Source organism: Lynx canadensis, chromosome A3, assembly GCF_007474595.2.
Source record: "Lynx canadensis isolate LIC74 chromosome A3, mLynCan4.pri.v2, whole genome shotgun sequence".
Classification (NCBI taxonomy): Eukaryota; Metazoa; Chordata; class Mammalia; order Carnivora; family Felidae; genus Lynx; species Lynx canadensis.
The window spans coordinates 102,583,094-102,685,127 of NC_044305.1; the positions used below are offsets into that span (position 1 = coordinate 102,583,094).

Consider the following 102,034-nt stretch of genomic DNA (forward strand, 5'->3'; position numbering starts at 1 on the left):
TGATTTATCCATTCCTTGGGTTGTTTCCACTTATTCGCTCTTGTGAATTATGCTGCAATGAATATGAGTATGCAAATATCTGTTTGAGTCCCGGTTTTCAATTCTTTGGTGTATATACCTAGGAGTAGAATATGATAATTCTATGTTTAGGCCAGCTGCTTTATAATGATAGGGACATCACTTATCTATGCTGCATAGCAAATTTTTCCAAAACTTTGTGGGTTTAAAACATAAATGAGACAGGGACCTTGGGAACAAAACCCTATGCACCCGGAACTCTCCCACATGGCTGTTAACACTTCTCTTGCAGAGCAACCCGTGAGCTGTTACTGCTTTTTCTTGCAAAGCCCCAGCCAAGGAACAAGACTAGACCAGGTTCAGATTAGTCTGATATAAGATGGGCAGCAAATTTATTTTCACTGACTTTTTCCCTCATTATAATGCTAAAAAGTGCACCCAGAAGTGGAGACAACACCCAGAACATATGTATGAAGCATGTTTTGTCAACTGGGCCTGTGCCCCAAATTTCCTGGAATTCCTCACCCCTACATGCTTAAACATCCCTCCTTTCCCACCTCAGTCCCTTTAAAAGTTCCCTTGAGGGGCACCTGGATGGCTCAGTTGGTTAAGTGTCCAACTTCGGCTCAGGTCGTGATCTCACGGTTTGTGAGTTCGAGCCCCACATCAGGCTGTGTGCTGACAGTTCGGAGCCTGGAGCCTGCTTTGGATTCTGCGTCTCATTCTCTCTCTGCCCCTTCCCCACTTGTGCTGTCTCTCAAAAATAAATACATGTAGGGAAAAAAAAGTTCCCTTGACTATTGTTCAGAGAGCCAGTTTGACACCTTTGTCACTACCTGTCTCTCTCCAGCTGTAGCTGTTGCCCCCATAATAAAGCCTTGCCTGTGCTTTTAAATTTTGGGTCCAGCCTCATTTCTACTATGGCTGGGTCCAAAGACCTGAGTCCAGTAACATAATTATTTATCTTCTTATATTTTCTGTGGGTCAGGAATCCAGGAGCTACTTAGCTGGGGTGGTTCTGTTCCAGATTCTCCTGAAGCTGGAATCACGTTGGCAGATCAGCTCCAAGATGGCCACTCATATGGCTGGCTTTTCACAGGCTGCATGAGTACTTTATGAAATGGTGACGGACTTTCCTTCAGGTAGGTAATTCAAGAGCCTAAGGCAGAAAGAGTGATGCTTTTCACCACCTGGCCTCGGAAGTCAGGCACCATCTAACAGTGTTACTTATTAGGAGTCACTAAATCTAGTCCACATTTAAGAGAGGGGAATAGGCTCCACCTTTTGAAGGGAGAAGTGTTACAAAGAATTTGTGAAACTACAGGGGAAAATAAGATGTCTGGCTTCAAAGAACTTTCCTTCGTTTGTATGGGAAGCGGACTCTGATTCACGCTAGGAATCAGTCTCTCACTAATAGGAGTGAGTCATGTTTGAGGTCATTAGCTACCCTACAGATTGAGCCTTCCTTTCATTATTCCCACAATCGCCACTCTTCCCCCGGCGTTGCAGTAAGCAAAACTGAACAATTCCGTTTCCCATATATATGCTCTATTTTCCAGCCTTGACACAATTCTCTCCAACTTGGGATACCCACTTACCCCTAATGAAAGTGAAAGAAAGAATCCCAAGGACTCAATTTAAAAATTCTAGTAAACATTTTGGATAACAGATCAAAAAGGGAACGGAAAATGAACACACACCTAAACTGGCGCGTGCGCAGAACCGCGAATGAGCAGGAGACAGCGGGCTTGCGCGGGGACGGGGCGGCGCATGCGCGGGGCGACTTGTGGCCAATGCGCCGCACTGAGTCCCTTTTCCTCACGCGGTGGCTGTTACTTTATAGCTGCCGGGTCCTTGTGAGGGTGATGGATTTTGAGAATCTTTTTTCCAAGCCCCCCAACCCGGCCCTGGGTAAAAATCCGACCACGGACTCTGATGAAAGGTGATTCCGCATCTTTTTCTACTTTGGTCGCAGGGACTCAGCTGTGTTCCGCCTTTTGGTTCCATTCGGAGGCCGCTGGGGCTGCGCGTGGGCCACGCCGCGGGGTCTGCGCGTGGGCCACGCCGCGGGGTCGCGCGGGGAGTGCGTTAGCGAGCGCGTGGGGTTGGCCTGGCAGACGCGAGGGTTGGACGTGGAGAGGTCGTTCCGAAGCCGCGGGGACGGACGCCGGAGGTGGGGATCCGTTCGTAAGCCGCCACGGCTCTGGCCGGGACCCTGCTTGAGGTTGAGGGGACCGGCGGGGTCCAGGCGGCGACCGAGAGGGGTCGAGGGAGGCCCCAGGATGCTCCCCTTTCCTTGCGCTCCTGACCCTGTGAACCAGGTTAGAAACCCAGTGGGTTCCCAAAGTACTCCTACTTCCATCGGACCATCAGCTTCTAGGGGACAGATTGTCATTTCTCACTGACACATGCTAACCGCTTTTTTTTTTCTTGTAGAAAAAACCGAAACCCTAAGTTCATTAAGCAGTGAAGGGTGAATAGTTTACCTTTAGTGCATTGATTTGCCTCAAAAGACCCTGAAGACCATAATAAATCAGCAAACACCTTTGAGATGTAACATTTCCTTTAGGTTGAGAAAGTCGGGGGCACTGCTGGCCAGACGGTGCTAGTTTATTGATCTCGTTCTTAGAGACGTGTATAGTGTAGTTTCTTTACACGCAGATACTAATTTACTTTTTTTTTTTTTTTTTTTACTGAGTTTGAAATGCAAAAACCAACTTCTAAGCTTTTAATGTATTTTTCCAATTTCCCTAAGCTGAAACTGTGACACACAGTCCTTTGTTCTTTTATTTCTCTCGTTGTCAATATATCTCTTATTCTGGTTGATTTTACCTTCTGATATCAAATCTGTTCCCGTCTCTCTCAAATACCTTAATTAAAACTATTACCTTAATTCAGGCTACCATCAAGAGTTTTATTTAGTGCTTTACATGAAATACGTCATTTGATCTTAACCTTGAAGAAAAGAACTATCCTTGTTTTTGCAGATGAGAAAATTGCAGAGAAAGGATAAATAACTTGTCAAGATTGCACAGTGTAAGTGGCAAAACTAGGATTAAGTTACCCAGTCTTACTTCAGGAGCCATGATTTGATTTCATTGCTACGTTTCTAAGGCAAAGTGACTAAAATAAGATCTATAAATATTGAAAAGAGACAAAGACACTAATTAATTGCAGATGGGTGATCATCTACAAAGGAAAACAAGAGGAACCAGTTAATAGACTATTGAAATACGTAAGAGAATTCGGCAAGGTGAATCATCACAAAAACAATAGGTGCATGTAAGAAAACAATAGGGTCTGTCGATTTGAAGATGTGTTGGACAAAAGATTCTATTCACAAAAGCTTTACTGAACTACATACTACACTTGATCTTAGCCAAGAGGCCGAGAAGCGATTTTACTGAACTACATAAAAGACACTTCTGGATTTCTGCCAAAGTATTAGGTGGAGAATGGTATTGAAGTATGGAGAGCATCTGTGAACTGTTCCTTGTTCATACATATCCTTTGCCTGTTTTTGTTGGTCTTTCTCTTTAAAATTTTAGGATCTCTGGTCTGCAGATATTTTACTTCCAATTTGTTGTCTTTTGACTTTGCTTATGGCTTTATTTTCATTGCATAAAGGTTTTTTTGTTTGTTTTAAGTAAGGTCAAATGAATTAATCTTTAATGGTTTCTGGGTTTTTTGCTAGTAATTTTATGATGGGATTACTCGTGTATTGAGCACCTGCCACATATGAGACATCCTAGGCCCTGGGGCTATAGGAATAAATAAACAAAAGAGATAAAAATCTCCATATTCATGAGATTTATATGCTTGGTTCACAGTACATAAATAGATAGTGTTTTAGGTGATGATAAATGCCTGGGAGAAAACGAAAATGATAGGAAGTGAGGATGGGATGGTCGGGAGAATGTAGATGTTTTAAAGACGATAGTTAAAGCCTCAGTGATATCATCGATGAGTAATATTTGAGTAGGGACTTGGAGGTGAGGAAGATTGATTTCTAGCAGAGAGAATATAAAAGCACGTATAAAAGTCCTGAAGTGGAGTGAACATGGTGTGATTGGGTCATTGGAGCAGAGGGGCCAGGAGTAGCAGGAGTTGAAGAGAAGTAATACTCTAGAGGTACGCATGATAGGGTCAGGGAGGCAGTTCATGTAGGGACTTGTAGATGCCATAAGAATGACTTTGCCTTTTACCCTGAATGAGATGAAAGGCTATTGGAAGGTTTTCAACAGGGTGACATTTTAGCAGGGTCATTGTGGTTGTGTTGAGAGTAGAATGTAACAAGTCAAGAGAAGCTTGGATCATAGTATTTAGTAGCAAGAAGTGGCCAAATATGGGTATATTTTAAAGATAAACTGGATTTTCTCACAGATTGGATGGGGATAGGAGAGAGGAGTCTATGTTGACTTCAAGGTTTTTGGTTGGTATCATTAGAAGGGTAGAGTTGGTGTTGAAAATAGCAAGAGGAGTAGATCAAGAATTCAGTTTTGGCTCTATTAAAAATATGTCAGGTAGCAATCCAGGGGAATATGTTGAATAGGTACTTGGCTCTGCCTGCCTGGGCTCCAATCTCAACTCTTCCAGTTAACTAGGTCTGTGGGAAGTTTTATAAGCTTTCTGTAATTCAGTTTTCTCGTCTGTGAAATGGTCTGTGTGTCTTAAGTTTGTTGTGATGTGGGTAATATGCATGGAATAGCTTCTGGCAGAGGGAAAGCATAATGCAAGTGTTAGCTGCTTCTGTTGTTAATGCTATTGTAGTCATTACTGTCATTATTGCTTTGCCTCAGGGGAGGTTGCCTCCTACTCCATGAAATATTTCATTACTGTAACTGGAGCAATGAAGGCTCACAGTATCTGGCTTATTGGCTCTTGTAATAATGGCTTCTGTAGAAGGCTCAAACTTGGTGTCTTATCTGAAGAAATTTTGAGGCTCTAACTGGGGATAGATCAGTGGTAAACTGTTGAATTGGATTAAGTTGTGAAGCCTGAGCTCCTCCTAAGTTTGAAAGAAGCTCAGAGCCACTCTTCACATTCTTGCGCATTCCATTTGTAACACGTTTTTTTGAGAATGTGCACATTGCCTAGTCCTTACCTTTACCAGGCATGTAACTCCTATCTTAAGCTTTTATTCAGTAGTCACTACTTGTCCAGACACAATTGCTTTCAGTCTCTGGTATTTATAGTATAAGCCATTATTTAGCTTTACCCATAAATTTCATTGGCATCTTTGTTCACCAGCTTCTTATATTTCCCATCTTCATCTTTCATTTTTAGCTTTGCCAGAATATTCTCAAGTAATTGTCTCAGATGACGTCTCTGCATGTTCAGCTTCTCAGTCCTTGCAAGTCTGGAAACAACTTCTTTTTTATCTTTCCACTTGCTTATAAGTTAGGCTCTCTCCTGACCTTGAAGGACACCCTGCATTTTACCTGAAATACTATTCTCCCTTACGTTCCTCCTTGTTTGCTAACTTTTTAAAAAGTTTACGTGTTTATTTATTTTAAGTAATCTCTACACCCAATGTGGGGCTCAAACTCATGACCCCAAGATCAAGAGTTGCATGCTCTTCCAGCTGAGTCAGCCCGGCACCCCTATTAGCTAATTCTTATATACCTTTGAGGCTTAGAAAACCCTTGGCTCCCAAATGTAGGTTAAGTGTTCTTCATATATGTACCAATGCTTATCAGACTATATTGAAATTGCTTTATTTTTTTTCTCCAAGAATATAGAAAGTTCTCACAAGGCAGGGACAAAGTCTTTTTCATTGTTGTGTTCCAGGATTTAAGGCCTACAGCCTGGTATATGGTGGATACTCAGTATTTGTTGAATGAATGGAATGATGGATGAATGAATGGGTGGTTTCTATAGCTGCTAATACTAGAACATGAAGGTTATGCATTAAATTTCAGGTTTGTACTTTACTTACAAACACATGTTGACATTTACTGCTTCTGTAATTTTGTTCTTGGAGTATTTGGAGTAGAATTTGAATTTGGAATTCCTTTGAGGGCAAGTAGAAGATAAGCCAAAGCAGTGAATTTTAATGGTGTGGTATGAACCATTTCCAGGTTGAAAAACCCTTCTTGTATTATTTGATATTTTTGCTACAGAATCGATGATGAAATAGATGATACAGAAGTTGAAGAAACACAAGAAGAGAAAATAAAATGGGAAGTAAAACTGGAGTGTGAGCAAATACCCAAAAAAGTAAGATTAAGTTGGCATATCAAAACACCAGACAGGAGTGGGTGTGAGAAATTTATCAGGGGTCCTATTTGTCTCAGTATAGTCAGCATTTGAGATCTAGTTGCTTATATCAAGGAAACCTTGGTTACATGGTCAAAAAACATATTAAAAAACTTTAGTCATTTAACGTGAACTGTTTTAGTGTATTGCTTTTATTTTGGTTGTCTCTATTTCTGAAATGGGTTGTAGTCTATTTCAAAACCTTTTCAAATTAGGTCACAATTTTTAAGGGTTTTGATTTGCTGACTCAACTAACCTTAGTGATTTACAGCTAACTCAACTAACCTTAGTGATTTACAGCTTAAAGCTTGGATGAATTTGCTAGGACTGCCCTAAACAAAGTACCACAAAGTGGGTGACTTAAATAACAGAAGGTTATTGTCTTGTGTCTCTGGAGGCTGGAAATCTGAGATCAAGGTGCTGGCAAGGTTGGTTCCTTCTGAGGGCTGTGAGGGGGAGTCTGTTTCATGCCCCTCACATAGTTTCTGGTGGTTTGTTGCCAGTCTTTGGTGTTCCTCGGCATGGCTTCCAGAAGCATCACCTTGATCTTTACCTTCATATTTGAATTGTGTTCTCCCTGTGTGCATATTTCTGTATCTAAAATCCTTTTATTTATTTTTCTATTTTTGATGTTTATTTATTTTTGAGAGAGAGAGAGAGAGACAGAGCACGAGCGGGGGAGGAGCAGAGAGAGAGGGAGACACAGAATCCGAAACAGGCTCCAGGCTCTGTCAGCACAGAGCCCGACGCGGGGCTCGAACTCACAAACCACGAGATCATGACCTGAGCCGAAGCCAGACGCTCAACTGCTCAACCGACTGAGCCACCCAGGCACCCCAAAATTAATCCTTTTATAAGGACATCAGTCATATTGGATTAGAACCTACCCTAGGAACCTCATCTTAACCAATTACACATGTAATGGCCCTATTTCCAAATAAGCCCACATTCTAAGGTTAGGACTTCAAGAGAATGTTGAGGGGGCGGACACAGTCAACCCATAACAGCTAGTATCTATGCCTCTCTTGCCTCTTTCTCTCTTTTTGAAATTTTTTTTTTCTAAATTTTTTTTAATGTTTTTTTGTGAGAGAGAGACTGAGAGAGAGCAGGGGAGGGGCAAAGACAGTGGGAGACACAGAATCTGAGGCAGGCTCCAGGCTCTGAGCTGTCCACACAGAGTCCCATGAGGGGCTCAAACTCAACCATGAAATCATGACCTGAGCTGAAGTCAGACATTTAACCGACTGAGCCACCCAGGCGCCCGTGAAATTTTTTTTAATTGTGAATTTTAACACATTACAAAGAGATGGGTTTGAGTGGGGAGTGAGACTCACAAGACACAAATAGGCTTTAATATGATACTTTGCAGGCTCTGCATTGCCAGTGCGGAGCTGGATGTGGGCCTGGAGCCCATGAACCAAAGATCATGACGTGAACCAAAATCAAAAGTTGGGCGCTTAGCGGACTGAGCCACCCAGGCATCATTTAATGTGCTACTTTTATACTTGGCTTTATAAAAGGATACAGGACAGATAATGCAGCAGGTACATCATCTTCAGCTTCTCAGCTACCCAAGTATATAACTTCTTTTGCCCTTTGGGGCATGTGTGGCTGCTGTGGACAAGAACCAAGGTCTTGACACTAAAACTGTAGCCTGGATTTCCCCCCAATTTTTAATACTCTTTTAGTCATACAGACCCCAGTTCTTCATACCCACTTAAGGTTCCCTAATCCATGTATAATCCTATACAGGAATTAGGCAGATAGAACATTCTACAGTTAATCTTAAGTAGATTCCAAGAAACAGTACTGTGAGAAGATGGACACCTGCATTATTCCTAAGTAGGCTTGCTACAGCCTGACTCTTTACTCACAAGTGCATGAAACATAAATGTACAGTATCACAGCTGATTAAAAATAGAACACCCAAGCCAACAATTTGCAAGTCTAGAAAGAACATAACGTGCAAAGCCTCTGATGCCTCCTTTCTCAGTCATAACCCCTTGTTTCCTCCTAGAGGTAACTAGAGACCTAACTTGCATGCTAACAATCACTTCCTTGCTCTTCTTTACAGGTTTAGTTTTACTGCTGATGCTGTCATCCTTAACACAGTTTTTTCTTGCCTGTTTTTACATTTTATAGAAATAAGATAGTGATTGTATTTTTTTCTTTTAAAGATGATTTTTAAGTTTATTTATTTAAAGAGAGAGAAAGAGAGTGTGTGTGTGTGTGCATGTGGGAGGAGGGGGAGGGACAGAGGGAGAGAGAGAATCCCAAGCAGGTTCCATGCTGTCAGTGTGGATCTCGGCATGGGGTTCAAACTCAGGAACTGTGAGATCATGGCCTGAGCCAAAATCAAGAGTCAGATGCCTAATGACTGAGCCACTCAGGCACCCCTGTATGTGTTCTTTTCTGTCTTCTTTGTCTCAACATTATATTTACAAGATTCATAGATGTTGTGGTGTATACTTGTTTATTTTCTTAGCTGCATGGTATTCCTTTATTGAATATACTAGATTTCATTGTTGGTAGAGGTTATAGGTTATAGGAGATTATAGGCAGTGCTGCTACATTCTTTAACTTGTGTCGTGTTGCACGTGTGTTCTGTATTTACCTAGGAGTAGAACTTCTGGGTCTTAGAGTATAAGCATCTATACCTTTACCTTAATGCCAAACTGTATTCCAAAGTGGTTTTACCAGTTTTTATTCCCAGAGGTATATAGGAAAGACTGTATTTCTGCTACTCCACATGTGATATTATTATCCATCTTATTTTTTATCACCTGGTGAAGTTTCTCATTGTAATTTAGTTTATATATATTTTTTTATTAAAAAAATTTTTTTTAACATTTATTTATTATTGAGAGACAGAGAGACAGAGCATGAGCAGGGGAGGGGCAGAGAGAGGAGGAGACAGAATCTGAAGCAGGCTCCAGGCTCTGAGCTGTCAGACACGGGGCTCGGATTCACAAACCGCGAGATCATGACCTGAGCCGAAGTCGGACGCTCAACCAACTGAGCCACCCAGGCGCCCCATTTATATTTTCTTAATTGCTATTGGGATTGAGCACCTTTTTGTGTTTGTCCATTTGGATTTCCTTTTTTTTTTTTTTTTTTTTTTGGTGCTTGTTCAGGTCTTTTTGTCTTAGTATTACGGGTTTGTCTGTGATTTTTTTTTTCCCTTGATTTGTAGTTCTTTATTTTGGATTATAAGGGTTTCCCCCCCCCCCCCCGCCCTTCATTGAGTATTATCTGTTGCAGATATCTGCTTATTTTGTGGCTTTACAGGATGGCATTTTTTGATTAAAAGTTTATATTTTAATGTATTCAAATTTATTCTTCTTTATAGTTAGTGTTTTATGTGTTTTATCTAAATATCCTGAGATAATAAAAATATTTTTCTGTAGTGTTTTCTAAAAGATTTATTGTTTTGCTTTTCACAAAGGCTTATAGTCACCATAACTAATTTTTGTATCTGTATACTGTGAGGTAGAGGTAATACATTTTTTTTACCTTTTTTTTTTTTCCTGTTATCATACCCAGTTGTTCCAGCACCATTCACTGAAGGAAAAGAATGGTCTTTTCCTCCACTGGTCTGCAATGTCACCATTTTCAAAAATCAAACGTTTGTGTTTGAGTGGGTTTGTTTCTTGACTCTATTCTCTTCTGCTGGTTTATCTGTTTAGCCCTCCCCTAAGAGCTCACCATGTTAGTTACTGCAGCTTTATAGTGAGTTTAGATGTCAGATAAGCAAGTCCTCTCACCTTATTTTTCTTCTTTAAGTGTCTTGGCTTTTTCTTAGCCCTATATAAATTTTAAAATTAGTTTTTCCGTGGAAAATTCTGGTGGAATTTTCATTGGGAATACATTTAATCTGTAGATCATTTTGGAAAGAATTGACATCTTTAGAATATTGAATTGTCTAATCTTTAGGTCCTCTATAATTTCTCTTAACAGTATATGATACTTTTCTTTGTAGGTATCTTACATACATACCTTCTGTTAGGTTTATTGCTAGATGTTTGATGAGGCTATTATAAATTACGTCTTTTTTAAGCATCCATTTTCTAACTCTTGGTTTCTCATAATTTATTCAAGAGTTCTTTCTTGTTCTTTGTTTTGATGTTACAGCTTTGTAGCATTTTTTAAATAGATAATGTCTTGAATGTCTCTTTTGCAACTATTTATGGTCTCTTTTGCAACTATTCGACTCTGCTGTTGCTCAGCTCTGCTATTGTAGTGTGAAAGCATCTAGTATAATATGTAAATGAATGAGTGTGGCTGTGTTCCATTAAACTTTATTTATGGGTGTTGAAATTTGAAGTTTATATAATTTTCATTGTCATGAGATATTATTATTTTGATTTTTTTCTTCAAACATTTAAAAATTCTAAAGACCATTTTTAGCTTGCTGTTACAGAAATAAGTGGCAAGATGGATTTGGCCCTGGGAACATAGTTTAATGACACCTGCTCTAGATTTTTGTCATGTGTTTTGTGCCTTCATTGTCCCTTGATTTAAGATAGGCCTGGAGAGTTGATGGACGGCCTAAAATGGTGTGTTGCCGGGTCTGTGTCTCTGTAGGCCTTTTGTCCAGATGGGAAGCTTGACTGGACATTCTCTGTACATGAGTGGGCTGTGTGGATAAGTGGGTTTCCTGCAGCCTGCTTTGTGCTATGCATCCCTTTCAGCGGTCTGGTGAAGCCCATGGGTCCCTTCTCAGAATAATGTTTTTAAGTGAATAAAATAGACTATGTTGGATTACAAAGGAAATTTATTTTATTGAAATAATAGTGATCAAAATAAAACAAATGGGAAAAGAGTAATATGTTCTTTATTAATGTACTAAGTAATAAGGTCCAACAGGTCTAATTATTGTAACTTTGACATAGTGATGAACATAAAAGATATTTTGAGATTTGCAACAACTATAAGGTGATATATGAAAGTAACTATGATTCTATTAGTGACAGTTGCTGGTACTGCTGATACTACTGCTGTTTGTTGGCCTGTGTTTCACAACAGGAAGATGCTAAATGTCAACTTAAGGGTTGATGATGCAAATAATGTGTGATTTTTATTGCCATTCAAGTTCATTGAATTCTGTCTATAGACCCCAGTGGGCGGATCTCTTCTGGACAGTGGGGTAGAACTCCTGTTGTAGGTTGAGTGGATGGAGTATATTTCTGGTGGGGGTTGCTCTCAAATGCCAGAATGTGGATGACTTCATCCTGGGGTCTTAGTACCCAGGTAACAAGACTTGGCTTTTATCAGACATTTTATTCAATTTCTTTATTCTCTTTTTTGCCCAGGGTAAATTTTTGTTTGTATGTATTCTGGTGAGGAGTAGGGTAGAGAGAATTTGTTAACAATAGCTTTGTCTGTTTTTATGTAGAATTTTAATTCATCCTCATTTATAGCACCGTTTCTCACACACCAACATAAGCCCAGCCTCCCAATTATCATTTGCTTTTTGCTTTTCAAATGTTTGCCAATAATTTGTTAAACTTTTCTCAATTACTGATGAATGTACTTCGTTTTCCCCTCACCCCCACTAATATGGAACTGTTTTTACATTTCTATACTTTTATTTCTGTGGACTTTCAGGAGGCCACACTAGTTCAATAAATCATCTAAATTAAAAATCTTTTGCTTAAAAAAATTTTTATTTAGACTCCTTCACTGAAGGGAAAAAAGTTATATAGTGTATTTATATGCTTTCTAAATTACATAGAGAACAACAAATATCAAAGCAAGGAGTTTATAGCTAGCTGCATGAAGAAAAGTATTAAAGCAATCATTCGTATTTTGTGTATTTCATTGCTCTCTAAGAGTAATCATATCCATTAGGAGTGCTCATCTCTAATGTATAAAAAACAACATAATTGATGATCTTCCTGGTTTTATTCATGTTGCCAAGTCGTCTCATCTTTTCATTTAATACAAACGAATCAGACATATTATTACCTGTTAAAAGGGGTCTGCTTTGTACATATTTTGTGTGTGAGGGAGCACTTAATTATTCATTTGGATCATTGTGATATTTTGATTCAGTTACGCTGAATAGAATTTCCTGTGTGTTTGACTAAGCTTCGCGAAGCTGTTGCATAATTGAATGATTCTCCCTGTGCCCATTAAATGAAATTAAAGGCGAAAACCAAGGTAAACATAATTACACAGAAATTGGCCAACTTTTTATAAAGGACCAGCTAGTGCATCATTTTGACTTTGTGAGCCATATTGTCTCTGTCACAACTAAGCCACAGGTAGCAGAGAAGTGAACGAATGGGTGTGATTGTGTTCCAGCAAAACGTTATTTACAAAAACAAGAGGCCAGGCTGATATCTGCCAACCCCTGACTGGAAGAAGATACATTTACAAGTTCATTCTATGGCTTTAGTTTTAAAAGGTGCTCTTTCTTGAAAACTTGGAGACCAGGAACTTGGTGGCCTGATGATTGTTGGATTGGTTGGTAGTCTTGTCTGGTGTAATGAAGATGAGGTGTACATTAAGGCCACTGTCAGGTTAGGAAACTTTCTCCACTTGTTTGGATTCTTCAGGCAGGGAGCAAAGTCATTTTCTAAGCCTATGATAAATCCTCTGGTGGTACGACTCTTAGCTTTGAAGTTAATCATCAAAGGTAAACCATTAAATTGGGCCACTTAGTATATTTTATAATAGTCTTCTGGTCTGTTGCCTTGATCAGTTATAAGAAAGTAGGTAAGAGACCAGGCCCCAAAGCATGCTCTGGAGCAGGATCATTGGTCAATTTAATGGTAGACATGTCATCTCTTCTTGATATCAAAACAGGAGCCCTTTGACACTTGGACTTTTTAAAATAAACCTTAATTAAAATGTATCATATGTACTAACTATAATTATACAACTTGATCCACCTGGGTTATCGAGTATAAATACCTATATAACCAATACTAGGGAATTCTGGTACTTTAATTCAGAGTACTTTAAGTTGTCTCCTGTGATCATCTCAGGCTGACCCAGGGTCAGTTGCCTTACCTGGCTTGCTCTTCCAGTGTGGGTGCCAGTGTTTGCATCTGTCGCCTTGGGGCAGCTGCAACAACAGTGTTAGAAAACTGTTTCTGAAAGTAAAATTAACTTGATTATAGAGAACGGGGCAGTTCTTTCTTCCTTGTTGTCAGTGCTGCCACCTTCTCTGCCACCAATGCTGTGAGTTACAGGAAAAATAACGGACTTCGCTAGCTGTGATATATCTTAGTGTAGTATAGATTTTCACTTGGGCCATTACAGTTTACTTGTTCTTTTATGAAATGATGAGTTATTGAATTAAACCATTTAAAGTATGCAAAGGGATGCAAAGGGAGAAATAAAATGTGAATTGTAATACTATAATTCAATCGAATAAAATTATATCAAATAATTAAGATTTGGGGGTTTCGTCTTTAATTCAGTAGAGTACATCTAGTGTACAAATTCAGAATCTTGTGTTAAGTTTTCTTCAAGGACAATATGTTGTGTTTTTTGTTTTTTTTTTTTTAATTCTGGAAAATTTTAAGTATGTAAGAGTGGAAAGAAAAGTATATGAACCCCCGTATACCCATCACCCAACTTCAACAATGATCAGTTCATGGCTGGTCTTTATTTCTTCTTTATAACCAGATTGCGTTGAATTATGCTAGGTTTTTAAAATTGAAAATTTAATTTTTACTTAGTTTAGGCACTTGGGGAACTCTACAGCATCACCGAAGAAATTGCTACATAGAAAATCAAGAAGTAAGGACTATGATGTATATAGTGATAATGATACCTGCAGTCAGGAATCAGAAGATACTTTTGCTAAAGAGCTTCAGCAGTATATACAAGCTAAAGAAATGGCAAATGCTGCTCAGTCCTTACCATTTCCTGAAGAATTGAAGAAAGAGGGAGTGAAGGACACCCAGAAAGGTAAGGGTGAGACTGTTTTGTCATTTTGTGTTTATCTAGAGAAGCAATCACAGTTGTCCATATACAGATTGGGGTTTGGGGAGGGGGGAAGTTTTCTCTTGCGTTTTATTTCATAGGAAGATCATGCTTTCCATGGATCTTATTTATTTATTTATTTATTCATTTATTTATTTATTTATTTTTGTTTATTTACTTTGCGAGGGGGAGGGACAGAGAGAGGAGAGAGAATGCCAAGCATGCTCTGTGCTGTGAGCACAGAGCCTGACTTGGGGCTCAATCTCATGAACTGTGAGATCATGACCTGAACCAAAATCAAGAGTTAAATGCTTCACTGACTGAGCTACCCTGGTGCGCCTCCATGGATCTTTACACCAGATGTGAGCTTGCATGGCCGGAGACCCCCCTGAGACCTGGCTATTTGGTGTACAAATGCTTAGTTTATAGGAGGAAAGTACAGCAGGGTTATCAAAGGCCATGACTGCTTTGAAAGGGAGAATGCTAAATCCTTTGCCTCTGCATATATGAAGGACAAGATGTGCCTGTTTGTATTGCTGTGTTGTAGGGAGGGATTGATTTCATATCTGTTATAGTGGTATGCCAGATTAAACTCAGAAATAATATTCTTTTAGATTAATCAAATAAAGTTTAGTCATAGATATGAGGACAAATGACCATGGTAAACGAAATTAATCCTCTTATTTTACTGCTTTTTTTCTCTTGAAATGTTTTTCTGTTTAAAATCGGTCTATAGATAAATTTAATCTATATAAAATGTTTTCTTTTTCTTTTTTTTAATCTGTGTTTATTTTTATTTTAAATTAAACACTGCCCAGTGTGGGGCTCAAACTCACATCCCCAAGATCTAGAGTTGCATCCTTTACCAACTAAGCCAGCCAGGCACTCATATATAAAATGTTTTCAGTGAAAACTCTGACAGTAGTGTAAGAGGTCATTTTAAACATTTGAAGGTTTTGCTTTTATAGTGCTATGGCAGTTCCTAATTAGCTCCATTATACTCTAAACACTTCAAAAGGATCTGGCTGGTGGCAAGCAAGATTGATTTCATTAATTATCTTGCTTTTCTTTCTTCCTGACTATACCTTATCTATTAAAAAAAAATTTTTTTAAGTTTATTTATTTTGAGAGAGACAGAGGCAGCATGAGTAGGGGAGAGGCAGAGAGAGGGAAAGAGAGAGAGAATCCCAAGCAGGCTCCACACCATCAGCACACAGCCTGATGTGAGGCTTGAACTCATGAAACTGCCAGATCATGATCTGAGCCGAAACTGATAGTTGGACACTTAACCGACTGAGCCACCCAGGCCTCCCTACCTTATCTATTTTCATAAGGAATGAATTGGGGATCCAGAATATATTCTCCTTTTGGTCTCTTAATCCCAGAGCTTCCAGAAAGGTCAGCATCATACCACTTTTCACTCAGTGAGCAGTGGAGAACTCCTCCTGGATTATTATAGAATGTACTTTTTTTTTTTAGGTGTTTATTTTATTAATTTTTAAGAGCAAGAGAGAGTACGCAAGCGAGCAGGGGAGGAGGAGAGAGAGAGAGACAGAGAATCTGAAGCAGGCTCTGAGCTGCCAAAGCACAACCCAATGTGAGGCTTGAACTCATGAATCATGAGATCATAATCCAGGTTAAAGTCAGATGCTCAACTGATTGAGCCACCCAAGCGTCCCAGAATGTACTTAAGAGTAAACTGCCAGGGTGCCTGGGTAGTTCAGTCAGTTAAGTATCTGACTTTGGGTCAGGTCATGATCTCCTGGTTGATGAGTTTGAGCCCCACGTTGGGCTCTGTGCTGACAGCTCAGAGCCTGGAGTCTGCTTTGGATTCTGTGACTCCCTCTCTCTCTGCCCCTCCCCCACTCACACTCTGTCTCTCTCTCTCCCTCTCAAAAAGAAACAAATGTTAAAAAAAATTTAAAGTAAACTGCTATTGTACTTTTATGTCATCATAAATTAAAATTAAGCATTTTAAGATTTAATTTAATGTTTAAGATTTAAACAGAATTAACTTTTTTGTTTTTAGTTGTTAAACAAAAAAATAAAAACCTTAAAGCTGTACAGAAAAATGGTAAACAGAAGAAAATGAAGCGAAAATGGCCTGGCGCCGGACACAAAGGATCCAACGCTTCACTGAGGAACAGTGGCTCACAGGAACAGGTACAAGAGTATGGGCACGTAGGAGAACGCCTACATGCTGCAGGATATTCATCTTGCACCTACCTCAGTGGCTAGCCATAAAACGAGGGTTCTCTGACAGTGAAAAATCTCCTCTCACAATCAGTTGGCTCTCCACATTCTTCCTTGTCACTGTTGCAGCTCCTTCCCTCTCCCTCATGAGCTGCCAGCACCTGTGTTAAGCCTTAGCGTTGAACCTGTTTACCTGAATACGTGCACACAAGTCCCTTGATTTGGCCGTGTTGTACTGTCAGAGACTGGAAAAGCAGGAGAAGCAGGGAGAAGGTAAAGTAGCCCAGAGAACACTTCAAAGGTCACAGAGTCTTACAGAGTTGCTATGATTGCGGTTCCTGGTCTATCAGTATTTGACTCCCCTCTGGAAATTAAAAATGAATATTTCTGAGCATTGGCTTACAAAACACCCCCATCCGCTTGGTGTTTTGATTTTGCTTTGTAGAAGTTCCTCTTCCTTGGTCTGCAGATGTAATCAGGATAGAATAGTAAGTGACTCCTCTGGACTCTGCTTTTCTGAGGTGTTTTAAACAAACTTTTTTGTTAGGCTGGGTCCAGAAGACAAGAGTCAGGGGTGGTAAAATATTAGAAAAACCAAATATTATGGATTGAAACATATTTATATATGTTTCCATATTTTACAGATGAGGACTCTGAAGCCCTAGGGGTTCAGGTATCTGCTCAGTCACACAGGGCCAGGCCACAGCCTGTATCTCCTGACCCTGTTGGTATTCCCTTCATTTGGTTTACATGGACTCAAATGATTATTCAGCTAAAATTGACAGCCCTTCTACATGAGTAGCAAATTATAAACCTGTGTTAGAATTTAATAACATAGTCAAATAAAACCAAAGATTTAAACTGGCACATATTGGACACATAATTTTGATAGTGTTAAGTAGAAATTTAACATCATTACAAAGCAGATCACGTAAATGTAGTCAGGTCTCTTCTTTGCACATATTTAATTCCTAAACATGTTCAGAAGTTTGGGATGCAGACATTGTATGTAAATTGTACCACAGGTTAACATGCTAAAATGGTTTAGGTTTCTAAAGAGCTAAAATGTATTATGAGATTCCCCCTTTTTTTTTTTTAATTTTTTTTTTCAACGTTTTTTATTTATTTTTGGGACAGAGAGAGAGCATGAATGGGGGAGGGGCAGAGAGAGAGGGAGACACAGAATCGGAAACAGGCTCCAGGCTCTGAGCCATCAGCCCAGAGCCCGACGCGGGGCTCGAACTCACGGACCGCAAGATCGTGACCTGGCTGAAGTTGGACGCTTAACTGACTGCGCCACCCAGGCGCCCTCCCCTTTTGTTTTTATATAAAGGTCACCTTTTGTTTTTATATCTCTGTTGCCATCTTTGAGGTTATATTTGTTTACTAGATAGAGCTGGTTATTATTCTCCGCTCTCACCCAGTGAGCATCTCATTGAACTTAAAGAGTATACCGCTTTCGGTCTACCTTACAGTCTCCAGTTTTGTCTCCTTTGTTCTCAAGAGCCTTATTCCCGGATTTCATTTTTTATCACAAGTAGCTGCATTTTCACTTTAAAAAATTGCTCATTCAATTTTTAAAAATAAGGGCAAAGTATAGTAAAATAATTCAAATTGACCAAACACGTTCAGTGCTGGAATTCTGTTGTAATTGGCAGAACATTTATTTTTCAACTGATGTGCAAAAGTCCAAATCTTACACATGTAGGCCGGTTTAGAAGAGTCACTTTTTAATGTTTTAAAGGTGGTCAAAATAATTTTGTGCAGTGGAATAAAATATTTAAATTTATATTTCTCACATTTACTTCTTTGTTTTTGTTTTCAAAGGATGGTAAACCGAAAGAGAAGCAGCAGCATGTGAGAATGAGTCAGGGATTCATCAACCAACATACAGTGGAACGCAAGGGGAAACAAGTTTGTAAATATTTTCTTGAAAGGAAATGTATTAAGGTATAAAAAACTGCGTAAGCAAAAATATACTAAAATGTAAGGTATAGCAAAAATGTACAAAAGCCAACTCCTGTCTCCATTGGATACTCTAAAAGCATACCTGTACATTTTATAACTCTTTCCTTCTGGAAAAGGTTCAGTTAGAAAGCTTTACTGAAGTATTATTTTATGTTTAAAAAAGACACTTTGGGGCGCCTGGGTGGCGCAGTCGGTTAAGCGTCCGACTTCAGCCAGGTCACGATCTCGCGGTCCGTGAGTTCGAGCCCCGCGTCGGGCTCTGGGCTGATGGCTCAGAGCCTGGAGCCTGTTTCCGATTCTGTGTCTCCCTCTCTCTCTGCCCCTCCCCCGTTCATGCTCTGTCTCTCTCTGTCCCAAAAATAAATAAACGTTGGAAAAAAAAAAAATTAAAAAAAAAAAAAAAGACACTTTTTAGGGGCACCTGGGTGTCTCAGTCAGTTAAACTGCTGACTCTTGATCTCAGCTCAGCTCATGATCTCACAGTTCGTGGGATTGAGCCCTGGTGGCAGGCTCTGTGCTGGCACTGTGGAGCCTGATTGGGATTCTCTCTCTCCCTCTCTTTCTGCCCCTCCCCTGCTCATGTTCAGGCTCTTTCTATCAAATAAATAAGCATTTTTTTAAAAAAATACTTTGTGTTAAAAAGGTTTAGGATGTAACAAGATTTTAAGATTGTGGAGTGGTTATACGATAGCTCGTTAAGAATTAGACTGTAGAGCTTCTCAGATTTTTTTCTGGAACCATTTGCTTATTTTAAGAGTGGTAGGAACTGCATGACTTAACTGAGAAATAATGGCTTGTCCTTGTTCTTTCCTTTTGCCCAGGGAGACCAGTGTAAATTTGATCATGATGCAGAGATAGAGAAGAAAAAGGAAATGTGCAAGTTTTATGTACAAGGATATTGTACTAGAGGTGAAAATTGTCTGTATTTGCATAATATCCTTTATCACAAGATATAATTTTACTTTTTATAAATATTTACATGAACGTTTTAAGTATGTATAATTTTGAATAAAACCTGTGTTTTAGCTATGACAAAATTATGTTACCCAAGCCCAAATCCTATCAAAGTGGTTAAATTGTGTGATTTTTTTTTTTTCCCCAAGAAAGAAAAGATGGATTCTTTAGTAATTCTCAAATGAAGATCCTTCACTTGGATAGCATAGCAGCAAGTTCATGAGACCTATTCAACCCACAGAAAGACTCAGAATTTCTGCTGTGACATTAACTAATTATATCTATGTTCATAGAGATATAGCTATGTATGTGTATATACATATATACAACTACTTTGTTGTTATTAATGATTTTCTATTTAAGTAATCTGTACCCCCAGCGTGAGACTTGAATTTACAAACCTGAGATTAAGAGTAATATGATCTACCAACTAAGCCAGCTAGGCACCCTCATATGAGTTACTTTGTTAAAAAAAAAAAAAAAAAGTGTCATTTGGGAGTACTTGTTTTCTGTATAGTCTGTACTGAATTGTCCTTTAATTTGGAGAATAACCTTAACTCTTTAATGCAAATGGTACAGACAGGTTGTAAAAACATAGAACATAAAAATTTTATGGTAATAGCACCTTTGGGTACCACAAAAGTTGTTTTCCTTCAGTCATGCAGTATAGGGAATCTCAAACTCTAACTTGAGAGTTTTTTTTCTAGAAAACAATGTTGAAGTTGTTTAAGTTCATTCTAAGTAAACCTAATATATAAAGGATCCAGTTTTGTAAAACCTATCATCGTCATTGACTTTATTGCCTCTACCCCAAAAGAATGCCTTAAAAATAATCACATTTCTGGGGTGCCTGGGTGGCTCAGTTGGTTAAGCATCCAACTTCAGCTCAGATCATGATCTCATGGTTTGAGCCCCACATTGGGGCTCTCTGCTGAGCCCACTTCAGATCCTCTGTCCCCTTCTCTCACTGCCCCTCCCCTGCTCATGCTCTCTCTCTTTCTTTCTCAAAATAAATAAATAAACTTAAGAAAATTATAAAAAAATAATAATCACATTTCTTAAAGTATTTAAAACACACAAACTTTTCTTACGTCATTGAAAGAGACCTATAATTTATTATAAAAATGAATATGAAGGGAAAGTTTCATGTGATAGCCAATAAACTTGATTTATTATAATTATCCTAAAATTAGATGTTTCATATAGTTCAATTCATAATTTATCATATTTTAAATAGAGAATTTAGTGTTTCTACTAGAAGGAAAGGCCTTTATACAGGGAACATAAAGTTATTTACAAATTATTTTAGTTGGATTAAAATTGTTCTCTTCCTTAACACTTGGGTTACATGAATATCCTTGCAAGTTTTACCATACAGGAACAAAATGTTATCAGGGTGACTATTGCAAGTTTTCACATGCTCCACTGACTCCTGAAACACAAGAATTGTTGGCCAAAGTAAGTAGAATTTTAATTTTTGTTTTTCTTTTTTAAAGAATATGTTTGAACTAAGGGCAAGAATTTGGAAACATACTATTCTTTAAGGAGAATGCCTCATAGGTTACCATTTGGGATACGTTAGGACTGACAATCTTAGAATTTAATTCTGTTTAGAAAATTATTCATTGTATATATATTTTTTGTAGCTTAAAGGAAAATATATACTTATTGCTGGTAAGAACATTATACTTATGCAAGCAATAAGTATAAATTGGAATGTTCTTAAAACTTTCAAAGTAGTTAGTAACCTTAGTAGCCAAGCTAAGCAAAGGAAAACAAAGCAAATAGGAGAACTAGTACTCCTGTTATACTCTTAGAAGGAAAGCTAAGAATCATTGGGTGATGAATGTTTTAAAGTTATGTCAGAGCATCCTTAAATAGTTATTTCAAAGTTTTCTTCAAATGTTCTTCCAGTCAGTGAGGAAAGATAATTGAAAAAATAGTAATTTATATTCTTTCATCTCCCATATGTTAGAGTCTGTGCCTTTAAAATTAAATTGAAATTTAAGCGAAAATGAAAGATTCTTCTAGAACCAAGCCATATCATCTTGTGGCAGAAGTTCTCTTGAGTGTGTGCAAATATGAGAAAGTCAAAGGTGCTTATTTATGGATATTTTTATGTTGTAAAATATGAAGGCTTACCCTGGAATTAAAAGTCATACCAAGGGGCACCTGGGTGGCTCAGTCAGTTAAGTATCCAACTCTTGATTTTGGCTCAGGACATGATCTCACAGTTTCTGAGTTCGAGCCCCATGTCAGGATTGGTGCTGATGGCTCAGAGTCTGCTTGGGATTCTGTCTCTCCCTCTCTCTCTGCCCTGCTCACATGTGCACGTTCTCTCTCTCTCTCAAAATAAATAAACTTAAAAAAAAAAAAAAGTCATACCAAGTATTTTGTTATTAGTATGAAATATATATGGAAAAAAGAGATGTAAAAGTTATGTTTCAGTTGTTTTTACGGTATTATAATTACTAGGATAAATAGTATTGGAATCATTAGAAAATTACAAGACCATTATGATGTACCTGAATTTGATATTGATGCATAAAAATGTGTGGTTTTTTTTTGTATTAGGTTTTGGATACTGAGAAGAAGTCATCATGAAAATAAAGGTATGAAAAAGATAAAATTAGAATTTAGCACATTTCCTTTTATTTCTCTGAAACACCTCTAGAAATTGGCATGGAAACATAGGGCTTTTCCATTTTCTAAAATAGAAATCTTTTTCTTTCTCCTCCCCTGCTAAAAAATTATAAAATATCTGATACATATACATAGATATGTATCTCCCGTCTCCTTGGACCTGCTTCCCTCTGTCACTATCTTTTGTATTTTTATTCTCCTCTTGTTTCTATGTAGATTTGCCAATGTATGTGATTCACTAAATACTGTATTTAGTTTTGCTTGTGTTTGGATTTTATTTAAACAGTTTGGATTTTTTTTTAAATGCTTATTTATTTTGAGAGAGAGAGTGAACAAGCGAGCATTGGGGGAGGGGCAAAGAGAGGGGAGAGAGAATCCCAAGCAGGCTCATCACAGAGCCCAATGGGGCTCAGTCTCATGAACTGTGAGATCATGACCTGAGCTGAAATCAAGTCAGATGCTTAACCTGCTGAGCCACCCAGGATCCCCACCAGTTTGGATTTTTTTTTAAACAAGTATTCTGTGTATTTATTGGTGACTTGGTATTTTCACTCAACATTATGTTTCTAAGATTCATTCATGTAGATCCACAAAGCTCTTATTCATTAATTTATACTTTTATATAACATTTCATTCTGTAAATATGTTAACATTTACTTAAACATTCTACTAATGATGGACATTTAGGTTATTTTCAATATTTTAAATATAAAGTATTGCTAATAATGTGTAATAAATAATATATCTAATAACATACATGTCTTTTGACGTAAATGTGTGTAAGTTATCTTGGATATAAACCAAGGAGTAGAATTGTATCATCTTAAAATTTTAAAACAATACTAATCTTTTCGAAAGTAGTTAGAACGGTTTATATTCCCGTCAACTGTGTAAAATAAATCCTGTTACTCTATACTTGCCAATACTTTGCATTGTCAAGTCTTTAATTTTTTTTTTCTACCAGTTTATTGGGCATAAAAGTGATGTCACATAGCTTTATTTTCATAAAGCTCAGCGTCTTTTCTTATGCTTGCTAGCTTTTGAATTTCATCTTTGGTGAAATGCCTGTTAGTGTTTTTTGCTTACATTTCTATTGGGCTGGACAGTCCTTAAATTGATTTTACATATTCCTGATGTAATCCTTTGTGAGGTATGTGTGGCAGGTCTCCCCATTTTGTAAACTGTCTTTTCACTTTTTCTGAGGTGCCTCTGGGAGCAGAATTGCTTATTTTGGCAATCCATTTAAGTTTTGGGGTTTTGCTTTTTACATTTATTTTTTACTCCTTTGAAAAAAGTATCTGGTAATAGTTGCTAATTTAATGGTTTTAACAACCACAAACTTCTCAGCATGTAAAAATAAACATTTCTTTTTTCTGTGCATCTGCAAATTGGCTGGGAATAGGCTGATCTGGGCTAGCCTTGGCTAGGTTGGCTCTGCTTCTTAAAGCAGGTTGACCAGGATGGTTCTGGCCCACGTTTGTCTCAGTCTCCTCCTGGGATCAGTGGGCTAGCTGGGATGTGTTCTTCTCACAGCATTGGCAGAAGCTCAAGGCTGTTTGTATCACATTTACACACAACCCATTGGCCAAAGTAAGATATATAGCCAAGTCCAAAGTCAGAAAGTAGGGAAGTACACTCTTATAGTTTCCATGTGGGAAGAGCCGCTAAATTACATGAAAAAGAGAGTGGCTGTGGCTAGTGGGAGATGAGAAGAATTAAAACTAACTGATTTCTTTTTTAACACCTTATTTTCCCTCTCTTTCCTTATGTGGATAAGCATTCTCTCCATACCATTCAACTGAAAACACTGCCCTTTCCCCACTGATCTGTAATGCCTGGTCCCTCTGGTATAGATAAGTTTCCTTCAGACAAAGATCTATTTCTGGGGTATCTGTTCTGCTTCATTTGTTTTTTTCTCTAATAGTCTGTCTTAATTACTGTAGTTTTACTGCATTTTATATACTTTGATAGTTTTTCTAATGCTGTTCTCCATGAATGCCTTGGCTATTTGGGGCCCTTTTACTTACTTTGACATAGTTTTCACTTGTTTTTAGTGTAAAATTTAATACTTTTTGGTAAATTTAAAAGTTGTGTGACATCACCAAATCCAGTTTTAGAATGTTTTTGACATCCCCCAAAAGATCCCTTAGACCCATTTTAAGTCATTCCCCAGTCCCATATCCAGTTGTAGGTAACCACGGATCTACTTCCTATTTCTAGATTTGCCTTTTCTGGGCATTTCGTATAAACTTTAATATGTGGTCTTTTGCTTCTAATTCTTTTCACATTGTATGATGTTTTTGAGATTCATTCATGCCTTAGCATAGATCACTTTTTGTTTTAAAAAAACTTTATTTTTTTAAAGATTTATATATTTTTTATTTTTAAATTTTTTATTTTTTAACGTTTTATTTATTTTTGAGACAGAGAGAGACAGAGCATGAACAGGGGAGGGTCAGCGAGAGGGAGACACAGAATCGGAAACAGGCTCTAGACTGTGAGCTGTCAGCACCGAGCCCGACGAGGGGTTCGAACTCACGGACCGCGAGATCATGACCTGAGCTGAAGTCGGCCGCCCAACCGACTGAGCCACCCAGGCGCCCCATATATTTTTTATTTTTAGAGAGAGAGAGAGAGTGTGTATGCGAATGGGGGAGAGGGGCAGAGAGAGTGAGAGAGAGAGAATCCCAAGCAGGCTCCATGCAGGGCTTGTTCTCACGACTCTGGGATCATGACCTGAGACAAAATCAAGAAAGAGTTGGATGCTCAACCAACTGAGCCACTCAGGCACCCTGATCATGTGTGTGTGTGTGTGTGTGTGTGTGTGTGTACATATAAAATTGCCCCCATTATTCCATTGTATGTTTTGGAGATTCTGGGTCTTACAGTAAATATATTTTTAACTTTTTAACTGCCACATTGTTTTCCAAAGTGGCTGCATCATTTTGCATCCCAGATAGCAATGTGAGAATATTCTAGTCTCTTCACATGCTCACCCACATTTGTTACTGTCAGTTGTTTTGATTGTGGCTGTTCTAGTAGGGGTGAGGTGGTATCTCATTATGGTTGTAATTTGCATTTTTCTAATGATTACTGGTGTTAAGCATCTTTTCATGTGCCATTGGTCAATTCAGATCTTTACCCATTCTTTAATCGGATCATCTTCATACTGTTGAATTGTAAGAGTTCTTATATGTTGGATACAAGTCCTTTATCACATATATAATTTGGAAATATTTTGTCCCAATATGTGACTTTGTCTTTTTGGCCCAGTTTGTGCTTATATTTTTAAAATAGTGTCTATTAAAGCATGAACATTTTAATTTTGATGCCCTAAATGTATTTTTTTTTTTTTTATGGATCATGGTTTTGAGGTTCTATCTAAAAATTCTAACGCAAGATCACAAGATTCTCCTATATGTTTTCTTCTAAAAATTTTTATAGTTTTAGCTCTTTCATTTATGTCTATAATTCATTTTGAATTCTTGAGAAAAGTGTGGTCTAAGGATCTAAATTTTTCTTTTTGCATATAGATATCCCATTGTCCCAGCCCCATTTCAAAAAAAAAGACTGCCCTTTCCCCAGTGAGTTGCCTTGGCATCTTTGTCAGAAATCAATTGACTGTAAATGTAAAAAATTGTGTTCTGTTGTTGTATATGTGTATCTTTATATGTTATATGTTAGGCTCTATATGTTTATCTGTTGCTCTATATGCTTACCCTTATATGTTTACCCTTATATGTTATAGTGTCTTGTGATTCTATAGCTTTATACTATGTGTTAAAATAAGGAAATAGAAGCTGTCTGGTTTTGTTCACCTTTTCTTTTTTTTTTCAACGTTTATTTATTTTTGGGACAGAGAGAGACAGAGCATGAACGGGGGAGGGGCAGAGAGAGAGGGAGACACAGAATCGGAAACAGGCTCCAGGCTCTGAGCCATCAGCCCAGAGCCCGATGCGGGGCTCGAACTCACAGACCGCGAGATCGTGACCTGGCTGAAGTCGGACGCTTAACCGACTGCGCCACCCAGGCGCCCCTTGTTCACCTTTTCAAGGATCATTTTGGCTAATTTAGTGTCTTGTGCTTTTCCATATAAATTTCAAGATCAGCTTGTAAATTTCTGCAAAAAACCTGTGCTGGAATTTTGACAAACATTACATTGATCTGTGGAAAATTACAGTGTTAACTGAATCTTCTGGTCTGTGAATATGGAATGTACCTCAATTTATTTAGATCCTTAATTTCTCTCAGTTTTGTACTTTTCAGTGTACAAGTGTGTTGTTTACACTTTTGTTAAATTTATTTACATGTATTTTTCCTTTGATGGTGTTGATGAGAGGAATTAAACTTCATTTTGGGGTCATACATTCATGGTAAAGAGAAATAGAATTAATTTTTGTATTTTTTTAAGTTTATTTATTTATTTTTGAGAGAGAAAACATGAGTAGAGGAGGGGCAGAGAGAGGGAGGGTGGGAGGGAGGGAGGGAGAATCCCAATCAGGCTCCATACTGTCAGCACAGAGCCTGATGTAGGGCTCAAACCCACAAACTGTGAGATCATGACCTGAGCCAAAGTTGGACACCTAGCCAACTGAGCCACTCGGGAGCCCCTAATTTTTGTATTTTGATCCTGTTTGCTGAGACTTAGCTGAACTCATTTATTAGCTGTAGAGTGTGTGTGTGTGTGTGTGTGTGTGTGTGTGTGTGTGTGTGTTCCTTAGGAATTTCAACATATTATATGAGAATAAAGACAGTTTTACTTCTTGCTTTCTAATCTGGTTCCCTTTTATTTCTTTTTCTTGACTGATCTCACTGACTAAAACGTCCTGTGCAATGTTAAATAGAAGGGACAGCAGATATCATTGCCTTTTTCCTGATATTAGGCAATAAGCATTCAGTCCTTCACCATCATATATGATTTTAGTTGTAGGTTTTTCAGAGATACTCTTCATTGGTTTGAGGAAGTTCCCTTCTATTCCTGTTTTATAGAGAGCTTTTATCACGGATGGGTGTTGGATTTCATCAAGTGTGTTCCCCCCCCCCCCTTTTTTAAGTTTTTATTTATTTATTTATTTATTTTAAGAGAAAGAGAGCCCGTGTGTGTGAGTGAGGAAGGGGCAGAGAGAGAGGGAGAGACAGAATCCTAAGTCTTTGCGCTGTCAGCACAGAGCCTGAAATGGGCCTCTATTTCAACCACTGTGAGATCATGACCTGTGCCACAATCAAGAGTCGGATGCCTAACCAACTAAGCCACCTAGGCACCCCATCAAGTGTGTTTTCTATGTCTACTGAGATATTCTGTCTCCCTCTTTCAGCTCCTCCCCTGCTTCTGCTCTCTCTCTCTCTCTCAAAATAATTAAACTGAAAAAAAAAAAAGAATGTCCTCAATGAAACGGTAAAAATGTTTAATGTTGTTAAACACCAATTCTTGAGTATATGTTATGTCAGTAATCCATATAGTGAAATTGGAAGATGTATAAAGTATGGGTTAAACATCCATCCTACCTACAGTATAGACTAATAGGTTTTAATGTAGCAGTACAAAACGTTCCTTCTAATTGTTTCAGATTTTACATTGCAACTGGAAATTTGGTTACATTTGCTTTTAGTATTTATTTGCCCACCACTTTGTTTTTTAGCTTTTCTGAGTTAAGTTTTAGCCTTTCTTATATAGCATGTATAGTTTGGGTTTTGTTATTTGAGCCAAACCAAAAATCCTTTACTTCTTTTGATAAGTGAATTGAGCCCATTCACATTTCTTGAAATGACTGAACGTTTGGGTTAGCTTCTGTCATTTTTTATTATAGTTACTGTGTAAATTGTTATATTTATGTATTTTCCCTCTCTATCATGAATTTTCTTTTTTTATTCTTTTATAAATTTTGCTTTCTTTATCTCATTTTTATTCTTTGTTCTTTTTCCACTTTTATCCAGTAATCCTTATTGTTTCCATTCAAATCTGTCTTATAATATAGGCTATATTTTTGACATGATCTCTTTTTTGTATCATTTCTGAGGTCAGTCAGCTCTTGTTTCATTACTTCTGTTTTTTTGTTCAGTGTTTGTTTTAGTTTTTGAATTTCAATTCAGGTTGTTTTTTCATATTCTTAAACAGGGATATTTAATTCAGTTTGGATTTTTGTGTTACAGTTTGCTGCTGCTGCGTGATTTTTGGGGGGAAGGGAGTAGGGGTGTCTAAAGTTGGTAATTTTCAGCAGCTGATGTATTTTTGTTATTTTCTTCCATAGTTTTGTATGGATGAAGAGTACTTATGTCTACGCCTGTTCAAGACTGTTGATTTGGAGTGGTTTACAAGAGTCCTCATTTAAAGCGCCCTCTTGTGTCATTATGATGTTGTGCATCTTCTCTAATCAATGGTGGGAGGGGCAGAATCTAGTGTATAAGTGAGGGGATTGGTCTTCACCAAGCTGTTCCAACCAGTGGAACAGGAAAGGAACATATACGGCAGAGATGCTGCTGGCTGGTAGGCAAATGTTGTGGTAGTAAATTGCAGAAGTCTTTTCTGATTGAGTTTTGTCAGTAAAATAGGAAGGAAGATTAGGCTGAATGCGGACGCATGAAGAGATACAGGAGATTGAAGAGAGAAAACTGTTAGGTTTCTCTAGGAACACATTGGGATAGCAGGTAGATGATGACTATACAGTTAGATCTTTTCATGTCATTAAATACATTTGCAACATATTTTTAATGGTTGCTCACAATTTTGTTTTATGGCTTAAATTACAGTTTTGTGATTTTTTTTAAAACCACTTTCCTGTTGTTTCCAATTTCTTAGTGTTGTAAATAAAATGGAACAATGTCTCTTGCTATACCATTCCTAAACTTGGAGTTTTTAACTTTTTTGTTAAGATATAAGAATGGTTATCTTTCTCATTGGTGCATAAACTGTAGTGAGACTGTACATTTGTGTAAAATGTAAATTTTAGAAATGTGATGGCATCTCTAACATAATCGTCAAATAGAAAGTTCTCCAAGCACAGATAATGAAATTCTAAATATGCACTTTTATATAGTGGTACTGATTATTATTAGAACAATACTATGAGCCTGAAACTGTCATTATCATATTGTTATATTGCTGGGAAGAATAATAGCATCTCTAGCTTGCTGGATACATAGAGTACACCAAAGGTAATGGCAATTCTTAACAGAGTCCTGTTTGAAAACATGAGTCAGTTATTTTGCTTATAACCTAATCCTGCTAACATAAGAAATGGAGTTGCACATATTTCAAGCAAAGGTTTATCAGACAAGACCTAGGAAAACAAGAAACCAGGATAGTTCCTGGGCCCTTAGCATAGGAGTCTCTGAGCTAAGAGTGTCATCTCTTCATGGCCCATTGCTATCTGCCAGGTTGATTGGTTTATTCCCTGGCTGTGGCTAGGGAGGAGGGCAAGACAATGCACTAGCGGCTGCCAGAGGAAGTCACAGAGGAGAGAGGTTGAGTTGATACTTCAAAAGGATCCTTTGCAAAAGCCTTCAATAATTTAATGAAATTGTGCAAAGAAGTGGTCATATCACCTATAGAATTGATACTTTGTATCTTTAAACATCATATACAATTCAAAGGATTTCCACAGCTGTCATAGCTCACAATTGCAGAAGGTCAATTTTGTGGCAAATTTGTATGTTCGTTAACATTGGTGGACAGTAAGCTAACATTTATGCACACTTACCATCCATGTGCTGTATACTATTTCATTTAATACTGTTTAACGTTCTTATTTAAGCCATATAACTCTATGAGGTGGATATGGGATCAACTGCATAGAAAAGGGAATAAATAGGAACATTTACCTTCTACTTTCCTATTTCTAAGAACCTTGATAGTACTTAACATTTAATTTTCTATGACAGTTTAACAATTTATTTCCTTATAATGTTAATTCACATACAGTTTATTTCTGATGAGGCACAAATGTTTACATATAGAGTTCATTTTAAGAAAAAAATTTTATACTTCAAGTGGCAGTATCCATCCCACTTGTAAACTTAAAAGACCAAGCAGAGGTTTCAGGGACTGAGAAGTCAGAGAAATTTAAAAAGCTCTTATTTTATAGGCGCCTGGGGGGCTCAGTCAGTTGAGCATCCACCTCTTGATTTCAGCTCAGGTCATGATCTCACGGTTCATGGGTTCAAGCCCCGTGTCGGGATCTGTGCTGACAGCACCAAGCCTGCTTGGGAATCTCTCCCTCTCTCTCTTTCTCTGCCCCTCCCCCATATGTATGTGTATGTGCATGCACTCTCAAATGAACATTTTTTAAGCTCTTATTTAACAGCCATTGTTTTGAAGAGGCAGACGTATTTGTGTCCATGAAATCTCTTAACTTCTGTTAAATCAGGTTGAGGAGAGCCAGTTCTCTCTGATGTGCCCTTTGTACCTAAAGCAGTCATTAGGCTGTGAGTCTCTTCTATCTGAGTTATTATAGCACCTTCCAGCGAAATCTCCTGCCTCCATTTTCTACTTCTTCTCTCTAGTTACTCTCTTTTCCTCACTTAGAGCCCATTTCCCAGTGTCCTGCTTCAGCCATCCCTGCCCACGTGTAGTCTGAATCAAGATCCATTCGTCTTCCGGGTCTTAAATGCTTTGTCGTATGGCCATCTCAGCCATACCACGTTTAGTTCCTGCTGCCTTCTCCTCACTGCTCCTCTTGGTTTTCTTGTGTGAAGTAAACATCAGTGACCCTTGATGCAGCTCCAAGCAGATACATGAATACTAAAACCATAGTTTGGAGTGACTTGACTGGACCAGTCAGTAGAGCATGCAGCTCTTGATCTCAGGATTGTGAGTTCAAGCCCCACATTGGGCATGGAGCCTACTTAAAATAAAAATTAAAAAAAATTTTAAGCCATCATCAGTTAAAAATATGGACCAGAAGAAACGTACATAGGAGAGTTGTGATAGGAAAGTCTGTACATGGATTTTTCTATATCATTTGGCCATCATGATTCACGTGGCTATATTAAATTTATCTCTGATCTTTTTTGGAGCCAAAACAGAAAAGATAAAGTGGTTACTTGTTTGACCTCTTTTGATCAGAAAGGAGGTGATATGTAAAAACCTCACCTCTTCTAATAATTCATGTAAACAGTTCTTATCTGAGTCCTCATTGTGGAAATCACTAAGTAAAGTGAACAAAATTTTTATTTCTAAGATTCTGTGTAGCAGGTTTCATATAACTTTTTTTTTGTGGTCAGTTACTAAAAGCCACAGGACTGTAAAACTCAATTTTTTTCAGATGGTAAGACACTAGAAGTTGAGTGTGTAGTCTTTTGGTGTTTTGACTTAATACAATTTTAGGATTTAAGGAATTCGGACTCACAGATGTTAAATGACTTGTCCCTGTCTTAATAGGTTTCCTGACTTCTAGCACAAGTGTCTCAGTTCACTGACTGGTTTTGATAAATATAACCATTGGGGGGGGGGGGTTGCATTCAAAGATTTCTTCTGAGCTGTTGCTTGTTGAGGTCAGAATACCATGTGATTTGGTGATCTGGCCTAAGGAATATGGGGCTCATACTGCCAATTAGAAGCACAAATGCCACATTTGGAGTTTACTGAGATCAGAATATCTCAGGTTAAACACCTGCTGAATGCTAAGATTATATATATGAAATCCTTTTCAGTACCCATTACAACCCTATAATAGGGATTATTATAGTAATGGTAGCTGAGGAAACCATGTCTGTAAGAAGGTGTTACCTGTGTTTTCTCCCCTTCTTAACAGAATTTTAGTTTTGCTTAGGTGTCGTTCCTTCCTCCATGACATCATCTGTGGTTTGTAGATGGTGGGCTCTGACTTCAACTCTTCGAGTTGTATCAACAAGAATCTGAAGTTGTGGTTCTCAACCTTGGCTTCTCATTGAATTCTTTTTAAAAGGAAAACTTAAAAAACAAAAAAACAACTGATGCCTGGGGGCTACTACCAGAAATTCTGACTTTTTTTTTGGCAGGGGATAGGGTTACAGGGAGGCCTGGGGTGTGAACATGAGATTTTCAGTAGCTCCCAGGTGATTCTAAAGTATAGCCAAGGTTGAAAACCACTAATGGAAATGCCATTTTTGCCAGTAGTTGGTTTAGGCTTACAATATGATAACGTGTCCTCTGGTACACTTCTGGGAAAGTTATCATTTCTTGAGGTACACAAGAAGGAGGTTAGACATTGCCATGTCTAAATATGACACCCGGAACTGATGCTGCCATCTTATGACCTCAAGGGGAGCTAGCTAACCAGCTGAAGGTGACACAGAAGGAAGTTGGGAAGAAGCTGGGTTCTTGATAGCAGCTGAGCCATGGAATCTACCAGCCTTAGGAGATCCCAACCTTCAGATTTTGTGTTATGCCACATGAGTAATTCAACATACTTTCTTTTTCTTTTTTTTAAAGTTTGAGAGAGCACGCGAGCAGGAAAGGGGCAGACGGAATCCCAAGCAGGCGGCTCAGCACTGTCAGTGCAGAACCCAGTGTGGGGTTCGAACTCATGAATTGTGAGGTCACGACCTGAACCGTAATCAAGAGTCGGCTGCTTAACCGACTGGGCCACCCAGGCGCCCCTCAGCATATTTTCTTTACTCTTTTAAGCCATTTTGATTTGGGTTCTCTGTTACCTACAGTCAAAGGCAAGCTAATAAATGTGAGCCAAGAATCAAACCTCCATTCGTCTGTCCAAAGTTCGTGTTTCTCTCCAATCACCTTCTTCCTTGAAGACTGTGTTTCCTGTCTCTGTTCTTGCAGACAGGAAAGAGTAAGAAATGGGTGTGAGAAAGGAGGAAACAGGACAGTAGGGAGTGCTGTGTTCCCAGCATGGAGCAGAAACTGGGAAGGAAAAGATCTATTTAAAGCAAAGGAGAGAATGTATATGTTGAGTTGGGAAGGATAAGATGCCCAGCTCAGCTCAAAGTGATACTGATTCCTGTGAAATTTGCAACACTCTTCACATTACTTAAAAATAAAATAAGAAAAAATAGCCGTATCTTTAGTTGCTGTGTGTCATTCTGGGATATGCATTTTCATAGTTAACATCTCTGAAATTGGAATGTATTTTACAGCTGGTGGAATATCACATTTTACTCGGCAGGTTATTTTTTCTTACTGGTACATAAAAAATGGTGGATCTTATTAGTGACATTCACGTATGATTGAATGTAATTTTTTAATTGAACTTATATGTGCGTATAGTCAAAAGTTTATTGTGACATAAGTTGTTAGGAAATTTATTTTGGATTAATAAATTATGAAAACATAAAAAGTTTTTTGTGTGTGAAAAAGAGTGGTTCCAACTTCCCCTGCCCCCTTTGTGGTAGGCAGAATTCAAAGATAGCTCCCAAGATCCTTTGCCCTTGGTGCACACCACCCGTTTAATCACTTCCCTCTGTGGGCATTACTGTACGATGGATTTTACTCCCATGATTATCTTTTATTATATGTCAAAGATGAAGTAGTTTTATCTTTGGTATAATTGGGGTCTTAAGTCAGTTGGTTTGGAATTTAATCAAGAGGGAGATGATTCCCAAGTAGGCCTAAGGTATAATCAGATGAACCCATAAAAGAGACTGGGGCCTTCCTAAGGCCAAAGCTTGGAATGGAACTTCTCTTACTGGCTTTGAAGAAATGAGTTGCCATGTTATGAGAGGGCCATGTATCTAGAGCTGAGAACAACCTTTAAATGACATGGAAGAAATGAGAACTTCAGTCTTAAAACCACAAGTTATTGAATTCTGCCAACCACTTGGATGAACTTGGAATAGGTGGTCCAGGCTCATTTTGTATGTTCCCACCTGAGCCCTCACATCAGCCATTTCTCAAAGGGGCCCAGATTCCTTCTAACAGAATAGTATTCATAATCTGAGATGTAGGTGCTGGATGTGCTTACTGCTATTGTGCCTGGTCAGATGAAAACAGGCCCTGAGAATATAGTGTGAACTGTCCTGCAGATCAAAAAGTGACAGTCTGGGGGTGCCTGGGTGGCTCAGTTGGTTAAGCATCTGACTTCAGCCTAGGTCATGATCTTGCCATGCCTGAGTTCGAGCCCCGCATCAGGCTCTGTGCTGACATCTCAGAGCCTAGAGTCTGCTTCAGATTCTATATTTCCCTCTCTCTCTGCCCCTCTCTCTGTCTCTCTCTCTCAAAAATAAACTCAAAAAAAGTTACAAAAATGTGATAGTCTGGGGGGAATGGGGCTTTTGAGGAGCTCTGAATCTGTCCTCCCCTCTCGGAAGACCACTATGGTTAGGATACCGGTTTTCACAGTTACTATAGTTGTGGGCTGTTGATCTTCAAGGCTACTCTGGAGCTGGGGAGAGGAGAATGAGATTAGGGCAAGTCATTGCCACAAGTCATTTTAACAAGATTCGGCTATTTTTCTTGAGTAAATTCTCTGTCGTAAGCCTTTAATTTCCAGATACCTGAAAAAAATTGGTTTTGACTGTCTTTGCCATTTCTGTCATGCCTTTTATGGGGTGGTGGATTTTCAGAGATCCTTGGTCTGCCATTCCGGAAGTAGAAACGCTTGTTCACTTTTAAGTATTGTTTGACATCATAATACACTTTTTTCCCCCTCACATCTGCACTTCAGAAATACTTAGTTGTGACCGGTATGAAGACTGAATGTGTGCCAGCTTATAGTCCTTTTATTTCAGAATTCCCCCTTCCCTGCCTCCCTGTCCAGGGACTCGTCTTTCTGGCAGGATGCTCCTTGTTTCTGAGTATTCAGGCCCCTCACTCCAGTTCCAAAAATTTAACTGCCTGTTTTAGGAGTTCCACAGAAGTGGTCTTATTTGCCATTCGCATAAGTCTAAAATAAATACTAGTTCTATATCCCAGCTGTGTCCTATGCAAAAATACTTCAAATTTATTTGCCTGCATGTGTTGCTTGGCAGGTATATTTGTTACATAATAATATAAACTGGGCTTTAATCTTGGACTTCCTGAACAAATTTGTGATTCAGCCCCATATCTGCTGACACACCAGCTCTTTTCAAGCTTTTCTGTATGCCCACGGACTGCAGGCCAATTTAAACTTCCTCGTGTAGCTGAACTCAGTGAGGTGAACCCGGAATCAACAGAAATGCTCCTTATTTCAGCCAAATGCCCATAAAACAGTCATTTCGGTCCACGAAGAAGGAAAACCTGGTCCCAGTGAATTCCTGATTGTCTCGGAGTCTGAATGCCTGTCCTTGTGCCGCTGTGAAGGGTTCTGTGTTCTCCCCGAGCCGGGGGGAGATGATGTGCACGGCCCCGCGGGAAGCAGAAACCTGGCCAGCCTGCCCTGGCCCCTGCTGCCCCAGCCTGCCAGCAGTTCTGCGGGGCTGTGTTCTTTGGGATGCACCTCCAGCTAAATCCGTACCAGGAGAAAGCAAAAGGAAAAGAATGACCCTGACTTTCTCAATGGGATGTGCAGGCCCCTCCGTCTGGGAGCCGAGAGGCAAGACAGAGGTTGGAGCCTGGAGGTTGCCCTGTAACAAATGAGGAGACACCGCTGGTGCCCATGGGGCCTCTGTTTTGTCAAATCTCCACCGGGCTGTAACAAGGCCGTGGTGTGGGAGCTGCATGAAGGATCGTGTCAGGCCTCCTGGGCCTGCCCTGGAATCGGCAAGGCTCCTTTGTTCAACGCCCCAGGTCAGAATCCAGGATTGGAAAATGGGGGTTCACGACCTCAGTAGCACCTGCAGGTGTCAGTCGCCTTGTTGGCCTGCTTTCCTCTGAGGCCTCGCCCACATTTCTTCTGTCACCAGGGGACAGCTTTAGTGAACATCAGGCAAGGTGCCCTTCACCCTCCACCCTCTTCTAGGTCTAGCAGCCCTCGAACCCCTTGTCTTAAATTGCCTTCTCTATTCTGGAAACAACACAAGGGTATTCAATGTCTCTGTCTTGTTCAAGGTGGTATTCCTTGAAGAATCAGGCACATAGAAGACCCTCACTCAGTGTTCGGTAAATTATTAAAATATTCAAACCTTAAAGGGGCACTGCTTTTTGTTCCCCAACTGTATGAAAACAGACCTTTAGGTGAAAGAATAAAAAGGAATTTCTAAATGTCAAGCCTTGAAGTGGTAGAGGTCAAACCATGGAACAACATTGATGGGGTTGGTGTGTCCTTCTCAGGTAATTCAAGAAAGCCCCGGGCAGAGGCAGAAATGGAGGAAGGCAGCTGAGAGAGGACTGGGGGGGGAGGAAAGTGCACACACATGCCTCCCGGTATAGATGGTCCTGACTTTACAGTGGTTCAACTTCACGTTTTTGTGACTTTATCATGGTGCAGAAGTGGTACTCGGTAGAAACTGTACCTGGAATTTTGGATTTTGATCGTTTCCCAGGCTAACAATATGCAGTATGATCCTCTCTTGATCCTTTCGGGCAGCGCCGCCAGCCACAGCTCCCAGTCCCAGCCCCGCGATCACCAAGGTGAACAACAAATACACTCACGGCCATGCTGTACCCGTATAGCCCTTCCATTTTTTATGTTCAGTACCGTGTTCAAAGAGGTTTAACACTTGGTTATCAAATAGGCTTTGCGTTAGATGATTTTGCCCAACTGTAGGCTAAAGTGTGCTGAGCTCATATAAGGTAGGCTGGGCTAAGCCATGATGTTCAAGTTAGGTGCATTAGATGCATTTTGATTCACCATATTGTCAACTTACAATGGGCTTACAGGGACATGACCCCATCGTAATAGAAGATCTGTGTGTGACATTCACATGCACGTGTGAGGTGCCTTCAAGCCTTTACACAGTTCCTCCTGAGCAGCCCATCCTCCTTCCTCATTTCCAGCCTCTGGGCTCTTCTTAAAACAAAAAAAAAAATTTAATGTTTATTCATTTTTGAGAGAGACAGAGCATGAGCAGGGGAGGAGCAGAGAGAGGGAGACACGGAATGCAAAGCAGGCTCCTGGATTCGAGTTGTCAGCACAGAGCCTGATGCGGGACTTGAACTCATGAATCGTTAAGATCATGACCTGAACTGATGTCAGATGCTTAACTGACTGAGCCACCCAGGAGCCCCCCAGACTTGAGACTCTTAATGAATGCCACCCCCAACCACCTAGTACGCATTCAACGTTGGGCACCGCACACCAGTAGGTCCAGGGACCACAGGGGAGACCACTGGTTGCTCAAGTTGAGAGCTGATGCCTGTCAGTCAAAGACCACCTGGAACCCACTTAGAGTCAACGATGCCAAGTTTGTGATTTGCAGCAAGAGAGGGATTGCATTTCAGGGGACTGGGGGCCATGTCAACAGGAGGGAGTTAGGGAAAGATAATCCGTTCTGGAGACTGGGGTGAGTCATGGGATGGTCTTGGCAGGGGTGGGTCAGATTTTCTCAACTAGAGAGTTGCTTCCAGGGTGTTATCTGTGAGGGAGCGAGTGTTAGGAGTTTACACCGGGACACTCTGTGGCGTGCATGCTCTGGAGGGATGCAGTAAATGGGTTATGTGAGTCGTAGGGCACTGCATTTTGGGAAGTTGTGGTTTCTGTTTCAGTTCCTGGTTCTCCCCCACAGCCTGGCTGGTGGCAGAGCAGTTTTTCACTTTTTTTTTTTTTTAATTTTAAAAAATATTTTATTTTTGAAGGAGAGAGAGACTGAGCGTGCGCAGGGAGGGGCAGAGAGGGAGAGAGGGAGACACAGAATCCGAAGCAGGCTCCAGGCTCCGAGCTGTCAGCATAGAGCCCGACGCGGAGCTTGAACTCAATAACCGGTGAGATCATGACCTGAGCGGAAGTCGGATGCTTAACCGACTGAGCCACCCAGGCGCCCCGTCAGTTTTTTACTCTTTATCAAGGAGAGAGCGGGGCAAGAGAGAGAGATGGGGGAATGCTAGGCTGTGTCCCCCGCCAGTCGTGAGAGGGGGAGCTGTGTGTTGTAGTGCCGGTGGAGACTGCCAGGGACGTGTCTCCGATTCAGGGCCTCCTGCCTGGCCTCGGACGAATTTCTGTGGAATTCCCATCTGTGTGTGTTTTGCCTCACTTTTGATCTAGATTAGAAGTCATACTCTTCTGTTTGTATAAGAGGAAAAGGAAATGCAGGCCATGCGTCTGGTGCTTAGGGCACAACTGGCCTGTAATCAAGTCCCCCACTTGCTCTGCAGGGTCACCTGATGCTAACGAAAACAGAGACTGTCACAGGAGTGCTTGAACGCTGGCAGAGCCATCCGAGTTCTGTGGGAATCCTGGGGGGATAGGGGGTGGGAGGGTTGGGGGGGGAGGGCGGGGAGGGGCACACCCCAAGGGGAGAGTGGCTTTGATTTTGTTTCCAGTCCTCTAGGCTAATCCAGGGTTAGGATTAAGAGTCCAAATTCCTTCCTTATTCTTGGAGTCAATGACTCTCTTTATGAAATATGCTGATTGAGCCCTTTGTTTCGGCTGGTACTGCGGAAAGAAGTAGAATTATGTCATTACTAGTTAGAACCTTAGCCAATTTCTCTTGCGAAAGAAAGAAAGAAAGAAAGAAAAGAAAGGGAAAAAGTTTGAAAATCAATCTCCAGAATGTCTCCAGTGTGACTTTGTACTCCTTGCAAGAGACCCTCTTCTGGGACTCTAAGTTTAGCAATTACAGTGATAAAGTGATGATCTTTATCACTCTTAAGTGAGTCAAGATCATTGACAATGAAGAGAATGGCTGGGTCAGGATGTGGTGAAGAGAAGTATGCGCTTGCTGGAGAGTGGCTGTCCGTGTTCTCCAGGCTGGAGATGACCCCTCCCTCAGCAGGTGAGAGGACTGACCCTCGGCAGCTGACAGGGTCTTATGTGTGAGTGAGCGAGTGTTAGGAGTTTACACTCGGGTGTCACTAGTGTGAGACTAGTAGAGGGGAGGGGAGACTGTAGAGTATAAGGTGTAGTTGTTTCCTGGGGCTGCTGTGACGGAGCACCACAGACTGGGTGACTTACAACAGCAGAAATGTATCCTTTCACAGTTCTGGAAGCTGGATGCCCGAAAGGTGCATGCTGAAAAGATGCCTGCTCTCATGGAGCTGGGAGTCAAGCCAGTTAGAGCCAAACAACAAGAACTCCATCTCCACCCCATTTACACCACAACCACATGATCTCATATAGCAGGGAGTCCAGATGGGGGGGAAAGGTTCAGACCGATTTCACTGGGACCCCAACTCCATTTCCCTTGGCTCTGCTTGTAGCCAGGAGGCTTTTCCCTTATACTCTCTTCTCTCATTGTCAAAAACATGGCTCCCAGCAGCAACTGTGATGACCTATTTCCTCCCATTCAGTGCAAAAGAGAGACCTTTCCAACCATATCCTAAGAAAGCCCTTCCCTCCACCCTTCCTCAGACAATCCCTGGATATGGAGCCCTCGCCTGGGGAATGCTGTGCCTGGCTGGCTCTAGTCTGGGTCTCTGACACGGACTGAGTATGATTCACTGTGTTGCCTTGGAGCCTGGAGGGTGGGCGGTGGGTGGCCACCTTCCCCTAAGACACAGGCTGGAATAAGAATTGTATTTATTGGCTAGGGCTGCCGTAACAGAGTAGCGAAGACCACGTGATGCAACAACAAAACGTTATTTTCTCACAATTCTGGAGGCTAGAGGTCTGAGATCAAGGTGTCGGCAAGGTTGATTTCTTCTGAGGCCTCGCTCCTTGACTTGTAGATGTCTGTCTTCTCCCTCTGTTCTCATATGGTCTTCCCTCTATGTGTGTCTCTTTCCTAATCTCTTTGTATAAAGACACCAGTCATACTGGATTAGAGCCCACCCTCATGGCCTCATTTTAACTTAATTACCTCTTTAAAGACCCGATCTCCAAATACAGTCACATTCGGAGGTACTAGGCATTGGGACTTCAACATAAGAATTTGGGGGTGGGGGGAGAGGCTAACAGAGTTCAGGCCATAACAACGAGGGAAGGTGGTCTGAACAAAACAGGCTCCTTCGGAAGGTGGAAAAGGAAAATGGATAGTGGGTGGGCAGCCAACAGGGTCTGTGCTGTGGGAAGAGACAGAAAAAAAAAACGGGTAACAGTGATTTCAGATAGTAGCTTTTCAAGAAAATGCAACAGAGTAAGGTAATCAAGAGGGACTGCAGTGGGTGAGCAGCACCGGCGGGGGGGGGGGGGGGTGGGCGCTGAGACAGCCTCTCTGAGGGGACGTTTGAGGCATGCCACACGGAGGACTGAACAAAGAGCACTGCAGGAAGGAAGCAGCAAATCCAAGGCCCCCAGGCAAGAGTGAGCTTGGCAGAGTCAAGGGGCAGAAAGGAGGCCAGGTGCGTTTGGGAGTATCACAAGCAGTGGTCCAGGAGGTCGGCAGGGGCCAGACCACTCAAAGACTCTAGGGATTTGGAGTTACATTCTACGATCCAGCTGACTTAAGAACACTGTGACTGTGATTGAACATGGAGTGTGTTGAATTTCCGCATGGCCAAGTAACCGCAGAGATATGTCCTATGGACAGACTCCAAACCACCTAAAACCAGCACTGGAGTGAGAAAGACCCCCTTAGAGGGCAGTGTTCTCACCTCCAGCATTCAAGACCCAGCCCTCAAGCCAAGTCTGCCACCCCCTACTGGCCTAAGGCGGGAATGAAGGAAATAGTACGGTAACTTATCTTGACCCATAGGACTTGGTAGGGGTGAGGAACAAACTTTCTGTGATAGAACTTGGCAGCTTGGGTATGGAGGACAGATGCATCTGAGATGCAGAGATCTTTGTCTTCAGAAATATGTCTGATGACTCAGCCAGCTAGAAGGGGAAGGAAGGTGGACCATTGTGCAAGTGTCACAGTGTGACTGTTGTGAATCCTCGCGTAAGTAAGCCAGTGGACATACCATACAGCCTGTTTTCACCCTAAAAAATATGTCTAATGGATAAAGAAGATGTGGGACATACACACAATGGAATACTACTCAGCGATGAAAAAGAATGAAATCTTGCCATTTCCAACAGCGTGGATGGAACTAGAGGGTATTATGCTAAGTGAAGTCAGTCAGAGAAAGACTGATATCATATGATTTCACGCATATGTGGAATTTGGGAAACTCAACACATGAACATAGAGCAGGAAGGGAAGGAAAAATAAGATAAAAACAGAGAGAGGCAAATCATAAGAGACTCAAATACAGAGAAGAAACAGGGCTGCTGGAGGCATTGTTGGGTTGGGGGATGGGCTAAATGGATGACGGGCATTAAGGAGGACACTTTGGGGGATGATCTGGGTGTTGTATGTAAGAGATGAATCACTGGGTTCTACTTCTGAAGCCAAGACTACACTGTATGTTAACTAACTTGAATTTAAGTTAAAAAAAAAAAAGTCTAAAGAGCTTCCTGGAGATAACCAGATTGCTAAAAAGTAATCATTTGAAGGTGTTCAGATTCAGAAAATTCCACCAGCCCAAACCCAATTTTCACCAAGTCATATTGTCTCGTTTGTAAGTCAGCAGACATTTCCGTGGCTTTGCCGATGCTGGATTTTGTGGGGGATCCTCCTGGTGACAGCATATACGGCAGGACGTGGCCTGCATTTCCCACTAGAACTCCTCTGCTAAGAACCACTTTAAATGCTAACTTCACGAACTGGTCCTGACCCTTCCACTGGTCTCTCTCCCCCCACCTCTGACCTTGGTGAGCATGCAGTGCCATGCTCGTTGGACTTCAGTGCTGTTTCTACCATTGTCGAAGGTACCCCCTTGTGATATAAGTGAAGATCTTAGTATGAGTTGTGTCTTAGGCTGGGATCACCTGTTTGAAAATGACACCCAAAAGAGGTTGAGCAAAGGAGGACTGAAGGGACACAGGGCGGTCTGATAATACCCACAGACTGGAAGCCAGATCCCGTGAGGCACCAGAATCCTAAACAGGAGACTAGAAATGGCAGTTTTAAAAACATGGCCATGAAATCCTTTAAAACTTCTCAATTTGCCGCAGCTCGACTCAGGACTCACTGGCCCATGTGCGCTTCCCTTGACCCAATGGCTGCTTGTGACTACTTCAACCAACAGAGTATGGCAGAGGTGACCCTATGTGACTTGTGAGGCTGGGTCATAATGGCCATGCACACCTTGTTTTCTGGAACACTGAAACCAGGAACTCTGAGCCACCATGTCACAGTCTGAGTATTCTGAGGCCACTGTACTCTGAGGAAGCTGAGCCACACGAGCCCGAGGATGGCTGTTCTGGTCATCACCAGTCTTCGTTTCCCAGCGCGGGCCAGACACGTGAGTGAGTGACCCTTCAGGTAACTGGAGCCCTGGCCCTGGCGGCTTCCTGCCTGAGGGAGGTTGCAGACATTGTGGAGCAAATATAAACTGTCCCCCTGTGCTCTGAGTTCCTGACCCACAGAATCCATGAGCATACCACAATGGGATATTTTATACAACAGTAATAACCAGAACACAGAATTAGGCTCCTCCTGGAGTGCCCATGGTCTTTCGTTTCCTCTCTTTCCATGTCAGCGTCATTGTTCTCTCTGTAGATGCCTCTCCTTTGTGCTCATAAGCCAATGTGGTCATCCTACGTCTTGCTTTACATCACTCCTTCATTCAGACACTCAAGATTCTGGGTCATAATTCCAAACACTGAGAAATGGGATCCCCCTGTCGCCACACATGATTACAGTGTTTGCAACGTCTAGGCTCCATGGATCACCTGTCTCTGTGGATTTGTGCATACATTTGCTATATACTGACATCCTCTTCTGCTGCTTTTATTTTCAGAGCATGCATCCCTCTTTGAAATGATGTACTTTCCTTGTTTTCGTGTGCATTATCTTCTCACTTGCTGAAACGGAAGCTTCATGAAGCCAGGATCTCTGTCAATCTTGTCAACCATTGTATCCTAAGCAACTAAAACAGTGCCTGCAACAGAATAGACGTTCAGGAATATTATGCTGCTTATAAAAACCTGTAGATTTTCATAGGTACATGGTAAAAGTCATGAAAGTCCACCTTTCCATCCCTGCAGTGTGAGCTTGGTAAAAGCTGAGGCAGTGGCTGGTGGAAAGTGACCCAATCAAGTCTGGCTTCTTTATGGCCCTTCTTGGGGCACATACTTAGATTCCCAGTAAACCCATCAAGTTTATTATGAATTCTGCAGTGATATTTTGTTTTAGGGGCACCTGGGTGGCTCAGTCAGTTAAGTGTCCGACCCTTGGTTTTGGCCCAGTTCATGATCTCACAATTCGTGAGTTCGAGCCCCGTATCAGGCTTCTCAATGATAGTGTGGAGCCTGCCTAGGATTTTCTCTCTCCCTCTCTCTCTCTCTGCCCCTCCCCTGCATGCACGCTCTCTCTTACTCTCAGAATGAATAAACTTAAAAAAAAAAAATGAAAGTAAGATGACTTTTAAAAGTTATCCAAAAACTTAGCTAACTTTCCATCCCTCCTGAGTCAGTGATCCAGCTGGCTGGTCTTTCATCTCTTGCTGGTGGCTGTTGACTGCTAGAAGTCCAAGACAGGTAGGTGGGCTACTTGTGGCATAGCTCTACATTCGGGCCTCTATCTCCTTCCAAACGAGGATCTGGTGGGTGTGCAGATGTGAGAACTAGGGATACCACTGGGGCCTTCTTTGATTCAGGAATAGGAACTCTCATACACTGTTGCAGACAGAAAGCGGTATAATCTCTATGGAGGAAAAATTGGCATCAGAGATACAAAGGGAAAAATACAAAAGACAAATGCATATGGCTGCAATACTTTTAATAGCAAAGGATCGGAAACAACCCAAATCTCAATCAAGGGTGACTGGTTGAATAAACAATGGTATGTATGACTTCATAATGGAGCATTGGATAGGAGAACATTCTATCTGGTTCTATGGAATGATATTCAATATATTGTTAAGGGGCGGGGGGGAAGCAAGACCAAGGAAAGTGTGAAATAGTGTGCTATCATTTATCATTTGTATGTATAATTTTTTTTAATGCAAGGGTGAAATGAGAAAAAAAATTACTATCCAAGGGAGAAGGAAGAAATAGGTGGAGGGCAATGGGTTGGAATACAGACTTCTCTCACTGTAGCTCATTCTGTGGATTTGGCTTTGGAGCCATATAAATAATTTACATAATTATAAAAAATTAAAATGAAAATAGCAATCTCTAAAAATGTAAGCAAAACAAAGTGAATACTCATAACCCTGATTCAGGTTTAGGATATAACTACTATTCTAAGTTATTTTAAAATAGTAATTTGAACATGTCTAATGGCATAAACCCTAAGGACAAAAAGAATTGCAAAAGAAAATTTTTAACTTTTCCACTATTATTTTTTATAATTTGTCACTGTTATTCCGAAGATTTAAAACAATATGTAATTATTTTGGTGGTTTTGAGAAAGAGGTTTTCAGAATGAGTCAAAGAAGAACAGATGTGAGATCAGGAAGGCTACAGTAAAAACCCTGTAGTCCTGAGTTGGATTGGAAGTGTCATTATAAATTCGTGTAGTTAAAAAAACAAATGAACCCAAAACTCATAGTAACGTACTTCCTAGTTCTGTCCACTAACACCAAGCCACTATCAATGAGCACTCCTAACACCCAGATTTTGGTCGCTAATTATTATTTCCCACTAAGAGGAACCGGGGATCTCTGGGAACCACTGGATGACTTCAGGGCTAAGGCATAAAATACACAAGATGAGCTTGAAACATCTTGTCATATGAGATAACTACGAAATTATCAGAGACACTGGGGTTGTCTTGATATATGGCTGGATCACTAAACTGGCAACACACTTCCTCTGGCTCCATCTCATACCAAGGCAAATACAAAGAATTTTAAAATAAATGTCTGATGAAACGTCACCTAGATTAATGTGTATTTGGATACTGAAATCTCCTCACAGTTCAGCTGGCTTTTAAGTTTTAAGTTGAATGGTCTCCTCCACCCCATCCCATGCTCCAGCCAGTGTTTTCTTTCTTCAGTACCTGGAGGGCACTGCCCCTTGGCTGTTACATCAGAAGTACAAGGCCCTGCGGGGCGCCTGGGTGGCTTAGTTGGTGAAGCGTCCAACTCTTGGTTTCTGCTTAGGTCATGATCTCAAACTTGTGGGATTGAGCCCCACGTCGGGCTCCATGCCGACAGCGCCAAGCCTGCTTGGCATTCTCTCTGTCTCCCTCCCTCCCTCTCTCTCTCTCTCTCTGCCCCTCCCTCACACATACACTCTCTCAAATAATAAATAACTTTTTAAAAATTAAAAAACAAGAAGAAGAAACAGAAGGCCCTGGGATCAAAGTAAACGCAAACATTTTCTTAAACTCACCATGGCCAGATGTTGCCTTACCAATCTCTCATCTGGCCAAGCAAAATTTCTATTGGTGGAGCAATCCTAAGGTCACCTCCATGTTTTCTTTCTTCTTCATTCATCCCAGTGGGTCTAGCCTAGACAAGAAGAGAGCCAGGTATCCCTTCCTAGAAGGAACTGGGCTAACTCATGTTCAGGAACAGGCCAGGTGGGCATGTAGGAGCAACAGACTTTATTTCTTCTGTTATGATACCAGGTTATGTTCTGAGATACGAGTTCTCAAAAGAGAATTACTTCAGGCAGAACTTATGCTTTAATGTTGGTTCCTTGGTCTAGAAGAATCTGCACGGGGGTTCCAGGCCCTGCCACGGCTTTCTGATGAGAAGCCTGGCAGGCATGTCACAGAAGGAATGCAGACAAGAACAATATGCCGGGCTGTGGCAGGAGACCCAGTCCCTATGCCCACACGTGCAGGGGCATGATCCGGCCCTCAGCATGCTAGAGGCTTGACTACAACAATGCAGAGGGCTGACAGTCATCTCAAACACATATCATAAGCTTTTCCCTCCCCAGCTGGTTCAAACTCACAAAGCCATTCACCCAGCATTTTGAAAAACCGCCCATTTCCCTGTAAAAAAGACTTGAGAAGGTTAGTGCATAATCTACAGGAAGAGCTTAAAGCAGAAAGAAAACGGTGATGGCAGCAGTCTGGGTCCTGTGGCTGCCCTTCTGTGCCACTCCATGGAGGAGTGTGCGCAGTGCCCTAGAAACCTGGGGGCACAGGCAGGTGGGCAGGTGGGCAAGGACAGGGCAGGGGCAGGGCAGGGTGGGGAGAGAGGTCTGTGGCAGTCAGGGCCCACAGCTGAATCTCTGAGGAAGAGAGATGAGCCCAGATCTCTGCACCGCAGTGATCCCACAGCTGCCTTAGAAGTCATAAGGGGACACAAAGATGGTGACCTTGGACACATGGTTGGCCTGGAAGGAGCGGTCCAGGTATTCTGACATGTCGACGTCCACCTCTAGCGTCTGAGGCCCCTCCAGGGTCTGGACGAGGATCAGCTCCCCCGTCTGCCGGTCTGAGCGCTGCATCACAAAGTGGCCTCGGCTGTTCCCACCCACGATCCCAAACCGCAGGCTGTTGGGTCCGGGTCGGCCGGGGGCTGAGGCCGTAGCCATGCGGAAGAGCGTGATGGGCGTCTTCAGGTTGGAGGGCAGAGAAAGGTAATGGAAGGAGATGGTCTTGGGCAAGTGGCGGCACGGTCTGCTCTCCATGGGGCAGGGGTTTCGCTCACACTGGCTGGAACGGAGAGGCAAAGTGGAGGGAGTCAGCCTTGGCGAAACTCAGGAAGGGCTGCCCTGACCTGGCTCGCCGGCCCCACTGCCTTCTTGCGGAGGCCAGCAGAGTGACCTTCCCCAGCCACCAGCTCCTCACCACAGGTGCTCAGAGCCACAGGCAAATGAGCATGGGTGGTGTCAGGTGTGGCCAGGGCACAGGTGCTCCCCTGACCCACTTGTGTGTGGATGGGTATGTATACTTATATATGCTGTTACTATAGTTTTCACAGAAAACTAAAGCTGGGGAAGATTAACTAGTGATGGTCCTGGTATTCAAACCAGGTGCCCCTTCTACATGTGCCGACACCTCTCTCAGTAATGGTGGGACCCTGGCAGGTAGCTGCCAACACTGGAATGTGGTGCTCTATATGGGGTGAACTTTCCAAACACCCAGTGTTTACTCTTAAAGAGGGAACCCTGTCTCTCTTAATAATTTGGAATCAGGATCTTGTGGAAGTGCTTCTGAAATTTCTCTACCTTACCCAACATAAAAGACAGATGCAATTCAGTGACCCATAATAATCACAGTTATGCAGGTTGAATACGGTATCTGGCTGTGAATCAGGGCTGTCCCCGAAGGCTATGACATACAGTCCCTTCACTACGTGACTTCTGAGGAAGATCGTGATGCCTTCGGGCTCAGGAAATAACTGCCACTCTTCAATGCCACTGACTTTCTCAGTGCTTCTATTCTGTCTGCTACAGTGCAAAAAAAAATTCAGGCATCTGAGCTTGTGAAGTCAATTCACTCTAAAGACAATGTTAAGGCTCTTGTGGTCTCCGTTTCAGAAGAAAATACATGCACTCTGTGATAGTTGTAGTTACTCTCCTGAAAGGCCTGTCTCTCACCTTTTGAAAACAAAAACTACTACGTGCTGAGATTCCTGAAAATCAAACCTCCTAATCTCAGAGGAAGAGCAGATTAATATAATGCAGAGTGACTGGAACCTACCAGTTACCAGCCATGTGAACACGAGAAAATGATCTTCTCCCAAATCTGTGTAATATGTCTCTGCCTCCTGGTAATGTGACCACAGTGGTCTTCCCTCCAGCGGCCCCCACCCCCAAAAGTGCTGCAGCAGGGTGGCTAGAATTCATTCATCCTCCATGTCAGCAGGGAGCACTTGGAACTGTACCCCTATCAGGGCAAATTGGGTTCTTGCTGCACAGAGCAGCAAGGCATTAAATGCAACCACCGAAGGGAAACGGAAGCTCAGAGAAGCCAGACTCCCAGCTCCCGCCTTCCATCCTTCCTTGGATATAACTGTACCTTTTCCTAAGAACTGAGGCAGAATCTGGCCCACCCACCCTGGGAGGCCTGGCTGAGGGATGTATGCGCCCGGCCGTGGGTGCCCTGGCTATACTCACAACGGAGACGTCTTCACGTAGCTCACGTTGCCGCTGCCCTCGGGGCACTCCGGGCTGACGCACTGGAAGCCTCCACCGGTATTGATGCACATGGTTCCCTGGGGACACACGTGCTGGGGGCTCACACACTCATCGACGTCTGAAATAAGGGACATCCCAGGGAGGGTGAAAATCCCGATGTCCCTTCTGTCACAAGACCACATGAAAAACCTCAACAGGCACTGGAATGTGGTGAGCTTTCTAAATACCTAAAATTTATTTTTCAAATTAGGAAACCATGTCATCCTTAGCTATTTGAAATCCAGCCCCCGTGGAAGTGCTGGAGAACCCTGCTGGGGAGCTCACCTCCCCGGGATCCTGTCCTTCCTCAGGGTAGACCCGTCACAGACGTGCTAGAAGCACAGGAGCATTACCAGTCACAGGTCACAACACTTCTCTCAGATCTGCCTCCTCCTCAGCCTGAGCGCTCCAGAGTCTCCCCTCGATGGCTATTATCAGGCCCTTTAGGAGCCAGATCTTCCAGAAAGCCTTTCTACTCCGCTCACCTCACCCCAAATGCATATGTCCTCACTCTCCTTACAGGAAGTCTCTGCTGTTGCCTTCACCCCAGCTGGAAGCTGTTTCTTCCCAATCTGCACAATCCTACCTGGGCCTGCCTTCTTGAGTACTTGTGGGATGGATGGATGGATGGATGGTGGGAAGGAGGGATGGAAGGAGTGATGGATGAATGGGGGATGGATAGAGGGAGGGAGGGATGGATGAACAGATGGAGGGATAGATGGCTGGAGGGAGGGAGGGATGGATGGTTGGTTGGGGGATGGATGGATGGAGGTGTCTTCTCCTTCCCCAGTCCCAGGTTACTCACTCCTCTGATCCCTGCAGAGCCCCTAGTGGGGATCCCACCAGGATGTCATTGGAGAGCCACCTCTTCTCTCACATTGCACTTCAGGCCATGGAGACGCCCTCTGTCTTCTCTCCTGCTCCTTCTCCCCCAGTGGCTAAGAGCTGCTGTTCGAGACCAGCCAGGCTCTCTCTTGAGCGCTGCAACCACCTGCCTCTGCAGCAGCATCACTCACCCTCACAGCTCTTCCCGTCGGCCATGGTCCGGTACCCGCTGGGGCAGGCACAGCGGTAGGAACCCGGGGTGTTCACACAGGTGTGCATGCAGAGCCGGGGGCGTCCCTCCTGCCCGTAGAGCTCGCATTCATTCACATCTGGGGACAGAAGTGCCCAGTATGAGCAGGAGCCATGTGGTGAACACCCACCAACCATGACCCAGGATGGCCGCACCTCAATTCCTGGAGGGGATGGCCACTGTGGCTAAGTGGCTGGGTCTGGTGGGGTAGGGAAAGCCCGTCCCCAGCAGAGCATCCAGAAGAAGAGCAGGTGTGCTCCCCTTCCTCCCCAGCCAAGGGCCCACAGGGCCGAAGGGAGGGGTGAGAGGGACCTACGTGGTAGACCCTAGATGGGTTCCTCTAAGGCGGAAGACTAACAGAAAGGACCCCGCAGAGGCTGGCAGATGGGGCCGGCAGCCCAGACTATTGGCTTGGATCACAGCCCCACCTCAACTGGCCTCATCTTTGGGCATGGAGTAAGAGAGGCTCTCATTTCTGCTGCTGTAAAATGAGGTAGTTGGCACCAACCGGCCAATTCTCAGGTTTGGGCCTGCTTAGTTTGAGTGGTTCTTAGAAGGCACTTTGGTATTAGGAGAGGTTAGCTGCAGTGGCTGGGTCTGTAAAGCTAAGTGGAGAGGGGACCAGGGAATTGGGTCCCAGACCCCTGCACAGCTCAGGGGGCCTGTCTCGCCAGCACAAGGACTCAAGCTCCTCTCTGCCCGTGTCACTGCAGCTGGATGGAGGGGACAAGGGGCCTCAAGGCCCTTCTAGAGGAGTGTCCGTGGTTTGGATGGCACCGTGCTCGAGTTCTGGCATGGGAGCAAGTGTGGGCACCCATGGCTGCTTTCTCCAGTCTTGATTCTCACGATGGCCCCTAACGTCTAGTCTCAGCAGCCATCAGGTCGACACTTACCTAAAACGCAAAGCGGGTCGGGCTTTCTGAGACTTTGCCCGTCCCCTGCGCTGGGTCGGGCAGCAGGAGGGCAGGGCGGCGGGTGGGAGCCCCGTCCTCGCTCCCCCACCCTCCCAGTCCCGCCCGCTTCTGGGACAGAGCCCCCGCCTACCCTGGCAGACGCTGTCGCCCGCGGCGGCGCCGCTCAGGTGGAATCCGGCCTCGCAGCTGCAGTGCTGCGCCCGCTCCACCTGCGCACAGCGCGGCGCGCGGCTGAAGGCGGGGTCGCCGGCCACGCTGCCGTCCGGGGCGGCTGCGGGGACAAGACACCCTCAGCGCCCGGCCCTGGCGCACCCGCCGCGCGCCCGACCTCGGGCAGGGGCCGGGAGGAGGGCCGGGCCGGGGGCGCGCCCCCTCGTCAGGGCTTACGCTGGAGTCGGGAAGGAAAGACAAGCCGTTAACCAGAAACCCGCAGCCGGCCGCAGCCGCCCGCAAATCCCAGGGCAGGAGGCGCAGGCCACGCGGCTGCGCCCAGAAGAACCGCCGCGGGGTCAAATTTCCGTTTTCCCGCAGAAGGCTTAACACACCAGCATATGCTAACAGTGATGCCTGGAGGTTGAAACTAGGGAATTTATTATTTTTATTTTGAGAGAGAAGGAGAACGCGAGCAGGGGAGGCGAGGAGGGAGAGAGAGAGAGAGGAAGAGAAGAGAAGAGAGAGAAGAGAAAAGAGAAGAAAGAGAAGAGAAGAGAAGAGAAGAGAAAAGAGAAGAAAGAGAAGAGAAGGGAAGGGAAGGGAAGGGAAGAGAAGGAAAAGACCCCAAGCAGGCTCATTCAAAGGCGGGGCTCCATCCCCACAAATGGCGAGATCATTACGCCAAAAACAAGAGTCAGAGCCTCACTGACTAAGCCACCTAGATGCCCCTAAAACTATGAAATGTAAAACACTACTTTTGGGGGGTTCTTTTTTGTTGTTGTAATTTTTATACCTTTCTAAGGAATCTAAGCTTTTCATTTTTAAACCAAGGACATCAATTTTCCAATCAGAAAAAAAAAATCTTTTTAATTAGCTTTTGAAAGTTTTCAAAAGATTTGCAGCTTTTTACGGTTAGGGGAGGTGGGAGAGGAACAGGTGGTGAAAGAAATGGTGCTGAACCTCTTCAGCGGGGACACAACACGGGGTGACTCCATTTATGCAAAGTCTTCAGAGTAATCAGATTCATAGAGAGCATGTAGAGTGGTTGTGGGGGAGGCTGGGAGGGGAGGGAAAAGGGAAGTACTGTTTCAGGGGCAGAGTTTCAGTTCTGGAAGACGTGGTGAGGGCTGTCTAACCAATGTAAATGCACTTAATGCCTCTGGCCTGTACCCTTATAGTGGTGAAAATGGTACATTTTATGTTGTATATATTTTACTATAATAGGGAAAAAAGAGAGGAGTGGATTTTTTCAATGTTTATTTTTGAGAGAGAGAGAGCACAAGAGGGGAAGGGGCAGAGAGAGAGTGAGACACAAAATCCAAAGCAGGCTCCAGGCTCTGAGCTGTCAGCACAGAACCCGACACAGGGTTCAAACCCATGGACTGGGAGATCATGACCTGAGCTGAAGTCGGAAGCTTAACCGACTGAGCCACCCAGGCACCCTGAGGTGAACGGATTTTAAAAAGTATTCAGAGAGGGGCGCCTGGGTGGCTCAGTCGGTTAAGCATTCGACTTCAGCTCAGGTCACGATCTCACGGTTTGTGAGTGTGAGCCCTGTGTTGGGCTCTGTGCTGACAGCTCAGAGCCTGGAACCTGCTCCACATTTTGTGTGTGTCTCTCTCTTTGCCCCTCTCCTGCTTGTGCGCTCTCTCTCAAAAATAAACAAACATTTAAAAAAATATTTAAAAGATATTCGGAGAGGGGCTCCCCCTCAGAGCTGGAAAGACACGGGCAGAGATGATGGGAAGGAAGGCTCCAGGCGAGCAAGAACCTGGGCCTCTGCTGGGCTGTTTGTGGAGACCATGAGGACATCCACTGGCTTCAGACGCACCTGCCCACTCCCTCCTCCCCTTCCCTGGGGAGGTTCTTGTCGTGGGGAAATCTTTACATATAAAGTCGCACCTGAAGAGCAACTGCCTACAGGTCCTGACGGCACCAACCCTGACATGTGGGGTTTAGGACACTCAGGGTCTAGGGCCAGCACATTTGGCTTGAAAGAAGGCCCATTTCTTGTTCTCTCCTGTTTGTAAGTAGGAGGAGAGGCGATGGGACTGTTTCCACGGAGAGCAGCTCCCCGGATGGGAGCTGGAAGAGCCTCCAGGCTCTTGGGAAGGGCAGCTTCATTCCGAGAAAGCACCGGCGAGGCTGAGTCAGCTGAACAGAACCAAGACAATTAAGCGGCAGCTCTCTGGGGGCAAAATATTTAAAACTGGCCTTGGACGGAGTCTGATGCAAGAATATCAAGTTCCGACAAAGCTCCTACTCTCTGGACACTAGCGCTAACCACCAGTTCCTCCTCCTCCCCACACCGAGATTCCGCACCGAAACCCAGACAACCGGACGGGACACTCCAGGGCTTTCTGGCAAAGAAAGAGGACAGCTTTAGGATTTGACTTTTTAATCTAAGAAACGTTGGCTACAGCACAGTGGGGGGACCCTCATAGATATCTTACTGGATTATCTTGCCATCTGTGAAAACAGCCACTATGTGGCCTGTAGACCTGCTAGCTAGGGACGTGTTGGGACTCAAGATGTGGATAATGAGCTTCCCACCAGTCAGATGTCTGGTGCACAGCTCTGAGGGTACTTTGGCCTGTATCAGTAACTGCTGATTTTGCTGGGAGCATCAGAAAGGAAGAGCCATTCTGTTGATCTGCAGAGGAAATGCTGACCGAGTGAAGGTGGAGCAGGGAAGCTTCTCAGGCCAAATTCCCAGTCTGGGGAGCTCTTACATTAGGGGTCAGTACCTCCACCTGCATTTTCTTTTTTTTTTTTAATTTTTTAACGTTTTATTTATTTTTGAGACAGAGAGAGACAGAGCATGAACGGGGGAGGGGCAGAGAGAGAGGGAGACACAGAATCGGAAACAGGCTCCAGGCTCTGAGCCATCAGCCCAGAGCCCGATGCGGGGCTCGAACTCACGGACCGCGAGATCGTGACCTGAGCTGAAGTCGGACGCTTAACCGACTGAGCCACCCAGGCGCCCCTCCACCTGCATTTTCTTACATGAGAAGGATCAAAACTCCGGTTACACAGGAGACCTGCATTCCATCTCAGATAACCACAGCAGTAACTGGAGGGATCAGGGGACAGAAAGCCCACTCTCGGGTGGGGAACTGAGCTCCTGACACATCTGCGTGTGGTGACCTGTGACCAGGGTGCTCCTCTCTCTACAGTGGAACGTCCTCACCCAGCCCCACGGCGGCTACGTACCTGTCTGGGCCTGGTGCTGACAGTGGCTCCCCGTCTTCCCGGGAGGACAGATGCATTTGTACTGGCTGACTCCTTCTACACACGTGCCGCCATTCTGACAAGGCTGGCTGGAGCATTCGCTCATGTCTAGGAACAAATAATTTTCAAATAGAAGTAGTTGAGTTCTGATTCTAAAATGAACCCAAACCAAAGATGGGTTACTTTTCTTTACATGGCAGGAGGACTCCAGCTTCCACTCTCCCGCCATTCGGAAAGCCACATACCCTGCCACACACCAGGAGCTTGCCTGGGGCTCTGCCTGCAGGAGCTGGCCCGTCAGCCAGCCACTCTCCACCAGAGGCACCATTTTCTAATTTACAGGGTGGACCACTGCATGAACCCACATTGCCTTTGAGTCAAGCTGTACTGTCCCCAACTCTGCCCTTAGCAGCCAACACTCAGGAAGAACACCTTTTCAGGGGAGTTGTAAGAGTGATAGATGGTCCATCAGTGTCCGGAGAAGGGGAAAACCAGCTCTCTCCAAATTCCCACCCGGAAGCTCTCCTGTACTCATTTCCTGTGCAACCAAGGAAGACTTTTTGACTCTCGACACTTCCTAAGTGGTGGAAAAGGGAAACGTTCCTTGCTCATACACACAGCAGTCCTGTGGGAAAGCAATATATAGAAAGAGATATAGATTTAAAAGTTTAATGGATTTCTCTCTGTGTGGTAGGATTACAGGCAATTTTTCTTCATTTACACTTTTTTTCTACTCTTTCATTTTCCCACAACGACCTTTCCCACAATAAATTTTCTAATTAGAAAAAAATAATTTTTTAAAAACCCTCAGGCCACATCTGCGTGTTATGAATCCTTAAGTCCAGTCTTTTTTTTTTTTTAATGCTTATTTTTATTTTTGAGAGAGAGAGCTCGAGTGGGGTAGGCACAGAGAGGGAGAGAGACACAGAATCCGAAGCAGGCTCCAGGCTCTGAGCTGTCAGCACAGAGCCTGATGCGGGGCTCGAACTCATGAACCATGAGATCATGTCCTGGGCCAAAGTTGGACGCTTAACCGACTGAGCCACCCAGGCACCCCTAAGCCCAGTCTTTTTTGTTAACTTTTTTTAAACATTATTTATTACTGAGAGACAAAGCGTGAGCATGGGAGGGACAGAGAGAGGGGGAGACACAGAATCTGAAGCAGGCTCCAGGCTCTGAGTTGTCAGCACAGAGCCTGATGCGGGGCTCGAACCCACAAACTGTGAGATCATGACCTGAGCTGAAGTTGGACACTTAACCAACAGAGCCACCCAGGCGCCCTACCCCTAAGCCCAGTCTTAAAGCACAGAGAGCGCAAGCCCTTTCTACCAAAGAGAGAGGTTTGTCAGTTCACTGAGTTGACCACAGCATCTCAGGAAAGGAAGCTGGAAACCTCTCCTTGTTGGCATATGAGCATCCTTTCCTGCTGTATCTATCAAGAGGAAGAAAGGGTGCTTTGCTCCTGATGAGAACAGCAGCCTTGCTGTGGGTGGGTTGGCTTGGGATGCTGGCTTCCCTTCTGCCTCTTCAGAGCTGGGATGTTATACAGACTATTGTATGGTTTCTGTTAGTTGTGAAAGGACCCAGATCATCCAAATGCTGCTTATTCCTGGGGAAGGAGCTTTTTCAGCTTCTCAGTAACCTCACCCTGCTTGTGTTCTCCCCATACGTTCTGTTCTCAGATGACTGGTCTCTAGGAATGTGTCTAGAGTGACACTGTACACAATATGCCACAGAGCTTGGAATTCCCGCTTCTGCCCATTGCCTGCCCCCAACACTGCTGTCTAGCAGAGTCTGAAAGCAAGCAGACCACTAGTCCGTGATGTTGTGGGCCGAGAGCCAAAGAGTGTGAACATGAGTAGCCTTCGATTTGGCCCCAGTGGGACGAGCGCCATTGTCTCTCCCCTCTGATCCTCCAGTGGAAGGGACCGGGCCTGGCTGCACCTGGTGGGGCAGGGGGTTTGGGGGGGTTGGTCATCAGCTCAACAGAGAAATGTACAGGTGGCCCAGGACTCTGTTCTCTGTCTCCCCGTCTGGATCTTGTTGCCCAGGATTTTCGTTTCTAGACAGGCTCCATACAGACGTAATTTCTTATCTTGGTACACTGTGAGAAGCATTCCATGGCCCAGTGCCCAGTCCTGGTGCCCCATCTGTGTCCTGATCGAAGTATAGCTGTCATCACATTCACATCTGTCCCAGGCTGTGCAGGGTGGCTTCAGGGCCGTACAGAGGGCATGGGCAGAGGCTGAGGAGAGACTGTCTAGCCAAAAGCATGGCGGATGATCCTGTTGAACTCTGCTGTTTAGTGAGCACTTACTATTTCCCGGGAGCCGAGCTGCATGTTTTACGCACATGATCTGCTCTCTTCCCGTTTATTTACAATCCTTTCCTGTGTTCTGTCATCTCGTTTCAGATTTTCCATTTCTCCAATCACCTCATTTCTGAGGCTTGCTAGTTTTTATTTGTGCTGTCCTTTCACAGTTTTTGTCTTTTTCAAATTTCTTTCAGCTTGTTTAGAAATACCAGGTAATAGTCTTCATCTATTTTATGGCCAGGTCTTTCTGGCATTTCCTCATTTTCTGTAGAGACTTTTTATTCTATCTTTTTTTTCCCTTATAACAGTTTGTATGGGATTTGACAAGAGTCCTTTTCTGTTACTCATGTTCAGAGGAAACACGTTCTCCTATACGGCTGGTCCAGCCTCCTGACTGTCCACCTGGTGCTTCCGTGGCTGTTTTCAGTGTGGCTCATGCTTTCTCTGCGCTGCCCGCTTTCTGCTCCTCTCCCGCTCTCTGGGCCATCCCTTTCGTGTGCACTGACATTCTTTGTTGAGCCATTTGGATCCTCCTCCCATTAGAGTCTCATCAATATCAGGCTATGTCCTGGGAGGTTTCAGGAGTTCCTAGGGGCCAGTGTGCTCCAGCCACTGAGACTTCCTGTTGAAAAGCCAGCCCAGGAAAGCCAGGACTGGGGTGGATCCTAAGAAGATGATTAGATTTCAAAGACAAAGAAAAAATCCTTTGGGCATCCAGGCGAGAAGACCAAGATACTTATGGCAGCAACAGCAGAATCAGCTACGACGGAAGACACAGAGGCATATTTAACACACTCAAGGAAAGAAGACGCAAGACAGGCAGGTGATGTCCAAACTGGCGCCCAGTGGGAAAGCTGCACTCTTTCTGAAAGAGCAAGAACTCGGGGGATTACCCTCAGCGCATCCTGAGGAATAGGCTGCAGAGCCGTCTGCACGAGGGCAGCAGTAAGGCTCCCCAAGGCACAGCATCATGAAGGATGGCGGATGGCTCGGGCTTCCCCGCAACGGCGTCTACAGCTGTCCGGCCGGCACAAAACAAAAGTCTTCCTTAGATCTCATCAGGCCTCTGGAGTTCACTGCCAGTTTTTAAGAAATCAAGAGGCAAGGGACGCCTGGGTGGCTCAGTCGGTTGAGCATCCGATTCAGCTCAGATCATGATCTGACAGTTCATGTGTTCGAGCCCCACGTCAGGCTCCATGCTGATCATGCAGGGCCTGCTTTGGATTCTCTGTCTCCCTCTCTCTCTGCCTCTCGCTGCCCCCCTCTCAAAAATAAATAAACATTAAAAAAATTAAAAAAAAAAAAAAAGAAGAAATCCAGAGACCAAAAATGTACAAACTGTAGTTATGAGATAGATAATACTGAGGCTGTGATGTACAGCATGGTGACTGTAGGTAACACTGCTGTGTTGGTAACAGGGAAGTTGTTAAGACAGTAGATTCTCACCACAAAGGCAAAACCATTTCTTTTCTTTTTGCATGTGTATATGGGAGGATGGGTGCTAAGGAAACTTGGTGTGATGACCATTTCACAATGTATGTAAGTCAGGTGGTTATGCTGCACATCTTAAGCTTAACACAGTGCTGGATGTTAATAAAACTGAAAGGAAGGAAGGAAGGAAGGAAGGAAGGAAGGAAGGAAGAAAGAAAGAAAGAGAGAGACTGGAAAATCATGTTAAATGACCCCACAGGGATGCAGTTAACAAAATCAAGGCTGTGGGAAACAAACCATTTTCTTCAACAAATAAACTGGAAGAGACTGAGGCAGGGTGGCAGGAGGAAGGAGGAGGAAGGGGAGGAGACTGTAGACTAAAAAGGAGTAAGAGGGGCGTCTGGGAGGCTCAGTAGGTTAAGTGTCTGACTCTTGACTTCGGTCCAGGTCATGATATCACAGTTCTGGGATTGAGCCCCGCATGAAACTCTGTGCTGACAGATCAACCAACTGTAATGTGTGGCTCTTATGTGGACCCTGGTTCAACCAAAGTGTTAAAAAATCATGAGGCAACTGGAGAAATTTTTACCCTAACTAGGTATTTAAAGATATTAAGGAATTTGCTGTATTTGAGTGTGTGAGGATCGTTATACCATTCTTTCTACTGTGCATTTAAAATTTTCCACAGCGATGGCACAAGAACAGACACTCAGATCAATGGAACAGAATAGAGAACCCAGAAATGGACCCACAAACATATGGCCAACTAATCTTTGACAAAACAGGAAAGAATATCCAATGGAATAAAGACAGTCTCTTCAGCAAGTGGTGCTGGGAAAACTGGACAGCGATATGCAGAAGAATGAAGCTGGACCACTTTCTTACACCATACACAAAAATAAACTCAAAATGGATGAAAGACCTCAATGTAAGACAGGAAGCCATCAAAATCCTCGGAGAGAAAGCAGGCAAAAACCTCTTTGATCTTGACTGCAGCAACTTCTTACTCAATACGTCTCTGGAGGCAAGGGAAACAAAAGCAAAAATGAACTACTGGGACCTCATCAAAATAAAAACTTCCACACAGAGAAGGAAACAATCAGCAAAACTAAAAGGCAACCGATGGAATGGGAGAAGATATTTGCAAATGACATATCAGATAAAGGGTTAATATCCAGGTTCTGTAAAGAACTTATCAAACTCAACACCCAAAAAACAAAGAATCCAGTGAAGAAATGGGCAAAAGACATGAATAAACACTTCTCCAAAGAAGACATCCAGATGGCCAACTGACACATGAAAAAATGCTCAACATCACTCATCATCAGGGAAATGCAAATCAAAACCACAATGAGATACCACCTCACACCTGTCAGAATGGCTAACATTAACAACTCAGGCAACAACAGATGTTGGCGAGGATACGGACAAAGAGGATCTCTTTTGCATTGTTGGTGGGAATGCAAGCTGGTGCAGCCACTCTGGAAAACAGTATGGAGGTTCCTCAAGAAATTAAAAATAGAACTACCCTACAACCCAGCAATTGTATAAATTGGATAAAGCAATTGGATAAATACTAGGTATTTATCCACGGGATACAGGTGTGCTGTTTCAAAGGGACATATGCACCCCAATGTTTATAGCAGCACTATCAACAATAGCCAAAGTATGGAAAGAGCCCAAATGTCCATCGATGGATGAATGGATAAAGATGTGGTATATATACACAATGGAGTATTACTCGGCAATCAAAAAGAATGAAATCTTGCCATTTGCAACTACATGGATGGAACTGGAGGGTATTATGCTAAGTGAAATTAGTCAGAGAAAGACAAATATCATATGACTTCAGTCATATGAGGACTTTATGATACAAAACAGATGAACATAAGGGAAGGGAAACAAAAATAATATAAAAACAAGGAGGGGGACAAAACAGAAGAAACTCCTAAATATGGAGAACAAACAGAGGGTTACTGGAGGGGTTGTGGGAGAGGGGATGGGCTTAATGGGGAAGGGGCACTAAGGAATCTACTCCTGAAATCATTGTTGCACTATATGCTAATTAATTTGGATGTAAATTAAAAAAATAAAATTAATTTTAAAAAAGATAAGTTCTATTTAAATATATATATGTATGTAAAAGAACATAAACAGTCCTTTTGATTCAGTAAATTTAGCTTTTTGGAAAAAAATTTTTCCACCGCAAAACATGTATTAAGATTGTTTGTCTTGGCATTATTTATGATTACAAAAACCAGGCACAAAAAAGGGATAGTTCAGTAGAACTAGAATAGTTCCCTTAGGGGGAAGTGCTTTGTAATCACTGAAGGTCATGTTTGGGAAGGAAGAGTTAATGAAGACTCACTTCTGTTAATATCTAACCACAAATGTTGTTGGATATGTAAAGCTTGCATATATACACCTAGATAAAAGTCTGGAAGGAAGTTCTTAGTTTTTTGTTTTTTTTTTTTAACATAATCCCTCATTCATTCGTTCGATCAGTCCGTAAATCAGCCAGCCAGTCACTCAGTAGCTAAGTGGCTACTGCATCAGAGGAAGCTCTTTCTCCTCAAATCCTTTTCTGAAGGTCTCTGAGGAAAGGACTCATACAGTGACCCGTGCTCTGCCCTGACTGCAACATAGCCTCCCAAGCACCCGATCTGGTGCCTCAGCCCTGCTTTTTCAGTCTCCTGAGGTTTGTCTCCGTGGGCTCCTCCTGTCTCCTGTGCCTTCGTCTCCCTCTGATGTCTCACTGCCCTTCAGGCCCTGAGCCACTTCCTTTCTGTCTCTACCCTCTCCTCACTGGTGCCCTTACCACCGTCTGTAGATCTAAGTATGTCACCAGCTCCCTTCCTCCCACCCTCCACCTGACCTCTGTTGGGAAAGGCAGTCTCGGGCAGTCTTTGGAGCCCCACTTGGCCGAATAAGAACAGGCCTTGGGACTGGACTGCTTCCTTAACATGAGGCAAAGAGCCCACGGCCTGTGCAGGGCTTACCACCGCCTGGGGGAGACTTCTTTCCCTGTTTCGGGTTCCAAGAGTATTCTTTTGTTCTGCTTACGTGTGTATGTCAATGGCCCTCAGCTTTCAATCTTTCAGACTCCGTGGGAAGGGGTTGGGGGTCCTTCCCCTGCAGCACGAGAGGGGTACATACCCGAGAACTGCCCCGTGTCAGCTGCTGAGAGAGACCCGCCAGCCACGCTGGACCGGCGCCCACTACCGAGGCTGATCTCGCTCTGTCTCTTCCCTGTGAGAGCCAAGTGTGGCTCCATCTGGTGCCTGACCGTGCTGTGTGTTCCTGGGTAACTCTAATACTAAGATGCAGTGGGCAGAGGCCAAAGAGTCCCCGCTGGGAATGGTGACATGGTGTTCTGCTCGATGGTATCCATGGGTTGAATTAACGGTTCTCCACCAGGATGTCGTACAGACATTTTAGCTTAATGTGTCCAAAATGGAGCTCTGATCAACGACCGCCCCCCACCCCAAGCAGGGTGGTTAAGAACAAACCTACACTTGTCGCTCAGTGTTCAGTATCTCTGGTTTACAGGTTTTTTTTTTTAATGTTTATTTAATTTTGAGAGAGAGAGAGAGAGAGAGAGAGAGAGAGAGAGAGAGAGAAAGCACAAGCAGGGGAGAGGCAGAGAGAGAGAGAGACACAGAATCCAAAGGAGGCTCCAGGCTCCGAGCTGTCAGCACAGAGCCCAACACGGGGCTCGAAATCACGAACTGTGAGATCATGACCTGAGCCGAAGTCGGCCGCTTAACCAACTGAGCCACCCGGGTACCCGATCTTCAGTCTCTCTGTAAATGACACCATGCACCCCGACATTCAAGCGGAGTTGGGGAGCCTGGACTTCTCTTTCGTGTAGACAACCCACATGGGTTTAATCATGGAAAGTTCCATCAGTTCTGTCTCTAGGTTTACTTTCAATCTCCTCTGCCGTATCTCACCCCTGGACTTCAGTAGCCCCCTAAGTGGTTCTCCGGCTCTATTCCTGTCACCTCCTGTCACTTTCTACACAGCAGCAACACACAAATCCAATTACCACACCTCTCTCTGTAAACCTGTTTATTGTGCCCAAACTAAAACCCAGCCTCTGCATGGCCTCCAAGGCTGCAAGAGCGGGCCTGTGCATCTCTCTACCTCACCTTGCTCACTCTCAGCTCACACCTGTTCCGGGAGCAAGGTCGTGTACTTTCTTTATTCATTTCCTCAAACATACCAAATTCTTCCCTTCCTTAGCGCCTCTTTGTACCTGCTATTCCCTCTTCCTGGAACAGACTCTTCCCCCGCCACCCACCCACTCACCTGCTCATCACATGACTAGACCCCCCTCCCACACACCCTTTCACATCTCTGCATCCCTGTGACTGCCTCAGAGAGGTCCGCCCCTATTCCTGCCCCCATCATATTTATTCTCAGCCCCTTCTTAGATCCCTTCAGGGCACTGACCGCACACCCCCATTTCTTTACCTTTGCATTTTCGTCTCTGTTTTGCTACCTTCCACCTTAACAGGTAAGCCCCACGAGGTTGGGTAGTGTCTCTTAGACTCAGTGGGAATCCTTAGCACTTGGTGCAATCTTTTGTGCGTAGCTGATGTTCGATGAAAATTCGTTGAATGGATGAATAAAGGTTAAAAAGCGGTGTTTTTTGAAGCCTCGGTAGCTCAGTTGGTTAAGTGTCCGACTCTTGATTTTGGCTCAGGACATGACCTCATCATGGTCACGAGATTGAGACAGAGCCCTGCATTGGGATTCTCTCTCTCCCTCTCTCTCTGCTCCTCCCCCATTCCACCTTTTCTCTCTCTCAAAATAAACATTTTTTTTTAAAAGGTGGAGGGGAGGGGATGACTACCAAAAACAATTCTTTTTTCCCAGCATAGGAATAAGAGAAAAAGTTATTTATTTCCCTCAAATTTTTTCTTTGGTTACCGATGTTGTCAAAGTAACAAAGCCCATGGCTATGATTCTCCCAATTCAGAAAGCTTCAAATCTTAAAAACATACCCTTCCAAGAAAGAAAGGAAAAAAGGGAAATAATCCAGGAAGCTAAATGGCTGCTTTCCATTCTGGAGCTCCAGAGCCTACCTCTGCCCAAGGGGCTCTTTTAATGGCAGGATTATGTGTAATTTCCTTCTATGCCAAGTTGGGTTCATCACCTTCTCTCCAAGCAGCTGACTGTGGATGGGGTGAGGGGCAATTATTAAAGAGCTGCTAAATCTTTCACTGTCTCTGACATTTTGGGTCTTGAAATGAATCCCCTGTGATTAAGAAGATTCTTTTGCTTCTGTGGTCACAACACAATGACCACAGGACTGCGCATATGGAAAATGAAGCGGAGGCACGCGTCACGAAAATTCTAGGGCCACCGTGAGGGGTGTGTGTGTGGAGGTCACTGGATTTTTGAACCCCAGCCCAAGTCCTGCCCACACTGTTAACACTGTTACAAGAGGTCACCAAACAACAGATCGAGGCTCTATTTCTCCTTCTTGACAGGCTTCGGTGGAATCCCTCTGAGGCTCTTATTGGAGACAGCATCCATTAATCAAACAAATTCCTGCTGAGGACAGAAGCGTCCACACAGGCACCCTAACCCGAGTTGCACCCTGGGCGGTGACAGATCAGAGTTTCCTTCCCACCACCAAAGGGTGAGCCCCCATACCTAGTTTACACTTAAACAGATGAGAAATCCATCTGAGATCTCCGTGGGGACTGGAGACAATCTTTCCCGGGCTTTAGATAGTAAATGTGGCCCCAGTAGAAGTCCAGGGTGGGCTGTGCCAAGCAGTCCTCGGCATGGAGGTCAGGGAAGGACACATGGCCAGGAAGGAGGCTGAGGGAAAGGGGAGACAAAGAACACGCGGCAGATCTGGAATGAGCTCATGGGTGAGAGTCAGGAGGTGCACTACATTGGACAACGAGGAGGGCCAGGAGACTTGCTGGCCACACTTGGCATTGGTCCTCCACGGAAAGTCTGATCTCCACATCTCAGGAAAGGAGACTGCTCTGTGCGGCTGGTTGCCCTGATCTTTGTAAGGAAGGGCTAGCCTGGCCTTCCCAAAATGTCAATGCAAGTGTAAGTGAGCAGGTGCGGGAATGTCTTGCCTGGCCAGTGCTGACAGTCAGGACGTAGCCCCACTGTCGGCTTATAGCAAGCAGCTACTCTGATTGGTGAGGGCCTAAAATGCATCAGCGCTTCAAAGTTTTCAAGATCTTTTCTGCTTCTGGCAGTGGCAAGAACCAGTAAAGTGGTGTTTCTCGAAACTTAGTTAATGTCAGAATCACCTTAAAAATGTAGATTTCTAAAGTCCCATCTATAAAGGTCTCACCCGGCTCAACGGGTCTTTTGAGGCCTCAGAGCCTGCCGTTTATAAGCTTTCTCGGCGACGTTGGAGCACCTGAATGTTCGAGAACCACGGCACACATGTCATGATTCACTAGGACGCTCTTTTCCACCGAGGGGTCCTGCTGCAGGAAGGCTGGACACTATTACGTAATTAGCACGTGCAAGCTCAAGAGGGAGCTGGCAGATGTGCCCAGGGTCCTCTGCAGAGGCGCCCAGTCAAGCTGCTAAGATGGAGCTGGGCTGCGGGGAACGTTTTGCATTCCAACCCTCGTCAAGCCCCTATGCGGCCCTTTGCTCAAGCTATTCCTTGTGACTGTGTTCCTGAACCTCTGACGTTCCTTACCCATTTGCCTACAAATGCATTCTGCCAGCTATCCCTTCTGATGAATGCGTCTTTTTATTTAAACCACGTCGTGCTCACTGTAAATGCACGTCACTACTGAGACCGACTACGTGGACAATACCCGAGCAAGACAGAAAACAGCACATGGGGTAAAACCTATTTCTGCACCCAGCACTGCTGGGAGAGTGGGCTGGTGTGGCCCTTTTAAAGAGCAGCATGGTAGTGCTCGGTTTAAAGGAAGTGAGCACACAGCCAGCTGTCCCCTGACTGCAAACCCAAAGAGACAGCCTGGAGACAGAGGAGAGATCAGAAGACCTTGCCAGCACCATTTATGGCAGTGGGGACTTGACTGCCATCTGGGCCTCCATGGTCAGAGGCATGGTCAGGTAAGATGTAGGGGGCACCCCGCAGAGGATGATGTGGCCGTCGGAGTACCTGAGTACCGCCAGAAAGAAATCAACTGGGGTCCGTCATTCAATCCGTAAGTTAAAAATACAGACACTCAAAGCAATGATAATGAGATGTCGTTGTGTTCTCACCTCCTCTGCTGCCATATTTATCATCCATAAGGTGCTTACCCTGGATGGAGACTTCTCAGGGTCAAGGGTAAATCCAGATACTGGCATTTTCCTTGGTGTGTTTGCCAGTGACATGGCTTGTATTTCTTGGCTGGTTCCCAGCTAGGTCTGAGAGCTGGTACCTGTAATCAACCTTAAAAGCATCTGTATTCCCCAAGAGATAGAAAATAGAAGTCTAAATCCACGAATGTGGTTCTGGTTGCCCTGGGCTCCGCAGGTCAATCCACACGATCTGTCTTTAGAGATGACATATTTTCTAATGTTCCTTTATGTTTTCAAGTTATTTATGCATTCAAAGTCCTCTCTACACTGCCCTTGACAACATACTTACTTATGTAATGTGCATTTCCCTTTCAACTCTTGGGCTAAAATCAGGGACATTCTGTCCCAGAAGATGTCCTATGAGACCTGCTTTAAAAACGACTGGTGTCCATGACTTTCTAACCATATTCTTTTGAAAAGCCCAGAGATCATGCATGCCAAGTCTGATTTTCCTCTACATCAAGAAAGTACTGCTGTTGAGCTGAGCACAGAGAGAAGAGAAACCTTTTCATGCCTGCCCTCCATCCTAGTAGTCTCTCCTGGAGCCAGTCTACACCAAGTCCCAAAGCAGACACAAAAGACACTTGAGAATTTCCCTAACCCTACAGGTCACCAACGGCCTTGCAAAATACAGCCCCAGAACATTGGTAAGAACCCATCACCAGTGTCCAGAACAGAGCAAGGTGTTGAGGAGCATAGACTCTGGGGTCAGAGTGTCTGGGAGTGAATCAGTTTAGCCTGCCCCCCAGCTGTGTGGTCTTGGGCAAGTTCCTCCACCTCTCCATGCCTCAATTTCCCCATATGCAAAACAAGACTAAATTGTTGAGAGGGTTTGGCAGAGCTCACGCAGGCCAGCCCAGGCCTGGTGTGGAGGTGAGTCATCGGGCATGTTGGCCACTATTCTGCAGAGGAGGAATGGTAGAGGAATCAGGCAGAAAGCGTCCCAGGGGATGACCCTTTCTACCCAGCAGAGCCCTGCTGGGCTGCAACAGGTCCAGCCCAGAGAGGTGGGAAGGAGGGGCTGTACCTCTGCAGTGGGGCTGCTCCCCCGTCCAGGTGCCGTTGGGAAGGCACACCACGCTGCTGGGCCCAACCAGCCGGAAGCCAGGGTTGCAGGTAAAATGGACTTCGTGATCCACTAAGTACTTGCTTCCAAACTTTCTGCCATCCAGAGGGGCGTTCAGAGCAGGGCAGGAAACTGTGAGGACAAAAAGAAGGACCGTGGTCACTCAACCTCAGTTGAGTTACAACATCTCAGTTACAAGGCTTCTCATCTTCAAGTGCTCCTGTGCTGAGTGCCTCCTCCAGGCTGTGCACAGTGCTGGACATTTTTAATGCTGTGTCCGATCGAATCCTCAAAGCACTCGCGGGCCTGGGTGATACGTGCCCACTCAGTGAAAGATGAGCTGGCACTTTAGAGACGTTGAGTGTTGTGTGCAGGGCTGCAAAGCGTGGGGGGGGGGTGGGGTCAGAACTGGGACCCCCACCTCCCTAGGTGTGGCTGACCTGCCCACTCCTGCCTTCTCGGAACTCTAGCCTCACCGGGTTTCTTAGGCCTCCTGAACAGGCCCGGATCAAGCCCACCTCTAGGCCTTGGCTTTTGCTCTTTTCTCAGCCTGGAATGTTCTTTCCCCAGAACTTCTCCTCTCTGGCTCCTTCTCACTCTTCAGGTCTGAGCTCAAACGCCACCCCCTCCCAGAGTGTTCTCTGGCCACCTTGCTTAGCTAAACCACCCCCCAGGCACTCTCTACCCCATGAGCTCACTTTGCTTTTTTCTTAGCATATGTAATTGTTGGAGTTGACTTCTCCATGTATTTGTTTCCATGTTTGTTGTCAGTCTTCTCCCTCCAAATGCAGTTCGAGAGGGCTGGGACTTTGCCTGGCCTTGCATCCCTGATGTGGCCCCAGCATCAGCCTGGTGCCTGGCACACAGTAAGTGCCCAATAAATAATTCTTGAACAAACGAACCAATGAAAAATTATTTACTGAGTGCTTACCATGTGCCAGGCACTATATTAGGCACTTGGTATAACTAGTGAACAAACCAGACAAAACCCAGCTCTCAGGAAGTCCTCTTCTAACAGGGGTGACCATGGATAACCAAGGTCCTTAAGCAGCAGGCACAGTGTGAGAAGACGTGGTAAGTGTCATGTAGAGGATAAAAGTAGGGAGTAGTATTGGGGATGACAGGGGAGGGGACCAATTGTGAATGTGGTGGTCAGGGTAGGCCTCACGGGGGCAGAGGTGAAGAAAGGAAGGCATAACCATGCAGATATCCAGAAAGGACAGAGGGAACAAGTCGGTGCCCAGGCCCTGTGGTGGAAGTGTACCTGGCAGGTCTGAGGAATGTTAAGGAGAGCTGGAAAGCAGTTGGGGATGAAGTCAGAGAGGCAACCGGGAGCCAGAGAGGGTTTGAAGTGAGGGTTTGAGGTGAAGCACGAGGTGGCCGATTTACACATTAATATAGCACCAGTGGCTGCAGCCTGAGCGTGAAGGGCAGGGTGTGAGGGAGGATGGAGTGGAGGCACAACCTTGACATGACAGTGGTGTGACCAGGGCGGGAGCTGGGAGCGGAGAAAGGCGGCTTGAATGCCGGCTGTGCTGTGAAGGTGTGCTGAGGGGAGACAGAGCCGCCCCACCTTTTCCTCTACCCGCGGCTGGTGCCTCCCGTGGTCAGCACTTGTGGAAAGAAAGTTGCCAAATTGGGACAGGTTGGATATAGATTTTGTTTAGTCGGAAACTCAGAGCCACTTCTGAAATGCTTTAGAAGGAAATTCCAAATGTCATTTGTGAAAATGCTCTTTGGTTTTAGACAGATGAGAAAGAAGCTGTTGCTTCGGCTGCTCAGGCTGCAGTGAGTGATAGAGAACCGCACAGCATCTGCCATGATGGGAACAGCTGCCCACACGTTCCCCCCACATCCTTCCCGGAGCAGCCGTGGTGGGCCGGGCCTGGGCAGACGGGCAGGAGATGGCCCCTCGGAGCACCCTCGGTGCCCTCTGGTTACCGGGGGACCACTGCCACAGCACTCTCCTTTAGTAAGCCTTCAACGTGACACCCAGTGGTAATAACGTTGTGAGATGGAAGCGAGTGTGAGTTCACATCCCAAGGCTTGGGAGCTCCCAGGCTGCTGCCTCAGTCCCTGAAAATAAATGACTTTATAGTCCTTTTAAAATATCAACTACGTTATTGTGCTGAAAGGCATATCAAATGCCTTTGGGGAAAGGAGTAGGGTCTCTTTGGGGATAAAAAAAATCTTTAAAATCCTCAAAAACGAGGGGTGCCGGTGTGGCTCATTTGGTTAAGCATCCGACTCTTGATTTTGGCCTAGGTCATGATCTTACGGTTCGTGGGTTCAAGCCCCATGTCGGCTGACAGCAAGGAATCTGCTTGGGATTCTCTCTCTCCTTCTCTCTACCTCTCCCCTACTCGCACACACACGCTCGTGCTCGCTCTCTCTCTCTCTCTCTCTCAAAATAAAGAAACAAGCATTAAAATAAAACAAAAACACGAGACCTGTAGAGGACTCTGAAAACAAATCCTCAAAAAAGAAAAACTACCTGCTGGAGCAACTCACAGGTAAATCGTACCTGAGTAGATGCAACAGTCTCTGGCACACAGTAGGTGCTCAATAAGTGTTAGTAGAATTAATAAGTGGGTACAGGTCAATTAAAAATCAATTTGCAGTCACTTCTCAAATTGGAGCCAAAGGCCTCTGTCCAGTGAAGGACGTGCCCCTTGGCTGGTTCATTATAAGCACGATGTGGTGAGTCTACAGGGCCACAGGGAAGCTCCCCGTGCTTTCTGGAATGAGGTTACTGTGTAAGGCATGAAATCAGCAGTGAAGCAATCCTAGAGACTGGGAGCACGAATGGAATGAGGCTGCCTGGTAAGCCCTGAAGCTGATGGGTTTTGATGTTCCCCAGAAAGGAAAGCTGGGAAAATAGGAGGGAGATTCTTAGAAGCCAGAAAGAGGAAGGCTAAGAAGTCTCCAGGCCTAGAAATCATTCTTCCTGACTCCCAGCAAATGCCCTTAGGGAAAAAAAAAAAAAGTAAAAGACAGGGCACCTGGTTGGCTCAGTTGGTTAAGTGTCTGACTCTTGATTTGGTCTCAGGTCATGATCTCATGGTTTGTGAGTTTGAGCCTCACGTGGGGCTCTGTGCTTAGAGTGTAGAGCTTGCTTGGGATTCTCTCTCTCTCTCTCTCTCTCTCTCTCTCCCTCTCTGCCCTTCCTCCCCCCCCAAATAAATAAATATATTTTTTAAGTAAAACAAACAAACAAACAAAAAAAAGTAAAAGATAACTTCCCTACTACCTGCAGGCTCCAGGCCCAGGCTCAGCCTCCTAACCCCTACCCCGCAGTGGGGATCCTGACAACTGCCTACTTCCACGTCCAACGCATGGGAGACACAGAATGCACTGTGGCAATATTTAAAAAGAGAATTGGTGGGGCGCCTGGGTGGCTCAGTCAGTTAAGCATACGACTTCAGCTCAGGTCACGATCTCGCGGTCCGTGAGTTTGAGCCCTGCATCAGGCTCTGGGCTGATGGCTCAGAGCCTGGAGCCTGCTTCCGATTCTGTGTCTCCCTCTCTCTCTGACCCTCCCCCATTCATGCTCTGTCTCTCTCTGTCTCAAAAATAAATAAACATAAAAAAAAATTTAAAAAGAATTGGCAGGAGCACTTTGTGGCTCAGTTGGCTAAGCATCTGACTCTTGATTTCAGCTCAGGTCATGATCTCATAGTTCCGTGAGTTCAAGCCCCACGTCGGGCTCTGTCCTGATCGTGCAGAGCTGGCTTGGGATTCTGTCTTCCTCTCTCTCTGCCCCTCCCCTGCACTCTCTCTTTCTCAAAGATAAATAAGTAAACTTAAAAAAAAGTCTTATAAAAAGCGAATTGGCCACTTAAACTTAAAAAAAAAAATCTTACAAAAAGCGAATTGGCCACTTAATAAAAAACATTTTCTCTGGTTCAAGGAAGAAAGACCTGGAATCTGGCAATAAGAAGATCATAATTTAACAATAGACCTCTCTATCTACTCTAGTGGACAGAAGCCTCTAATATAGGCAGGGCAGTCTTATGAATTATCTCTTGCAGGTTCTTCTTGGAAACTCCCAAGGACCATGGGAGCTGTGATCCTATGAAAGCAGAAAGGAGCCGTGTAGTTGTGCAGCTAGCAGGAAAAAAAAAATCACATCTGGTACCTATTACTGCTAACTTACTCCTATTGGCCTCAGTTTCCTCATCTGTAGCACAAAGGAAGGATGCCCTGCCTGCCTCTCAGAGTCTGGCTGTGGGGAGCCCCACTGAAGGCTGGGCCTCACAGTGCCTTGGAGAGTGTGAGGAGTTTGGCAGGTAGGTCTAACTCTGTACCGGTGGGGCCGAGGAGAACATCAGCAACTCAGTGCTGGGGAGACTCTGGATTTGCTGCTATAATCTCTGAAGAGGTAGGGAATCCAACGCCTTCCACAGGAAACTTCGTCTCACACAACAAAGGAGACCCTTGATAAATTGTCTGACATGAGTCAATGACAGCAGATATTCCATAGTCTCATGACGTAGAACAAACATGGTGACTGGCCCCCTGACTCCCGTCACCCTGAGGAGAGGCCAGAGGAAATCCAGTCACCCATCCAATGGCCTCACAGTGAAAGCTGTTTACTGGGACAACCTGGAAAACGCCCAGTGTCTGTCAGAGTCCTACCCTCGGGGGGTCCACCTTAACCCTCACCAAACGGGACTTGCCCTCAGCAGCACCCCCTCCCACTAATGGAGGACTCAGGTCAGAGGACTAACGTCATGCCTGAGAAACTGAAGCCAATGCTGGTTGGGGGAGTAGCAGGCATGCCACACTGGTGTGGGACGTTGTGGAGGGGAGGTGGTATGTGTGTTCGGGGAGGGTGTATGTTCAGGGAGGGAGCTCTCTGTGCTTCCCATTCAGTTTTGCTTGTAAACTTAAAACTGCTGGAAGAAAATAGCCGATAAAATTTTTTTAAAAAAATGGAACCAAATGGAGTCTTCCTGGGTGGGGACAGGGAAGGGAAAAGCAGCTCACGCTCTAAGAGTGGTGTCTTTTGACAATTCTGTGAGGATACTATGTAGACGAGAGCGTTAGTAAGCCTCAAATGAAAAGGGGAAATGGGTGACCTTCAGATGGGGGAGAGGAGAGCCAGCAGATGCTTCTTTTAACACACTCACCATATGCTCCCTACCAACCAGTATCTTATTTTATTTTTAAATTTATTATTTATTTTTTTCAATGTTTATTTATTTATTTTGAGAGAGAGAGAGCATGGGCAGGGGAGGGGTAGAGAGAGACAGACAGAATCCCAAGTAGGCTCCGAGCCATCCGTGCAGAGCCCGATGTGGGGCTTGAGATCATGACCAGAGCCAAAACCAAGAGTTGGATGCTCAACTGACTGAGCCACGCAGGCACCCCCCAACCAGGGTTTTAAAACGGGCCCCCAGCAGGAGGCGAGGTAGGGAGAGGCCCGGAATCCACTTCGGGACAGGGTGAGGCGTCGGCAGGTGGGGATGGGGACAGAACCCACAGGTGAAGGGCCCGAGTGTTGCGTGTGACCCTAGTGGTGCAGATGTGGGGACCCACCTGGGGGGGTGTCTGGGCCCACTCTGTTCACAGAGTTCTGCAGTGCAGCCAGCCGGTTCTTCATGTTGCGGATGCCCTCGGCGAAGCGCGTCTCCTGGCCCTTCAGCACCTGCTGCAGCTGGCGGATGGCCGTGAGGAGCTGCTGTTTGTTGAGACAGTTCTGGGGAGAGAAAAAGTCACCACCACCGCCACCACCATGGCTGCTTCAGTGCCATGAGCTCGCTCTCAGCTTCCAGAAGCCACCCAGACCCCTGGGCCCCAAACGCCCTAGTGGCACGATGGGAGAGTGGCCTCCCAAGGCGTCCCGACATCTGGTGCTGAGTTAGGTCACCAGACAAAGGTCCTGAGCACACATATCCTAGCGCCAGATCGCTTCTCAAGAAAAACAAAACTCCTGCTTTTCAGAGCAAAGGGCAGAACTGATGATTCCAAATGATTGGGAGGTTGAACAGCAAACCTAAGTGCCTTATGATCAGTAGTCTTACTTCAAAAGTACTTCCTAATTCTTCACTCTGAATTAATGCTCTGAAATCTGGGCTTCATGAACTTTTTCTTTCTTTCTCTCTTGAACAATTTTAAAAACAGATGGATGATAAAACATAAACCAGTCAAACCAGGGATGCTCGATGGTTCCTGTACTTTAAAAAATGTAACAAGGCAAATAAAGAAGAAATTCAGTAGAGTTAAAGAAGCATTCGATGAAAGTCAAAGTCCAGTTATAATGGTTTTTAAAAAGCTTACAAAACAGGGGCGCCTGGGTGGCTCAGTTGGTTAAGCGTCTGGCTTTTGATTTCTGCTCAGGTCATGATCTCACAGTTTGTGAGTTCGAGCCCCACATTGGACTCTGCTCTGATAGCGGAGAGCCCGTTTCCGATCCTCTGTCTCCCTCTCGCTCTGACCCTCCTCCACTCGTGCTCTCTCTCTCTCAAAAATAAACAACTTTTTAAAATCCTAAAAAGCTTAAAAAACAGAAAAAGGTGGCATGTGCTTATCATGATAAAGACTATCTAACCCAGCATCACACTTAGTGATAGAAACCTCAAGGTTTCCAGTCTCAATTGCCCTTTAGAGTCAGAACATGAAAAGGAGTAAAGAAGGGACCTTCTTTACAGTAGGACCTTGGCCTTGGGGGGAGTCCCATGGGGTCTGTGCGTTCCCTCAGCCTGGCCTTATCTAACCTGACTCATATTACCCGCACGGAACAAAGGAGAACAGCAAGAAGACAGTGAGAGTTATCTCTCGGGATAGGCTTATGGATCATTTTTAATTTTATCTTTTATACCTAATTCTTTTCTACAGTGAGTACTGGTTTTACAATTTTACGTAATTTTCTCAAAGGGCGCAGGGCGGCTGGGAGTCATGTGGCCTCCGCAGCCCGGGTGGCTTCCAGCCTTGCCAATGGCGTGCTGCCACCACGGTGGAAACAGAGCCGCTGCCGTTCTCCCAGGGCGGCTGCCAGGCCAAGGCACCTTGGGGATTTCACCAAACAGATGACTCACTGGCCCGCTTCAATGGATGCTTTTGACAAAGCTGAATCCCCAGTTGCCCCTGGAACTCGTTAACCCATGGGGGCTCCTTGGTCTCCACCCTAACTGGGGCCTGACTGGGCCTAGCCCCAAATGCAATTGCTGGGAAGAGAGGTTTTGTTTGTTTTCCTCCCTTCTCCCCCATTGTAGTGATTCCCACGCAGGCTCTGGGGCACCGGGGCAGCGAGTGACCTCCTGCAATCCCCTACCTGCCCAGCACCACACACCATCCTACCCAGACTGGGTTTCCCACACCCACTTCTCCTCCCTTAAAGAAAAAAAGAAGAAGCTGCTTATACACTGGATCTTAGCCAAAAGGCTAAGATTAGAAGCTGCTTTTATAGATGGCTTCCTGACTGGGGTGCCTGGGTGGCTCAGTCGGTTGGGCACCTGACTTTGGCTCAGGTCATGATCTCACGGTTCATGAGTTCAAGCCCAGTGCCGGGCTCTGTGCTGACAGCTCAGATTCTGATTCTGTCTGTCTGTCTCTCCTCTCTCTCTGCCCCTCCCCGCTCACACTCTATCTCTCAAAAATGAATAAACGTTAAAAAAAATTTTTTTAATTAAAAAAAAAAAAGATGGCTTCATGTGTTACACTTGTGAAGTTCGTCACAGTTGACAAGGCCATTTCTGCTTCAAAGAGTACTGCTGGCTGGTAGCACGCCTGTGAAGGCCTGGGATTGTCTCTATTTCACAGATGAAAATATATGGGCTGAAACTCAAGCAGCGGTCCCTGAATCATGCAGCTTAGGAGTGGTAAGGCCAAAATGGGAACACGGATGACGTCCATCCCAGAGCTACCACCCCCAGACCCCAAACCCTCGGTTGCACGTGCCCCAGTGGAGTGTCTTATGCCCTGTCTCATTTGTTCTTCACACATCCCTCTGTGGTGAATGATCTTATCGATTAATTTGCACTAGGAGCTGATATGCTGCTATGTTGCTATGACCTGAGCAACATAACCCACAGGAGTGGAGTTCTGGCTCCTGTGCAAGTTTCAGGTCAGGGAGCACGGGCAGTGGGGACAGGAAGCAGGGCCAGAGTGGAAGAAACATCCCTGACCACACTGAGCCCGGTGAGCAGCTGCCTCCCTCTTGTACAAGGTGGCCAGGGCCCTGACATCTGGAGAGGGCTCACTGGGCCACAGCTGCCCCAGGGGACACAGAAAGGCTACATTCTGAAGTGGGGAAGAGGAGATCAGTGCCACGGCCTCTGCCAGGGGCCTGGGTTGGTGCCGTGGGGCTCCTAGAAGTAGAGAAAGGAGAACATAGCAGGTGGAGGAAAAGAGGCCCGGGTTCCACTCGGCCGCTGGGCAGCCAAGTGTGTCTAACTGGCTCCTGGGTCCAGGCACAGCTGTCCTCTGCTTCTAGTGCACTTTCCGGAGCCCTTCCCAACACCCACACAGTGGACAATAGGCACCAACCTCCTAAGTTCTCACCTCACCAGTCACAATGGAAAAACCTTCAAGACCAAGCACAAAAAGACCTCATCCCAGGAGGGGAGGCCGATGGAAGGGTTTCAGGTGGACTTGCTGAGGGAAGATCTCAGAGCCCTGGCCCATCCCTGCCTCCATCCTCACCGGGGTGATGCTAACAGAACAAATTGGTGTAACAAGGAACTCTGTGAGGCCAGAAATAAACCCATGTGCTTATGGCCAATTAATTTATTTCTTTATTAAAAAAATTTTTTTTAATGTTTTTATTTATTTTTGAGACAGAGAGAGACAGAGCATGAGCAGGGGAGAGGCAGAGAGAGAGGGAGACACAGAATCTGAAGCAGGCTCCAGGCTCCGAGCTGTCAGCACAGAGCCGGACGTGGGGCTCAAACTCACAGACCGTGAGCTCATGACCTGAGCTGAAGTCGGACGCTGAACCGACTGAGCCACCCAGGTGCCCCATGGCCAATTAATTTATGACAAAGGAGGTAAGAACACACAACGGGGAAGGGACAGTCTCTTCAATAAATGGTGCTGGGAAAACTGGACTGCCACATGCAAAAGAATGAAACTGGATCCCTACCTTACACCACACACAAAAACTAACTCAAACTGGGTTAAAGGCTTGAACTTAAGACCTAAAACCATAAAACTCCTAAAAGATGACATAGAGGGTAAGCTCCCTGGCATTGGTCTAGGCAATGATTTTTTTGGGCTTTAACACCAAAAGCAAAGGCAACAAAAGCAAAGATAAACAAATGGAGCTACATCAAACTAAAAAAGCTCCAGCACAGCAAAGAAAACCATCAACAAGATGAAAAGGCAACATAGAGAGTGGGAGAAAATATTTGCAAATCATATATCTGATTAGGTGTTAGTATCCAAAATATGTAAAGAACTCATATAATTCAATAGCAAAAAAACCCTATCTAATTAAAAATGGGCAGAGGAACTGAATAGACATTTTTCTTTTTCTTTTTTTTAAAGTTTATTTATTTTGAGAGAGAGAAAGGGCACACACACATGCATGGCAGAGGGGCAGGGAGAGAGGGTGAGAGAATCCCAAGCAGGCTCTGCACTGTCAGCACAGAGCCTGATGCAGGGCCTGAACTCACGAACCTTGAGATCGTGACCTGAGCCCAAATCTAGAGTTGGACACTTAACCGACTGAGCCGCCCAGATGCCTCTGAACGGACATTTTTTTTTTTAAAGAAGATATCCAGATGGCCAACAGGTACAAGAAAAGATGCTCAATATCATTTATCATCAAGGAAATGCAAATCAATACCACAGCGAGATCACCTCACACCTCTCCGTATGGCTAGGATCAAAAGGATAAGAAATAACAAGTGTCGGCAAGGTAGAAAAGGGACTGCTTACTTGTGCACTGTTGGCGGGAATGTAAATTGGTGCAGCATTGTGGAAGAGAGTATGGAGGTTCCTCAAAAAATTAAAAATGGAACTACCATATGATCCAGCAATTCTATATCCACTGTATCCAAAGGAAACAAGATCACTCTCTCAGAAAGACATCTGCAGCCCCATGTTTGTTGCACCATTATTCACTCTAGCCAACATATGGAAGCAAACTCAGTGCCCACCGATGGGGGAAAAGATTTAAAAATGTGCACATATATAAAATGTGTATATATATATAAAATGTGTATATATATATATACACACACACACACAGATATATATACATATATATGTGTGTGTACACACACACACACACACACACACACACAGTGGAATATTACTCAGCCATAAAAAAGAAGAAAATTTTGCTATTTGAGACAATATGGATATACCTTGAGGACATTATGCTAAGTGAAATAAGTCAGACAGAGAAAGACAAATACTACATGAAGTCACTTATATGTGAGATCTAAAACACCAAACAGATTGGTAGTTGCTTGGGTTGAAGGGTTGGGGGGGAGCAGAAGAAATGCATGAAGGGGGGTCAAAAGGTACAAACTTCCAGTTATAAGATAAATAAGTTCTGGGGATGTGAGGTACAGCATAATGACTACGGTGAACAGTACTGTACTGTATATTTGAAAGTGGCTATGAGAGGAGGTGTTCAAAGTTCTCATCACAAGAGAAAAACAACTTGTAGCTCTGGAAGGCGATGTTTACTAAACTTACTGTGGTGATTATTTCACTATATATATATAATATATAATATATAATAATAATACATAATATACAGAAATATATATATACTGAAATACATATATATATATATAGAGAGAGAGAGAGAGTAAAAAAATAAAGTCCCTAATATTAAAAATAAAATAATAAATAAAAATAATAAAAAATAAAGCCCAATATTAAAAAATATTATTTATTATATTAAATACTATATTAAAAATAAAGTCCCTAATACTAAAAATAAAAAAATAATAAAATAAAATAAAATAAAATAAAGTCCCTAATACTAAAAAAAAAAAAAAAAAGAAAGAAAGAAAGAAAAGAAAGATCCTTGTGTTCTTGGCAAGCCAGCAGGCCGGGTAGGGGCCAGGGTGCCAGGGAACAGACAGAATGACTGTCTTTTGACATGAGGTTTGATGGGTCTGTATGGCAGTTGCTACTAACAGGGGATTTTCTTGATCCCAAAGTGCTAGAAATGGATCCCTTGAGAGCCACCCTCAAATCTGTTGCCTGGAGTGGGACTTTGGCACAGGCATGACTGGGTTCATCTGTAGGGCTGGGCGATGAGGCTGGAATCTTTACAGACCAAGTCAAGGGCTCAGGAGGTCTGCATTATGGGAACAAAAGAACACAGGAGGGGGGCTGAAGAGCTAAGTGTTTTCCCTTTCCAAACCGAGAGAGAATGATTTATCATTTTGCATGATCATAGAAAGCATACTTCCTGCAAAACAATTCAAAATACTGAAAACACATCAAAACAAAGAATAAGCAAGTCCCATGATCAGAGACAACCACTGTTGACTTTCTGTCTGTTTTGAACTTGGATTAGATGCACATGCACACATATACCAGGGTCATCTTGCACAGGCTGGACCACAGGATGCAGGTTCTGTATCAGCTCCCTCTTCTTGGCACTGGCTTGTGGCATTGCGTGGACGTCAGAAAGCACAGTTATCATCAAGGGACCCTGGCCCTCGATTTCACTTCTGACCCCAGTGCTCTCTTCAGTCTGGGGAAGGGGCTCCACTTGTCAGCCAGCTTCCCCCCCACACCCACTGCCATCTCCTGCTCTGGGCTGAGAGGGGCGGAAGCATGGAAACAAGTCCTTTCCTCTTTGCAAATGTAGCCCTTGGCAAGGTTGGGCCGAGGGGGCTGTGAGGGCCTCCGGGGCCGGGGGACAGGAAAGAGGCCAAACCCTCAGGAGTCCGCCACCTGCATGGCAGCCTGGCACTGGCACAGCAAAGCTTGGCTTTGGGCAGACCCTTCCCATCTCAAGGTCTCAGACCCCAACTGCAAAAAACAACCACAGGCTCCACATGCCTTTTTATAGCCCTCCTCCCACTCAGGTGGGAAGGCCCACCAAAGCCATGACCGGGCAAAGGTCAAATCCAGATGGGGCTGGCAAGGGGAGGGCTCCACACAGGGAAGGGAGGGCATACCCCAGTGGCTGAGGAAGTCACCACGTCGGGGTCCCCACTTTCAAAGGTCTCTTCCAGAGCCCTCAAGGGGCCCTCATTTTTAATGTTTTTCTTTATTTTAAATTTTTTGATGTTATTTATTTTTGATAGAGTAAGCAGAGGAGGAGCACAGAGAGGGGAACAGAGGATCCTAAGTGGGCTCTGTGCTGACGGCAGTGAGCCCGATGTGGGGCTCGAACTCATGAACCTCAAGATCATGACCTGAGCTGAAGTCGGACGCTCAACCGACTGAGCCACCCAGGTGCCCCATTGTTAATATTTTTCTTGAGGAGATCCCCTCAAATGGTTTAAGTTTCCATCCCTTTGAAAGCTTGGCTCCACGCCTGGCTTATGCCGTTGACAATAAATAACGAAAAATAGTTTCCATTTCTTTGAGTTAATAATTTCTTTGAAATGGTACCAAGAAGAGACATGCAGAGAAACTCTTCCATCTTTGAGGAGAAAAGACGAGGATTTACGGTGTCCGTGTTCAAACTCTTCAAATGGGTGGGCACTTCATGCCACTCCATGCCAATGGCAGTATTTGCAGGGAAAGACATGAGCCAGTGAAAGAAGTAGCAAGAGAAGTCACCCCGCCTGGCTGTTCCCAAGCTGGGGTGGAGGTGGCATAGATGGTTCTGGAACACACAGGCCAGTGCTGAGAGCCAGGAGGGTGGGGGCTCTGGTCCGAGGGTTCTTGGAAGTAATGCAGCCATCAAACCATATTCCACCCTCCCTGCTACCCCCCGGGGAAATCTTGCCCACCTTCTTCCCAACCCATTCTCTCATAATATTTATTCTGGAGGATCTAATGGACATTCATCAGAGCTTACAACACTCCCTTTCTCTGAAACTAACCAGTGCCCCAGTAGAGGTGGGCTTCCAGCGCCATTTTATACCTCAACACCCTACCTGCTGGGCCAGGTGTGGACAAAGACAAAGGCTATATGCATCCCCCACCCCAGCTCACCCCATCACTATGCCAGAACCCAGAAGACCTGACCCCTGCCACTACATCCATGCCTTCTGGCCATTTGGGTTCAATTTATAAATGAAATTCGAGACCCAGAGCCTGCTCTCAAGGCACCTAAGGGCATGGGTGCAGTTCCAGGGGTGTGCGTGGTTGGGGGGGGTGGTCTTTGAGGCTTTTGTTCTCACATGACCTGGCTCGATGGCCTTTCTTACGGTGACAGTCTTGAGACAGTGACAATCCCCGAGAGCCACCTCGCTGACAGTAGAACCCCGAGACCCCTTCAGGTGGCCACGGATGACCCCTCAGACCTCAGAGCGGCCGTCTCTTGAGCTGGTTTCTTCTAAGCCACAGCTATGTGTCATGTCAGCATTTTGTTAATGGGAACACAGATGTTTTGATGCCATTAGGTCTATGAAAGGACAGAGCACACTTGCCAAATGTGTGCCTGCTAGCCAAGGCTTGAAGCCCTCCGCGTCTGAGTCATGTCGGATTTGTGCATGTTTTGTTCTCCAGAAGTTATTTTAATTTTAGAGCAAGTCAGAGGCGGGTTATAACTCCTTCCCCTTCCCTCATCTCAGTGACCTCTACCCAGCACCCCAGAAGAGGAGAGAAAGTGGATGCTTCTGGGGGAAGTGAGTGAATTTTGCTTGGGGGGTTGGCCAAGGCCCTTGTCAGGCTTCTCTAGAGAAACAGAACCAACAGAATGCACACTGTGTATGCACACAACCTATTGAGAGAGACAGAGGATGAGAGGCAGATTTATTTTAAGAAACTGGCTCATGCAGTTGTGGGGGCTGAGAAGTCAAAATCTGCAAAGCACGTGGCAGGCTGAAGACCCAGGGAACAGTTGATGTAGCTTGAATCCAAAGGCAGTTTAGAGACAGAATTCCTTCCATCTTGGTGGCTCTTGGTCTTTTGATGGGGGCCCACCCACATCATGAAAGGCATCTGTTTTACTTAAAGTCTCCTGGTTTGATGCTAATCACATCTAAAAACTACCTTCACAGCAACATCTAGATCCTAAGCGTTCGATCAAATATTCGGGTGTTTTGGTCTAGCCAAGTGGACACGTAAAATTAGCCACCACAGTCTTCCAGCTGAGACTCCTTTTGGAGCTCCAGACCCCTGGGTGCTCAGGGCATTTGGGGGTTTATGCTGGCTGTCCATAATTCTATATTTACACTCCAATCCCCCATCTTGTATAGTTTTTTAAATGACCACAGAAGCGATGACAACAGAGGGAATCCAGAGCCAGCACCGTCACCACACTTTACACAAGTAACTCGTTAAATGCTCACGACAACGCCAGGCTGTGGGCACATTATTACACCCACTTTATAGGTGAGGAAGCCAAGTGGTCGCTTGGCCACGGTGACACATCCAGGATTTAAACCCCAGCATGCCTTCTCCAGATCCTGATGTAACAGGATGACTGGGTCTACTTTAGAGAGGGGTCCATGGAGAGCCACCAAGAGCCCTGCCTCCATCCGCCTCCTGACTCCTCTCGTTTTACCACAGCCCCTACCGGCCTTGATGGCCCCCTTATGGACACCCTCTCAGCCCACCGCTCCCCTGGCTGCTTTGCATGCTTGAGAGCAGAAAACCAGTTATGGACAGCTGGGTATCCTCCTCACTGAGCAGAGGCTCTGAGCTCAAACTAGATGAATCAACAAAGGAATGAGTGAATGAGGGGTGAAGGAATGAAGTGTGAGGCCAGGACAATCGTATTCATCTCATCACCCAAACCTGCCTTATTCTTTCACCTGCCTGCTAATAACTGCTTGCTGCCTTGCTAACTTTTGTCTAGTTGCCACACCACCTGTAGACCTGCTTGTGCCTTACCGGCACCGGCATTATCTTCAGCAAACATGACGCCCAGCCCAGTGGAGAGCTCAGCTCACACACACATGCACACACACACACAGAGCCGTGCCACACAACCAGCCACAGTCTCCTGCTGGAGCCCACCTGACAGTCAGGCCTTCCCCTCACCTCTCTCCACAACCGGAGGACCTCAGAGCCTCAGAAATGGGGCATGTTATGCAAAATTTAATATAGTGTTTCTTTTCATTCATTCATTCATTCATTCATTCATTCATTCAGGATTCCACAGATATTTACCAAGTACCCTACTTCACATCAGGCACTGCTGTAGAAAACACAGCCATCTTGTTTGTTTGTTTGTTTGTTTTTTTAACGTTTATTTACTTTTGAGACAGAGAGAGACAGAGCATGAATGGGGGAGGGTCAGAGAGAGGGAGACACAGAATCTGAAACAGGCTCCAGGCTCTGAGCTGTCAGCACAGAGCCAGACGCAGGGCTCGAACTTACGGACCGCGAGATCATGACCTGAGCCGAAGTCGGCCGCTTCACCGACTGAGCCACCCAGGCCCCCCCCAAAAAAACACAGCCATCTTTATCTCAGTCAGTCCTCCATGCAGCCCTATTAGGTGGGCACCATTATCTCCATTTTACAGCTAGGGAAACTGAGGCTAAGGGACACCCAGTCGGAGGATGGCATGGCTACCTTATGCACCACACTGTGTCTAGCCCATCCACTCAGACAGCAGGTTCTGTCTCTTTCTTCAGCCTACGAGAACGAGAATGAGGGTCTCAGAGAAGGCCCCCTGTCTGCTGGTGGCCCCTCTCAGTTCCCCTGGCTGTCCCCCTGCCACATACATAGACCCTTCAGGAAGGTTCTTGCTGGTTGTTGGTTGCTTCAGTATGTGGTATACATGTGTACTCATGTTCACACAGGACCCCAGAGTTATGTGACTCATGCAAATCAACATCTGGGTTTTACCAGAAAACCAAGTCTCCTGTGGTTGACTCCCTTGAAGAGGGGGAAGAGAGAGGATGGAGCGGACAAAAAGCCTGGTCCCCACAGGCAGCATGGGCAAAGCTAACGGGACAGATAAAATGGCTGCTTTGAGCTTGGGCATGGTGGGAGATTCAGGGTCTTGGGATTCGTTATTCTTAGAGTAACAATTAGCCTGGATGGCTATGAAGGCTAATGCTTCCAGTTCTTCCTACCCTCACTAGTCAACAAGCCCAAGTGTTTCTGAGTGGGCAGGCAATAGCAAGACTGGAATGATCCTCTCCGGACCACCACAAGTGTGTCCTACCTGCTCTCCCCATGTCCTTACCTTCCCTATGATCCATGCTTTCCAAAGACAGAGGTCAGAGGCCAGAACGCATCACATACTCGCCTAACCCCCAACAATGGCTCCCTACACATGGGAATAAGGCCAGCTCCCTTACCGTGGAGCTGGGTGTATTTGCTTCCTATTGCTGCTACAAAAAAACATAAACTTGGCAGCTTAAACCAACATAAATTTATTATCTTACAGTTCTGGAGGTCAGAAGTCTGACATGGGTCTCACTGAGCTAAAATCAAGGTCAGATTCACAGGTTCTGGGAATAAGAATATAGACATGTTTGGGGGGGGTCATTATTCTGCCTACAGAGCCCTGTGTGATCAAGTTCAGCCACTGCCAACTGTGCCCAGATCGAGTGCCTTCCTCTGTCTGCTGAACTCCGGTGTTTGGACCTCATCTGTGTTTCTCCACACACCTCAGCAAGCTTGTTTCCATCTCAGGGCCTTTGCACGGGCTGTTTCTTCTGTCCAGAAATTCTGCCCCTGGTCCTCAGAAGTCAGGCTCTGTATTTCCACTTTCACTTAGAAGCTCCGTTATCTGAGAGTACCTGCCTACTAAGGGTACAGTAGCCTCCTGGCCTCCCTTCAAAACAGTACCCCATTCCAGTTACCTGCCTTCTGATACTTCTCACGTTTCTCTTGTTTTTCTCTTCCTGCTTGGTACGCTACCTGACAGCAGGGCCTGTGTCTGCCTCAGCTTCCCCTCCCCTACGACAAACTGAGCACTTATTATGAAACTGTTCTTTGAATCCCATTCATTTTCTCCTTACTACAATCCTGTGAGACATATATGTCTGTTATCCTCACTTGTTCATGGGAGGCAACTGAGTCATCAGAGGCAAGACCTTTCCCTAGGGTGCTCATCCAGGAAGAGGAAGGGTGGGAGCCAAGACATGGACCAGGTGCTATGAGTCTTTTCCACTTGCTAAACTGCCTTGGGTCATGCTGCCTCCTCAGGCCCAGAAGAGTGACTGACCTCCAGCAGGACTGGCACTCAGGACAAAGTTGTTGAATGAGCACATTATCTTACCGGTTAGTAAGGGTAACTTCTAAAAGGGTAAAATCTTGAATCATGCAATCAGACAAAAGGCCTAAATCACAGGAGCCCCTGAGGTGATAGTGACACGTTCAGCTGATGCTAACTTGTGTGTATGTTTTCTCACTACAGTGTAAATGCCTGACTGGTGTCTGATGCTTCTCTGGAAGCAGCTTTTTTTGTTTCTTTTTGCCTCTGACACTACGGACACCCCTCCCTACCTTGGAACTCTGTGGTGCTTTCCCTTTCTTCAAGTAAGCTGGAAGCATCGACTCTCTCAGCTTCCTGGGCAGTGCACCCAGTTGTATGTCATGTTCTCTGACCCCAGCCCCTCCTGCAGAGTTAGGAAACACAGCCCAGGGGAGCAGAGGAAAGGGCTCCTTTTGGGCTTGCAGTGTGCCCTCCCCTTCTGTGGAGGGTCTAGGGGCACTATAATCTCTAGCATAAAGAGAAATGTCTGAGTCATTGGCCAAACCAGAGGGCAACAGTGGGGCTAACGAGCAGCTTGGGGGGACTTCTGGGTGCCTTGAGTTGCCACCAACCTCTCCCCGGCCCTCCAGTTCTCAGACACGAACAATTGTCGTACCTCGATGTTACTTGGAAATCCATCACCAGAATGAGTTCCTTGGGCCTTTCTTTCCATTTAGCTGCCTCCCTAGGGAGATTCTGGTACCCAGACTGCCACGGGGGCACACGTTTTCTTATATGCAGGGAAAATAAATGATTGCTTCCTTGAGGTATAGAGTCTACTTACTGAAATGGGTAGATTTGAGTCCTGTCAAAGTATAGGCACTTTTTTTTTCTTTCATGAAAATGTACGTGATGGACTAATTTTAGGTCCTGGGCAGTTACCAAGAAGCATGAAAGACTCTGGTGGAGGGTTTGAAAGGATGTAGAAAGTTCTACCCACCCAGAGAGTCTGCCCTGATGTTCTCCCAGGGCCCCAGGGCTGCACAAGTCCCGAGAAGCCTGGCGGCAGCCCAGCAGCCCCACTGTTGTCCCTCTGGATCAAGGGAGTGACCAGCACCGTCAGGCTTCTGTCAACAGGAGACAGACATTCATCCCGGGACACGTGGAGCACGGACCGGAGCACGGACCGCTGGCTGGGAAGCACGCCTGGGCAGGCATGGAGGGAGGGCTGGTGGCCCGATGGTGAGGCCAGCAGCTTCACAGACCAAGACGGTTTGGTCCACCTGGAATCAAGTGTGGTGTCAAGCAGGATTGATCCTCTAGTGTGAGCAGGCCTGGCAGGGCGTTGGTTCCCAACTGAAAGACTCCAGGCTGCCCCAACAAGGCACTGTGCTGCCCTGTCACACTGTCCTTCCCTAGCAGGCCACACCTCAGCTGTCACCGTTCACACTGTCAATACCCACCTCCCAAAGCTGGGGCCAGAAACGACCCTAAGAGAGCAAAGAGGCCACCATTCCTCTCTGTAATCAGGGGTGTCCTTGACAGGACTTGAGTCCCGTTCCTGAAGGTGCCAGGGGAAGGAGGGGATCTCTGGAGAAAGCCCAAGATGCCAGGAAGGCCTCTCTGTCATGCCTCCTCACTCTGACTGCACACGTTTGTCTAAAGATAAGTGACTGTGCAGAGTAAATCTCTGGGTCACTGTGATGGAAAGTTTGCAGAAACAGCCACAATCCCAACCCCTTCCCCCCCCCTCCCCGCCCCCCAGCCATCTACATCATTTGCAAGGAGACTGTGCCGCTTTTCTCATAAAGATGGAAATCTCTTTTCCCACCTCTCGGATCTAGGCTGGCCTTGTGACTTGCTTGTGACTTGCTTTGGCCAAGAGAATGTAGTGGAAGCGATATACCAGCTCCAAGGCTGGATCTAGATGAACCATGTTGTGTAGTTTCTGTATCTGATATTTTGACATCTGGGGCCCTGCTGACTTGGGACAGACTGCCCCTCTCAGGGCTAGCAAACTCCTAGAGGTAGCAAACAACTCAACACCCTGCACACCCCCGCTGCACACCTTTGGTATGCAAACCGACCAAGCCAAGAACCATTCCCCCCCTTATCTGACTCTTGCACTAGTGAGACAGTAACACCCCCTCCCACCCCAGCCCCCCTCTCTCCATAGCCCCAGGATCAGGCATCAGGCAACTATAGGGGCAACCCTGCTAAGATTAGTCAAACTAGCCAATCTCAACTTGGTTAGCCCCCTTACCCTGTCTCACCCATTCCTTCCCTCAGAAACCCAATAAAGGCAGGAAGTTTCCTGCCCTATCTCTCTGCCTGGTCTCTCCTGAGGCCTCATGAGGCATGGTGTGCCCCATCTTCTTGGGAACTGTAAATAACAAACTCTCTTTTCAATGGCAGTTGTATCCTGATCTGCTGGCATCAGGATCCGTACCCGGATCAACCCCAAATCCCAGGTTCATTTTTGAACAGAGTCTCAAGAAGTCTTGTGCTTCGTGCTCAGTCTCGGCCCACGGCCACTACCGCCATGTGAAAAGGCCAGGTTAGCCTGCTGAAGGATGACGGGCTGTGTGCGGCCCTCCGAGACCAGCCCGCCTCGGCTAACCTGGCAGCCGTCCACAGATGAATGAGGCTGGCAGTCCAGAGGGGCTGAATCTGGAGCAGATCAGCAGAACAGCCCAGCTGAGCCCAGCTCAAATTGTCACCGGCTCTGCCAAATTCAGTTCCAGGGCAGCTCTTTCGAAACCAAAAGCGGGGTCCTTGTCTGTCTTGATCCTGGCACCTGGGCCATTGGAGGCACCAAATATTTGTTTTGTGAAATACAGGTCTGTTCACCCCCACCCCTCCACCCCCCAGCTATCTGAGAGTGAAGGGTTCCTATGAAACCCTTTGTAAGCCAAAGTGGCCTCAAGCGAAGATGCAATTACCGTTAATTTATATGGAAATTTTTTGAGCTTCCCCTGAGGAAGCTCGGATGCTCACGGACGCGGCTCAAAGCTCTAGAGGCTGGGTGCTGAGATGCTGAGTGTGGTTCCCAGGGAAGGAGCTTGGTGGCGCCACCCTCGCTGCTCCGGCTGCCGCAGCCTCTACAACAGCTCGCTGCGAAACCAACGCGGACCGCTGTTTTTGCTTTTTGCCTTTTTTCATAAAAGCGAAAATCCTCCCCGATTTTTTTTGGACAGTGAAAACAGGTCCTTTTGTAGGGCTTTTGCAGAAGCCAAGCGGCGCAATGCAAACTCTCAGAGTGGAGAATCCCTGTACCCCTATTTTAGATCTGGATGCTTCACGTGTCCCTGTCGCTTCAGCCCATACCCGTGGATTTGTGCAGACAGCCCTGGTCAATTGTAGTGTCCTTCCACTCTGAGTTCTAAAGCGACCAACAAGCCATCTCAGCCTAGACTCCGGGCACGCATGCCTTCTCCACCTCATTCATCACAGATCAAGGAATAGTCTGGAATCCTCTCTTCCACCTCCCTCCCCTGACACGGTCAGGAGGGGACAGTGGATGGGCCAGCTGCCCTCCTCTTACCTCTTCCTCTGGCCTCGCTCGCCACGAGGGCTCCGCGGCCCCACATGAGGGCTTTCCCCACGGACAGCCTGGGCATAATGTGTACTGCTGACTGCTTTAAGGGGTCGGTGTAGAAAAAGGGTACTATCTACAGGAGGACAGTGACTTGGGAACACCTCACGAGAACACATTAAAACATCATTTTCCTGAGGATGCGTTCAGAAAAACAAGGGAGTGAGCCAAGAAAGAGGAAGACGTATGATCTATAAAACATAGACTCCAGCTCCGAAGAGCAGGCAGCCAAAGTCAGGGTCAGCCGGACTGGCAAGTACAGGCTCCGAGGGAAAGCAGCCCTGACAGAACGTGGAATAGGAAAGAGCTTCTGGAAACCACTGTGCTTATGTATTTGACCGAGGGGAAAGGGGGAAAAATTTCAGGACGACAGAAGAATTACTTACATAAGAAAGGAAGTTAATCATAGTAGACTATTTGGCTCTGCGGTGAACAATGGCACAAAGTATCTGTCATTACAGGAGATCAATTGTTTAGAAATGTGGACTAATCTTCAGGGCATTTAAAAGCAGTTGACTACATTTAAAAGAGAGGACTACAGACCAAATTTTTTGAAAGCCACAAACTACCAAAATTCGCCCAAAGGAGAAACCTAACCTAAATAGTTCTGTATCTGTCAAAGAAATTGAATTCATAGTTAAAAACCTTCCAGAAGAGGGGGAGGCGCCTGGGTGGCTCAGTCGGTTAAGTGTCTGACTTCAGCTCGGGTCACGATCTAGTGGTTTTGTTGGCCCCAGCCCCACGTCGGGCTCTGTGCTGACAACTGACAGCTCGGAGCCTGGAGCCTGGAGCCTGCTTCGGACCCTGTGTCTCCCTATCTCTCTGCCCCTCCCCTTGCTCACACTCTGTCTGTCTGTCTCGCTCTCTCTCAAAAATATATAAACATTAAAAACATATTTTTAAACAGAACAAAAAAACTTTCCAGAAAAGAAATCTCCAGGCTCACATGATTTCATTGGTAAATTCTACCAAACATTTCAAGAACTGACACAAATCCTACACAAGCTCTTTCAGAAAACAGAAGAGAAGGGAACACTTCACTTATTTTATGAAGCCAACATGACCCTGGTAACAAAACCAGGCAAAGACAGTAGAAGAAAACTATAAACCAGGGTCAGCAAATGTTATCTATAGAGAGCCAGGGCGTAAACGTTTTCTTTTTTGAAGCCCATATGGCCTCTGTTGCAACCTCTCAACTCTGCAACTGTAGGGCAAAAAGCAGCTCCAGAAATATGTAAATGAACAGGTGTGGCCAGATTTGACCAGCAGTGGGCTGCATGTGGCCCAGGGGCCATAGTTTGCTGACCCCTACTATACACCAATATCCCTCATGAACACAGACAAAAATACTCACGAAATGTTAGCAAGTGGAATCCAGAAATACAGAGGAATATAGAGAAACATATATAAAAACAGAAATAAGACCAATTAAGATTATCTGGGACAAGAAGGCTGGTTTCAAAATTAGCAAATCAATCAAGGTCATCCACTGTTTTAACAGACTGGATCATAGAAATTGAAGCAGAAATAGCATGTGACAAAATTCAACACCCATTCATAATACTCTGTCAAACTATGACTCAAAGGAAATCTTAACTTGACAAATGGCATCTACCAAAAAAACCCTATAGCTAGCATCACAATGTTAAAAAAAAAAAAACAACCAAATGCTTTCTTCCAAAGTTCTAGAACAAGGCAAGGATGTCCACATCCCTATCCAACATGGTACTAGAGGTTTTAGTCAGTGTAATAAAGCTAAATAAATAACCCAATGGCACATAAATTGGAAAGAAGAAATAAAACTGCCCATATTCACAGATGACATAATCAGTTATATAAAAAATCCGAGAGAATCTACGAAAAAACTTCCTAATAAGGGAGTTCCACAATGCCACAGGATAACAGGTCAACACGGAAAAACCCATTAGATTTCCATATACTAGGAATATAACACTGGAAATGAAAATTTAACAGAATAATGCCATTTAAAGGAGTTCCAAAAATGAAATACTTAGGTATAAATCTAACAAAGTATATTTATGTTGAAAATTTTTAAATGCTGATGAAACAAATCAAAGATCTAGATAAATGGACAGACATATTATGTTCATAGATTGGAAGACTCGATATTGTTAAACATGTCAATTCACCCCAATCGATCAATAGATTTAATTTAATCTCAATAAAAATTCCGATAGGATTTCTTGTTTCTAAGAAATAGACAAGCTAATTCTAAAATTTTATTTTTTTAATGTTTTATTTTTTTGTTTTTGAGAGAAAGAGAGTGCGTGAGTGCATGTGTGGGGGAAGGGCTGCGGGGGAGAGAGAGAGAGAGAGAGAGAGAGAGAGAGAGAATCCCAAGTGTGTTCCACAGAGCCTAACATAGGACTCAGCTCCCCGTGAGCCAAAATCGAGTTAGATGCTTAACTGACTGAGCTACCCAGGCGCCACTAATCCTAAAATTTTAATGGAAAGGCAAAGAAACTAGAATAGTCAAAACAATTTTGGAAAAATATAACAAAATCTTAAAATCTACCCGATTTTAAATCTTACTAGAGAGTTATAGTAATCAAGATAGTGTGTTGCAGGCAGAAGTACTCACATATGTGTGCAATGAACTGATTTTTGTCAAAGCTGCTGAAATAATTCAATGGCAAATGAATCATCTTCTCAACAAATGATGTTGGAACAAATGGGAATCTATATGCAAAAAGTGATCCCAATGTACAACTCACACTTTACGCAAGAATAAACTCCAAATGGATCACAGACCTAAATGTAAAAATGCAAAACCATAAAAAAAAAAAATCTGCAGAAAACACAGAAGAAAAATTTCAGGACCTGGGGTTGGGCAAAAGTTCTCAGACCTGACACCAAAGGCATGATCCATAAAAATAAAAAATTGATCAATTTAGATTCATCAAAGTTTAAAACCTTTAAACCTCTTTGACCTTGGCCTCAGCAACCTCTTAGTCAACATGTCTCCAGAGGCAAAGGAAACCAAAGCAAAAATAAACTATTGGGACCTCATCAAAATGAAAAGCTTCTCCACAATGAAAGAAACAATCAGCAAAACTAAAGGGCAACTGACAGAATGGGAGAAGACATTTGCAAACGACATATCAGATAAAGGGTTAGTATCCAAAATCTATAAAGAACTTATTAAACTCAACACCCAAAAAACAAATATTCCAGTGAAGAAACGGCAAAAGACATGAATAGACACTTTTCCAAAGAAGGCATCCAGATGGCCAACTGACACATGAAAAAATGCAAATCAAAACCACAATGAGATACCACCTCACACCTATCAGAATGGCTAACATTAACAACTCGGGCAACAACAGATGTTGGCGAGGATGCGGAGAAAGAGGATCTCTTTTGCAATGCTGGTGGGAATGCAAACTAGTGAAGCCACTCTGGAAAACAGTATGGAGTTTCCTCAAAAAACTAAAAATAGAACTACCCTATGACCCAGCAATTGCACTACTAGGTATGTATCCAAGGGATACAGGTGTGCTGTTTCAGATGGGCACGTGCACCCCAAAGTTTATAGCAGTGCTATTGACGATAGCCAAAGTATGGAAAGAGCCCAAATGTCCATCGATGGATGAATGGATAAAGAAGATGTGGCATATATATATATATACACACACACACACACACACACACACACACACACACACACACACACACAATGGAGTATTACTCGGCAATCAAAAAGAATGAAATCTTGCCATTTGCAACTACATGGATGGAACCGGAGGGTATTATGCTAAGTGAAATTAGAGAAAGACAAATACCATATGACTTCAGTCATATGAGGACTTTACGATACAAAACAGATGAACATAAGGGAAGGGAAACAAAAATAATATAAAAACAAGCAGGGGGACAAAACAGAAGAAACTCCTAAATATGGAGAACAAACAGAGGGTTACTGGAGGGGTTGTGGGAGAGGGGATGGGCTTAATGGGGGAAGGGGCATTAAGGAATCTACTCCTGAAATCACTGTTGTACTATATGATAACTAACTTGGATGTAAATTTAAAAAATAAATTAAATTAAAAAAAATAAAACATTTGCTCTGGGATAGGTGTTCTTAAAACAAGCTACAGACTGAGAGAAAATATTTGCAGTTCACATATCTGAAAAAGACTTGTAATTAGAATACATAAAGAACACTCAAAACCGGGGCGCCTGGGTGGCTCGGTCGGTTAAGGGTCCGACTTCGGCTCAGGTCATGATCTCACAGTCCGTGAGTTCGAGCCCCGCGTCGGGCTCTGTGCTGACCGCTCAGAGTCTGGAGCCTGTTTCGGATTCTGTGTCTCCCTCTCTCTCTGCCCCTCCCCTGTTCATGCTGTGTCTCTCTGTCTCAAAAATAAATAAGTGTTAAAAAAAAATTAAAAAAAAAAAAAGAACACTCAAAACTGAACAATAAGAAATTATGCATTTTTAAATGTTTACTTATTTTTGAGAGAGAGAGGGAGGGAGGGAGGGAGAGGGAGGGAGACACAGAGCAGCTTCCAGGCTCTGAGCTTCAGCACAGAGCTTGATGCGAGGCTCGAACTCACAAGCCGTGAGATCATGATCTGAGCTGAAGTCAGACCTTAACCGACTGAGCCATCCAGGCACCCCAGAAATTAATCCAGTTTTTAGATGGACAGAACTTTACCCAGTAGAGTCCTCATGGCAAATAAGCACATGAAGAGATTCTCAATATTATTAGTCATTAGAGAAATGGAAATAAAAACCACAATAAGACCTCACTGCCTACTTATCGGAATGACTTGTTAACAAACAAACAAACCTGACAATATTAAGTGGTGAGGATGTAGCGTAACACAGTCTTTTATACATTGCTGGTGGGAGGGAATGTAAAATGATACAACTAATATGGAATACAGTTTGGCAGTTTCTTACAAAGTTAAGTATGCATTTGCCATAGGACCCAGCAATCTCACTTCTACATATCTGCACAAGAGAAAAGAATATTTATATTTATATTCACACACACACACACACACACACACACACACACACACACACACACACACACACAGATGTATGGGAATGCTTATAGCAGTTCCACTCATAATCACCAAAAACTGGAAATGACATTCTAAGTATCATTCAGTTCAGTGAACGATATGCACAAACTGTGAACCAATGCACAAACTGTGGTACACTGGGGCGCCTGGGTGGCTCAGTTCGTTAAGCATTTGACTTCAGCTCAGGTCATGATCTCATGGTTCATGGGGTCAAGTCCTGCGTCAGGCTCTGTGCTGACAGCTCAGAGCCTGGAGTCTGCTTTGGATTCCATATCTCCCTCTGTCTCTGCCCTACCCCACTCACTCTGTCTCTCTGTTTCTCTCTCAAAAATAAATAAACATAAAAAAATTTTTTAAACCTATGGTACACCTACACCATGAAATATGACTGTTACAGTATAAGTAAAACGACTATGCAGATTAGAATAACATGGAAGAATCTTAAATGCATTATGCTAAATTTAAAATGCCAGACTCAAAAGGCTATGCACTTGTTGATTCCATTTATATGACACTGTGGAGAAGACAGAACCACAGTGATGAAGGACAGATCAGTTCAGAAGTGACAGAATGGTATCCTGACTGTGGTGGTAGTTACCACATATAGAATATAGAGCTCTATGGGAAAAATCATGGAAATGTATACCAAAAACATTTTTTCTGTCATTAAGCTGTAAAAAGCAGATGGGAGAAGGTAACCAAAAGAACCTTCACAAAGAGAAATTTGGGGGAAGGGGAAGCCTTCTGAACCACCCCACGGGCAAGGAGGATGCTGAGACCCTGCCCTCCTTACTCACTTAGGGCTACCATGGGGAGGAAAGGTGAGGCGTTTGTTACATGTTTACCTTTCTTGTCTCCCCAGTGAGGCTGTTTCTCTTCTAGTGGGAAGGCCACAGAGTGGGCAGCAGTTTTAAGACGGGGCCCCCACCCATGGGATCCCCACACTGCTCAACCTGCCCTCCTTCCCCATGACCACCTGCTCCCATCCAGCTAATCACAAAAACCCTGCAAAGTAACTCAGGACAGATGTGCTGACAAGAGGGACACAATTGGAAAGCCATGGAGGACTGCAGGAGAGGGGACAATACTGTCCATCCCCATGAGATCAGTGCTCCAGACTCTTGCAGAAAGCAGCCTCCCCCTACCCTGTAACACACACACACACACATACACACACACTCCCTCTCTCTCTCTCTCTCAGATACATCACAGGTACACCTGCACATACACACACCATCGCAAATACAATCACTCGTTCACGCAGACACAGTTGCAATCACAGGCACCGGCACACAGGCACGTGCACATGCACTCACAAACACACACCCATCATAACCTAACATAACCAAGTGAGCACATTTCCTGGTAAACAGAGGAAGCCCAGACAGGGCTGTGCATTGCTGCTGTGAGAATTCCTGCTGCCTCTAGCTAGACGTCCGTGGGTTGCCGGGCACCCCACCTGTCTCCTCTGTGGCAGGAGACAGTCCCATGGGTGCCATTCATTCTCCAAACACCAGCCAAGTCTCCACCAGCCAGCAGGTCGTACTGCTGGGTTCAAGAGCCCCAGGCTCATAATGTGTTCAGATCAGGTCAACTCCAGGTATGCCATGTCACCTCAGGTCCTCTTGAGTCTGATCCTTTGTGCACTCTGAATCCCCCTGCTTTTGGCCCTTTCCTAGGTCTGCAGCTTTTTAACTCTGAAGGATGGCTTCACTGGGCCTCAGGCATTTGCTTGATTAAAATCACTAGGGACAATTTTAAAAAATACTAATGCCTGAGCCCTAACCCAGGCCATTGGAGTCAGATTCTCTGAAATGAGGCTGGCATCGAGATTTCTAGAAGCTTCCCAGGTGATGTGATGTGCAGCCAAGGTTTACCCAGAGACTGCCCAGCTTGGTCCTGCTCAGACCAGCACCCGCATGACCACACTCCATTCATTTTGCTGAGCTCCTGCTAGCTGCCTGCTATGTGTGGTCCCTGGGTAAAAATCCCAGATATGGTCCCTGGCCCTGGGGCCCTGTAGTGGAGAAGATAGACAATAAATTCAAAATCTACCGAGAAACCCCATTACAAATGTGATCGGTCCTATTCCAGAGCCCTTCACAGGGCCATAACAGAACACACAAGGGCAGGGAGGAGACCTGTTTAGCGTGGGGTTGGGAAGGCCTCCGCAAAGGGATGCTTATTTGAGCAGGGACCCAAAAGATGAGAAGCCCCGTAAAGAGTGTCCCTGGGACCTTCTTCATAGTTTACCTGTCAGACTCCCCCAGGCGGGGGCTGGGAGGGGAGACCTCTCAAACACCGAAGACTTTGGGTGAAGGGCAGTTTCACTGGAATTTTTTAAACCAACCTCTGTGGACGATCCTTTTTGCTCCCTTTCCCTCTCACAAAGCCCAGTGAGGCAAGGATCAGAACCACACCTCCTAGGAACAGAGCCCAGAGAGCTCACTTTTCTGCCCCTGCAGCAACCACAGACATCTGAGAACTGCCAGGGTCTCACCCGTTTTCCAGATAACCTGGAGAGACAGCAATAGGCCCCATAAGATGAGACAGGGGCAGGGCAGGCGCCCCAGCATCTCCTTGCACATCCTGTCCATCCCTCCCCTCTGAGGGCTCGGACTGGATGCACCTGCCCTGTGCTTCTGGCCCTCAGCTCTGAGCCTGATGTTCTGTTTTGCTTTGTACTCTGCAAAGTGGGTGGGAGATCCATTGCTCTGCTGGTGGGTCCACTGTGGCCTCAACCGAGCCTCTGCTGCCTGGTGGCTCAGTGGCTTCCTGCGGTGCCCATTGAGCACGTCTGCACTGACACCACCCACCTCTGGTCTGAACTGAGTTCTCCCTGCCTGGAGTCCCTTCCTGCACCCCAGGGGCTTCTCCGTGACCCTGAGTGTGCCTGCCTGGTTCAGGAATTTAGACACTGAGTGTCTGTGGGGAAGGGGAAAGGTCTGGAACTCAAGGAGAGGGACTGAATTTTCTCCATTCCTTCCTGGCTGTGACCTCGAGTAAGTCACAATCTCCCTGGGTGAGGCCCTCCTCCCCAAAATGGGGATGACAGTGGTCCCCACGTCACAGGGCTGCTCGGAGAATTAAGAGCCTGGAGGATGCTCAGCAAAGAACCTGGCAGTCATCAGGCTTTCGGTAAGCACGTGCTCTCCTTCCGCCTTGGGTTACTGCTACTGCTGTGGCCGGTATCATTGGGGTGGCCGCCCCGCTGCCCACGGGCCACGCCCATCACAGGGGGAGGGGTCCCCGTCGGCCAGAGCCTGTCCGGTGGTTGCTGGCTCTGAATTCAGCAATTCCAGTTCCACCTTCCGAAGACTCAATTTCATCTGCATTCTTTTAATTGTAATCATCGGTTCTTTACTGGTTAATATAAAAGTGAAATCGAGTGAAGAATCCAGGAGGCTCCAACAAATATAAAGGGCAAGGAGAGAAAAACGGAACAGCAAGCGGCCTGTCTGTGTGGGAAAGGAAATGTAGCCCCAAATCTAAGGCCCCACAGGCGCGGGGCGAGGCGGCTTCGGGAACCTCTGGGCCCCCCTCCGCCTGCGCCGCGCAAACGCCGCTCACAAAGTCCGCGCGCGTTTAAAAGTCGGCAGCGGTGGGAATGAGATTTCAGTTGGAAATTTGAATGCTGGGAGCTGGAGGGCGGGGACAGCCTCTAACCTAACGGGGTGACCGGGAGCCCCCTTGGGGACCCCCCGAAGCCCAACGTCTCCTACACCCGGAGGAAACCTTCCCCCCAGCCCACGAGTCCCCCGCAGCCCGAGGCTGTCGCGCAGAACGCGCGGCGGGACCAGCCCGGGTCTTCCCAGGCGCCCGGCCCCGCGGTGCGTCTCAGGTGACAGACGGGGGGGGGGGGGTCCCCCGAGAACCGCTCGGAGCCCCCAACGCAAGCCCCCAAGCGGTAAGCCCAGGTGGTCCGGCCTTGGCTTCGTGTCCCGGGCGAGCGGGACCGGTGGGAGGCGGGAGGCGGGAGGGCACTGACCTGGGAAGCCCGCGACGCGGGGCCGGCGAGCAGCAGCAGCAGCAGCAGCAGGAGCGCGCGGGGACAGCGGGGCACCATCTTGCCAGTGGGAACCGCTGGGCTGGGGATGGGGGGACGCCGCCTCGGTCCGGCCCACGCCGCGGCCGCCCCGCGGGGTGCAGGGCGCCGCGCGGCCCCGGAGCGGCTCGCGCAGGGAGGGCGGCGGGAGCCCCGAAGCGCGGCCGGCGCCGTCTCGGGTCCAGGTGCGCCGCGCGCGGGCCACGAGCGTCCGCAGCCGCCCGCACGAGACAGCCCCGGCGAGGCGGGGAGGCGCCAGCCCCGGGGCCGAGGCCGAGGAGGAGGGGCTGCCCGGCCAGGAATGCGCCTGGGAGCGCGCCCAACCCGCGCGGCTCCCCGAGGAGGCCGGGCGCGACGCCGAGGACGAGCGCGGGCATCCGGAGGGCCTCGCGGGCAAGGGCGGCCGAGGCCGCGCGGCCGGTGTGTCCCGCACGCGCGCCCGGCCGCGAGCCCACCCCGGGCGGAGCCCCCGCCCTGGCCGCCCCCTTGCCCCGCTGGGGAGACTGAGGCGCGCGTCGGCGGCCGCTGGCGGCAGCGTGGCGATCCCCATCCAGCTCTGCTCCACTTCGCAGCCCGCTCACGGACACCTTCCTCCACCGCCTTCAGAGAACAGGACGGGCTGGGCCGGGAGGTGGGCTTCATAAACTAAGTTCTCCCTCTGAGTAGACGGGTCTCCTTCTAAATCGTGCTAGTGGGGAACAAGAACACACATGCACGGTGACCGAGAATCTAAAGTCCGCCTAACTGATAGTCCGCCCCACCCCAAACCGAAGGAGAAACGCCTTAAAACGGAGGCCAGGTTATCAGAACATTGGATGCTTTGCTGAGGTCCGTGGGAAATCCCCCCGGGAAGGGCAGGCATTCGTGGTCTCAAGTCCCCTGCATCCAGGGGCTGTGGGGGGAACCAGATGGCCTCAGCCCCAGGCTCCTGGAAAACATTATTTAAGTTCTTACTGGAAGAATGTTTTCAGAAGGCAACACTGCAGATGTCGTGGTGCACACCAAGTCTGGCCAAGCCTCAGATCCATTTTTCCTTTCCGCATTTCACTTAGCAGAACCCACTCACAGCCCGAGGAGTGGAGCTAAGAAGACTGCAGTGGGAGCAAGAGCTGTGTTCCATCGGAAGGCACAAAGGAAAGTTGGAGCCCCCTGGAAAGCGAGGGCAAGGTGTGGGCTGGCCACCTGAGCATTCCTTATCCGGGAAATTCTACTGGGTTTCCCCCTCTACCTTCCTGCTGCAGGAAGTAGAGCAGGGCCCCTGTGATCTTATTTTGCATTCCTGCTTAAATCCTGGAGAGCAGTGCAATACATCGCTTCTCCTGCCCAGGTAGAGGGGACAGGCAGCAGCGGTCCAATCCCAGGAAGCCTGTGGAAATGGTGGTTTTCTGCCCCAATCCCTCATGTGTTTGTTTGCTGTTGATGCCAAAAGATGCCAAAGCCTGTGTGTTCCCCGGGCCCCCTTTCACTTACCCCTCCCTCCCCAGTAATGAAACATTTGGTTCTGGTCGCTGTGGCCACGTTTAATATGTGTTTGATCCCACCTCATGTTTATATGGTGACCTCCCCTGGCAGGCCGGGACTTGTCGGCCCTCTTCTGGCTGTGCAGTGGGAACCAGACGTTCAGAGAGGTAAGCGGGCATTCTTTTTTCTTCTCTTGCCCTCTCTGTGACTTCATAAAGCTGAATCTGGGCATGGTTGAGTGACTCACCCAAGGTATGCAATCTCCAGACTCAGGCCGCTCCCAGAGCTGTGCTGTTTCCAGCACAGACTGCCTTCTTCCACCTTTTCACTTAAATACAAGAGCATAGGGTTTCAGGAATTTTAGTTGTGGTAACAGAATTTTGTTTTGTTTTGTTTTTCCTTTTTTCTTTTTTTAAATTTTCAAGCATTTATAAGTTTTAACAGGGATATTTTCCCCCTATCTACTGATTTCTGTTTGTTGCCCTTGTCCTATGGCCACTTTTCATTTAGTGCTCTGGTGTCTGGTATGAATTCACCTTTTAAGGTCCCACTGTACTAGCAGTACTACTCCTTCTCTCTCTGTCCCCAACTGCCCTTGACCTGCAGTGATCAAGGCAGACCCAAACTGTCAGGGCTGTCTGAAAGCAGACCATGAAAATAAGCCACGCGTCCTATATTCGGGGCTACAAAAACCAACCCTTGGCTTGAACAAGATGAGTCAATCCTCTATTTTACCTCTTGTCTTTCCTCTATATTTAGTTTTCAAGAGAATATTCCAGAATGTCAGGGATGGGGCGGAGGTGGGGGGGGTCTACACATATAAAGAAAATATTTGTAAAGCTTTTTTTTTTTAAGTTTATTTTTTGAGAGAGAGAGCATGAGCAGGGGAGGGACAGCGAGGGGGACAGAGGATCCGAAGCAAGCTCCATGCTGACAGCAGCAAGCCCAATGCGAGGCTCAAACTCACGAAGCACGAGATCATGACCTGAGCTGAAGTCGGATGCTTGACTGACTGAGCCACCCAGGCGCCCCAATATTTGTAAAGTTTTTTGACAGAATCGATTGCCATCTCCTGGAATCAGTGCTTTTGCTGAAACACTTGTGTTCCCTGCGTGGGAATGCAAAACAAGAGAGGAAAATTGGCTATAGAGGTCTGTTTGACACCCAGTCAGAAGCAGCAGCTCGTCTGAAACAGCCATTCCAAAGCTGTCCTGTAGGGTTCTCTGGGTCCCCATGGAGTGGTGCCCCACTCCATGTTGCATACCCTGTGGGGTTTCATGTGCTTATTCTGCCTGTTGGCTTGCTCGGTGCTGCTTCTTTCCCTTTCCCACCTTCACCCCACATCTGTGATTCTAAATGTCATCAGCCCCCACTAAATACCTACAAAGGGTCTTAGGAACAAAACCCAGCATGTTAGTCTGACCCAGGACAACAGGGGAGGAACAGGGGTGGGGGGTGATCTAGAAGGAACACAGTGATGGTCAAATTCACTCTACACAGATTCTTACCTGAGTGCCAACTAAGGGCACAGCCCTGTGTGAGGCACTACATCACGCTTTCACACTACATCAAAGATGTGAACCAAGAGTTTGTTCTTTGAAATGATAATACAGAAAGGGGTTACAAACAAAAAATACATGGATACTGTCTTTTGTAGTTACCTACACACTTACCTTTACTGGTAATATTTATTGCTTCACGTGGATTCAAGTTACTGTTTAGTATTATTTCATTTCACCCTGAAGGACTCCCGTTAGTATTTCTTGTAGGGTGATATTGCTAGCAAATAATTCTGGTTTTGTTTATCTGGGAGTGTCTTTCTTTTTCCTTCGTTTTTGATGGATAGTTTGCCTGGATACTGAATTCTTGGTTGACAGGTGTTTTTTTTTTTTTTTTTTTTCCTTTCAGTCCTTTGGGTATCATCCCATTACCTTCTAGCCCCCATGTTTTCTGATGAAAAATCAGTTTTTAATCTTACTGAGTATCCCTTGTATGTGATGAGTCACTTCTCCCTTGTTGTTTTCAAAATTCCTTGTCTTTTGACAGTTTGATTATGATGTATTTCAGTGTGGATCTGAGTTCATACCACTTGGAGTTTGTTGATCGTTCTGATTGTGTAGATTAATGCTTTTCATCAAATTTGGGAGTTTTCAGCTGTCATTTCTTCAAATAGTCCTTCTGCCTCTTTCCTACTTTCCTCTCTTTCAGATTTCCCCACTATGCATATATTGATATGTTTGATCCATGGATCTCTGAAGCTCTGTTCATTTCTTTTTTTCTGTTTACTTTTTATTCCCCAGACTGAATAATCTCAATTGACGTATATTCAATTTCACTGATTCTTTATTCTGTCTGCTTAAAACTGCTATTGACCCTCTCTAATAAATTTTTCATGTCAGTTATTGTACTTTTTAAAAAATTTTTGTTTAAAGTTTTTATTTATTTTTGAGAGAGAGAGTGCAAGCGAGGGAGAGACAAAGAGAGGGAGACACAGAATCCGAAGCAGGCTCCAGGCTCTGCGCTGTCAACACAGAGCAACGTGGGGCTCGAACTCACAGACTGCGAGATGGTGACCTGAGCAGAAGTCGGCACTTAACCGACTGAGCCACCCAGGTGCCCCTGCATTTTTCAACAGAAAAGTATTTCTATTTATACTCTATTTGGCTCATTTTTTATAATTGCCATCTCTTTACTGATATTCTCTATTTGGTGAGATATTGTTCTCATACTTTATTTAGTTCTTTTGAATGGTTTCCTTTAGGTCATTGAACATATGTAAAATAGCTGATTTAAAGTTCTTGTCTACCGAGTACAACATCTGGCCTTTCTCAAGAATATTTTGTTTTTATTTATTTATTTTTAACTTTTTAAATGTTTATTTATTTTTGAGAGAGACAGAGACAGAGAGAGACAGAACGCGAGCAGGGGAGGGGCAGAGAGAGAGGGAGACGCAGGATCCGAAGCAGGCTCCAGGCTCTGAGCTGTCAGCACAGAGCCTGACGTGGGGCTTGAACCCACAAACTGTGAGATCATGACCTGAGCCAAGGTAGGACACTTAACTGACTGAGCCACCCAGGTGCCCCTCAAGAACATTTTATATTGATTGCTTTTTTCCCCTTATTTCTTTGTGTCATAATTTTTTTGGTGAAAGCTGGACATTTTAAGTAATGGGATAACTCTGGAAATCATATTTTATCCTCTCCCCAGGATTGGTTGATGCTGCTTGTTTTAATGTTTGTTTGTTTGTTTAGTGACTTCTCTAAACTAATTCTGTAACATTTGTAGTTTTTGTAATACAGGGCCACTAAAATCTCTCAGTTATCTGGCAGTCAGCTAATTATTAGACATAATTTTCTTTAAATTCTTGGAGCCAGGAAATCTCCCAGTCTTTGTCAAGGTGCTTGTGTGTATGGTAAGATACATCTTCAACGCTCATCCAGCCAATTTACCACTCTGCCTTAGCCTTCGCTTCCTGCTTGCAGTCTTTGCTGAGCAGAGCCCTACATATGCACATGGCCTTGAGGATTGGAAATACAGAAATGCATTGGAGCTTTTCCCTTTGGTTTTACTTTTGAGGTTTTCAGTTAGTCTGTTTTTGCTTCATTGTTATTTACTGCCTCAGGCAGCTACATTAAAACACTTGACTGAAAATGCTTTTTAACAAACATTCCCAAGGAAGAGGCTTTTAACACTGGGCAAACTCTGGCCCAGGTCAGATAAAGGAAAGCCTTCTAGCCATGAATTCCAAGGAACCACTAGACCAATCAAAGAATAATATTCTTTGAAAATGAGATTTTGAAAGGTCTCCAGCTCCATTCTGTTCCCTACAGTACTAGGAATGTGGGCCCTGAATTTTGAAGGCAACTGCTGAGCTAGGGAACAGAGTAGAAGAGTGGGGCAGATGAAAGGAAACCTTGTGTTCTTACTGAAATTCAGGCATTATTCTGTAGTAAATGCTTCTTAGGTTGCTGCAAGACTGGTTAGTTTCCAGAGTTCTGAAAGTTAATTTTGAAAGTTTTTTTTTTTTTTTTTAAGTTTTTCATTGTTTCTATGAAGGGACAAACTTTCAGAGGTCCTTAGTGCCTCACTATCTCTGATGTCACCCACACATCATTTTCTTAAGTAGATGGTTTTACTTGGCTGGACACAAGTCAAACTTGGTGGTAGCAGAAATCTCAATTCCATTTTCTTAGCTTTGGCTGGGCTGCATGGAGTCTGTCCCACACACGCAGAGTACAGGGTGAGCCAGTGATTTGGGGGTTTATACACAGAACATGGCCACCTTCTTTCTCTCTTTTGGTAATTCTTTGCTTTCCAGCTGCTACGCTTCTCATCTTTGTCTTCTTCCAATTCAGCACGTAAAAGCACAGGTTTATACCTGGGTTTACTCTGGCAAGAACTGTGGCCTGCTATCAGTGTAAAAGGCATAAAAAGTGGGGAAATCACCCAGTGCACTTCCCTCATCCAAGTGTCGAGTCCCTTCGAGTCTCCCTGCTTTGTGTCTGTCTCCAATGTCTCCAAGTAGTTCTTACTTAAATTTTGTCTAGAGTTGTTATTTGTGGGGAAGTTTGGCCCAATAGAAGGTACTTCTCCATGATCAGAACTTGAAATCCACAAGTACAATAATATGAATTATAATACAATTCATTATTTAAAAAGCAATTTCATAGTGAAAAGCCTAGCTTGCTCATTCCCTTAATAGAAATGTCTAACAATAATCCTTTGGAAGCAGATGCACTAATGGGCAAACTTTTTTTTTTTTTTTAAAGAAGGGAAGATAAAGTTTATGGAGTATTTTATTTTTAGTAGTGCTGAAACTAGAATAGACACTGTCACTAATTCTCTGTCACTAATTCTCTGCCCCAAATTAAGAGGCAGAGAATCAGAATTACAACTATTTATTGTAGAGACAGAATTTGGAGGCTGGAATGAAAGACAACTGTCATACAAAATGATGTAGCAAGCAATAACCAAAACACAGAAAGTGTATTTCAAGTTTTGATATGCAGTTCAACCCTCCCAGGGCATTACCCTCCCTCTGATGCCAAGGATCCATAAGTGAGAAAAGCAAATGAGGATACAGGCTTCAGTTCTAGCCTGAGGGATCTATGAAGGTTTCCTGGTTCCCCATTTTCTCACCTGTAAAATAATCTCAGAGGCCCCTTCCAGCCGCCAAGTTCTTTTTTTTTTTTTTTTTTTTTGAGTGAGAGTGCAAGAGTGAGCGAGTGGCGAAGGGGCAGAGATAGAGGGAGAGAGAGAATCCATGCTGTC

At 44.9% G+C, this 102,034-nt stretch overlaps 2 protein-coding genes and 1 pseudogene across 7 annotated transcripts; 1 reads left to right on the forward strand and 2 right to left on the reverse strand.

Annotated features, from left to right (window-relative positions):
* The first annotated feature begins 1,797 nt into the window (after positions 1-1,797).
* On the forward strand, positions 1,798-32,412 carry ZC3H8 (zinc finger CCCH-type containing 8). 6 transcript variants are annotated; one of them, XM_030311133.1, is made up of 9 exons: positions 1,798-1,960; positions 6,141-6,237; positions 13,968-14,199; positions 16,244-16,377; positions 18,235-18,357; positions 19,197-19,308; positions 20,678-20,787; positions 21,904-21,941; positions 32,381-32,412. In XM_030311133.1, exons 1-8 carry the CDS (start codon positions 1,812-1,814, stop codon positions 21,931-21,933), a joined length of 987 nt encoding a protein of 328 aa, XP_030166993.1. In that variant the 5' UTR covers positions 1,798-1,811; the 3' UTR covers positions 21,934-21,941; positions 32,381-32,412. The 6 variants fall into 6 exon arrangements, with proteins under 6 accessions (XP_030166993.1, XP_030166991.1, XP_030166992.1 ...); XM_030311131.1 differs by lacking the exon at positions 32,381-32,412 and adding an exon at positions 28,221-28,815 and having other exon boundaries at positions 21,904-21,952; XM_030311132.1 differs by lacking the exon at positions 32,381-32,412 and adding an exon at positions 28,221-28,815.
* LOC115511393 lies at positions 3,330-3,417 on the reverse strand (annotated as a pseudogene).
* A 13,428-nt stretch (positions 32,413-45,840) lies between the features above and the next one.
* FBLN7 (fibulin 7) lies at positions 45,841-95,323 on the reverse strand. The gene is made up of 8 exons (XM_030311137.1): positions 95,246-95,323; positions 70,964-71,123; positions 65,384-65,554; positions 53,283-53,408; positions 50,047-50,187; positions 48,944-49,081; positions 47,868-48,006; positions 45,841-46,461 (listed from the first exon to the last, which is right to left on the reverse strand). The coding sequence occupies exons 1-8, from the start codon at positions 95,321-95,323 to the stop codon at positions 46,089-46,091; spliced, it is 1,326 nt and encodes a 441-aa protein (XP_030166997.1). The 3' UTR covers positions 45,841-46,088.
* Between the last annotated feature and the right edge of the window lie 6,711 nt (positions 95,324-102,034).

Bases quoted from the DNA above. Each gene is read 5' to 3' on its own strand.
- FBLN7 (XM_030311137.1), bottom strand. From the start codon at position 95,323: ATGGTGCCCCGCTGTCCCCGCGCGCTCCTGCTGCTGCTGCTGCTGCTG. The intron at 71,124-95,245 runs GTCAGTGCCCTC...TTCTCTCCCCAG, and splicing joins CCGCGTCGCGGGCTTCCCAG to AACTGTCTCAACAAACAGCA. The intron at 53,409-65,383 runs GTACAGCCCCTC...ATTTGTTCCTAG, and splicing joins GGAGCAGCCCCACTGCAGAG to ACATGAGCGAATGCTCCAGC.
- ZC3H8 (XM_030311133.1), top strand. From the start codon at position 1,812: ATGCGCCGCACTGAGTCCCTTTTCCTCACGCGGTGGCTGTTACTTTAT. The intron at 1,961-6,140 runs GTGATTCCGCAT...TTTTTGCTACAG, and splicing joins ACCACGGACTCTGATGAAAG to AATCGATGATGAAATAGATG. The intron at 20,788-21,903 runs GTAAGTAGAATT...TTTTTGTATTAG, and splicing joins CACAAGAATTGTTGGCCAAA to GTTTTGGATACTGAGAAGAA.